General features: G+C 43.3%; 1 protein-coding gene across 5 annotated transcripts; it reads right to left on the bottom strand.

The window, feature by feature from the left end:
• Positions 1–48,782: 48,782 nt before the first annotated feature.
• Positions 48,783–113,243, bottom strand: LOC147625727 (uncharacterized). 5 transcript variants are annotated; one of them, XR_015268716.1, is made up of 13 exons: positions 98,937–105,518; positions 98,571–98,804; positions 98,313–98,478; positions 97,931–98,077; positions 72,459–72,531; positions 55,713–55,819; positions 55,447–55,601; positions 54,939–55,034; positions 54,587–54,699; positions 54,308–54,438; positions 53,956–54,154; positions 53,716–53,866; positions 48,783–49,266 (listed from the first exon to the last, which is right to left on the bottom strand). XR_015268716.1 is itself a non-coding variant. In XM_086817256.1 (12 exons), the coding sequence occupies exons 1-11, from the start codon at positions 99,167–99,169 to the stop codon at positions 54,080–54,082; spliced, it is 1,530 nt and encodes a 509-aa protein (XP_086673382.1). In that variant the 5' UTR covers positions 99,170–105,518; the 3' UTR covers positions 53,607–53,866; positions 54,066–54,079. The 5 variants fall into 5 exon arrangements, 1 of the variants encoding a protein (XP_086673382.1); XR_015268715.1 differs by having other exon boundaries at positions 48,785–49,206; XR_015268717.1 differs by lacking the exon at positions 48,783–49,266 and adding an exon at positions 113,069–113,243 and having other exon boundaries at positions 53,607–53,866; positions 98,937–99,202.
• Between the last annotated feature and the right edge of the window lie 28,823 nt (positions 113,244–142,066).

Raw genomic sequence — 142,066 nt, 5'->3', positions numbered from 1 at the left:
AGCCTGAACTTTGAAGGCTTCATTGAGTGTCATTCATACTTTTGGGTATCAAGAAGTCCAACAGAAATGTTGGGTTTCAAAAGAAACTCAAAGCAAAAATTTGGTTGTCAAGAGATGAAGCATATGTTGATTCTCTCATTTCTAAAGTATTCCAGAGTCAAAACATAGGTTTCAAAATTTAATTTAATTAATCTTTATACATAACTATATAACCAATCTAAGAAACTATACATAAGACATAAATATTAAAAGGTATTCAAACTTTTGGAAATAATATGTAAAGTTTTTTATTTATAGTATATAGATGTTAAAAGCCTAAATGTGAATTTTGAAAGAGAAAGGTGATGGCATTTTGGGTGGTTACAATTATGACAAGACTCTCTCTATTAGTGTTTATTGGCATCTCTTTGATTAGTCAATATTTTAATCGTTAACCTTTGTATGTGGAGCTTATGCTTGACCATGAGAAGCAACGCATCATTAGCGCCATGCAAATGATGTAATTTGTTGAGATACGACTCTGGAGAGTCGAGACTTGGACAAAGAGCCAACAATGCTATAAAAACTCTGTTCTAAATCTTGTACCTTTCCCTATTCAAATTAACAAAATCCTGTTTGAAATGTGGGATATACACACAAAGTTTTCTAAAATTTTGGACCATTGTAGTATAAACAAGTGTTGTTGGTTGTTGGGTGGTCAAAATTGAACACTTTTAAAAGTAGTCACTTAAAAATTGAACACTTTTAAAAGTAGTCACTTAAAAATTGGGATATACACACAAAGTTTTCTAAAATTTTGGACCATTGTAGTACAAACAAGTGTTGTTGGTTGTTGGGTGGTCAAAATTGAACACTTTTAAAAGTAGTCACTTTAAAGTTTGAAGCAATATCTTTATACATCCTTAAAAAGTGGTCAAAATTGAACACTTTTAAAAGTAGTCACTTTAAAGTTTGAAGCAATATCTTTATAGGTCCTTTATAAGGGCATGTTCATAGCAATGTTGTGAGGGGTTAGGTTCAATCCAAGCACTTTTGATAAAGTGCATTAAAATTTTTCTATAGTAAGGATGTTGTTTGGTTGTTGGGTGGTCAAAATTGAACATGTTTTAGCTATGATATTTGATATTTATGCCTTTAAAAGTAGTCACTTCAAAGTTTGAAGCAGTATCTTAATAGGTCCTTTATAAGGGCATGTTCATAGCAATGTTGTGAGGGGTTAGGTTCAATCCAAGCACTTTTGGTAAAGTGTGTTAAAATTTTTCTATAGTAAGGATTTGATGGGTTAGATTCAACCCAAGCACAAATAACTATAGTAAGGATTTGATGGGTTAGATTCAACCCAAGCACAAATAACTATAGTAAGGATTTGATGGGTTAGATTCAACCCAAGCACAAATAACTATTCTTTACAATAAAAACACGTTGTCCATAGTTTTTAGCCATTGAAAACTATTGCAAGTTACTTTGCGTAGGTACATCTCATCCAGAGTTTTTAGCCATTGAAAACCACTGCAAGTTACTTTGTGTAGGTATAGATACATCTTGTCCATAGTTTTCAGCCATTGAAAACCACTGCAAGTTACTTTGTGGTTGAAAACTATGGACAATATGTTTTTATTGTAAGGTATAGTTATTTTAGTTACCACTACAAGTTACTTTGTGTAGGTATATACCACTACAAGTTACTTTGTGTAGGTATATACCTACACGAAGTAACTTGCAACAATGGTTTGAAAACTATGGACAAGAAGTTTTTACTGTAAAGTATACTTATACCTACACAAAGTAACTTGCAAGTAGTTTTCAACGGCTATAAACTTGGACAAGATATTTTCATTGTAAAGTATAGTTATACCTACACAAAGTAACTTGCAGTAGTTTTCAACGGTTGAAAACTATTAAATACATGAGATTCGAACTACTAACAAAATATCATCACCATAAAATTGTTCACAAATAACAAATTTGAAAAATATCTAATGCACTTGACTAAAATGTTTGTATAAAGCAACATATTTGTTTAGTGGTTGAAAACTATTAAAAACATGAGATTCAACTACTAACAAAATATCATCACCATAAAATTATTTACAAATAACCAATTTGAAAAAAACAATCTAATGACCCAGAGGTGCACTGAAAGGCGTTGCTTTTGAAGATGATTATTAGAGGGTTTCTTTTAACATTGAGCAATGGAAAGAATTTCTCATATATCAGGTTACGAGTTATACTCCGATTAGGGGAGGTGACTAGATATGCATCCCATATTTTATCTTCTCAAAGACAGAGCATTGGTCCCCCCATCCTCCCCCTTGGCTAGATCCCTTCTTCAAGCTTGAGATTACATGAGGAAATTCTTGGTCCACATATCCTCGTAGAGCTAAGGAGGCTAACTGACAACCCATTATGTGGAATGACTTGATCTTGGATGAGTATAGTAGACCTCTAACTGACAACCCATTATGTGGAATGACCTTATCTTGATGAGTATAGTAGACCTCTTGGGGCAACGACGTATATTTAGTGGGCTAGTTGGGAGACTCTCTTCCCCATAGTGTTGGATAGGAAGAGGCTTAAAAGCCTCACAGAGGATCAGAGAGGGGTGCTTTTACAGCATTTAAGGTGCACCAAACAGAGGATTGTGCAGATTGATGATACCATACCCAAACACCATTGGATCATCAACACCTTCTTGGGCGGGCTTCATCACTCATGGTTTCGAATTTTCTTTGGGACATGTGTACCTCTTTAGGTTATGGGCCTCCCCACTATGGGGGAGGATGATGCACTAGTCTTTTCCTCTGTATAGATTTGGAGAGATGTGATGTGTAAAATATCACTAAGGGCCTGATGGTGCATCTTGTGAGAGTTGTTGGTAGAGCAGTGAAGTTTTTTTATATTGATCTTGCTCCTAGGATAATCACAAATGCTTGGAGCCTTTGGTTACATGCAATTTCCCTATCAGGTACTTGCATTGCCTCCCTAATGAGTGGGTGTGGAGGGATGCTACCAACTCGATGAGTGGGTGTGGAGGGATGCTACCAACTCGATGAAAGGATGCCCCTTTCTTCTGTTATACTATGCAAAAATGACAAGCATCTTGTTTTAGGATACATTTAGAGAGTCCCTCTTAGACCTGATTGGGAGGCTTACGATGTCACGCCTGACATTTAGAGGACTTTACGATGGAGGTTATGGCACTCTTATAGGATGACATATATATCTCCTTTATTTGGCTTTCTCTTCTTGGTGGCCTTGCGTCCACCAATGGAGATCAATTGTTGGTGTTAGCCTAGCATGCCCAAGATGTGCACGAGATTCAGAGACCGTTTATACCATTGCTTATGGGGGCATAGGGAAGCACAAATTTAGACTACAATAACACATCTCCTTGGAAGCATGAGGAAGGATGCTTACATTTCTTTTGGTGCTATCATTTTTCTAACAAAGTCAAACCCACAGCTTAGATATGATGGGAACATCATGGATGTGGTCATTATGGGAACATCATGGATGTGGTCATTATGACCAGCCAAGGAGTTTCTCGGCACTGCCATCTTCAGGACATGTCGGAGTGAGGATATGTCCCCCTAGCATAGAGGTTGGACTATGTTTTGAAGATTATTGCTAGCACTGCAACAAGGCACTTTTGGAAGGCTAGATGCACTAAGGCCATTGAGGGAAATTCAGTTTATGAGTCACAGTGTAGTTGAAAGCATGCTCAATTTATGAGTGAGAAGGGATTATGGCATCTTTTTCACTGCCACTCATATGGGATTAGTGCAAGGTACCAGACTAGTTGAGATTTCAATCTTGTTTGGTTATCTCCCTATTGTATATTTTTTCATACTTAATAGAAGTCTCTTTTGTGAAAAGATTGATAGGCAAAGGGCCCCAGATTTAATTTAGCCTTTGCTTATTCTTCTTTATGGTTGCTAAGATAGTGTGTGATGAGAAGGTTTTACGAAAAGCCTTTTAAGATCCTTCTAAGATATAATGGTGGTGTCGGAGCCATAGCAAGGACCTTGATATCTTGTGTGTTTTATGCTATGAAGTCTTAAACATGTCTTTGGCGGTACTCATGGTTTTATGGATCATGCCTTTGAAACTATCATTGGGTCCCAAATCACTTATCAAGAAGAGAAAAAGAGGGTGCTGTGATGACAAGCATAAACGAGAATGATTATGTATTGGTGAAATTTGAGAAGGTAAGACTTTAAAAAGGGATAAAATTTGAGATGGCTATAGTGGTTTAGAGAGACTCCCAAGTGCCTAGCATTATGAAAGTGAATCTGAGTACTTATTTCAATTTAAAGGTTTTTTAAATCACATTATTTAAAGTACCTTTACTTGTTTTTATGTTTTAACTCTAACGTAATAATTTTGTTTGTTTTTAATCACATTATTTAAAGTACCTTTACTTGTTTTTATGTTTTAACTCTAAGATAATGAGCTTATCAATGTTAAATACATGTCAAAAGAAGAAAGGTCACATGTACCCTCGATCTTAGTAGCGATACATGGAGATGAGGTCAAAAGCAGCAAGAACAAGTGGACACGTTAGCAGTGAGAGGTTGAGGATGGGGTATTTGTCACCCGCCTTAGTGAGGGTGACGAACACAGCTTCATCGCATGATTTGTAAGTAAACCAATCATCCCTAGGTTTTTTTCCAATACTAAAACAAAAGACATGTTTATATAACTTAGCAAGTGTATTGTTTGGAAAAATGTAGACCAAAGATTATGCTCATGCTCCTACTACTAATGAGATTTGAGATGCGACTTTATGACACTTGATGACAAGGACCTTGATTGCATCAAACCACCTCATTAAATATTTTTGTTTGTTGGGACTCTCCATATGAAGTATAAAAAGGCTCCATGATTGTCAGCTTTTTTAATCTTTTCACACACTTTGTGCATAAGAACATCAATATTTGACATAACTACTCTTTCTAAGGGCAGAAGTACCTACATGAGTTGTTTTCTTCTCTTTTTAGTTTGTGAGTTCTTTGGCATTGTTTAAAGTGTTGAAGTTAAACCATGCTCTTTTAATCAATCGAGTTGAGTACCATATCTTTTGATCAATCATGTTGAGTAGTACACTTGATTCGCATAGGCGCTGGAATAAGATGAAAACAATGTTCAAATTTCTCCCATTCTAAGAAATCTTCTGAGATGAATCGAGCTCAGTACCATTATTTTTGATCAATCATGTTGAGTAGTACACCTAATCCGCTTAGGATCTAGAATAAGATGAAAATAATGTTAAAATTTCTCCTATTATTCTAAGCAAACGGGACAAGTAATCCCATCTCGTTGTTAGCATACACTAAATTCCCACCTCTTGATGTTTGATGCACCTTTGTAAAGGCCCCCATTATGAGAAGAAGCCATTATGGTGCATGAGTCTTTAGTGGGAACCTTGACTTAGACACCAATGATGGTTAGGAGATGCTCAAGGGTTCAAACATTAACTGGGGACCGGGGGCATTAGACACGCCTTTTGGGGTCCCAAGGGAGCCAACAAGCGGGGGCAGGAGCCCTTGGCCCAACAATATGGGTTCATTATTAGTGAGAGCGATAGTTGGTTGTTCCTGTGTTGAGGGTGGTGTGACCGTGTCTATGCCGCATTATAAACGCACCTACCACACCACTTGTAGCACTATATATGGACATAGTTATCACAAGATAAGGTATCCAATGCTCGTGGGTATCCACACCCTCTACACTTAGTGCATTCTCCATTAAGAGTCTGTTTACATCGCAATCATATTGTACCTATCTTATAATTTTAAATTCTCTCTATTCTCTACCTATTGCATTGTTGATTACACTTTATTTTGTTATCTATCTTTTCGTTGTGCTATATCCTTATATTGTCGATTACACTTTATTTTGTATTTATCTTTCCGTTGTGCTATTTATATTGTCGATTACACTTTATTTTGCTATTTATCTTTCCGTTGTGCTATTTTTGCTAAAATCGTGGGTGCCTTAGCAAAAATAGTGCATAAAGTCTAATCTTTCTTTGCGTAGAATACTAGGAGTAATGGCTTCTATCTCGATTGCTTTGTTGTAGTCCTATGCATTTGTCCCACCAACCTTCACAAAAGGCAAGCTTGATGGGACAAACTACGTTCCCTAGAAATTCAAAATCAATGCCATTTTAGACTCTTATGAGCTTCTTGAAACTGTTTTGAGAGTGGATGTAAAACCAGTAAGAACACTTAACCCCAACAACGGTGCAATTACACTTCCACTAGATGCTACAATTCTTTGGGCATGGAAGAGGTGCAATACTAATGCACTTTGTTCCATCATCGTCGCTAGCATAAGTGATTATGGTCTTACTTTGATTCGATACACAACTAAGGTATCAGAGGCCTCGATCATACTGAGGAATCGGGCTATTTTGGAGAATCAACTTACTACTAAGAAGTTTGCTGAAGGAGAAGTTGCTGAAGCATTTATCATGTGGATCAAAAATCTATGGGATCAAATGGATGTCTACCGCTATGGGGATTATAAAGACCAGCGAGGAACTAGACTAGAGGTGTATCCTAATTCTTCCACAAAAGTACAATGGCTTGGTTATGGCACACTCAGGTTAGATTACCACCTCTATCATTTAAGGAATTTAGTGCTATGTTTCTTGAGGAGGAGATGACCCGCGATGGCGGTGATGCTACATTTTCGGTGCATTTTCAACCAATGCTAAAGATGAAGGTGCAACATCTTCTGATGCAATAAGAAGAAGAAGTTTCAAGGGAGCTATAATAATGCTAAATATCCAGCCAAAGGGTCCAATTTTTAATGATTCATGGATTTTGAATAGTGGAGCATCCTGATACATGATCGATAAAAAGAGCTAGTATAGTTCCTAAAAGCCTCTACAAAAACCCATTAGTGTTATTGTTGGGAATAATGCTAAATGTACAACCAACGGGTGTGGAACCATCTCTTTTATGGTAGCTCTATAGGTGAAGAGAAGAAGTTGTCAGATGTGCTCTATATACCTCAAATCAAGAGAAACCTATTGGTGATGATAGGACTTGAAGTACGCTTCAAGAAAACTGAAGAAAAAATTCTAAATGTTATTGGCAAGTTAGTCGACAAAGGAATAAGGTGTAACAATTTGTACAAGCTGAGTTCCCTAAGAGCACGAGTAGGATTTGGCATGAGCGATTTGTTCTCATTGCATTTGCAATGCTATGAAGGTGATGTAGAAAAAGGGAATCGTAGCTAATTTGCCTGCATTTTAACAATTGCAAGAACCATGTGAGGCTTGCATAATGGGCAAGCACAATAGTGCAAGGCATTTCCACAAGAGAGCAACAATGGGGAAAAGACTCCTCTAGAGCTAGTACATGTTGATCTCTCTATGGTAAGATGTCTACTATAGCATTGGGGGGATCTTCTTAATTTTTCTATTACCCACAAAAATTATAGCAGGAAGATGTGGGTTTATTTGAGACCAAGCTTTCTACCCTTTTTGTTTAGAGACAAGAATATGTGGTCCAAGGAAACTAAAATGAATGGGTTAAAACTAAACATTGAAAGCACAAAGTGTAGAATATCCAAGCTATAATATGGTTGTCCAAATTGTGGTTGTTTGACTGATGCCTTGAAAATTGTTTACATAGGACTATGTGATCTTTGATAATAAATGTTTTAATAAAAAATAAATTTAATCAATAGAAAAATGATATCAAAACGTCTAGCTCATATTAAGGCAAAAAATATAAAAATAGATTAAAAGATTTATTTGTACAAAATTACAGTTGTCCATTGTATGCAAATGGATGGAGAAGGAGCGATGACAGAGAGAGAGAGAAGCAAGAGTCCTATGGGATGGGGTGGTAGTGGGTTTTGGGGGGATGCGGGATGGGAGAGGGAGAGGGAGAGGGAGGGGGAGGGGGAGAAGGTGGTGATGATAATCATGACATGAAAATCTACCTCTAAATATCCCTCGATGAAGCTCCCTCCTTGACATTCCCTCGCTTCTGGAACTGCCCCATCCCAATTCAAAAATTCCCAATTCAGGACTAGCGGAACCTTGAAGATTATTCCTACTGCTTGATCTTTTTATGGGTGTTTTACGATCCTCCTAGTGTCGAGGAAATAATCTAGTCTCATTTTAATATTATCCAATTAGTTTGTTATTATAAACCATCTTAGATTCTATATTCAAAGACTCTTGATTTCTAAAATTTGGTCTCTTTGTAATATCTTCCAATTAGTTGGGTACAAACCACTTTTGAGATTCTATATTCAAAGCCTCTCGATTTTTCTTCACTTTCACCACATTACCATCATACATTACCATTAATATTTGTATCACATCATCCATTTCTTTGTGTACCATGAACCACTGTGTAGGTTAGTTGACATAACCCTATGCTTCATGTACCAACTTGGTTACCTTATCCCCACAGACTTGCTCCATTTGAGAGTTGGTATCTCCTAGTGAGGAAAATTGGGCTTTCCCTTTTGGCCTTAGTCATCACTTGAGGATCTTCCTTCTTGGCACTTTTGATAGTAACTATTATTATCATGTTAATCTATGATATCTTACCTACTCAAAAAGTTTATGCTTCTACCAACACCCAGGGCTCGATGGAAGAATATAACTCTCTGAAGTAAGTAATTCATGGTGATAGCTAGACAACTCTACAAGATGGGCATTGATCAAATACTGAGAAAATGTATCCAAGAGCATAAGCAATAAGTTGTGTTAGGGCAGCAGCACACCAAGGAGTCACTTGAGGACATTTTTTAAGAGAAACAAGAAGAAGGAAATTGTTCTAGATAGGACTATGGAGGCCAACAACAATTAATAATGCTCACACCTTTGCAAATGAATATGACATATGCCAAAGGATGTGATAACCAAATGCTTGATAGAATGCCACACAATCTGGTATTACCTCTTGAGCCATTCCAAAAATGGGGACTATACTTTGTAAGTTCGGTAATGAAAGACTACAAGGCATCATCTGTAGCCAAATTCACGTATGAAAAGTAACATTTACATGATTTGGATATTTGATCGAACTTTCAAGTGACCAAGGGACTCATTTTTTGAATGAGATGATCATTCAATTATTTATGGGTTGCAACCTTAGTTATTGCAAGACTTATGGTTATTTTTGTAAAAGACAACTAATTTTGTAAGGAAAGCTTTGTGAGAAATATAAAAAATATCCACGTGTGAGAAGTGGATCCACTCAATGGGGAGGGGGGATTGCACCCAATAATGCTTGCCTTGTGTTAATTTTTCTCTCATGTTTATGCGCTTTCATATGCTTTCATGGTTGAGTTATATGCACATGTTGTTGAACTCTATTTTGGTTAGAGATTTCTCCTTATAAGTTCTTGTCACTAACTATGAGCAATACATTGGCAACTTATCCCTAAACAAGGGCTCACAATGAAATAGGTATGGTGTTCAAGCTTAAATGGGAAAAATAGCATGCAAGCCTAAAATGTCATCTTCATCACAGGTAGTTCACTGTCTTCATTTGCTTCTAGTAAGTCATCCTCAATGTCATTTGTTTTTCCAAGTAGTTATGTGTCTTCTTCAGCTGTAACATATTTTGTGTTGTCATCCCCATTGTTGTCTCTAGAGGTCCTTGCTTAAGGCCTACTCCCCCCCTTGTTACTACCTTAATTTGTAATCTCATCCCCTTCACTTGGCCTTGCTTAATACATGCCTTCCACAAGGGTTCATGTGGATAGTGTGCATCTGTAAAAAAGAATACTCTTCCATAATGCTTTGGGAAGACAAATGGCTCAATTATTTCATGTAATAATTTTGATGAGTCGATGACATATAATCCATTTATGTCCATTATGTATGTTATACATTGTGTCTTTGGTATTTTGGCAGAGAATCCAATCATGCCCATTTTGTGTGTTGTGCACTATGTCCACAGTATTGTGTCTGGAACCATTTGACTTATAGCAATACTTGTTTGAAGGACCACACCAAGATAGCCAAGGTCATCGATAAGATTTGTATCCATGCAACTAGTATGGCTTTGCTGAAAAATAGAATCAACCCTCATAGTCAAAATATGTTGACCATAAGCCCACATACTACTATGTAATCGTGCATGTCCAAACAAGTAAAAAGATATTGTTTGTATTTAGGCATTGCATGTGAAAGAGAAGTGTTTACCTTAACATAGAAATTGTTGGAAATAGGGTTGCAGGAATGTGCGCGTGTAAGATTCCTCCCTCTAGCTTTTGAGATGTAAAGGTGTAAGAACCTCCTCTTCAGTCTCTGTAATCATCCCCTAATTCAGAATGCAAGAAAACATTGTTTTGCCATGTTTTGGCCTAGAGAGAGAAAATATTCTAGAAAGATATAATACAGTTTTGAAATATTTTTATATAAGTATTTTCTCCCAGTCAATAGGAAGAGATCCCCTGAAACAGAATCTTATAAAGAGTTTTCCAATGTGCATTAGAAATTAATTGAATATGTGTATTGGACATCTTGGCCTGGGGTATATAATTTTAGAAAATTTTAATTAAGGTCCAAATAGTGTTTAAAAAGGACCAATAAGGTTAATCCAAGTGTTGGAATAAGAAAAAGGCAAAGAATAAAAGAAAATCTCCCAAAAATGAGTAAATTCTCACTTAAGATAAAGAGTTGACTAGTACTGGTTTATTAGTTTTTAAAAAAAGGGATTTTTTAGTTTAAAAAATAGAATTTCTGACACCTCCGAATCGGGAGAAGGGCTCATGAAGGAGTCGCCTAGAAATCACATCAAGGGGGTATTTTTAATTTAAAAAAATGAGATATTTTTATCTCTCCTCCTTCAAACCAAATAAAAAAAAGTGAGCCAAACTAGTCTAAAACTTGTCCAAAATGGATCAAACTGGAGCTGAAAGCCTCTAGATTCTAGTTGGACTTGGTTGGTGGCCTCCCTCACCTATAAATAGACCCCCAATCCTTTGTATTTTCATATTGGAGTAACTTTATGCTAGTGTAATTTTTAGTTTAGTGTATTTTCCTCTTCCCTCTTCATTGGTGCCTTCATTGGGAAGCTTTAGGACTTCACTAATCCTTTTCTTCTCTTGGAGATTACCCTCTTTTACTTGGTGGCCAAGCTTCTTCTTATGGGCTTCACAATTCCCTAAAGAATCAAGCCAAAAACCAAGGGTAAGCCTAAACAATGGTGTTTTTCTCTCTTCTAAATGGTAATCTTCTTCCCAACCCCTCTAATGCTTGGGAAGCATTTTAATCTATGGTTTCTTCTTTAAAGCCATGTTTTTTAAATTATATTATTAAAATGGATTAATACTAATCTTTTATGCTTAAAAGCAATGTTTTGATTTCTAAATCTCTCTTTTCGTAAGAATACTCACCTTGATGGATTAATCCTTCTTGGAAGGATTGCACAAATTTCTAGATTCATTCAATTTATGAGAATTATGAAAATGATTCATGTAGATAAAAATGAATTAGTGTTTAAGCTGAAAGAGAAAATATGCGTATAATTGATTTTGTAAATCCCATGAGATCGTATGCACAAATCCTTTATTCAAAAAGAAGAATATTGAGTATATTTTATTTTAGAAAAATTAGGATAAGAATGAAGAAATATTCATGGGAATGCATTGTGAAATCATGGATAAAATTTAAAATCATAAACATAATTAACTTTTGGAATGACGAAGTATATGTCTAGGTTCTCGAAGAATAGAATACTGGGGTACATTGTGAACGGGAAAAGGATTTCCTAGAAAAAGACTCGAAACACGCTTAGTTGAATGAATATGAATAATTGTGACTGATTTATTACTAGATTCACTAGTAAAGGAATCCACAACTCTTGAAAGGATTGAGGATCTAAAAGAGAATGGAAATTTAGACTTAACTGAATTGAGTCGAGAAAAGTTGTCTTTAACTGAGCCAACTAATGGCCGAGACTTAGAAAAGTCCTGTCAGTATAAAAAGTAGAGTAACTGTACTTTTAATGTCAATGATGTGGGATGATGTGAATGAATGTGGGAACGATGTGGGATGATGTGGATGAATGTGGGAATGATCTGGGATGATGTGAATGATGTGGGATGAATGTGGGATGATGTGGATGAATGTGGGAATGATGTGGATGAATGTGAAAATGATGTGGGATGATGTGAATGAATGTGAAAATGATGTGGGATGTTGTGGATGATTGTGGGAATGATGTGAGATGATGTGAATGAATGTGGGAATGATGTGGGATGATGTGAATGGATATGAATTGATGTGAGATGATGCGCGTGTATGTGAAATGATATGGGATGATGTGAATGAATGTGGAAATTATGTGGGATGATGTGGATGAATTTGAAAATGATGTGAATGAATGTGGGAATGATGTAGGATGATGTGAATGGATGTGAATTAATGTGAGATGATGTGAGTGGATGTAAATGGATGTGAATTGATATGAGATGATGTGAGTGGATGTGAATGGATGTGAATTGATGTGAGATGATGTGAGTGGATGTGAAATGATGTTAGATGATGTGAATGAATGTGGGAATGATGTGGGATGATGTGAATGAATGTGAATTGATGTGAGATGATGAGGGTGGATGTGAATTGATGTGAAATGATGTGATGTGAATTGATGTAGAAAAATTTGGGATAATGAGAAAGGATATGGAATGATGAGAAATGAAGTGGAATGGTAAGAAATGATGAGGAATGATGAGGAAAGATAGAAATTATGTTTGGAATTGTATTTTGTATGTGAAACTTGTTTTTTCAAAGATTGTTTTACGTCAAGTATGCTAGGGGAAGCATTTTGACGATCTTGTGGAATGGGACCTTAGTGGAAATGTTGCAATAGCTGACGGAGAGTTAAAGAAGGACATCTCGCGTGGCAAGATCAGCCAATATCTTGACCAATGGTGAGCTTCCAGTACAGTGGATGAGGGACCAAGGAAGCGGCCTATGAGTAAAGCGCTAGGTCACTTGCGAAGGAACCTAGAGGGTGCTGAAGATACAGTGCTCGGGCTCTGGAGGGTCGCCCAGGATACCCACGCGTGCGTCGAGGAAAAAAATGAGTTGGAGTTGTACAAATTGATATTTAGAATGGAAATTCATAAATTGGAAATTGGGTTTTTATATGGAAGTACCGTTATTGTGTGGAATCCTTGACTTGCTTGAGGCCTAGATATGATGACATTTGCCTTATAACACCAAGGACCGTGACCACCCATATATACCGTGGGTATACTACAGCTCTTTACTGACAATATATACGAGTGAATCTAAGATCTTGAAGTTATAAGCAAAAATGCTATCCTAGATGATAATTTTTCGAATGCTGGTTTATATGATTTTAGAATTTTGGTTGAGAATTGATGAATTGATTTGGATTCTGATTGAAAGATGATGATTCTGAATTTTGGTTGAAAGAAGATAAGTTGAATTAAGTCATGATGTTGATGAATGGAGAGAATCCCAGTGATGATGTTAGTAATTTGGAGGACGATCAAGACCTTCAGCAGATCACTATGGGATTAGTGGATCGTGCTGATAAGATTGTTCGTAGCTTGACCCTGGGCCCAATAAACCCAATTGTGGAATAACAAATTGAGAACTTGTATAATCGAAATTGAGAACTTGTATAATCGAAATTCATGTGGGGAATGTTCAGATGAAATTATTGGTCTGATGGACCATTATTGTGTTAAGGATATGAATGAACTATTTTCTGATAATGAGTTCTGTATGTTTCTTCTTATAGAAGGGATCTTTATCCCAGGATTTTGAGAGGGTTGACCAAACTTTAAGAAACCCCAGAATCAGTTGGATCTAAAGTTTAACTTTTTTTGGATTTGAATTATAAATAAAGTGGTCTTTTCACCTGAGATTCCTTGAGTGTCTTGTTAAGTTGGGAACACGGACTTGATAAAGAAAAGAAAGAGTCCCTCCCCAGATAGTTGCACAGCATGAACCGCCACAATAGCTGATGTAGTGGTAAGAAGAAAGAGGATGGATAGATTTATGTCACCATTAATTATCAAGTCTAAAATCTTCAGTTCTCTATTAGGAAATTGATTTTTGGAATTAAGTACTACCTTGAGAGTAAAATATGATTTTTTCGAGATTATCCTTCAGCTACAAGATGAGGACATCTTGGGTTTTTTAAGTGGGGTAGGATGTAAGATTCTTCCCCCCAGCTTTTGAGGGGGAAAGGAATCTGAAACTCTTGAAAGGATCGAGGATCCAAAAGAGAATGAAAATTTAGACTTAAGTGAATTGAGTCGAGAAAAGTTGTCTTTAACTTACCCAAGTAATGGCCGAGACTTAGAAAAGTCATGTCAATATAAAAAGTAGAGTGACTATACTTTTAATCTGAATGATGTGGGATGATGTGAATGAATGTGGGAATGATGTGGGAATGATGTGTGATGATGTGAATGAATGTGAAAATGATGTGGGATGATGTGAATGAATGTGCAAATGATGTGGACGAATGTGGGAATGATGTGAATGGATGTGAATTGATGTGAAATGATGTGAGAAGATGTGAGTGGATGTGAATTGATGTGAAATGATATGGGATGATGTGAATGAATGTGGGAATGCTGTGAGATGATGTGGATGAATGTGGGAATGATGTGAATGAATGTGGGATGATGTGAATGAATGTGGGAATGATGTGAGATGATATGAATAAATATGGGAATGATGTAGGATGATGTGAATGGATGTGAATTGATGTGAGATGATGTGAGTGGATGTAAATGGATGTGAGATGATGTAAGTGGATGTGAATTGATGTGAGATGAGGATGGGAGTGGATGTGAATGGATGTGAAATGATGTGATGTGAATTGATTTGGAAAAATGTGGGATAAAGAGAAATGATATGGAATGATGAGAAATGAAGTGGAATGGTAAGGAATGATGAGAAATGAAGTGGAATGGTAAGAAATGATGAGGAATGATGTGAAAGGATGTGCAATGATGAGGAAAGATAGGAATTATGTTTGGACCTGTATTTTGTATGTGAAACCTGTTTTATTAAAGATTGTTTTACGTCAAGTATGTTGGGGGAAGCATTTTGACTATCTTTTGGAATGAGGTTTTTGGGGACCTAAGTGGAAATGTTGCAACAGCTGACGGAGAGTCAAAGAAGGACGTCTCGCATGGCAAGATCGGCCGAGGTCTTGACCAGTCTCGATTTGGTTAAAATGGTGAGCTTTCAGTATGATGGATGACGGACCAAGGAAGCGGCCTATGAGTGAAGCGTTAGGTCACATGTGAAGCGTTAGGTCACATGTGAAGGAACCTAGAGGGTGCTGACCATATGGTGCTTGGGCTCACAATCATCGCCTAGGATACCCACACGTGCGTCGAGGAAGAAAAATGAGTTGGAGTTTGTTTTCTGAACACGGGCATGGATCTGGTTGATTGGCCTTGCTGGGTTTCAACAGAAGAGTTCGTGGCTCTTTTACATGGATCTTATTGGTTGATCTAGCTGATCTTCAACGGAGAGTCCATATGGATCTTATGTGATTATATTCCAAAGTACTATGGGCTAGGAACTATTGAAAAGGTCCCTGAGTGAGTAGGTGGTGAGCGTTCTGGTTGTTACCAAACGATGCCATAAGTGCACTGAGGAAGGAATGAATGGAATCCTTGATTATATTCCTGGGTACAATGGGCTAGGAACTATTGAAAAGGCCCCTGAGTGAGCAGGTGGTGAGTGTTCTGGTTGCCAATGATACCATAGGTACGCCGAGGAAAGAATGATTAGAATTGGACCCTGAAAATGGAATACTGAGGACTATGATGGAAACACTATGGTTTTATTGCAATGTTGTTTTAGAGATAGTTGAGTCTAAGAAAAGGCAATTTCATATTGGGTGCGTAAGTGGTGTGTTTATTTAAGTTTTGGATGAGAGCCGGCTAGGGGGCCTGGGAACTCTTTTCCCCTAGTACCCGGGACAACACATAATCAAATATTTGAAAAGAATAGGGGAGAAGAGAGCTCGAGCTCTTGCAAGCATACACACACTCACAAAACCCTAAAAGAGAACACACAAGGTGAGAGGCTGAAAATATTCTTCTTCTTCACACAATATGAAAGGTACTCAACCAAATACATACTAAGGTTCTCTATAGTGTGAACCCAACTAATATGAGCTGGCGCTATAACTATGCTAGTCTCTAGAATGGCTGTCACACAGACTGTCATCCCACTGGCCGCATATCACCCATGATCTCACCAACCATGCCACTGGTGTAAGTGTGGGGCCTATCCCCCAGGCGGGTCATGAGTGTCCACCGCCTCACTAGATGAGCTCGACATCTCAACACTCCCCCTCGAGCTCAATTCCATCTCATGTACACCAAGCGAAGCCGTGAATCTGCAGAGCTTCTCTATACTCAATGCTTTGGTGTAAAAATGTCAGTGACTTGATCCTGTGTGCTGACATAAACAAGGTCAACGTCTCCTGTCAAAACCTTCTCTCTGACAAAATGATAGTGGACCTCTATATGCTAATGTTGTCACAGAAAATGACAACTTGTCTATCCACTGATAGACCCAAATCTGCAAGTAGCTTTTTCAACCAAGCTACCTCACATATGCTGCCATAGCAGCACCTTTGTACTCGGCCTTTGTACTGGATAGAGCAACCGTAGGCTGCTTCTTGCTGCTCCAAGTCACAGCAGCACTCCCCAAAGAAAACATGAAGCCACTAGTAGATCTTCTATGTGAGATACTACTAGCCCAATTAGCATGTGTGTACCCATGTACACATATCTCTGTCCCAATTTCATAAAATAGTCCACAATGCAAAGTAGACCTCACATACCTCAGTATGCGTCTCAATGCATCCAAATGTGGCTTCCGAGGAACCTGCATAAACTGACTCACCAACCCAACAGCATAGCGTCATGTAGATAAGCTTCCTACTATGCACTTATACATAGTAGGATCCTCCAAAATCTCTCCTGAATCTGCACTCAACTTGCCATTCTGATCCAATGGCACTGAGATAGGCTTACAGCCTGTCATACCATACTTGGACAACATGTCCAAGCCATATTGTCTCTGCAGTAATCCAATACCATGTGGTGACCTAATCACCTCAATGCCCAAGAAATATCTGAGCTCCCCCAGATGCTTCATCTCAAACTTCTGTCTAAGCAAGATCTTTACATCAAAGATCTCTGCATCATGGTCCCCCATAACGATTAGGTCATCTACATAGATGACAACAAGAACAACCCCTCTATCACTGTGTCTCACACACAGCGAGAAATCTGCATTGGCTACATGAAAGCCAATAGTGACAATGAAAGCCAATAGTGACAAGATATTCAGAAAATCTTGTCAGACCATGCTCTTGGTGCTTGTTTTAAGCCACACAAGGCCTTCTTTAACCTGCAAACATGCTCAGGGTGACCCAAATCCTCATAACCAGGTGGTTGCAATATATACACCTCTTCTTGCAAATTGCCATGCAAGAATGCATTCTTTACATCCATCTAATGTAAAGACCATTGCTTTGACGCAGCCACTGCTATCACAACTCTCATTGTCGCCATCTTGGCAACTGGGCTGAAAGTTTCCTCATAATCAATGTCATATGTCTGCACATATCCATTGGCTACCAATCTAGCCTTGTACCTGCTTATGCTTTCATCACTGTTATGTTTTACTTTGTACACCCACTTGCATCCAATGGCTTTCTTGCCTTCAGGCAATTGCACTAAATCCCATGTCTCATTTCCATATAGTGCATCCATCTCCTCATCCATAGCTTTCTCCCAACACACATTTCCAACAGCCTCATCAATGCATGTGGGCTCTACAACCTGCACAACTTTTGCCATGTATGCATAGTGATGTGCCACATAATCATCATAAGTAAACCTCTGCATAGGATTCTTCACTCTCCCAAACCTTTGCATTCATCATGGCTTCCATAGCCTTCTTTACACCAAGTGTTCTCATAGCTGGTATCCCAATATCCTCATCAAGGCTCATCGCTGAGCCACTAGACTCTTCATCAACATGAGAATGCCCTGCAATGTCAGGCATACTAAGGGGCTCAATCACTTTCTCTTTGCCTTTATGTGATGTACTAATCACATTTGCAGGATTGGTATTATGACGCAGCCTGCCACTCCATGGTCTATCAATTGAACCACTAGATGAAGACTCTCCTGGTCCACTCAAAGACTGTGATTGCTGACTTGCATTCTGTGCAACTACATTTCCACTCACATCAGCCCCAACAGCGCCTTTTCAGCAGCATACCAACTGCTCATCTCATCAAAAACAACATCCCTGCTTACCCTCAACTCACGTGTAGCAGGGTTATAACACTTGTATCCCTTTTGCTCAAGGGAATATCCAATAAACACACATTTTTCAGCTTTTCGATCCAACTTAGTTCTCAGCTCATCTGGCACATATACAATGCATCCAAAGACTTTCAGATGAGACAAATCAGGTTTTTTGCCAGTAAACCACTCCTCTGGAGTTACATCATGTATGGCTGCAGTTGGAGTCGTGTTCATGATGTAAACTACTGTAGAAACAGCCTCAGCCCAATAGCTATGCGGCATATTCTTCTCTCCCATCAATGCTCGCGCAATCTCAGCAATGTGCCTGTTTTTCTGCTCAACAACTCCATTTTGCTATGGAGTGTATCTGTATGTAAACTGTCTCCGAAAACCATTCTTCTTCAAAAATTCAGAGAACTCATTGGAGAAGTACTCTCCCCCTCCATCTGAGCTTAGGCACTTTACATATTTCCCTGTTTGCTTTTCAACCATAACTCTGAAATTCTGAAAATGAGTGAACACCTCACCCTTCTCCTTCATGAAGTATACCCACACTTTCCTTGTGTGGTCATCAATAAATGTCACATAATACCTGTAGCCTCCCATAGACATGGTCTTCGTAGGACCCCATACATATGAATGCACAACATCTAGTGCATTTCTGCTCACATTTCTATCACGTGGAAATACATGCTTTGTTTTCTTTTCAAATTGGCATGCTTCACATATTTTTTGCATACCTTCAACTTTAAACTTTGGCAGTCCTATCACAATTCCTTTAGTCTGCATAGACTTCATTCTCTGCACATTCACATGTCCAATTCTTTTATGCCAAATGTCTGTGTCTGCAATAATTCCTGAACCATTTGCAAACATCGCAGCACTCACTTCAAGCATGTTTACATTCAATGTAAACATTCTACCCACTCTGTTGCCTTTTGCAACCAACCTGCACTAGTCTTTAAAGTCTTCAACATAACAACCATCAGGGTTAAACCAAACCTGTAAACCCTGCTCAATCATCTGGCCAACTGAAACCAGATTCTTTGTTATGTTCGGAACATGAAGTACATTTGCAAGGTACTTCACTTTGCCATCCTGCATAGACAATGGCACATCTCCAACATGGGCAATTGGATGAGCAGTGTCATCCCCTGTTTCCGCAAAACCTGGTCTTTCAAGGTTTTTCATCTCCTTGAACCACTCCCCACCATGACTTGTCATGTGGTTCGAAGCACCTGAATCAACGTACCATACATCATCTTTATGTGCTACTTCAACATTTTCAGACATGGCCTTAACGCTACATAACAAAAAACCTTTCATTATCCTCATTGTTTATGCTCGAGGATGCATAGTTGTTTTGCTGCAATTTTTCATTTTGCATGTCAGCCTGCTTCTTATATCAATGTGCTTGCACATGTCCAGGCTTACCACAATAAAAGCATCCATGTGTATCATTCTACTGCCTTTGCCAATTTCCATGACCTCTTTGACTCCCCCTGCCTCTGAATTGGCCTCTTCCACCTGCATGTTGTTGTTGTTGTGAATTCTAGGACTGTTGTTGTTGCTACTGCTGGCCATAATTTTGATTACCTATTCGGCCACCTCCTTGGCCGTGTCCACGGCCTCCTCTACCTCATCCTCTTCCTCAACTTGTGTAGAAGGCCTGTTGCTCTGAACTGTTTTTGTTTTGTGAAGATTGTTGGTCTTCACCCAAGCTCTTCTCTTCTATAATCAACATAGACACCAAATCTGTGATGGTTTGAGGGTTCTACTCCACCAATTCTTTAGAAGAGGGAATGGTCAAAAACTAGTGAATTATTAAGAAATTCACAGTTCTTCGCTCTTGGGAGGAGTAGAGTAACAGTGCATAAAACACTATTAAGCTTCAACAAAGGGGGAGGCTTGTATTTGTAGGAAAAAGTGAGCTCCTAACCAAGCAAACTTATTCTAGAATTTTCCAGATCAGTTTGGTCAATTTTTGACCATTTTTAGGTCACTTTAGCTTACTTTTTGGAACTAGACTTGAATTAGGAGAGAGGAGAGATGAAATACCTCAATTTTTGATGATTTAAAACTCCACCACACATGTGAAGTAGGCGCCTCATTCATGAGGGGGGAATCCCTATTGTGAGGTGTCAAAAATCTATTTTTTTAGTAATTCCTTTGGTCCTTAGTCCATTCTTCATCTTATGTGAGTATTTACTCATTTTTGGGAGGATTTTCTTTATTTTTTCTATTTATCTTCTCCATACATTTGGATGAATCTGATTGGCCCTTCAAAACCTTAATTTAAAATTTTTCAAAAATCTGGACCCCTAGGGTAAGGCCTCTTGAACAGATTATACTTGATTTCTAATGCACCTTTTGAATATCTTTTTGAACTTCTATTTTAGGGAAACTTATTTTAATAAGAAGAGATATTTTTTCATCCAAAAATATTCAAAATCTGAATAATCTCTCTCTAGAATATTTTCTCTCTCTAGGCCAAAACAGGTAGAAACAAGATCTTTTATATTTTTGAAGAGGGATTTGATTACAGGGAAAGATGCTGGACATCTTGAGAGGCTGGGAAGGAATCTTACATTCTCTCTCACTTGAAAAACGCGCGATGTTCTCATCTCGCAAACTAGGGGCAATCGTGCAACAGTTCGGCTTCTTTGTCCCAGGTGGCATCTTCAAAAGAATAGAACTTCTATTTGACCAATAATTCTATCAGAATTCTATTCTTGAGAACCTTTTCTCGAACATCAAGGATTTCTTCAGATTGGAGTTCCATCTGCCCTTGGGTTGAAGAAGTTAAGATTTCATCATCAAGCACATGATTCGGGCTTGGTACATACTTTTTAAGAAGGCTGACATGAAATACATTATGTACTTTGAGATGAGGAGACAGAAGAAGCTCGTAGGCTAAGTCACCTACTTTCTTTGTAATCAGATGTGGCCCACAATATCTGGGGGATAACTTCTTGTACTTCCCAAGAGATAGAGAACTTTTTTTGGGGCGTATTCGAATAAAGACCATATCTGCTTCTTCGAATTCTCTGTCTGTCCTCTTCTTATCTGCATACTGCTTCTGTCTATCCTGGGCAGCTTTTATATCTTTGCGAATTTACTACATCTGCTGCTTCATGTCATCAAGCATCTGTCTGGACATCTTGACCCTAATCAATAGGTCGGACCAAGTTAATGGAGTTAAGCAATCTTGTCCATACAAAGCTTTGAAAAGGGATCATTCCAATACTTCTGTGATAAGAAGCATTGTAGGCAAACTCAACTAGGTGCAGATAGCTTAGCCACTTCTTGGGCTCCCTGCCAGCATGACCGAAGTATATCTTCGATTACTTGGTTTACCCTTTCTGTTTGTCCATCGGTCTCAGGGTGGTAAGCTGTGCTGAGATCCAAGAAAGTTCCTACTGCTTCAAAAAATGCAGTCCAAAATCTTGACGTGAATTTGGGATCTCGATCACTTACTATTCTTCTGGGTAGGCCATGCAATCGGAAGATTTCCTTGAGGAACACTCTGGCCACATCCGCTGCAGTGTAGGTTTCTTCTTTTACTAGAATCAGATGGGCAACTTTGGTTAGTCTATCAACTACCACAAAGATGGAGTTGTAACCTGATTGCACTAAAGATAATCCAGTAATAAAATCCATACTGATGCATTCCCACTTCATCTGGGGGATGTCTAATGGATATAACTTTCCAGGCATTTTTACTCTCTCGACTTTGACTTTTTGACAGGTCAGACATTGGCGTACATGATTAAGCACATCCTTTTTTAGACCAGGCCAAAAGAAGCTTTTCTTCATAGACGTAGGTTTTGATGAAACTTGGATGTCTTGCACTAAGGCTATCATGGGCTTCATTCAGAATTTCACCCTTAGTTCCCTCATCATTGGGAATGCATAGCCTGCGATTATAATACATAATTCCATCATCCAGGCTGTACCCTTGAGCTCGGTTCAACGCCTGTGGAGTTTTGCTTTCCTGCATAAGTAGGGCAGCAGTAGGGCCAAACAATCTATCCTGCATGATCTTCTCTCTTGCTTCAATAATCAAAGGATTTGACACTACAGTAATTGCAAGCAAGAAGGCTTTTCTGCTGAGGGTATCTGCTACCACATTTTCTTTGCCTAGGCACTACTTGATTTCAAAATCAAATTCCTGTAGGGTCTGCATCCACCTTCTCTGGCGCATGTTGAGATCCTTCTAAGTGAAGACCCACTTTAAGCTCTGATGATCTGTCATCAAAGTGAATCTTTGACCCAATAGGTAATGTCCCCAAAACTTTAGGGCATATACTACTGAAAGTAGTTCCAAGTTGTGGATAGCATAATTCCTCTGAGTTTTCGGGATTCATAGGCCACTGCATGACCTTCCTGCATGAGTGCACCTCCGAGGGCAAAAACACTGCTACCTCAACCTCAAAGGGTAGAGAGAAATCTTGCAGCTTCAGAATGGGATTGGTTACCAAGGGGGTCTTCAGCTTATCAAAAGCACTTTGGCACCTGGCAGACCATTGAAACGGAATATTCTTCTTGAGAAGATTTGTCAAGGGGGGGAAGCTACGAGAGCATACTTTGGTATAAAAATTCTATACCAACCAGTCAATCCCAAGAATCCTCTGACTTCTTTCACTGTCTTTGGTTTTGGTCAATCTATGACTACTTGGACTTTCGTGGAGTTTGGAGAAATTCCATCTTTGGATACCAGAAAGCCCAAGTATTCAACATGGTCGGCAGAGAAAGTGCATTTGCTCTTTTTTGCAAAGAGTTGGTGCTTCCTTAGAATCTCAAGAAATTTTCTGACATGAGCTTCATGGTCAGCTGCATTCTGTGAGTAAATCAGAATATCATCAAAGAAAACAAGAACGAAATTATCCAAGTATTCTCTAAGAATGTCGTGCATTAAGCGATTGAATGTAGCTGGGGCATTTGTCAATCCAAACAGCATGACAATGAATTCATAATGCCCATACCGAGTATTGATGGCTGTCTTCGGGATATCTTGCTCACATTAATCCTGATCTGATATTATCTTGATTTGAGATCTATCTTTGTGAAGATCTGGGCTCCACTTAGCCTATCCAAAAGCTCATTAATTCTGGGGATAGGATACTTATTCTTAAATGTCAACTGATTGAGACCTCCACCCCAAGGTAAAACACTGGGTCTTACAAACCCTTGTTCCAACAGTTGTCTAAGCTGTTCCTTGAGTTCGATGGCTTCAAGAACTGGCATTTTGTACGTGCGCAAGGTTACTGTCTGAGCTTCGGGGGTCAATTCTATGACATGATCTACTTCCCAAATTCGGGGCATCTCTATTAATTTTGCTGGGAATAAATCATCATATTCACTTAACCATTCAGGTTCTTTAGCTTTTAACTTTGAGTCTACCAGATTCATTTTGACAAGATAAATGCGTTGCTTCTTTCTAAGTCCTTTTAGTAACTTAGAAGCTTTTACTAACTGCAGACTAGGGGATCCTGAATTTTCGATTCCTTGAACCTTGTTTCCGTGATTCCATTGTGACAGTGAATGTCAGCTTGATTTTTGTGGAGCCAATCCATTCCAAGGATCCGGCGAAAACTCCCAAAGGTATAACTCTGAACTGATAGTCAGTTAAATTCCCATCTAGATTGAACTAAATACGATCTGTCTCAAGGTGAGTGAAAAGAATCTTCCTACTTGCCAATTCAACTTGCATAGGTTTCCCTGATTTCTGATCTAAGACTAGCTTATGCAAGCATCCAGGGGAAATAAAAGAATGAGTATTTCCTGAATCAATCAAAAGCTTAAAAGGCTTACCCTGATACTCAGCTGGAGTATGAATGACGGAGAATGAGTATTTCCTGAATCAATCAAAAGCTTAAAAGGCTTACCCTGATACTCAGCTGGAGTATGAATGACGGAGAATGAGTATTTCCTGAATCAATCAAAAGCTTAAAAGGCTTACCCTGATACTCAGCTGGAGTATGAATGACGGAGAATTGACGGTTTGGCCCTTGGTTTTCAATTGCAGCATAAATCTGTCCTCTTTCCTCTTCCACTACTTCTGCAATTGTGACTGCTCTGGCTACTGCAGTCTGACGCTGAACTCTTTCTCTTTGGTTGCCCTAGTTCTGGGAAGGAGTTCTAAGGCTAGTCTGGACAGAGGCAGACGGCTGAGTTGGAGTTCTCTTGGGATTGCTCTGATTTGGGCGAGATGGACCCTGATTTGACTAATAGGAAGGGGTTGGTCTTTGCACTCTTGGTCCTTGACTTCCCTGTCCCCTTGACATGGCAGGAGTCGGGCAGTCTTTCAGCTGGTGACCAAAACCCTGACATCCAAAACACCGGTTCTCACTTCTCAGCTCATCCCTCTGAATCCTTGAAATAAGTGGGGCTGCTGAGAAAGTGTTCTGGGGGAAGGGTCTTCCTTCACTTTTGAATCTTCCCGCATCCTGATTTTGAATTGGGCCTTGCTGCCTCTTTGGGGGAGGAAAGTTTGAAGTACTTCTCGGGGTTTGGAATCTTTTAAAGTTAGAGGGTACAGGCTTTGGCGGGACCTTAACAACAAAGGCTTTGGCAAAGTCCTTTGCCATTCTTACTGCTTCGGCCATTGAGACAGGTTTGGCATTCTTTACTAAGGTGTCCAATGGCTCGTTCATTCCTCGAATGAACCTGGCCATCAGCTGCTCTTCATCCAACTGAGGGGAATATTTGAGAAGAAGGGCAAAGCTTGATGGTACTCTTCAATTGTCCGGCTATCATGCTTTAATTCCAAGAATTCATTCATTTTAGTTTCAAGGAAGCCCGGAGGACAAAACCTCTTTCTGAGGTAAGCTTTAAGATTGGTCCAGGTCTAGGTATTCCGGTCGAGATGGTTAGTCTCATAGTGATTCCTCCAAGCGACCCTGGCCGTTTCCACAATCTTTAACCTGGCGAGAGCCATCTTGCTTCTCTTATTGTAGAAAGCCAGTTACATCAAAGTATTCCTCTATTGCTTCAATCCACTTTTTCACTACTTCACCTAACTGTTTCCCTTCACCCTTGAAGGGACCAGGTTGGGATCATTGCAGGGCTTTTCGAACATCTGGATCTAACTCTTCGTCATTGGTTAGAGGACCCGATTGCCTTGCACGGGCCGTGCGCCTCATGATTATGACAAAACGAGATTTTCGTCAACTTAACTATGATAATAGATTTATGATTATTTAATTTTTATAAATTATTCTTTAAATAGATAATTATTTCATCATACTTCATGAAACAAGATTAACCACATTCACAATCATAAAAACAATTTGGAATTTTTTTTGCAAAACATCATTTATTATCAAAAGTTTTCGATATATACATAGAGCATCATGGCTCCCAAAAATCACTGCCTCAATCGTATTTGCATAAAGAAGCAAAATTGCGAAGGAGACATACCATGGTACACACGATTCATTACAGAAAGAGGTGCTGTAATTCTATCTCTAGGGATAAAGCGGCTAAGAAGCCTAAAAACTCGGCATGAAGTTCTTAAGTTCCCGGGTGAATGATCAAAGAGTTGCACATGCTGAACAAGCCCTAGCCTTATCAGAATCATGGCTAAGGAAATATTCTGCCTGAGCCTCTGACGTTGACTGGTACTGACATTAATACATCGTCCTCCACAGAACCACATATATCGACGTCGCTCAAGAGGATCAGGAAAAAAAAGACTCTCAAAATGACATGCGAGTCTCACTCTGCTTACTCAGGTCGTAGCAGAGTTAATGAGGTGCTCGAATGCAAAGGCTATTATATCTTGACTTTGGGAGAGTTCAGGAATGCCAGAAAGATTTGGGGTATCCATCTATAAATTCCAATTCAATTTATGAGTTTTTAATTTTTGAAGTTTCTTCAACATAATATTAACCAGCGAGGACAACATTATTTTTTCAGATTTACTTTAAAATTTTTAAGCAATTTCTGCTGCTGTTACGTAAATTTACAACAGCGCTCTGATACCAATTGTGAGATCCCATTGCCCCCTCTGCACACCGGATTCTTGGATGGTAGCAGAGCGGAAGTAGTTTTCTCATGTGCGAGGCAAGGTTTCCCACTCGGGGCCTCGCCCTCGAATATCCGGGCACACGAGACTAAGCTGGTGGTCATTCCGAAAACTGAAACCGAGAAAATTTTCCATGCTCGAAAAGCGGGGACGATTCCACCATTTTAAATTACTTAATGAATTTTTCTAACGAAGTCAAGACTATGAACTAACCTTCATCTGAATAAACCAGATAGAAGGGAAACTATAACAGACTTAACTTGAAGGAATCAACGCGCTTTTCCTAATTGAATTAGGCACAGTCTTCAGGTTATTATTTAACTATTCAAGTTCTAAGCATAATCTTATTAATCAATTTTATTATTAAAACTCTACTGATTCCAGCCTATCCGGCCTATGGGTTAGCCACCGCCCAACCACTAGAATAGTAGAACCAAACAAGTACTCACCCACCCATAATTAAAAGCCTTTCTTAACTTTTGCTTTAGAATACAGATACTCACACACTCCTCTTTAAACTTTAATTTATAAAACAATCCATTGACAAACAATTACTGGGTACAGATGTCATAACTCAAAATTTCCATTCAATCCTTGTTTCTCACAAAACAGTATCACCCTGGACTCTCCGTTGAGACCAGTAAGTCAACAACGAGATCATGTAAAACAGATTACAATAAGTTTCTCGTCATCATACATATATATCTTCCATGACATACGCATGGGTGTCCTCGGCACCGTGAGCCCATGCATCGCCTGGTTAGAACCCTCCAGGATCCTCCTTAGGTGTCCTGGCACTTCACTTAGGGACCGCTTCATCGGCCCTCATCCATCATACCGGAAGCGCACCATTTTAACCATACCGAGGCTGGTTCAAGACCTAGGCAAGCTTTGCCGCGTGAGCTATCCTTTCAACACTCGCTGCCAGCTGTTGCAACCGAACTTCCCTTAGAACACACATATACCAAATGCCCTCTCCAGTATTTTGGCATAAGACAGTCCTTTAAGAAAACAGGATTTTTGCAAGTTCTCAAATTTGATTTTCTTTTGAATACAATGAGTATATCTTAATTCTGTATCCCAAGACTTTTAGATCACAGGTTTGGATTCCCAAGCAGAATTCCTTGAATTCTGAATTCTTGATCCTCATATCAAAATCAAAGGTCTCAACTTAGTTTTAAATTCGGTGCGTGATTTGAGTGTAGATTACTGAACTGGTCACATCGTCATTTCTTGAAACTGACGAAGGAGTTACGTCTTGGTCATAGTCTGATTCAGGGTTTGAGTTTGGAAAGGTTTTCCCTGAACTATCTTTCTCGAAGGTAATTTTTCAATTACTACTTTACTGAATTCAAAACTAAACACGAATTCCTATGAGGAATAAATTAGTCATTTATCTAAATTTCGACTTCGATAGTTTTTCTGAATTTTCTCATTACCATCCTAGAGAATATAAAATGTATTTGTAGGAAAAAGTGAGCTCCTAACCAAGCAAATTGATTCTAGAAATTTTTAGATCAGTTTGGTCAATTTTTGACCATTTTTAGGTCACTTTAGCTTACTTTTTGGAACTAGACTTGAATTAGGAGAGAGGAGAGATGAAATATCTCAATTTTTGATGATTTAAAACTCCACCACACATGTGAAGTAGGCGCCTCATTCATGAGGGGGAATCCCTATTGTGAGGTGTCAAAAATCCATTTTTTTTAGTAATTCCTTTGGTCCTTAGTCCACTCTTCATCTTATGTGAGTATTTACTCAATTTTGGGAGGATTTTCTTTATTTCTTCTATTTATATTCTTCACACATTTGGATGAATCTGATTGGTCCTTCAAAACCTTAATTTAAAATTTTTAAAAAATATGGACCCCTAGGGTAAGGCCTCTTGAACAGATTATACTTGATTTCTAATGCACCTTCTGAAAATCTTTTTGAACTTCTATTTTGGGGGAACTTATTTTAATAAGAAGAGATATTTTTCCATCCAAAAATATTCAAAATCTGAATAATCTCTCTCTAGAATATTTTCTCTCTCTAGGCCAAAACAGGTAGAAACAAGATCTTTTATATTTCTGAAGAGGGATTTGATTACAGGGGAAGATGCTGGACATCTGAGAGGCTCGGGAGGAATCTTACACTACGTCTTTTACTTCAGCAGTAGGACCATTATAAACTCCTTTTGTCGTCTCACTTGTTTATTATCAGCAAAACACTAACTTGTGGTCCCCAAATGTAAAAGATTTATAATGCTCTGGGGTAGGTTGCAAGTTAGGTGTTGGTTTTTGATTTCCTTTAGCTGCCTTAGTTGTGTAGCTTTTGCTTCCCTCTCTTTTTGGGCCAATTCTTTGTTCTTTTTTCGCCCCTCGCGGAATGATTAAGTTTTGCTTCATCCATGATATCAATTTTGGCTATCAACTTAGTGGAAGGAGGTTTGCAATACATAACATTTTGTAATTCCTCTCCTGTAACTCGTCTCCCCAGTTGTCAATAAACTTGCGATGTGCATTGAATGCACCAACATATTGCAGCCATTATAGGTGGTAGTTGTCCTCTCTTGTAGCATTCTATGATGATTGGCTACTTAGAAAAATTTGGAAAACATCCGGAATGGAAAAGTGACAAGGGAAAATCAGGTAAGCCTAGCTTCGACACCAAATGTTTGCTGGGCTACTTGTTCATGGTCAGCAGCCTGGGACTCAAAGGGGTCACTCTGTTAACCCCCTATGTAGCATGTGCATTCAAGGGGTACTTCAAAAATTGCCTACTTATGGATTTTTGAATTTCAAAAACACCCTTCTGTAACACTTTTTACGATAAAAGTATCCCTTCTTTACTAAACTTTTCACCAATTCCATTAAAATTTCCCTTGTGTATGTAAATTTTTTGTAACTCCATAAGAGAAAAAACCCCTTCTATTAATCTCACATGCTATTTTACCAATTTTTGAGTTACCCCCCTAAGTCCTAGGATAAACCTAGCTTAGGATCGACATCAAATGTTTGAAACATTATGGCATCTAGCCGACATGGTTTGACCACTTCTTGGGGAAGAAAACCTTGAGTTCTTGGTCCTATCATATGTGAAGACGACGTTGATCCAAGATGTGCAAGCCTAGCTCTTTTCTTGAGGTAGACACAAAGTTATTGCTTGTGTCAAGACTATCGAGGACAGTACTTGTGGAGTCCTAGCTTGGGACTCGTTTTGGGCATACTGAGCTATTTGGGCTGCTAAATCATTGCTGTGCCACTTGCAAAGTCTCTTTTTCCTTTTCTCTGGGAGTGTGGATTAGTGGCTCTCCTATTTGCACTTCTTCTAATGTTCTACCATCAGGCATAAGCACTTTTGTGAAGGGGATGGTTCGATGGTTAGAGTTGCAACATGAGCTATATGGATAGGGATATCAACATGAACGCTCCCCTTTTTGTAATGATGACACTATCCTAGCTATCCTAGGTGTCTCTATGGAGTTTACCTCAACTCCTTAATTATGTGGTCGGTATGCGGGACTCGTTTTGGGCGTACTGAGCTATTTGGGCTGCTAAATCGTTGCTGTGTCACTTGCAAAGTCTCTTTTTCCTTTTCTCTAGGAGCGTGGACTAGTGGTTCTTTTGTCGGCACTTCTTCTAATGTTCTACCATCAGGCATAAGCACTTTTGTGAAGGGGATGGTTCGATGGTTAGAGTTGCAACATGAGCTGTATGGACAGGGATATCAACATAAACGCTCCCTTTTTGTAATGATGACACTATCCTAGCTATCCTAGGTGTCTCTGTGGAGTTTACCTCAACTCCTTCATTATGTGGTCGGTATGTAGTAAAATTTGGTTTAGAGGTAGCGGTTGAGACTAAACCTCTGAGGTAGCTAGCTACGTACTCAAAAAGACTAGTAGGTTGGCTTGACTGGTGATGCTGTGTTAGGGTTCTCACTTCTTGGGACTGGGGATCCTTCCATTGATTTGAAATCAGATGAAGTATCATTGGCCCTTATTGCAAGTTCTTACACAATACTAAACTGAGTTTTGATCGAAAGTCCTGAGTCGTGTAAGTTGGTATGCACCTAGCTTGATAGATGCACTATCATCTAAATAGGCCTCTAATACATGCCTAGATCATAGGTGCATGTGAATATGGGGTGTTTGAAGGTCCTACGGATGGTCTAGACAAGTTAGAACTTTTCTTTTTTTTAAAGAAAATTTTTGGCTTATCCAAATTTTTTCCAAAACACTTTTCTAGTGTTTCTTAACCCGTTTGGATCAAAAAATAGTGTACTTTTTTTTTTTGGGTCAATCAAGCACTACAGGCGCTAGCTCCCATAGTTAAGGAAGCTCCTTAACTATGAAAAAATGTATTTTTTTTGGGGTGCTCCTCAAGCTGTGTCAATACGATTACAATGGCCCAAAACATATGTTAGGCCAACTTATGTGTGCACTTTGGTATTTTTGTTAATGATGAGATGATGAGGTGAGTATGTCTACATGGTCTCAGGCCACAATACAAGGCATTCAAGATGTCTATTCACACTCAAGAAAACATTCCCAACTTTACAGATTTGGTGCCAATGTTGATCATTGAAGAGAAGAATTAGGGTGAAAATCAACAGTCTTCACAAAACAAAAACAGTTCAGAGCAGCATGCCTTCTACATAAGTTTAGGTAGAGGATGAGGTAGAGGTCGTGAACATGGCCAAGCTAGTGGATGAATAGGTAATTAGAATTATGGTCAGCCAACAACAACAATCCCATGAATCACTACAACAACACACAAGTGAAAGAGGCCAGTTTAGAGGCAAGTGGAGTCAAAGAGGTCATGGTAATTGGCAAAGACAACATAATCATAAACGAGGCTATTTTTATTGTGGTGGTAAGTTTGGACATGTGCAAGAAGATTGCTATAAGAAGCAAAATGACATGCGAAATGGAAAAGTGCAAGCAGATTGCTATAAGAAGCAAAATGACATGCGAAATGGAAAAGTGCAGCAAAATAACTATGCGTCCTCTAGCAAAAATAATGAGGATAATGAGAGGTTGTTTGTTATGCAACATGCAGTTTATGCTATGTCTGGAAATGATGTAGCACCATGTAAGGATGATGCATGGTATGTTGATTTAGGTGCTTTTCAAGGAAATGAAGAGTCTTGAAAGACTAGGTGTTGTTAAAACAGGGGATGACACTGCTCATAAAATTGTCCATGTTGGAGATGTGCCATTGTCTATGTAGGATGGTAAGGTGAAGTACCTTGCAGATGTACTTCATGTTCCAAACATTACAAAGAATCTAGTTTTTGTTGGCCAGATGACTGAGCAAGGTTCGTAGGTGCGGTTCAACCCTAATGGTTACTATGTAGAAGACTTTTAAAGAAAAGTGTAGGTTGGTTGCAAAAGGGAATAGAGTGGGTAGAATGTTTATACTAAATATAAATATGCTTGAAGTGAGTGCTGCAATGTTTGCAAATGGTTCAGGAGTTATTGCAAATACAAACATTTGGCATAAGAGAATTGGGCATGTAAATGTGCAAAGAATAAAGTCTAATGCAAACTAAAGAAATTGTGACAGGACTGCCTAAGTTTAAGGTTAAAGCTATGTAGAAAGTATGTGAAGCATGTCAATTTGAAAAGTAAAGAAAGCATGTATTTTCACATGACAGAAATGTGAGCAAGAATGTACTAGATGTTGTGCATTTAGATGTATGGGGTCCTATGAAGACTATGTCTATGGGTGGCTACATGTACTATATAACATTCATTGATGACCACAAGAGGAAAGTATGGGTGTAATTCATGAAGGAGAAGAGTGAAGTTTTCACTCATTTTCAGAATTTCACAGTGATGGTGGCTGAAAAGTAGACATGAAAGCATGTGAAGTGCCTAAGGTTAGATGGAGGGGGAGAATACTTCTTCAATGTGTTCTCTGATTTCCTAACGGAAGAATGGCATTCAGAGACAGTTTACATGTAGATACACTCTACAGTAAAATGGAGTTGCTGAGCGAAAAAACAAGCACATTGCAAAGATAGCATGAGCATTGATGGTGGCAGAAAAGAATATGCCACATAGCTATTTGGCTGAGGCTATGTCTACAATAGTTTATATCATGAACAGAACTCCTAAAGCCATACATGATGTAATGCTAGAGAAGAAGTTTACTAGCAAGAAACCTGATTTGTCTCACTTGAAAGTTTTTGGATGTATTGCATATGTGCATGTGCTAGATGAGTTGCGTACTAAGATGGATCCAAAGGCATTAAAATATGTATTTATTGGGTATTCCCTTGAGTAAAAGGGATATAGATGTTATAATCCTGCTACACGACGTAAATTGAGGGTAAGTAGGGATGTTGTATTTGATGAGATGAGTAGTTGGTATGCTGCTAAAAAAAAGATGTTGTTGGAGGGCTGATGTAAGTGGAAATGTGGTTGTACAGAATGCAAGTCAGCAAAATCACAGTCATTGATTAGACTAGGAGAGTCCTCATGCAGTGGTTTTGTTGATAGACCATGGAGTGGCAGGCTACGTCATAATACCAATCATGGAAATGTAGTTGGTACATCACATAAAGGCAAAGACAAAGTGGTTGAGCCCTTGGTATGCCTGATATTTTTGCAAGGCATTCTCTTGTTTATAGAGAGTCTAGTGTCTCAGAGATGAGCCTTGATGAGGAGCAATGGGAATCCAGCAATGGGATACCTAGTGTAAAGAAGGCCATGAATGCAAAGTTATAAAGATCTAGAAGAGTCAAAAACCTATGCAGAGGTTGACTTACGATGGTTATGTGGCACATCATTATGCTTACATGGTAAAAGTTGTGCAGGTTGTTGTAGAGCCCACATGTTTTGATGAGGCTATTGGAAATGTGTATTGGGGGTAAGCTATGGATGAGGAGATGGATGCATTGTATGGAAATGAGACTTGGGATTTAGTGCCATTGCCTGAAGGCAAGAAAGCTATTGGATGTAAGTGGGTGTATAAGGTGAAACATAATAGTGATGGTAGCATAAGTAAGTACAAGGCTAGATTGGTAGCCAAAGGATATGCACAGACACATGGGATTGATTATGGGGGAGACGCCTGTCCCAGTTGCAAAGATGGCAACTGTGAGAGCTGTGATTGTGGTGGCTGTAGCTAAAGGCTAGTTTTTACATCAGATGGATGTAAAAATTACGTTCTTACATGGTGACTTGAAACAAGAAGAAGTGTATATGGATCAGCCACCTGGTTTTGAGGATACAAGTCACCCAGAGTATGTATGTAAGCTTTGTAAGGCATTGTATGGGCTGAAGCAAGCTCCACGAGCATGGCATGACAAGATTGCTGAGTATCTTGTCACTATTGGGTTTCATATTGTAGATATAGATCACTCTTTGTATGTGCACAAAAGTGATAAGGGTGTTGTGATCATCACCATCTATGTAGATGATCTTATTATTGGAGGTGACAACTTGGAAGAGATTGAGCATGTGAAAAGTCTTCTCAAAAAGAAGTTTGACATGAAGGATTAGGGAGATCTATGCTACTTTTTGAGCATTGAGATCATTTGCATATTTGATGGTATTTGGTTGTCACAGAGACAGTATGTATTGGACATGTAGTCCAAGTATAGGATGGTTGGTTGTAAGCCAATCTCGGTGCCATTAGATCAAAATGTCAAGCTCAATACGGATGCAGGTTACGTGTTGGAGGACCCCACTATGTGTACAAGAAGATTATGGGGAGTTTGATCTATGTCACGATCAGCATGCCAGATTTGAGTTACATTGTTGGCTTAGAGAGCCAGTTTATGCAGGTTCTGCGTAAACCATATCTTGACAGTGTGCGACGCACACTTTGGTATTTGAGGGCCAGTGTTAATTATGCATTGTTTTATGCAGTAGGTGTACCATTGGAGCTATATGGGTACACAGATGTAGATTGGGTAGATAGCATCTTAAACAGGAGATCTACTAGTGGATTTATGTTCTCATTGGGGAGTGCTGCTATGATATGGAGCAGTAAGAAGCAACCCACAGTTGCCTTGTCGAGTATAGAGGCAGAGTACAAAGGAGCTAAGGTGGCAGCGTGTGAGATAGCTTTGGTTACGTAAGCTACTTAGGGTTGCATGTGGAGAGAAAGATTGTCATATATTGTGACAATCTTAGCAGTATACAATTGGCCAGGAACCAATTTTCCATGCGCAGACGAAACATATTGAGGTACACTACCACTTCATCAGGGAGACAGTCTTGGCAGAGGCAGCGTCGACTTGGCCTACGTCAGCACACAGGATCAGGTCGCTGACATCTTCACAAAGGCCTCCGTAAATTTCGAGATACGATTGGAGTTCACGAGCTAGAGTTGAGCTTGAGGGGGAGTGTTGAGATGTCAAGCTCAACATGATTTGACACTCACGAGGTAACTACGTGACCGTTCAACATTTACATCAGTGGCAGGTTTGGTAGCTGGCACCGATATATCTTCGCCAGAGATTCTACAGTTGGACTACATTGACTAGTCCACACCTACCCACTCCACTTTGGCGTGTTCACATTATGGACCGCTTGTATATACTCTAGTATGTGTGTTAGTTACTTTCTCTCTTTTGTAGACCTCTTTTGTTGAAGAAGAAGAATAATAATTTTGAGCCTCTCACCTTGTGTGCTCTCTTCTAGGGTTTGTGAGTGTGTGTGTGTGTGCTTGCAAGAGCTCAAGCTCCCTTCTCCCTTGCATCTTCATAAATACAGCTAGCCAATTAAATCTAACACCTAGTGGTCTAAATTATAGAGATATTAACTTAATCTACGTTAATTACACTAATATAAAAATGTAGAAAACCTTCAAAACGCAAAATATAATCCACCTTGCAAATTCTCCCCGAATTTCTATTTCAATCCCGATTTCTCTATGTAAGGAGTCTAAATTAGGATAAACCTTATGTCTGAAAACCGATTTTGAAGTCTGTTTATCTAGATCAATTCAATTTCATGCCCAATTTATTTATTTTTATTTTCAAAATGGAAAAAAATACAAAAAACTAGAAAATGCAAAAATCAACCAAGATAAATTTTTTGTAGAAATTAACCAAAACTAAACACATATTTATAAATGTAACAAAAAATACAACAAGAAACATAAATAATGTAGCAAAAAAGATAAATTTTGGAGATTTGTCTTATGTTCCTTTCTTGACAAGAAATAGATTTTTTCACAAAAAATAAACCACACATAAGCATTGAAGATGCACTGTAGCTATGTGGTAGGACTATTCCCTAGCAATGGTGCCACTTATGGAAGTCCCTTGCACCATAGAAAGAGTTTAGAAACAAATAATATCATGGGGTTTTGCCTAATCACACTCAGGAGCATAAAACAACTCAACCCGAGAAGCCAATGTTCCATGACCTAGCTCACAAATGCAAGGGCATGGTGTGTCACTCACATCGTGATGGGATCTTCATAAGTTTTGCCACTATAAGAGCACGCGAGCTCCACTCGATCGCCTCTGCACTTCAAACGCAGCTTGACCCCCCTCTCACTCTCTCACACACATGCAATGATAGCACCCGAGAGCTCCATTCCATCACCACTTCTGCACTCCAAACGCACCTTGACCCTCCTCTCACTCTTTCACACACATGTAATGAGTACACAAGAGCTCAAATTGAAACAGGCAAGCAAGACACAAGAGAGCAAGAGATTAAAGAAGAAGAGCACTCTATTGATCATGCATAAGAGAATGAATGGTGAGAATACAAATTGACCCTTATCTTGGCCCCCACCATTCATGCTTTGGCTAGCCATAATTAAAATATAGGTTCATGGCTATCTAAGGCTGCCTAGGCTTATGAAAACACTTAATCTAAGCACACAATCTCCATAATTAATCTGGTGGTGCGCCTCTCATAGACAAGCGGTGATCGTACACGTAAAATATACAATATTAGCATTTTTAATGTTCATAGCCAAATGAAGTGATGGTTGTCAATGGATGGCATCAAGGCTGGAGAGGTGTTCAATTAGGGTTAACATCATCCAACAAGTAAGATTTATTGGAGTCTCTAATATCCACACAAATTCATGGAACTCCTTCTTTTTTAGCAATCCCCTTAGATAATGCATGTACTACACCAAGATTTTGTATGCCTCTTTATTGGGTTGTAATGCAAACAATTACACATGTTTCATTGGCTTTCCCTCTTCATTATAGAAGTCAAGGTACCAAGTCCATGCCTTATCATCATTAATATCATAAAAAATCTCAAGCCTTCAGCTTTCCTTTGATCTTTTAGCAACAATGGTGGATGATGTCTTTCTCTTTGACATCTTGAACCTATTAAAAATTTGATGTTATCAACTTTCTTAGTTCCATAAACTTTGTAGATCTTTATAATTTTTAATCATTCAACAATTACATAGAAAAAATAATCTATTCATCAAATCATGATTGAGTACTCTAAAGAGATGAAGTCAAAATATTGGACTTAGTTAAATGCTTTAAAGGGATATGAGAGGGAGTGGGCTATGAATTGTAGATATATTTGGATAATTGTACAAATCTATAGTGAGAGGAGTATTAAGCAAGTCCCTAATAAGAGTTAGCATTAGGAAAGTCTCTAATAGGGGTGAGTTCTAGTGAGAAGAGCATTAGGAAATTCCTTAATGAATTATAGATAGATTTGGATTGTCCAAATCTATACTTAATGGTTGGCCAAATATAGTGATAGGAGCATTAGGTAAGTCCCCAATAGAGTTAAGGTATGGATTGTAGTAGGTAGATTTGGACAATTGTGCAAATCTATATTTAATGGTTGGCCAAAACTATTGAGAAGGGCATTAGGCAAGTCTATGAATTGTAGGTAGATTTGGACAATCATCCAGATCTATATTGAGTGCTTGGTCAAATCTACTGAGAGGAGCATTAGGCAAGTTTATGGTCAGGAGATTAGCATTAGGAAATTCTCTAATGAGGGAGTGAGGTCTAGTCAAAGGAGCATTAAGCAAGTCGCCAATAGAAGTGATCATTAAGCAAGTCCCCAATAGAAGTGAGCTATGAATTGTAAATAGATTTGGATAATTGTCCAAATCTATATTGGCTAGCCAAATATATTGAGAGAAGAGCTATGAATTGTAAATAGATTTGGATAATTGTCCAAATCTATATTGGCTAGCCAAATATATTGAGAGAAGAGCATTAGGCAAGCCCCTACTACTAGGAGTGAGATATGAATTGTTTATAGATTTAGAGAATTATCAAAATCTATATTTAACGTCGGTTGGTCAAATCTAGTGAGAGGTGTGTCCCCACAGTAAGAGTGAGCTATGAATTATATATATCCACAAATCTCCAATAAAAGCTAGACTTAGGGGTGAGATCTAGTGCGAGGATAATTATGGAGGTCCCCAATAGGGGTGAGCTATGAATTGTAGATAGATTTAGATAATTGTCTAAATCTATATTGAATGGTTAGCCAAATCTAGTGAGATGAGCATTAGGCAATTCCCTAATTGGGGTGAGGAGCATTAGGTAAGTCCCCAATAGGAGCAAGCTATGAATTGTAGATAGATTTGGATATTTTTTCAATTTTGTATAGAATGGTTAGCCAATCTAGTGAGAAGAGTAGTAGGAAAGTCCCCAATAGGGGTGAGGTATGAATTGTAGGTAGATTTGGATAATTTTCCAAATCTACATTGATTGGTTGGCAAAATATAGTGAGAAGAGTGTTAGGCATTGTTTCTATATTTGGATAATTGTCCAAATCTATATTGAACAGTTGGTCAATCTAGTGAGAGAAGCATTAGGAAAGTCTCCTATAAGGGTTATCATTAGAAAATTCTCCAATAAGGGTTATCATTAGGCATGTCTCTCTAATAGAAGTGAGTTCTAATCAAGTACCCAATGGGAGTGACCTATGAATTGTAGATAGATTTGGATTATCCAAATCTTTATTGAATGGTTGGCCAAATTTAGTGATAGTAGCATTAGGCAAGTCCCCAAAAGAGGTGAGGTATGGATTGTAGATAGATTTGGATAACTGCCTAAATTAACATTTAAATGTTGGCATTGAGAAGAGAATTAGCAAGTCCCTTATAAGAGTGAGCTATGTGTTGTACATAGATTTGGACAATTGTCTATATCTACATTGAGCGGTTAGTCAAATCTAGTGAGAGAAGCATTAGACAAATCCATGGTAAGCATAAGGAAAGTCTCTAATAGGGGTGAGGTGTAGTCAGAGGAGCATTAGGCAAGTCCCCAATAGGAGTGAGATATGAACTATAGATAGATTTGGATAATTGTCCAAATTTGTATTGAATGGTTGGCCAAGGCTAGTGAGATGAGCATTAGTCAAGTCCCCAATTAGGGTGAGCTATGAATTGTAGATAGATTTGGATTGTCCAAATTTGTATTAAATGGTTGGCCAAATATAGTGATGGGAGAAATAGGCAAGTCTTCAATTGGGGTGAGGTATGGATTGTAGGTAGATTTGGATAATTATCAAAATCTACATATAATGGTTGGCCAAGTATACATTTAATGTTTAGCCAAATGTGATAAGAAGAGAATTAGGTAGGCAAGTCCCTAATAGGAGTGAGCTATGAAATATATATAGATTTGGAAAATTATCTAAATCTACATTGAGCGGTTGGCCAAATCTACATTGAGCGGTTCACCAAATCTAGTGCGCCAAATCTAGTGAGAGGAGAATTAGTCAAATTTGTGGTCAGGGTTAGCATTAGGAAAGTCTCCACCAATAGAGGTGAGGTATAGTCAGAGGAGCATTAGGCAAGTCTTCAATAGGAGTGAGCTATAAACTATAGATAGATTTAGACAATTATTTAAATTTGTATTGAATGGTTGGCCAAATCTTGTGAGAAGAGCATTAGGAAAGCCTCTAATATGAGTGAGCTCTAAATTTATATAGATTTAGAGAATTATCCAAATATATATTGAATGGTTAGTCAACTCTAGTGAGAGCAAATTCCTAGAAGGAGTGTGCTATGAATTGCAATTATCCAAATCTATATCGAACGGTTAGTCAAATCTAGTGAGAGGAGCATAAAGTGAATCCCAAATAGGAGTGAGCTATGAATTATAATTATCCAAATCTATGTCAATAAATGGTTGGCTAAATCTAGCAAAGAGCATTAGACAAATCCCTAATAAGGTTTGGCCTCTAATAGGGGTGAGGGGAGGATTATAGAAGTCCCCAATAGTAGAAAGCCATGAATTGTAGTTAGATTTTGACAATTGTCCAAATCTATATTGAATGGTTGGCCAAGCCTAGTGATATAAGCATTAGAAAAATCCCCAATAAGGGCTAGCCTTAGGCAAGTCTCCAATAGGAGTGAGTTCTAGTGAGAGGAGTATTAGAGGAATCCCTAATAAGGGTTAGTCTTAAGCAAGTGTCCAATAGGAGTGAGTTCTAGTGAAAGGAGCATTATGGGAGTCCCCAATAAAACTGAGCTATGAGTTGTAGTTAGATTTGGACAATTGTCTAAATCTATATTGAATGGTTAGCCAAATCTAGTGAGATGAGCATTAAAAAAGTCCCCAATTGGGGCCAACATTAGGCAATTCCCAGTGATGGAAATTATGTAATTCGTATTTTATGTAGATTTGGATACTTGGCCAAATGTATGTTGGTACAATTTGGACAAATTAAGTAAATGTCCATATCTTTGTCCAACTCCTAGGTCAAGCTAGAACATTGTCCAGGGGTTTAGAAGTGGATACCTAAGGATATGGCTCCTATGTCAAGCCAAAACATTATCTAGGGGTTTAGTTGACTGGATACCTAAGGATCCGGCTTAGTGGGCAAGAAAGGTTATAGTCTAGGGACAATGATTCGGGTTGAAGATTATATTGGGCATCCATGAGGAAGGGATTTGGACAAATTTAATAGTTTTCCATATCTTTGTCCAACTCTCATGTGTCAAGCCATGATGCTATATCCAAGGGTTTGGTTAAGTGAATGCCCAAGGGTTTAACTAAGTGGGTGACCAAGGTTATAGTCCACTATCTAAATCTTTATGTTTTGTGTAGATGGTTCTAGATTGAAAGAGATAGTATTTCATTTTTGTGGAGGAGTTTACTTCTAGTGTAACTCTAGAGTCAAAGATATCCATTCAAAGAGAAAAAGCGCTAAAGGGAATCCATTCAAAGAGCAAAAAAACCAAAGGAAATCCACGTACATGTATGCAATACATCTTTCTTATTTAAATGACTAACTCATTGAAACAAAAAAAGCATGTTACTTTAAAGCCTACTCTTAGATTAAATGACTTGCAATAGATTATACATTAGAGATAGCTTAAGCAAATACATTAATAGATAGTGACAGATTAAATACATTAGTCTCACAAGTTAGTCTAATTAGACAGTAATACATTAAATACATTAGTCTCACATAGTAGTCTAATTAGTGATTGTGATGAAAATTAATATAATTTATTTAATTAGTGATGGATTGATTAAATATATTAATAGATAGTAGTTAATATAAATTAATTAATTAGTCTAATGAATGATGATGTTAACTATAAATAAGATTAGTTATTCAAAATTCATTAATGGCATGTAACTTATCTACTCTATGTGTGTGTGTGTGTGTGAGGAGAGAGAGAGAGAGAGAGAGAGAGTCATAGCCAAAGCAGCTATGACATAGAGAGACAGAGGAGATAAACTCTCCTTCTACCAAATCTCTACGCGCAACAATCTATTTTTCACATCATGTTTGGTAGAGAAAGAGGGAGGGAAATATTAATTCTAGTTTAGGGTATCATCCATCACCATCATGTAAGTCATTTTCGCAAGACTACCAGTGTGAGATGATTTGCTAGGGGGAGAGGGAGAGAGAGAGTTATATTAACATCTATGGAAGACCCCAAGGGCCTATAAGACCAAAAGTAATATAATGGTACCATGGATATACTAAGCCATGGAAAATTGAAAGAAAAAGTAAAATGGAAACATCTGACAATACATGTGATCAACAGATGATCCTCTGTAGAGTGAGATATGATGTGATCTAATGATGATACCCACCTCGTCCAGAACTGATCTGATGGTGGAGTGAATGTCAGGCCTCTATGATGGGAGCATGGCATGTCGACGGAGAACCTCATGAATCTATCTGTATGGCAGAGGGACCTGATGCTTTAGGTCTAGAATGTCTGGCTCGTAGAATGGATCGAGCTCTCTCGCTAACTAAGAACTTCTCTAGGGCGTGGAGTTGAAGTGTGGGTACGGGTGGTGGGCTTGTTGAAATTTGAGCAAAATGATGAGCTATGGTGGATCAAACACTAGAATCAACATAATTGACAAAGTGATTAGCAAGTGATTAAGACGTAATTAGTGAATAATTAGCACATAGATTAATGTAGGCATGGATACTCAAAAACCAGCAAATTCTCATTAGGGCTATGCCTCGATTTATAGAGTTTACATCAAGCATCAAATCCCATTGATTTCTCCATGATTCACTCCCAGAATATCTCCACCTTTTGCCTGATTCTCTCCACCTCTTCTCTTTTCCCTGAATATCTCCCAGAATATCTCCACACTCCTAAATTCCCTCATGCTACCCATTATTCTCTCCCAGTAGATTCTTCTAACCTTTTCATAGGTTCTTTCACAATTACATCTCCTCTTTTACAGCCTCTATCCAAGAGCTTGTTCCCGCACACACCCTATTCACTTGTATATTTCAACACCTCCCCTCAAGTGAATAGTCCTAGCACACCTGGACCCTGTATCAAGTTTCCCTCTTACTTGATAGCCCGCGACCAGTGCCTCAAGTCCCTAAACTCCATAGTCCTTGACACACTCTCTCTCTATGTGTCCAAGGCTACTATAAGTGCCCGCGACCTTGACTAAAGTGCTCACACATACATTTACCACGTGGCCTACATCATCGGTGGCTCAGAGGTGGTTTTACTTTATTGGGGCAGGTTACATTGGGTTGTGGGGTCTCTCTCTCTCTCTCTCTCTCAGAAAAGATGATCCGACTTCACTTCTCTTGGAGCCTCCATGAAGTTTGCCGATGTCGTTCCTTCTTCACTGGGTTTGCTGTAGCAGTCTCTCGCCATGTGTCCTGGCTTTCCACATTTGTGGCAAGTGAAGGTCCTCCTACTCTGCCTCTTCCTCGTCCTCGTTCTCTCTACCTCTTCCTCGTCCTCGTCCTCGAGAGAATCCTCCTCGGTTGAAGAATGCTTTTTCCTCTCCTGCTGTTGAGTCGAGCCCTTTCTTCTCTTTGCCTTTGCTCTCTTGCTCTAGTAGAGCTGCTTCTATCTCGTGTATCTTCAGTTCAGGTACATTCTTTAGTGTTGCTACAATGTTTTCATAATCTCCTTTGTCCACACTCTTTAAAAGTACAGCTAATGCTTCATCATCTTCTACCTTTTTGCCAATAGTAGCTGCCAGCTGTTGCTTAATGCTTTTATATTTGTTCAAGTGTGTTATTAAGGGTTCGCTTTCCTTCATGTCCAATTTGTAGAATTGCATTAATAGATTTATCTTGGAATTTTTTGCTTGTGTACCAAATAATTTATTGAGTTCATCCCATGCATCTTTTGCCCACTGTATCCCTGTGATATGATGAATGATTTCATCATTTAAGCTGAGTGCAATAAGTCCCAATGCTTTTTCATTCCTACTCTTCCACTCATTTTCTCCTCTCTCTGGGCATTCATCTCTCCCTTCAACTAATTAATCACTTGCTAATCACTTTGTCAATTATGTTGATTCTAGTGTTTGATCCACCATAGCTCATCATTTTGCTCAAATTTCAACATGGTATCAGAGCCATGCCTAGAATCAACCAGGTTTATGACCCCATTAGTTGATTAATCAAGATTAGTAGGTAATTAGCAAAAAATCAAGTTTTTTAGTGAGTTTTCACTTCTCCCCTTCACCCCCAGCCAGTGGAGGACTCCATTCTCCATGCACTGTCAACATTAGGTCTTGCCCTTTTAACACAAGCTAGCCTACACACCTAGCTACAAGCTCATCAAACGGCGCAACAAAATGCGAAAGCGTTGAGGAGAAATCGACGTTTTATTCAACGCAGTTTTTTTTGACAGTTTTGCAGATCTTGTGCTCATCAAGCCAAATTGCTTCAATTCCTCCTAGCCCAAGGGGTAATCAAGCATGCTCTACAAGCTGGTGAAGACAGAAATCAATTTCATCAAGTCTACATTGAGATCAAAGCTCTGATACCATGTTGAAATTTGAGCAAAATGATGAGCTATGGTGGATCAAACACTAGAATCAACATAATTGACAAAGTGATTAGCAAGTGATTAAGACGTAATTAGTGAATAATTAGCACATAGATTAATGTAGGCATGGATACTCAAAAACCAGCAAATTCTCATTAGGGCTATGCCTCAATTTATAGAGTTTACATCAAGCATCAAATCCCATTGATTTCTCCATGATTCACTCCCAGAATATCTCCACCTTTTGCCTGATTCTCTCCACCTCTTCTCTTTTCCCTGAATATCTCCCAGAATATCTCCACACTCCTAAATTCCCTCATGCTGCCCATTATTCTCTCCCAGTAGATTCTTCTAACCTTTTCACAGGTTCTTTCACAATTACATCTCCTCTTTTACAGCCTCTATCCAAGAGCTTGTTCCCGCACACACCCTATTCACTTGTATATTTCAACAGGGCTCTGATGTCGTCGTAGAGGAACTATTGTGGGAAGTGGATTCCGATGTGGATGTGTGTCCCACAAAGAAATCTGTGATGGCTCTCTGTGAGGTGTCGTATTAGAGCTAGGGTTGTCTCTTAGCATGCTGCCTCAACACTACATCCCTGTGTTGTCTAAGCTCCATCAAGTACATGCCCAAGAACCTATGATCCTCAAACTGTATCACCTGTGAGTGGTTTGAATCCCTCTCAAAAGAGGCAGTGTGATCTCCCTCGTATCGCGTAGTAAGCTAGGCAACTGAACATATAATGGGCCTCATCCTCTATTGCTCCTATGGTGCATACTATGCATGTCCTCTCCTCATGTGGGATATCCTCAGCTCTGCCAATCTATACTCTGAGGCGGTGGGAGGATACCTTGAGCTAGCCAATCGTGATATGCATAGCATGTGACATGTGTATCTGTATGTATCCTGGGATCTCAAAGAATCCATCCTCGGAGAGTCTCAAGAAGTAATCTCTATAGAACTCACACTGCTTACCAGTCTCTGACGGAAACACCCATTGTCTAGTGTATGTGTAGCCTAAGTAGATCTAGCTGGATGATCCAGTTGATCTCCTATCATGAGTTATCAAGGTAGGGGGAATCTAGGCTATACTAAAACGAGGGGAGACAGTCCATCTATATGCCATGTGCATGAAACCACTCGACTACCTCAGAGTACCATGCATGTGTCGGTAATGGTGGTGGCCACTAGAGTCCTCTATGAAATTATACTGCGAGAGGGAGAGGGAGCAATTGAGATGAGTTGGACTGCCCTCCTCCTTAGTAACACACTAGTCATGGGAGGCGATCTCTATCGTGTGTATACATGCTGAATATAAGTGATAGTCTAAAAAAGGGCATCTGTAAAACTAGTGGGGCCACCCCAAACTCTGCATATAGAATGTCATGTGGTACAAATGGCTTACTCCTGATCATGTGTGACAATATCATCACATGTAGCCTCTCTACGCTCCTCTAGTGATCCTTCCCTAGACTTGGCCCCAGAAGGCTGCACCATACATAGCTGTTGGTCGTACTAGAGTATCAAAGAGCCAGCACTTAGTGGGAGGTTCTTGGAAATGTGTCGGGAAACACTGTCTCTCCATATGGGCTAGGGAGGCATGCCACCTCACAAGTCGGGTTAGTGTGGTAGATGTGGTCATGCAGAACAAAGGGGCTGGCCTGTAAAAGTGACTCCTAGATACACATACTTCTGCACAACATCCACTGGGGCATCTGTGTATATTAAAGAAAATCGTGATGCAACTGCATAAGATGTGTTGAAGACCATAACCTTGGTTTTGCCCAAATTGATCGTAAGGTCTCTCCCCCTGCAAAATCTATCCACTGCATTTAAGTGTTTTTGTAAACCCTCGGCTGAATTTGAGATCAAGACAATGTCATCAGCATATAGCAATATGGGCACTACTGTCCGAGCCAATGGTGAACCTCTACCTCCGAAACTATCCACAAATATTGCGATCTCATCAATGTATAGGCCAAAGAGTGTAGGTGAGAGTGGGAGCCCTTCTTAACCCCAATAGTGCCACATATATCTCCTGAGGTCCCACCGGGTGCACATACTCGGCCGTGTACTGCCTCATATAGTGCCATCACACAACATATCATCTCATGTGAGAACTGGAGCTCTTGCAAAGCGTCCTATCAGACGGGATCGAGGGATGGAGTCAAAGGCTTTGCGGAAATCCACAAAGCAGCAATATACATGTCTCTTTGAGGACCTCGCCTTCTCTATGATAGCTCATAAAGTAAAGATATGGTCTAGCATGGAGAAGTTTCTCCTGAAGCCTACCTAGCATGGTGCTCTATTTCCCATCCTCCCTGTTGCCATAGAGCTCATCATGTCCTCTAGTACTGCCCCATAGATTTTTACCATTGTGTGACCAATCATGATAGTCCTATGGTTACCCAAGTCCATGGGGTCTCCTACTTTGTGGATGGGGACAATGGTGTTGGTAGTCCAGGAGGGTGGAAGCCTTCACAGAGTGATTTGTTAAAAAGACTAGCAAGAATGGAAGCTAATATGTGGTGCTCGTGGGCAAAATGTTTCGTGTGTAGATTCTCATGATCTTTTTCTCTCTTATTATGTAGCTTTTTAAGAGCCCTAGTGACATTGGGGGAATCAAAGAGATAAGATTATATAGGCCGAGGGATTTGTGACATTCGTGGTATAGGTTGGTCTGGCACATCATACAATTATCATGCATAGGCTTCCCAAAGGCTAGGATTTGTGATAGGTGTAGGTGCTATTTGTTTTCTTCAAGAATGCATAGGCTTCCCAAAGGCTAGGATTTCTGATAGGTGTAGGTGCTCTTTTTTCTTCAAGAATGTGCCAAGCTTCTGAGTTATTTTCACTCAAAAAGAGCTGGTATAACTCTTGTTCTCATCTGCTGGGCGAGAAATGCTCGTTTCTTTCGGCAGAGAGAGAGAGAGAGAGAGAGAGAGAGAGAGAGAGAGAGAGAGATACATACATACATACATACATACATACATACATATATATATATATATATATATATATATATATATATATATATATATATATATATATATATATAAATGTCTACGGAAGACCCCAAGGGCCTATGAGACCAAAAGTAATACAATGGTACCATGGATATACTAATGAGCCATGGAAAATTCAAAGAAAAAGTAAAATGAAAACATCTGACAATACATGTGATCAACAGATGATCTTGTGTAGAGTGAGACATGCTGTGATCATAGCTAATGACGATACCCGCCTTGGCCCAGAACTGATCTGATGGTGGAGTGAATGTCACGCCTCTGTGATGGCAGCGTGTCATGTTGACGGAGAACCTTACGAATCTGTTTCTGTGTGGTGGAGGGACTTGATGATCTAGGTTGGGGACGTCTGGCTCGTAAAATGGATCAAGCTCTCTCGCTATAAGAACTCGTTTAGGGCGTGGAGCTAGAGCGTGGGTACGAGTGGTGGGCTCTGATGTCGTTAGAGGAACTCTTGTGGGCATTGGGTTTCCATGTGGATGTGTGTACCACAAAGAAATCTATGATGGCTCTTTGTGAGGTGTCTTGTTGGAGTCAGGGCCGTCTCTCAGCATTCTACCTCAACACTACATCCCTGTGTCGTCTGAGCTCCATCAAGTACATGCCCAAGAACCTCTAATCCTCAAATTGTATCACCCATGTGAGTGGTCTGAATCCCTCTCACAGAAGAGGCCGTGGGATCTCCCCCGTATCTCGTAGTAAGTCGGGCAACTGAACATATAATGGGCCTCATCCTCTACTGCTCTTGTGGTGCATACTGTGCATGTCCTCTCCTCATGTAGGATATCCTCAGCTCTGCTAGTCTCTACTTTGAGGAGCTCAGAGGATACCCTAGGCTGGCCGATCGTGATATGCATAGAATGTGACATGTGTATCTGTATGTATCTTGGGATCTCAAAGAATCCATCCTCAGAGAGTCTCAAGAAGTGATCTCTGTAGAACACACACTTCTTACCAATCTCTCATGGAGACACCCATGTTTGGTCTATGTGTAGACCAAATAGATCTAACGTGATGATCCGGTTGATCTCCTATCATCATGAGAGATCAAGGTAGGGGGAATCTAGGCTATACTAAAACAGGAAGCATGCCATGGGCAAACTTGAAGATGGACTTACAACCAATTAGTCTCTTGGTTGCAATTAGAGTGAATTGAAGCCCACTATCAACACCAAATGAAGGAAGCACACCATGGGAAAACTTGAAGAAGCTATTTCACATAAGGAAACATAGGCATTCACATTTGCTAGATGGCTAACTGGGAATTAGGAAGGAATAATAAGATTATGTAGAAGTTAATTTAGCTTACTAATGACAACCTAGTGGAAAACTAGAGTATGGCTCCATTTATAGGTGGAAGTCACCCTCCCTCTCTTTGTTACATATGACCAAAGATAAAAATTTCTCATCTCCCATGGCATAATGGTGGATGTCACCGTCAATTGTCTCCTTTAAATAAGTCTTTGCTCTAATTATTTATTTGGAGATTCAAGCATGGGACAGACCATGTAGGTGCTTATATGGCACGTCCACTTTACAAATGTCAAAATTCTCCTCATCCATGTATGCATGGTGGAAAAGTCTTCACAATTATGCACTTCTCCACACTTCTCCATGTGCTTCCACATGCCCTCCATACGCTACCTAATGATAAACAACATTATAAAAATATATAGGTGAGGCATGTAGATATCAAGGCCCATCTTTTTGGGTGTTTCTTCTTCTTCCTCCATAAAATTTAATAAAAACATTAGTTTTGCGGATGTAGAATCACATTCTTTTACCCTTTTTGGTGCCAAAATTGGAGGCTGACATGCATCAAATTCTTTGACTCAATAGTGTAAAACCAACTTATGGCTTAGAATCCCTCTCCAAAAAGCTCCAAAAAGCATCCACCACATGATCTTCAATCACACCAAACAGGATTGACCAATCTCCATAAATGCATTGAGTGTGAATGCAATCCGATTAAACCCTTCTCATAATAGGCAATGCACATATAGTAATTTTAGAATGCTAGAGTCTTTCTCAAGGACATAACAAAAGAAAGTAATGGCATCAATATATACATCCCCAAAGACATCATCAAAAGTCACCCAATAGGCAATGCACATATAGTAATTTTAGAATGCTAGAGTCTTTCTCAAGGACATAACAAAAGAAAGTAATGGCATCAATATATACATCCCCAAAGACATCATCAAAAGTCACCCAATAGGCAATGCACATATAGTAATTTTAGAATGCTAGAGTCTTTCTCAAGGACATTAAACCCTTCTCATAATAGGCAATGCACATATAGTAATTTTAGAATGCTAGAGTCTTTCTCAAGGACATAACAAAAGAAAGTAATGGCATCAATATATACATCCCCAAAGACATCATCAAAAGTCACCCAATAGCTCAACGTCTCCTCACACCATACATCCAAGGCATCGATTACGTCCCATTTTGTCATGATAATTGTCACGCCAATGTTGATTCATGAGCATATTCAACAAGGCAAACATAAAGGAAATGATAATGATTACTATGCGAGTTGTATATCACCTTCACTTTCTTTCAACTCTCGAAGGCATACTCCAATTTCTTCCAATGTGTTCTTCCTGCCATTGTAGGTGAGCTTCAAAAGATGCATATTCTGAGCACAATCATGTCCGTTAGGATCATTAGGTAAGTCGGGATAAATCCAAGGCTGAACCTGCCGGCCGTCTCCACCAAAAGATGTGATGTAAAATTGAAGATTTATTTTGGTCACATCTTAAAACCACATATTGAAGAACAAGGGAGAAGATTTCGGTGTAAAATGATGGAAAAGAGACACTCTCACTCTCTATCTCTCTCAAGTAACTCTCTCTCTCTATTTCTCTAAAGTAAGACAAACACGTAGACATCAAAAGTGAGATTATAATCCATGGAAGGGAATAAGAAAGGCTCTAGGGAACTATTACTTTGAGCTAGTGGGTCAGTCTCAAAGAGAAGGGCAAGTCTCTGCTTAGAAAATCTTTCGACTTAGTACTATGTGAACAGAGATAAAAAGGGTGTGTTGATATGGCTCATTTGGACAAAAGGCACTTGAGAAGATGAATATTATCACTAAAAGATAATAAATATATGAAGAAATGCATCATATCATGACTAGTTAGAGAGAGACACAATGGAGAGATACAATGGAGAGATACACAATGGAGAGATACACACAAGGAAGAGCATAAAGAAGAATGAAGAGAATTAAGCATAACCCATGGTGGCATTAATATCAATCAAAATCACATGAAATAACATGGACTTACAATCAATTAGTCTCTAAGTTGCAATTGGAGTGAATTGAAGTCCACTATGAAGACCAAATGAGGGAAGCACACCATGGAGAAGCTTCAAGGAGCTAGTTCCACATAAGGAAACATACGCATTCACAAATTGGGCATTAGGAAGAAATAGTAAGGCTTTGTAGAGGTTAATTTGGCTTGCTAATCTAGTGGAAAACTAGAGAAAATCTTAGCATGTGATGGGGAGAGGAGGGCTCCTTTTATAGGTGGAAGTCACCCTTCCTCTCTTTGTTACATATCATCAAATGTAAAAATTTCTCATCTCCCATGACATAATGGTGGATGTTAGTAATTACTTATCTTCTTTGGCTAAGTCTTTGCTCTAATTATTTATTAGGAGATTCTTCAAGCATGGGACAAAAGTCAAAGCCATGTAGGCACTTATGAGGCACTTCCACTTTACAAATGTCAAAATTCTTCTCATCCATGTATGCATAGTGGAAAAATCTTCACATATATGTATTGCTCCATACTTGTCCGTGTGTTTCCACATGCCCTTCACACTCTAACTAATAGTAAATGACATTATAAAAATACATAGGTGAGCCATGTAGACATCAAGGCCCACTTTAATTTCCATATCACTCCCATACAACCATGCCAAAGTATTTATATAGCATACTTACATAATATTTACAATAATGTGCACATTGACACATGAAATAAAACCTTAGGAAATAAAATATTAAAATCCATGTGCACATTGGCATATCAAGGGCCACTTTAATTTCCATATTACTCCCATACAACCATGCCAAAGTATTTATAGAGCATACTTATATAATATTTACAATAATGTGCACCTTGACACATGAAATAAAACCTTAGGAAATAAAATATTAAAATCCATGTGCACATTAGCATATGAAATAGAGCCATGGTATTTATTTCATTGACATATTGGCACATGAAATAAAACCTTGGGATTTGCAAGATTTACATGCCTGGGGGAGATTTGGTCTACGAGGAACACTCTGGTCTTATTGAAAGCTAACATTGCTAGTCTGGTGAGTATAAACAGATGGGAGTCAGATACAATGAAACTACTCACTAAGAGGATATTGGATTGAGTAGTTTCTGTGGGTAGTTCTTCGCTTGATTGTTTGAGAAGACTAACCCACAGTTTATATGTACTCTTTTCATATTATTAACTAAAAAAAAATTCTATTGTCAAGGTAGCTTCCCAAAAGCCGTTGTGCCATCATGACATTGTAGGTGCCGCAAGCTTCTTGAACAAGCTTTCAACTTCTCTCATTCCACCGTGGGTCATGTAGGCCTCATGAGAAAGGCATCATGCCATTGGTGGGCCCAATCACTGTATTGACATTTCACTATGGGTCTCGCCGTGCCAATGTTTCCACAAGCTTCATGGACACCTCACCATGCCGATGTTGCACCGTTGGCCGCAAGGACCCCACACAATTGTGGGCCTGCAAGGTTCATGACTGGGTCTTCATGCTATCCAAAACATTGTGGCCCCATAAGTTTCCACCTTTATTGCTACTACAAAGCCTTTAAGATATGTACAAAAGTTGAAAGCTATGGTGTCACAGTACCCACAGATATTGGTGGATTACTAGGAAGCCATACAACTGCTACCAAGCTAAGTAGGAGGGGATATCACATGCACCCATGCACTGAGGTGCTATGTGACACATTGGTTCATCTTCAATGCTACATTTGTAAAGCATTAGAACCTTTTTAGGGACTTATTTGTGTACACCGTGACCCCTACCTAGTCCACGGACATGTCACACACAATCTAGGTAGGTCTTTTCCAATCTAGGTAGGTCTTTTCCAAGCCTTAGGTAACAATGTTTGTCCCTTAACCCACTTAGAGAATAGAGCATGTAGGTCATCCTAGCATATAGATGCATATAGCAAGGATGTAGTGCAAAGGCCCTTCGGCTGGCCTAGCACATGGGCAGACCATGGGCCAATAATGGCCTTAGTGCCCAGTCGACCAGTCCCGACTCCTAGGAGGTATGTGCCGAGTCGGCCAACAGCCTTGAGACCCAGTTGGCCAGCAGAAGCATGCGCAGTCACACGTGTGGGACAAAAGGCATCATTCAATAGTCATGGGCATTAATCATCTATCATGTTCCGGTCAGTTTTCATGTTGCCGGTCAGTTTTCATGGACAAAATAATGTTGGTCGGCCACTTGAATGCAAGTCAGCCTGGTGGTTGACTTGCATATATGGGCCCTATAAATAGGCGGCTAAGTTCCTAGTCTTTCATATCTCATGCTTTCATATTTCAGCAGTGAAACACAACCTCTATCATGTGTGCTTGTGCATACATCTTCAGCAATAGAAGCTTAATGTGCTTCAGTCCAAAGAAGAACTCATCTTCAAAATTCAGCCAAGAGTCCTGCATCCCCTCAGCAAATCTGGGTGTGCATAGTGGCTTCCGAAGTGGCTTCTAAGTTGTATACAGACCGCTTGATGGTTCAGCTGACATTTGAGCAAACTCATCCTTGCATTTGGCATTCCACACTCAACCGCCATCAAGTAAGTGTTTTTGTATTTGTAAATTTCTACAAAGCAATAAAGCAAATACTCATACTTGCTGGAAGGGGCCCTTAAAAGGGTAGTTGCAGGAGGGCGGCCATGAGAGATGACTCACCATTCCTGATGGAACACTAGCCGATACGGGGCCTTTGGCTTCTCTTGAGAGGCGCATTTGCGCTGTATCCTATGACCCCCTAGCCCTAGGGCAATCCTTAGCAAAGTTCCTCAATAAGCTCACTGTCACGAGTACGCACCATAATCTTGGGGACAGCGTCTGGGGAGGCAATGACTACCTAGGCGGCAGAGGTTGGCAAGGTAGGGATAGGGGACACCTATAGGAACAGCCCAAAAGGTGACCCAATGGCCTCCTCCATCAACCGATATGCGTGTGGAAGACCTGGGAATCTGAGAGTAAGAGGAAAGTGGTTTCGGTCTTCTTCAACATTGTTAAAATAGCTGGTGTATGGTAGGAAGAATATCTTCCTCGGCCCAAATAGGAATGGGTTTCCTTTCAGCACCTCTTAGGCTACTTCCTCATCATCAAAGACCACTTGGAAGAAACCTCTCCCAAGCAGCCTCATACCTTTGAAGTGGAGTGCAAAGTCCGAGAGCAACACTGCAAGTACCCAATCATGGGCTTGGAGATGGGATGGATGTGACCCGAAGATTTTGGCAATGAGGGTCGTTTTGGTGTCTTTTTCAATCTTGGCGAAGAGGGTTGCAAGCTCGGATTCTGTAAAGTTAATGGTTTGCCCGGCTGGAGGGAATGATTAGCACGTTGTTTATCTGAGCCAAAAAAAGGCCGACTTGAACACTCGGAAAAAAGCTTCCGACGCTGAGACTAAACCGGAAAAGGAGGGGAAGGCCCAAAACCAAGGCCGGGGAGCAGGCCAAGGTAAGGCAGCAAGAAGAGAGAAGAGCTGGGCAGGGGGAAGAAGGTGCAGCAATGGGGGGCAATAGTGGGCAGCAGGGAGGGGAGGGGAAGGCAGGCAGAAGACGGGGAAGCAGGGGCGCATAGAGGAGGGCGAGGCAAGGGAAGGTTTGCCATTTTAAAATTGCTGGACCTTTATCATGCTTTTCATAACATTCATGCCAACATGCAAGAGCTCTTACTTAACTGCTGAGGGACTTTACAGACATCTCCTATTCTTTTGGGAGGGCCTGGGTTGGGATGGGAGAGATTGCCCATCCATAAGGGGCCTTTTTGGATGGTCAACATATCTGTAGAGATCTAAGTACTTAACTCCAGTAGTGTCCCAATGAGTGTGTGTGTTGTTTAAGGCGAAATGCACCAACTTATGCAGACTCACATCATGAAATATCTGGCATTTGAAAGCAGATGTTGATTACAGGATGCCACATGGCTTTGCCTGCTGCAAGAAACTCGCTTTAATCCATATGAACGTTATGCTTCACATGTGGATGTGGTATGCTACACCCTATGAAAAGAAAGATATATACCTGCAAGGAACACAAGAAAGCTGACAATCAGAGGAAAGAAACAGTCATAATAACATGAGATTTCTGTCAAAAAGCACGCTTCATTGTACCGGAGCAGGTGCAAAGCTATGTACAAGTCTAACTCCACACCAGCATCACAGGATAACACCACCAAGTCATGGGTGGGTTGTGTCCTGTATGAAGTATTCAAGAGAAAAACCACATTCTGGGATGTTATGCTCCCACAGCTGATGAGCCGCACGCTCGCAAGCGCTCCTTGATCTCTAATGCTAACCGTTCCTCCAGATCCTTGCAACACAGACAGAATCATGTCTCTCAATGCTGTGGTTTATGAGCTTATATATTCATAAAATCAACCTGACTTGACTAAATCAAACGCAAATATTTATTCCATAAAATTAACCTGACTTAACTTTTCAAAAAAGGGATTATTTTTAATACCATGCTCTCTGTTTGAGCACCACTAGAAATGGATTTGATGTTGCTTTGAGCTCTGTTGATGACTGTATCGTCAATGTGCAAACCTTCCACTGGAAGCTTTAAAATATCGTCAACCGAGACTGCTGCTTTACCTGAGTGTTGTCAGGACAAAAAAACTCTAAAGAGCATCGAGGAAAATCGATGTTTGTTTTGATAGAGACATGGAAATATGGTCATGGAGTGGTAAGATTAAACTTGAGAAAAAAAACATGGTCATGGAAGAAACTGTTAGAAAAAAACCTTCTGTGGATGAGCAACCATTGCTGATTAGGTAGCAGAATTCTTCAGATTGCTTCCGAGTTACATCATTTCGGGAAAGAGCTCGAAGTGACACAGCAGTCCGGAGAAGATGCCTGAACACCTATGTCAGATAGATCAGTGTGACCACTAGTACTAATTTTTTTTTTTCAACAGACTCTTGAGAATACCACACTACCAATAGGCAGACACACAGATGCAGTGTATCATCAAGGATACACACTAGAATCGAAACATCATGTGTAGCATTTCTTGCCACTGGATAAACATGCACATGCACATGCACCCATAGTGACACCAAAACATCCGTCTTTAGCTAAAGCCAGTTACGAACATCAAGAATTCCTGCCGCTCCTGAGAACTAAACCCATCAAGTGATCTTGGAAGACAAGACCTTTCTTCAACACTGGGGCTTGAGACTGTTCCCAATCTGCAAGGTCACTCATACAGAAACTTTATTAGACACGTGGTAAGATATCCCTTTTGCACTAGTGTCAGTTTTCACAAAATAAATTTGTGTGTTGCAGAATGGTGAGGCAGATGCAGGTTTGATGTGAATGAGAAAGATGGAGTGTTGCGAGTCATAGCCCAGAGGTGGGGTGTCCAAATTGGGACCAGGGGACCCCAGGTTTGAATCCCACCCACACTCCTACAGGAGGCACCCCACCCGCTTGAGTGGGCCCTTTCACACCACCTGCAGGCGGGTTCTCAACGTTGCTCTGGGCACTGTTGAGAACCCTTGGGAAGGTTCGTTGTCTACTGTTGAAGCATCTACTACCAGAGAAAAAAAGAAAAAGATGGAGTGTTAGGACCAAAACAGTCTCCTCAACAATTTTTCCTACCTAGAACCCAGCTTGTGATCAGAGATACTGATGATCTTTTCAACCTCAATGTCTTCCAAACAAGCATAGAGGAACTTCATTGCCTCTTCTGCACTGGTTACCAACTTAACAGGGCCTTTCGTCTCCTGAATGTAGCCTTTTATTTGATCTAGGTCCTGTCGGGTTCCAGAAAGACCAAATACTGAGTCATCAAGAGTACGTGCTCTACATTTATTGATGAGAAATGCTTTTGACACACTTTGTAAGCAGAAGAATATTGTTTATACCACATTATCAACACAATGAGAGGACTGTAGCTGCTCTTGCTGACACAACATCCTTTTCAGCTCTTCCTCGTCCATGTTTTTGCCAGCCTTCATGGCATGATGCCTCTCTGTTGTTGTTTGCAATCCTCCCAAAACGTATTAGTTTTCTGGGGTTGAATTGCTAGCACCCACAACACAACATTTTTTGTTTCCAAAAATAGATATTTCCATGAATTTTACCAAAAAAAAAACTTAAAATGCAATCCCTTTTGTGAGATAAAAGTCTTAAAAGAGAGGGAAAGCCTCCCTCCATGGCTATTTTCAGGTGACACGAAATATAGACACATCTTTCTGGAGGAGATAATGGAAATCCCTCAAGAATAGGAAGGGCTTGCTTTTCTTTTGCATTTCTATTTATGAAGGGATTGCAGTGAACCAGTGAAGACAGGTCTTTGGAGCAAGCTCCTCAGGCCCATTTTAGAGTCCACTCAGCATTGTTTATGGGATTGCAGAGAGGCCAAGATTGCTTGGGTTGCCATTTCTTTCTTGCTTGGTAGATTGTCCTCCTGCACCACTGGTTATATCACTTGGGGATGTGTTACATGGCTGAATCAGTCTGGACCATAGGTGTTTTCTGAGACCTTTGACAGACCTTTGACTCTTCTCTAGCTATCACAATTCACAGTCATATTATTGAGTTTTTCCATATGGATGCAATTCCATCTCCATTTTTAGGGCATGTCATGTGCCTATTGATACTCATTGGGAGACAGAGGCCAACATCACACCTTGGCACACCTGGAGAGCCAAATGCACAGCAGCCATGGAGAGAACTCAGATCCTACCTTCTCAAACCCTTTCTTGCATCTAGACTGATATTGCACATAAACTTATGGCCATGTGGTCGAGGATACAGGGCTCCTCGAAATTTGTGATTGCCAAGAGGAAGAGCTTCCTCAGTGGATTTAATGGTTGCCCATTCTTTTTTGAGTCTCTCTCTTGCTTATCTTGGTGTTTTCAGCCACATATATGGTTTATTAATGCTATGCATGGCGTAGTCCTTGAGCCTTGACTCACGTTGTTTCTATCTTTTAATAGAATCATTTTCAAGCAAAATTCCCTAGAGCCATTGGATCCTTCTGTCGAAGTCTAATATGGGAAAGTTACAAATACACGTTCATGTTGTATTTGTAGTGCTAAGACTTCCTTGTTTTGTGCGTTGGGACTGCTCTATTTTGGCAGGTGTCGGCTTCCTTTGGTCTTCACCCCTACAGAAGGACTACGTGGCAGCCGCTTCGTCATCCCCGACTGATGCCGCCACCCCTGCCTCTTCTCCGAAGTGGACCTCCATCTCCTAGCATCAACCGTAGCCTCCCTCGAAGCCTCAACATTGGTTTGCAAGATTGTGGGTAGCCACCCAGCATGCAGCCAGCTTCGTGACTTGCTCCAGGTCAGAGCCTCCCTGGCGAGCTGGGCAAGATCATAGATATCCATACCCTCGGGCGCGGCTACTATTGGTGGAGTTTGATACCCAAGAATCTTCAGAACGCATGCTTCAGCTGACCCCATTGTGTTATGCACGAGCAGGCGTTCTTTGCATGTTGGCAGCACAGTTTTGATGTGTGAAAACGGCATTTTCCCCAGCCCTAAAAAAGGGGTTTTTTTCTGGGTTTTATTTGGGTCTTGCTGCTGGCCGACAGCACCTTTTCTGGGCCGACCAGCAGTCCTCCCCCATATATAGCATTCGCCTCATCATTCCACATCATGTACCACTTCATAGACCATATCTGGTACCACACTTGCTGGTTGTTGCTTCTGCCGGGGCCTGCACTACATCTGCTGCATCATCATCACCTCTCTGCTACACAGAGCACACCGGCGTTTTATCTCAGCTCATGGGACAACAGCCTTCTCTGCAAGCCCAAGTACGGGTTGAGAAATGCAAGCCCAAGTACGGGTTGAGATGGAATTAGCCCAAGCCTTGATGCACACGGAAATGAAAAAAGAGATGCAGAAATGGAAGGATGACATGCTCCGAGAGATTGGCACAATAGTTGCATCGTACGAAGGCACTTTGAAGACATGTATGGCTGACCGCGAAAAAGACATCACAGAAATGCAAAACACTTTGGAATCATGTAAAGCAAAAGTGGCTGCAGGTGAGAAGGAAATGCATTCATGGGCTGAAATTGCCAGTGCCACAAAGAAACAAATTGAGGAAGTTAACCCATGGATTGAAGTAGTAAAAACAAAAAACAGAAGGATACACCAGTCAATAAAGTAGAGGTGATGAATGCTACATTGGAAGAGGAAGCCAAGAGACGGGCAGATAAGGGAAATCCCCAAGAGGATGCAAAAGCTCTTGCAACAAAAATTGGAGCCATTGATGTACCCATTACCGGAGCATGGCGAGTAGGTAGAGATGAAACCAGGGCGAAGATATCGATCATCAGGTTTGGTGACTAGGACGATCATGATTGGTCATTACTTGGCTAAATTATATGGCTCTATATTGGAGTCGGAGTTGAGCCGATGGGCAGAGAGGCATGGTCATCGAGCACATGGATAGGCTGGCTTCAGGAGAGGATTTACTACCTTGGATCACATACTGACACTTCGGGCACTTATTGAAGAGGGCAGGGCACAGAAGAGAAGGATATACTGCTGCTTTGTGGACTTCCGCAAAGCCTTTGATACCGTACCACGTGCCAGGCTTATGCACAGATTGCATGACATTGAGGTACCCGAGGATATGCAGTGGGGGATATATGCTTTGTATGAGTCTATGACAGGCAGAGTCCGAGCTCCAAGGTGACCAGTACGATAGGGGTGAAGCAGGGATGCCCGCTATCGCCCACCCTCTTTGGACTGTACATTGATGCGGTCTCTGATTATGTAGACAGATTGGGAGGTCCAGGGGCATGCCTGGCAGGGGTGTTGATACCCATCTTGTTATATGCTGATGATATTGTTCTAATCTCAGACTCTGTGGAGGGATTACAAAGACACCTGGATGCATTACAGGCTTTCTGTGCGGATAGGGATCTGACAGTGAACCTTGGGAAAACCAAGGTTATGGTGTTTAACACCACACAGGCATGGGTGATGAGATCAGAGCCTCAATTCACTTTCCGAGGGGAGCCGGTAGAGTACGTCAGGTCATATGTCTACTTGGGAGTTACTTTCACAGGACTGCGTTTCTCCCTGAAGGAGGTAGTAGTAGCTAGATTAGCTCGAGGGCATGCAGCCTTGGGGGCACTTGAGAGGTAGTGTGCACACATACAGTTTCAAGAGGCACGCACCAAATTGTGGCTATTTGATACGCTTGTCACACCGACCCTCCTGTACAGAGCTCCAATTTGGGGGCCTAGTATACATCACAGATCGCAGACAGGGACAGATGAGAGATGGAGGCAAATGGAGAGACCACTGATTATGATGATTGCCCGCATGATTCGGAGCAAATCATCAGTACCACATGAGATTGTTCGGGCTGAGCTGGGTGCCCCTCCAGTAGTAACCGAGGCCCTATGGGAGCTCCCTCCGCAGAGGTACTCCCGATTGGCATTGACCTCATCCATACAGTTGGCAGAGGATGGAGATACTCATTGTTGGTACGCTCAGATGAGATCATGGTTTGACCTACATGGTTTGCAGATAGAGGCACTACCACCCTTTCAGTACAGTCTGGATTGTCCATTTTTGGATCTCACCCGCTCAGAGCGAAACCGCGTGATCAGGATGGATATCATTAGAGTGGACACAGAGAGGACATGGACTAGCGCCCTTGAGCCCTTGGGCACGAAAATGGCTCATTACAAGAGCCATTTTCTACCTCTCTCACCGGATGATTTTATCACCCGCCCGGCGTACATGGATGTACACCTATCACATGGGATACGTTGTGCCATTGGACAGATCCGGACCTCATCACACCCGCTGCGGATTGAGACAGGGCGATATGTGCATCAGATCTTGGATGACCGCATTTGTCAGCTATGCTACTAGGAGGCAGAGACGGAGGAACACTACATTTGCCGATGTACAGTCTATTATGAGATCCGAGGGAGATATCACTGCCTCTTTCGAGAGGGTTTTGGGCCGTTACGCAGGGTCATGGAGTTTGAGGATCAGAGTTGCCTGGGATTGTTTCTACTTGAGCTCAGGAGACACAGAGAGACCCTCTTGGCAGATAGGAGGCTGAGCCATGATGTACCTAGACAGAAGACCCTGACAGATTTCTTCGGCACTAGCACTAGCAACCTAGCCCACACACCTGATACCTCCTCCATTGGGCCATCAGGGCACCGACCATGCTCCCAGGGAGTCACCACTGATAGAGCAGTTATCTTATGTCGTGCTCGTCGGCCACGCCCACCAGGATCCCGACCACGGCATCCTCACCATCGCCAGATCAGAGCCATTATTGCTCGGCATAGGAGGCGCCTACCTCGCTTCTACGACCTCTCCATTCTAGATAGTCCCATGGCGGAGATACTTGATCTAAGGAGAGGGCAACACTTCAACTGATCAGCATACATGGATCTACCCGATATACATTTTTCAGTATTTTCCAGTATTTTCTACTCAGTATCATCTCGGAGTCTTATAGTTCTGTTCTTATAATTGCAGGACAATCAGTTTATTGTACTTTTTAGTCTCATTTAGTTGTTCTCTTTGATGAGACACCAACTTCAGACGTACTCTCAGTTTTGGTCTCATACGCCACTATGGCCTCTTAGAGACGTTAATATATCATTTCATTTCATTCTGCTATATAGAGCTCACCAGCGTTTTATCTCAGCTCATGGGACAGCAGCCTTCTCTGCTACATACAACACCTTAGCGTTTTTATCTTCAGTTCATGGGACAGTAGCCCTCTCTGCCACATAGTATAACACCTCAGCGTTTTATCATTAGTACATATCTTGGGACAGCAGCCCACTCTCTGCTACAGTACTTCATCGTTTTCTTCTATAGTTTACCTTGGGACAGCAGCCCACTCTCTGCTACAGTTCATCATCGTTTTTCTTCTATAGTTTACCTTGGGACAGCAGTCCACTCCTCTGATCACCATCTCACACCACTCGGGATGGCAGCCCTCTCTGCTCCTCTCTCACTCAGGTATTGTAGCACCCTTGTCACTAGAGCTTGCACCACTTGTACCACTTGTACCACTTGTACCACTCGGGACGGCAGCCCTCTCTGCTGCTCATCACCACTCAAGTATTGTAGCACCCTTGTCACCAGAGCCTGCATCACTCGGGACGGTAGCCCTTTCTGCTCTTCATCACCCATCAGGTACTGTAGCACCCTTGTCACTAGAGTCTGCATCACTTCACCTCGGAGTGCCTCTGCATCCAACAACGCGAGCCTTCGACACCGACCACCTCATGGAGTGCCTTTGCCTCACATTGACGCGAGCCTTCGTCACTGACCGTGCCTCAGCTTTGACATCGTCTCTGCTTCTGCACTGGTCTTCTACTCAGAGTCTCCTCACATCAGAGGGCCTCTTGTACATATTTTCACTCACCATCATATATACATTCACTCACCCATTTCATACTGTGTTGTTTTGTTCTGATCTCTTGTACATCTGGTCCTTTCGTTCTTTTGTCCTCACATGGTATTAGAGCTAATGTGAGCAAAGGGATTGAAGACCTCGAGAGCACATAGCATGGATCGTCTACCCGCACTCCCGAAGGACCAATTTTTTTCACCAGAAGTTGTTTCTCCAAACTCTGATCTGGACCACAGAGGGTATGGGACTTCTTACTCAGAGAAAATCCCCACTTAAGATCTTACTTTGGGAGACGATCAACCCATCTACATCAACTCACCTTCACCACCTTTGCCTTCACGATCACCCTCCCTGATTTTATCAGATTTTGTTTCCAGAGGGAATACATTCCTTCTGCCAGTGTGTTAGTGTGGACCCTAGCATCCATCTTCTTCTCTCATCTTCTCTCATGGTCCCCTTTTTGGCTTGAGAGGGGGTGTGTGAAAACGGCATTTTTCCCAACCCTAAAAAGGGGTTTCATTTCTGGGTTTTATTTGTTTTTTGGTTTTATTTGGGTCTTGCTACTGGCCGACAACACCTTTTCTGGGCCAACCAGCAGTCCTCCCCTATTTATAGCATTCGCCTCATCATTCCACATCCTCTACCACTTCATAGACCATATATGGTACCACACCTGCTGGTTGCTGCTGCTGCAGGGGCCTACAGTACATTTGCTGCATCATCATCGCCTCTCTGCTACACAGAGCACACCGGGGTTTTATCTCAACTCATGGGACAGCAGCCTTCTCTGCTATATAGAGCTCACTAACGTTTTATCTCAGCTCATGGGACAGCAGCCCTCTCTGCTGCATACAACACCTCAACGTTTTTATCTCCAATTCATGGGACAGCAGCTCTCTCTGCTACACAGCACAACACCTCAGCGTTTTATCATTAGTACATATCTTGGGACAGCAGCCCACTCTCTGCTATAGTACTTCATCGTTTTTCTTCTACAGTTTACCTTGGGACAGCAGCCCACTCTTTGCTACGGTTCATCATCGTTTTTTTTTCTACAGTTACCTTGGGACAGCAGCTCACTCTCTGCTCACCATCTCACACCACTCGGGACGGCAGCCCTCTCTGCTCCTCACCTTGAAGCACCCTCGTCAGCAGAGGCTGCATCACCCGGGACGGCAGCCCTCTCTACTCTTCATCACCCATCAGGTACCGCAACACCCTTGTCACCAGAGTCTGCATCACTTCACCTTCCACTTCCCACTACCACCTCGGAGTGCCTTTGCATCCACCGACGCGAGCCTTTGAAACCGACCACCTCACAATGCCTTTGCCTCACATCGACGCGAGCCTTCGTCACCGACCGTGCCTCATCGTCTGTGCTTCTGCACTGGTCTTCTACTCAGAGTCTCCTCACATCAGAGGGCCTCTTGTACATATTTTCACTCACCATCATATATACACTCACTCACCCATTTCATGCTCCGTTGTTTTTCTTTGATCTCTTGTACATATTTTCACTCACCATCATATATACACTCACTCACCCATTTCATGCTGTGTTGTTTTTCTTTGATCTCTTATACATTTGGTCCTTTTTGTCCTTTTGCCCTCACATTTGATCCCGTCTATGATCCTCTAGCTGGATTTTCTAGTCACAGACTTCTTTCCATGCCTTAGAAAGTAGTACCTTCCACGTCTCCCCATCATTGGGAGAATGATAGGGCAAGTGTTGGCATCCTTGGTGACAACCGCCTCGATGCTGGCACGGGTGGCTGGGATCCGCATCAGCAAGGATTGGGCGGCCCCACAATGCCGCTCTAGGCGGGGAGTCCATGAGAAGTTTCAGCAAGCCTTGGAGGCTCTATCGACATCCTCTTTCTTTAGGAGCAGCTGGTCGTACTCGCAAATGCGGGAAGATTTTGTAGGGCAGGAATCACACATTTTGGTTATCCAACTTTGGCTCATCTAGGATCCAAGGCGGAGTATGTATCTCTGCTAGTGAGCAGATTCTTTCAGCGGCGGCAGAGTGGATGATCATCAGAGTTGGGGAGGACCGGGTAGGCCTCCACCATGGCAAGTCGAGCAGACTTGTGGGGGGGCATGATTAGGCAGGGCCTCCCTAAGGCTGATTCCTGTTGTATGGTTGGAGACTTCAATATGCTGGAGACCATGGAGGATAGACTAGGTGGTAGACAGGATACCATGTCTATAGTAGAGCTAGCGGCTTGGGAGGAGCTTGTCTTCACCATCAGGGGACGGGACCCCTGGCATCTCCCGAAGTTTGGGTTTACTCAAGGAAGTCTAAGATTCTCTAGGACAGGCCCCAACCTCTCCTGGTTAGATCGTTTCTACGTTGATGAGTGGGCCAATGGATGGAGCGGTTTGGTTGGTATTTAAGTCAGCATTACCTTATCCGACCATTCCCCATCATCCTCTTTCTAGAGGATCCTTGGCGACAGGATAGTCAGCAAAGCCTCCGTATACCTGAGAGCTTGATACAGGACCAGGAGATTTGCGTGAGGATTGAGAAGCTATGGGAGAGCCTAGCCTTTCATGAGGACACAGTGGCAACTTTGGAGCAACAGAGAAGTCTCTGTTGGAGCCTAGCCTCCCTCCAACGCCTTTATCCTGGATAGCCCGTGGATTGAGGCTCAGATGGCCATAGCCCGCACTGAGATCAGCTCCATAGAGGAGAGGAGAGTGGAGTAGAGATTCCATGCCCGCAAGTCTTTCTCGACTTAGGCTGGAGACACAGGCTCATGGGACTTCTTCTAGCGGACAAAGTCTGATGGGCATCCGGAGGCTTAGAGGATCAGACAACACCATCACTCCCCCTCCCCAGGCTCCTATTTACGCATACTAGCTTTGCTTAGCTGCTGCCTGGTTTAGCATGGGTCGATGCGTGCTTGTAGCCTCTAGTTTTAACGTAGATGCTTCCCACAACTTCAGTCGTGTTGCTTCTTCACATCATGCAGTTGCTCCGCGCCTTCCACCTGCTTGTTGTGCTCTCCGCCATGGTGAGGCCACCCACCACTTCTGCTGATCCTTGCCCACTCTGGTTGTCGACTATCATGCCTGAGGTCAACAGCATCCCACCCGTGTGCTGGTCGGCAACCTCCCAACGTTCGCCGCTCTGGTCACCCTTTCCCACTGCTTCACACGTGGCGGTCCTTGTTGGTGAGCTCCTGTCCCCTCCCTTCAAACCTGTGGTCACCCATTTCACACATTTGCTGCCCAGCATTCACGCCCGTCCACGCACACCGTTTGGCATGGCCTACTAATGTGGCACCTTGGGTTGGCTCCGACCGCTTCACACCTTCTCCCGATGCCCAAAGAATGGGCCCCTCTCACCTAACCATGCACGACTTATCACCCTCCACATACATGGTCCTCGCATCTTATTGCCTATCACCTCCTACGCTTATCACACCGTCTCATCCCTTATTGCTCGCCCCTCTCTCTGCCACCGTGCGTACCCCCACCTTCTTTGCCCCGATGGCTAAAATGCTTCTCGGCCTATCGCCCCTCTCTGCATCCCTTATTGCCTCCTCCAACTACCTATTCCTATCACTAATTATATTTTCCTTATCGCTGCCCTATCCCCCTCCACCATCACCTCACTGTGCAAGACAACTTTGTCATCACAACAACCGAGCCCCAACTTCCTTTTTGCATTTCTGCCATTGCAAGACTTAAGTCTACCACTAGCGCCTTCTATTTTTAGAGCTTAAGTAGCTACTTCAGTAATGGCCCTAGGACAACGCGGTGTGAATGCTCATTTGTGCAATCACAAGTGCTAGCTGATGGGCTCTCTGACTTACTTATCAATGTCCTTGGATGCGGCTATTCCATGTTCACTTGGGATGAAGACAAAGTCCAAGACTTTGAATGGTCTTAGCAAAGAATACAACCAGTTTCAGACCTCCATTTAGAATTCGAGAGAACTTTCCGGTTTTTCAAGAATTGATTGCTCTCCTTATATGTGAAGAGATGAATATTGGGAGAGATACATCCTCTAGAAATGCAAATGAACATGCCTTCTACTTAGATACAGGTAGAGACAAAGGTAGTTTATCATCTAGAGGATGAGATGGTGGTCGATTTGGAAATCAAAACTGGTAGCAAAGCAACAACAAAAAAATCAATCTCATAAAGGTGGAAGAGGTCACTCTAGAGGCAGGGGGAGCTAGAGAGGCCGAGGTGATTGGCAAAGAAATCATAATTCAAATAGCATAGAGTGCTATTACTATGGAAAACCAGGGTACATGGTAAAGGATTGCTATAAAAAAGCAGAATGATACCAAAAATGAAAAATTGTAGCAAGGCAACTATACATCATCAAGTAAACAGTGTGAGAAGTGAGTAGCTGTTTGTGATGCAGCACATGCTCAGTTCCACAACAGAAGATGTGTTAAGATCAAGAGATATTTGGTATGTGGATTCTGGCACCTCTAACCACATGACTAATCATGGTGAGTGATTTAGAGATATGTAGAAAATGGAAAAACTAGAATATGTGGAAATAGGTGGAAATAGGTGATGATATTGTGAATCCCATTGTGCATATTGGTAATGTATCATTGTCTATCCATGATGGCAAAATGAAGTACTTGGAAGATATACTAGAATATGTGGTGATATTGTGAATCCCATTGTGCATGTTGGTAAAGTATCATTGTCTATCCATGATGGCAAAATGAAGTACTTGGCAGATATACTTCATGTTTCAAATATTACAAAGAACCTAGTTTCTATTGGACAGATGGTTGAGGAGGGTCCGTAAGTGAGATTCAATCCTCAAGGGTGTTTTGTGAAAGACTTCAAAAAATCAGTGCTGCTTGGTTACAAGGGATAACAAAAATGGTAAGATGTTTACTTTGGATATAAACATGCCTAAGGTGAAGGTAGCCATGGGATAGGTGTCATTGCAGATATTGACATTGCAGATATACTTCAATCGCCAGCTACTCCAATCGATGATCGCCCATCATTGACTTCTTGCAATCGGGCGACTCCAATCATCAAGATCGCTCAGCTACAATCAGTCTCCTCCAATCGCCCGATCCCATAAGTATGAGAAAAACATACAACAATCACAGCTATAAGTCGGAAAAGAATAGAATCACCCCAATATGTAAGGTGATTTCAACCACTGAGGAGCATCATGATGCCATGTAAGACCTGTGGTACTAGAGGAAAAGAAGATACCATGGTCCCATTCCCGCACAAATATCACACGCTTCGCCTGCGCAGAACGAGAGGGCTCCTGAATGCGAGCCCAAGTAGCCATAAGAGTGTGGATGATATCACCCCATATAGTAAAAATTTGGACACCCTCAATAGCCTCTGTGCATCTAGCTCTACAGATCTGCCATGCTATAATACTGGCAATAATCTCCCAACTGGTGTCAATCCTTTGTCTAGGGGGTGTATAATCAGAGTGAGGAACATCCTGCAATAAACCATGCTGGGCAATACCTCTACGAATGAAAAAAGCAGAATCTGTACCACTGTCCTCATAAAAAAGCTGCGGACCGGACTGGGAGAGCCAAGCAACTGCCCCCCAAGTCACATGCATGGCTCAGCCACTCAGTTTACCCATAAGTTGGGCTACAGGACCCCAAATTTGCTGTGCAATGCTGCATCCCCATCGACCCAAATATCAAGCATACGATGCGATAACTCTGCATCTGAAAACAAATGATCAAGGATGCGTACATGGGGTGCTGATCCATGGCAATTCGGATCTCTAATACATAAAACCACTGGGCAATGATCCGATTTGGACCGATTTGGAGGTGCCTGTAGCAATCATAGTATGTCCACCTCTGTCAAGCACCCAATCATCCACATAAAATCTATCTAACCGTGCATAGATACATCCTACATCTCTTCTCTTGTTAGACCATGAATAAAGAAGAGTGGATGGACTCCTCAAAATGTCATCCTCATGCCAACAATCTCTACCATGAATGGAGAGTATAAACCTCTCCCAAGACGCACTTTCAAGAGGATGCACCAAGCCCTGATGTCGACCTCTTTTATCCGTTGGCATCTCAACCATGTTAAAATCCCCACCAATAATCCAATGGTAAGCAAGAGGCATCAATGTAGTGAGAGATTTCCAAAAGGCAATCCTCTCACCTCTATGGTTAGGAGCATAGAGGTTGAGAATACCAATGCGTGTAGTACCCTGCATAAGAAGGATCCACTGCGCTCTCGTAGGTAAAATGACACCATGTCCAATGATGCAAGGCAAGATCAAAGCTGAAATAGAGATACAAACACCACCCTTGGTACCAACAGCCGGTGACCAAAAGGTGTGTCCTGAGAGAAGCTTGCCTGATCTCCCACACTGACTAGCATCCAGTTTATGCTCTTGCAAGAGCAATATATCCATAGGTCCACCTGTGACTGCACAATGAAGCTGGGTTTTTACAATTTGTTTCTGTCAACGCGGAAAAAAACCCCCAAGACCCTGAATGTTCCAAGAGACAATCCTCATAAAGACTCAGAGTAGGAACGACCAGATCTCGTGGTCGACGAAGGACCCCCTTTAGAGGCGGAAGTACGTCTCGCATAGGTAAGGGAGGGAAAATCTGACGATGTAAACCTTACCTCTCTCCCACTCCGGGGAAAAGCCAGGGCTAGTCCTCAGAATTGGAGAGATACCATGACAATGTGAATGTGCAACATCATCCTCAAGGGTGCAATCATCCTGTAACTGTAATGCAGCATCCTCCTGTGAGGGATCCAGATCATGTGCCTGCAAAACCTCATCCTCCAAAAAAGGATCAACATCCTGTGAGGCAAGAGCTGCATAGGGGTTAGGATGCTCCACAGGGGGTGTAGGTGAAGGGGCAGGTACGGGGGTCCGAGGGTGCCTGCCATCGCTAACCATAACCCAACACTGTGTGGTCTGCTGTGGCAAAGGAGCAGCTAGAGTCTCGGCATCTGCAGAAGGCCTCTCATGGGCAGGACCACGCCGCCTCCTAGCATGGCCCCTTGATCTGGGACAATCTCTAGCAATGTGACTCTGTTGATGACAAATCCGACACTAGTCACGTCTGCCTGCAATCTCCATCCTCTGGCGGAAATGAGATCCGTCAAGTCTCTGAAGCATAACATGATCATCAGTAATCGATTGATTAGGAACAAGCATAAGGACCCGGGGTACACCATCAAGAGTGGCGGTAACGGCCGCGGAAGCTGAGGCGGGAGAGCTTGGGAGGATTGGTACCTCTAGAACCTGGCCAAAGGATGCCCCTATGGAAGCTAAAAGCTTCCAATAGGACCGAGGAAGAGCAGGGAACCGTAGTGAGGGGTAAGGCGCTGATCCTCCACCACTGGATCAAAGCCCACCTGGTACTGAAAGAAGAAAATCTTCCTAGGACCAAGAGGAAAGGGGCTGCTAGCCAAAGCGTGAGAAGTAGCTTCTGAAGAATGAAAGTCCACCTGGAAGAAGCCTCGACCAAGTAAACGATTATCCTGAAAGTGCACAATCAGCTCCGAAGGGAGAGCTGCCAGAAGCCATTCACGGGCCTGCGAACGAGAGGGGTGGGAACCATAAACTCTCGCAACAAGGGTAGTCTTTGGACCTCAAGGTCAATGTCGTGCTGAAGAGAGGTGAGCTCGTCTTGTGAAAAATTGATGATTCTCCAGTGGGAGTGATGAGAGATTGGCTGCGGCAGAAAAAGCCATAAGACCAATCAAGAAAAGTGGGCGGCCGACTTGAATCCAGATAAAATAGCTGCTGGGAAAACGGGAGCAGAGGAAGGGGGGCAAAGGCGGGGAGCAGCTAGGGAAGCAAGGGCAAAGGGGCAGGTGGGGGCAGCAGAGGGGCAGGTGGGGACTGAAGAAGGCAGGGGACGGGCAACAAAGGGGGAGGCGGGGTAGCAAAAGGGGGGCTAGCGGGGGGCAGGCGAGGGGCTGGCGGGGGCAGCTGAAGGGCAGGTGGGGCAGCAAAAGGAGCAGGCGGAGGGCAGCAGAGGGGCTAGCGGGCAGCTGAAGGGTAGGCGGGGACTGAAAGGCTAGCGAAGGGCAGGTGGGGATTGAGGAAAGGCTAGCGAAGGCTGCAGAGGGACAGGCGGGGGGTTGCAGAAGGCATTGGTGATGATGATGCTGATATATATGATGTCAGAATGCTAAGTTTGAGATGAAGGATCTGGGTAAGGTGCAATATTTCTTGGGTATAGAGGTAGTGAGATCACCTCATGGCATTTTATTATTACAAAGGTAGTACGGCTTGGACATGTTGTCAAAGTATAGTATGATAGACTGTAAGCCTATATTAGTGCCATTGGAGAAGAACTCAAAGCTTTCCATAGATACAGGTGAGCTTTTGGAGGATCCCACTATGTAGCTTGATCTACATGACCATTACTAGGCCAGATTTGAGCTATGTTGTTAGACTTGTGAGTCAGTTTATGCAACCCCCTAAGAAGCCACACTAGGATGTGGTCAAACGGATTCTCAAATACATAAAGTCCACAATTGATTATGGACTTTTCTATGCAGCTGGCACATAGATATAGCTACATGGATACACATGTGCTGATTTGGGCTGGTAGTGTCGCAGACAGGAGATCTACAATCGGCTTTATGTTTTCTTTTGGGAGTGTTGTTGTCAAGTTGGAGCAGCAAGAAACAACCGACAATTGCCTTGTCGAGGACAGGGACAGAGTATAGGGGCATTGCTATAGCAACTTGTGAGGTAGCTTGGTTTCAGAAGCTACTTGGTGATATGGGTGAGCCCATGGATAAGGCCGTTGTCATTTATTGTAACAACATGAGTAGCATACAACTAGCCAGTAACCCAGTATACCATGCTAGGACGAAGCACATTGAGGTGCATTATCACTTTGTGAGGGGGAAGGTTCTATTAGGTGATGTGGATTTAGTATATGTCAGCACAGAGGATCAGGTGGATGAGATCTTCACGAAGGCACTTGGTATAGAGAAGCTCCACAGGTTTAGGAGGTTACTTGGAGTGCAGTGTGTGGAGTTGAGCTTGAGGGAGAGTGTTGAGATATCGGGCTCAACTAGAGCTGCAGATATTGATGATCCGCCTTGGAGATAGCTTCCGCACTTATGTCACTGGCACAGTTGGTGAGATTATGGTTGATATGCCACCAGTGGAGACGATAGGCTCTGTGAGAGCCATATTTGGATTACTAGAGCATGGCATAATTATAGCGCCAAGTTCACACTATGGACCGACCATTGTATGTTATAGTAGGAGAGTACTTTCCGTTATAGTATGTACTCTTCTCTTTAGTTTATGGTTGTAGAGAAGAGAAGAAGATAGAAGAAAATTCAGCCATCCGTCTCTCCTTGTGTCTTGCTCTTTCTTGTGTGTGTGTGTGTGTGTGTGCACGCGCTTGCAGGGAACTCAAGCTCTCCCTCTCTCCCTCATTCTCTTTAAGAGGATGGCCTCCTTTGAATCTCATCCTCAAGCCAACAATCTTTGCCATGTATACAAAGAATAAACCTCTTGCAGGAGGCCCTCTGAAGTGGGTGCACCATACCCACTTGTCCTACTCTTTTGCCTATAGGTTGCTCAACCATATTAAAGTCACCCCCAATGATCCAATGATCAGCATGGGGAAGAAAATCAGTGAGGGACCTTCAAAAGGAAATCCTCTCCCCTCTATGATTAGGTGCATACATGTTCACAATACCAATGTGTCTCCCATCCTACAGCAACAATACCAAAGGCATAGTAGAACGAACATGTGTGGCCTCTTCGCATTCGAGTGGTGGTATATCTTCTCTAGCATACGTGCTTGGGTAAGATTTGGTTGCCAAAGTTAATGAGGTGTCAGTGTCAGTGTGCTGCAACATGAGTGAGAGACAAATGTTGAGCTTCCCAGCTTATGAAATCCAACCATGTCAGCTCCAGCTCATCTGGAGGGGTGAAAATAAGGACACCATGTAATGTGGATTGTTTACTTTGGGATTGGAGACAATTTAAGAAGTAGGGTTGTGTGTCATTTTAAGGAGGAGCAGTGATCCTCTGCACCAAGGGAAAATTCAACCTCAACTATAGTTTCTTGGAAGCGGCCCAAGCAGCAGATCTTATTACAGACTCCACAGGAAGCGGCCCAAGCAGCAGATCTTATTACAGACTCCACAGGAAGTGGATCCATCCTGTACATCTAGCAGCAACATGTGGCTTGCCTCGTCAAGTTAAACAGAAAATGGAGAAGCCCAATGCACAGACTATGGGGCATGATCATGTTGTTCCCCACACATCAAGGAGGATTCGTAGTCTGACATTGGATCTGGGATTGTATAGCATGCAAGCTGAGGTATACAGAGCTTTAAAGGTAGGAATTTATGGTGAAGGCACTGCAGAGAGAATCACATCTTTCCAAGACAGGAAAAAAAGGTGTGGGAGACGATCACGGAAGGTTGGAGTCCAAACGCCGGAGTGCAGGACTACACCATGGCTTCCTTACCAAGAGGATGTCTGAGCAATGATGGTGAACCAAGACCTCAAGAAGATACAGATGCATCAAGTTCCACTTCTTGGAGTTGCGGTCTCCATTTACACCACACATTTTACAAGATGCATGATGCACCCTTTTGGCTTACACTGCATGGCCTGCTTCTCTTCCATACATTAACGGATGGCAATTTTCTTTTTCCCAAGGGAGAACATGTGCATCAACACTCGGTGGTCTGGCACTGGGTCCCATGGATAACGTTCACCTCCAAGTGGACATTGAAGAAATCAATGCTCCAACCTCAAATATGGGTCTATATGTGTGTGGACCACCTCATAATGTTTATCTTTAGGTGGTCATTGAGGGGGGTGTTAGAAATTCATGCTCCACCATCAGCATATGTTATGCTCCCCTCACAAGACAAGTTCCTCGGGCATCTTTGTTACACCATTGCATTAACAAAGAACAAGCTTGCAGCCCTCACTGAGGAACATATGGCCAAGATCCACCAAGGTTTGGCATCCAACTACATGCAGATGTCCGCATAATGCTATTTTCATCTTGTGTCCTGAGAGATTCAGGGGATGCTATAGGCATCCTCACTTTAGAGATGGTAGACATTGTGTTGTACAACTTCAGTATCATAGGCAGGTCTAGCCTTTTGCAAACATGAACAAAACAGAAAATAAAGCATGGAAATAAATAAAGATTTTTGAGTTTAGTCTTCTCAAACAATCAAGAGAAGAACTACCCACATCTTCACTAAAAAAAAAAGATTTTTGAGTTTATTTCATTTACCCCGTAGCTTGTAGAGTAGAATTCTTATAGTTTTCTGATTCATGCGATTTCTACGAGCCAAATCATCCTCCACCTAAAATTCAAACAATTTCTTTGATTGATTCAGTTTTTCTTTCTTCAGAAAAGAGACTTCTATTAAGTAATATAAAATCATACAAAGGGAGATCTCAAATCAAAACGTATGGAGATCTCAACCAATTTGCACTATGCTGCCATAAAAGCCCCGTAGGAGTGGAGGAGAAGAAAATACCATGGTTCCACTCTCATAAATCTATTGCATTTTGTTTGCGCAGCTCTACAAGATCCCTGTATATGGGCCCGGCTGGATAAAAGAGTATGACAATGTCACTCCATATACTGCCAATACGTCATAAACATGAATACCCTCGAAGGCCTTTGAGCATCTGGTCTTCCAGATATGCCATGCCGTGATATGAGCAAAAATCTCCCAGGTGGTGTCAATACTCAGCAGGGTGGTGTGTATGGTAACTGGGGGATATCCTGAAGGAAACATCTATGAGCTATGCCCCTATGGACAAGTATAACAGGATCAGCTGCCCTGCCCTCAAAAAGAAGCTGTGGGCCAGACTGAGTCAAGCATGCAATAGCACCCCAAGCAATATAGATAGGATCACTCCTCAATCTGCCCACGAGCTGGGCTATAGATACCCAGATCCTATGTGCTCCTTTCCACTCCTATAAGCAATGGTACACTGTCTCGGATGGAGCTGGGCACCTAAGACAAGAGGGATCCATGCCAAAAATAGATCTCCAGTGGCTGGTGGGTAACCCACCGTGTAGAAACAACCAGAAGTAGGATATCTGGCTCCTCCTGTACAAGTGCTAGAGTCTCTGCCAGAATCTCCTCTGAATGGGGTGTGTAATGTTATATGCCTCCCAGTGCCAAAGTCTTTTCCGGAAAATCCTCTGAATAAATGGGGGTGTAATGTTATACGCCTCCCAATGAGGCCAAAGAGTGGAAACTCTGGGTTTGTCCAAGCATGAGCACCTTTACACACAATGTAGATGAAGAAAGATATGCTCCTCATGGGTTTAGTCACATCAGTCCATTTCCACTCTCCACGGTCCCAATGTGGATATTTGAGAAGCCATAGGCACCATGAGGCATGAGTAACCATCACTCGGGAAGGATCAGTATACTAATGCTTCCCCGAGCAACCCACTACTCTAACTGGACGGATCATAGAACTAGGTGTGATCACTTGTACATCACACCTCTCCATCCGCCATCCAGACTGAAAGGTATAGAAGGCAATACCCTCCCACCTCTGGTTGCTTTGGGAATCCCAACACCTAAAGGGGCATGCCTGTCCTAAATAAATCCCCTAACCACAAGTGATATACTCATCTAAAAATGTACCAGTGATCCAGTTGTTAGGTATAGCTGCATCAATATGTGTAATCTGTTGGTGACTCCCTTTGAGATGTGGGTTGTTGCCTCTTGCTCATCATCTACAAGACACTTAAAATTCTTCCAGTCAAGTACTGGTCTGCCAAGATCATCTCTGATAAGATCGTTCCACATAATGGGCTGCTTGTCAACCTCATCTATTGAGCTTGGGGGTCTAAGATGTAAAAATATCCGCGTACTGCTCCAAGCTCAGATAATGGAAGAAACTAGTAGAAGAGGACAGGGGGGTGCAGTAATCTGCCTCAGAGAATATAAAATGTGTGTTGTGTCTTTAGTCACCACCACTCTCTCATGAACAAATCTAAGAATATGGTACATGAAGAAATCCTTCCAAGGCTCAGTAAAACAGGGAGGAATGCTCTAACCAGTAACTTGCAAAGCGGAGCTTTGCATAAGATCTCTGGATCAATGATGTTCAATCCCCCTTTGTTCTTGGGAAGGATAATAGTTTCCCAAGCAACTCTGGCCCTAGTATCTGATGTGCCATCAAGCCGTGACCATAAGAAAATGCGGACCACCCTCCGCACTAATGCATCTACTGTCATAACACCAACAAGAAATGGCATACCAAGCTCTGGCAAGCAACACTTGCTGGTTTACCACTAGGGCTCTAGATGCCATATTGAGCTTCCTAAAGCTCCAATGAAGAAGCTTTTTCTTTATGCTCCTGAGCACAGGGGAAAACTATTGGGGGGGCTGTAATGTCTATCCCATCCTAGCATCCAAGTTATCTGGCAACGTGTCCTCTCTCAATCCATGCGAAGCCAACATCTGTGCCCCAATCAATTCTCTCAAGGTCACCGACACAAAATCCAAAAGACATACGCCAATTTATAAAGGCCCCTGTTCTTGCTTGGAAGACCTTTAAGAGTCTTCCGGTGAATCGGAGAGCTGCATCCATTCAACATCTTAGGGGCTTTCGTGTATTGACCAGGTGGATGCAGCTATTCCGCATGAGTGGCTTTTTGGGTCCTTTCATGGAGATTATCACCCAAGTTGGTTGGGATTCCTTTTGAGGATAGGCAAACCTCTGTAGGTCATTGCTCTCCTGGGTCAGGAGGCTCCATATGGCATCATCTATTCTGTCATGCGTGGAGGGAGATTGAGATGTAGCGTGGAGGGGATCGTCCCAGATACTAGGCTTAGTCCAGTGAGGATTGTTGGTCGTTCGGGGAAGCAATGGTTCATTGATCCTTCTCCTCAAATAGTGACTCATGGCTCTTGGTGTTTGTGGCTAGATGGTGGCAGTCCTATTAGATATCTTCAGTGGGATCTAGGAGAGTGGGAGTGGATTGATGCCTTCGATAAATTGAAAAGCCTTCCCTTTTTCAGTTTCACAGTCTGGAATGCCAAGCTTCTCATCACTCGACAGATGCACAGGATCCCTACTCTCAGGCCTCATTGGGAGAGTTATGACATATCTCTAGTGATACAATGCAGACATTGACATAGGCTTTGGCATTCATACAGAAGGAGGTGAATCTCTCATTTATTTTTACATGGTGGTTTCCCCACCAATCAGTGGAGATCTGTTTTTGGTGTAGCACCTCCCTATCTAAGATGTGTGGCAAATTTTGAGAATATAGAGCATTGTTTATGGGGATGCAGCATTGCACAGCGTATTTGGGGTTCTATAGCCCAACTTATGGGCAAATTGAGTGGCTGCGCCATGTATGTTATTTGGGGGGCAGTTGCTTGGCTTTCTCAGTCTGGTCCGCAACATTTCTACGAGGGCAATGATATAGACTCTGCCATTTTCATTCGTAGAGGTATTTCCTAGCATGGTTTATTGCAGGATGTCCTTCACTCTGATTATACCCCCCCCATACAGAGGATTGACACCAGTTGGGAGATTGTTGCCAGTATTACAGCATGGCAGATCTGGAGAGCTAGATGCACAGAGGCTATTGAGGGTGTCTAGATTTTTGGGTCTCAATGCATTAGTACTATCATCCATACTCTCATGGCTACTTGGGCTCCTATTCAGGGGTCCTCTCGTTTTGTGCAAGCAAAGTGCGTTGTATTTATGCGGGAGTGAGACCATGGCATTTTCTTTTCCTCTAGTCCCACAGGTCTCTCATGGCATCATGATGCTCCTCAGTGGTTGAAATCACCTTACATATTAGGGTGATTCTATTCTATTCTGGCTTATAGCTGTGATTGTTGAATGCTTTTTTCATACTTAATAGAAGTCTCTTTCCTGAAAAAAAAATTACAAAGGCCCCTGCTGCTAGACAGAGCACTTCCAAGGCAGTGTGAAATGAGCAAAGACATGAGTAAGATGCCTCAAGAAACATCACTGTATTATCAGCCAACTCAGTGTCCAAAAGCTCCTCTGTGTGCAATGGCGATCTCAATCCAAATACTCCGACAATGGAGTGAAGGAAAATGCTCAAAGCTTCTTCAACAATGAGATACAACAGGGGAGCTAAGGGGCAACCATGCTATATGGAGCGAGAGATCTGGAAGCGCTCACCTCGACCTCCATAAGCAAGCACAGTGATGTGAGCGTGTCGATAAAGGCAAAAGACACCTTTGATCCAATCTTGAGAAAATCCCATGCATGCGTGGGTACCCTCTAAGAAGTCCCAATCCACTCTATCATAGGCTTTCTCAAAGTCAACTAGTAAGATTTCCAAGGGCTAATTACTTGCCTTGGCCCACTCTACTGCCTCCCAAAAGGAAAAGATGTTATCAAAGGTGCTTCTTCCTTGGAGGAATCCATTCTATGTCATGAATGACTATCTGTAACGCTGGCAGCCAGCATCAAGCTTATGCTCCTGCACAAGAAAAATATCCATGGGACCATACATAACTGTAGGGTCAAGCTGGTCCCTGATGACCCTGCTTCCGGCGGCCGAGGAAAGATGCCACAAAGGCCTTGCGCATTCCATAAAATGACTCTCATGGTAAAGAGGCAGAAAACATGGCGCCAAACTAGGGCACCAAACCTGGTTTGGCGCCTCTCATAGGTAAACACAACCCCTATAAGGGGTGGAAAGTTATCAGGTGTGATGGCAATCGAGGAGTATAAGACATCAATGTCAACAAGGACCTCATCACAAAGATGCTGCATGGCGTGTACATCTAACTCATCCTCCTGCACACTTTGTTGTACATCACCATGCAATGTCCTTATGCAATAAATCCCTATATAATACATCCTACTGTAAAGGTGATGCATCAACATCTGACATCCACATCTCGCTCACTATAATGGGATCTGACATGATCACTAGGTGGATCAAGACTGGGTGCATGTTTGTCAACTCGTCTATAAACCCAAAGAAGCCAAGGTTTGGGGGTAGTGGGGGTTGGAGGGGCCATGGGATGTCACTTGGGGGTTGCATTTATGCCGTCTCCTTGGGTGGCCCCTGTCTCTAGGATAGTGTCTAGCAGTGTGGCCCTCTTGTCGGCACACACGACACTGGTATGATCTACCGGCACTCTCCATCTACTGTTTGAATAAAGAGCCATGTGGTCCTAGCAACATCACATGATCGTATGTAAAACAAGGGTCATTGACGAGTATCACGACTCATGGTACCCCATCAACACTCACCGTGACAGCTGCAATTGTGTAAAGCATCTTTGGAAGGGTGGGGACTTCCAGAACCTATCAAAGGCTAACCCTATAGAAGCCAAAAACTTCCACCGGGGAACTTGAGGAAGATAGGACAAAAGTTCTAAACAGTCAAGTTTTTTTTTTTTTTTTTTCCAAAAAAGATCCTTTCATTACTTATATAAAAACGCCCGTAAGGCTACAAAAGATCCCCTCCTGCTCATGAGAAAACAGAGCAGAGATCCAAGCAAGGCAGCTAGGGAGACTCTCCCTAGGTGCAGAGAAATACAAACATCAGTACACAGACTGAGGGGCTATATCATACAATAGGAGGGGGGAAAAGCCAAACAGGTGGCCTGTAGTGCCAGTGGGGGGAGCCCGCGTGTAGGGTATAGAAGGGGTAGCTGCGCCAAGTGGTGTGGAAGGCCTGGCGTCTCAAGATCGCCTCATCCGAGTCGCCCCGGCGGATGCGGTCATACTGTCCTCGCAGAGTGTGGATCAACTCTTGCTAAATCCCCCGAACAGTCTCTGCTGGTGGCTCCAGTCTCCCCTCAAAGGCCTTGAAACACCGGGCTCTCCAGGTGAACCATATGGTGAGGCTGCTGAGGAGCTCCCATCGTAGATCCCTCTCCTGTATCCAGCCGGCGGACGAGAAATCCGGTGAAGGAACTAGGTGAGGCTGGCCCCTAATGAATCTGATATCTTGGTTGTCCTGCTCCGTCTCATAGCCCATAGCAGGCCCTGATGAAGTCGACCAAGCAGGGGCACCCCATGTATACATACCCTCTGGAGAGAGGGGGGCCAGAATGCGCAGCATCCGCAGCCAAATCTGCTGCGCCTGGGGACAGTCCCATAGGCAATGTCTCTGTGTCTCCATAGGGTGGCCGCATCGGACGCAGGCTGCTGGAAGACCGCTGTAGACAAGCCAGGTGCCAACTGCAGAGCCCCTGGGCGACCAGCCACTGGAAAGTCGAGATTCTGTGTGCCTGTCGACTATGTCGACTAGCCCAGAGCCTGGTCCAAAAATCCTCCAGGAACTCCTGTGAGAGTCCCTGTAGCCGCCAATGCTCCGATGCAGCTGGAGAGACCATTCTCCTCGCCGTCAAAATATGTCGTCCCAACCGAACAGTATACTGGAAAAAGGTGATCTCTGTGGCCTTGGGGGATGCATAAGGATCATGCCACTCGTACTCGCCAGGGTCCCACTGGAGCCGGGCCAAAGGGCGCGTTGCATAAGCCCATATGCGCCAATCAGAGTCCACATCTGCAGGGTCTGGGTCAATATGCCACTTCCGAGAAGCGGCGGCCACTACCCGTATCCTCTGAAAAATGCACTCTGCAACCAAAAGCGACTCCACCTCCACTCTCTGAAGTCTGCCCTCATCCTGGATCTCATAGTAGAGGCATCTACCATCCTCAGTGCAAGCTCTGACAGCAATCAGGATCTCCAACTGTGTAAAGGCTCCCATCCACCATGGGACCACTGGCTCGAGAGGCGTGAACCACTCCTCTGTGAGTGCCTCCTGAATGTCATCCCTCATAATCAGTCCCCCTCTGAAGTGACTCAGCCTATCCACCTGGATCTCATCTGGGAGACTGCAAAAGGCCTGCCAGTCTCCAAAACTACGTGCTGGGCCTGCCGCCAATGGTCCCCAGGCTAGACGAGGCCGAGAACCCAGCATATGACCCTGCTCTGTGCGAACCGCTGGGCTCCAGATGAGCGGCTGTCTGGCCCGCTCCTCATCACAAGAAGGAGGTCTCTGAGAGAGTCCCGGTCTCAATAACTCCCAAGCTCGCAGGATGCTCAAGGCAGATCTGTCCTCCCATCCTCTACTCAGGCCTGTCCTCCTCATCTCTATGAAGATCCATCGTATCTCCGGTGCCCAAGTGCCCCTTGCTGGAGGAGCCCGAGCTTGCAGCCGCTGCAAAAGCTCTTTCCAAGGCTCAGCGCCTGGAAGCAGCCCCCGAACAATAAGCTTCCCCAATAAGGCTCTACTCTGATCAACTGGATCTATAATGCCCAAACCCCCCTGGGCCACCGGAAGTGTAATAACTGCCCAAGCGACCTTAGCCCGGGCTGACTGACCGTCCCGCCCAGACCAAAGAAAGTTCCTGATCAGCCTCTGTACCTGGCTGAGGCAAGAGCTTGAGAAGATCCAGCAAGACGTGATGTACCACATGGTCGCTAAAAGCACCTGATTCGCCACCATCACCCTCCCAGCCAAGGATAGCCGAGCTGTACTCCAATACAAAAGCTTCCTCCGAATGCTCAGAAGAAGCGGGGAAATATGCTGCTCAGGTGACAAATCTAGTCCAATCTGGCATCCCAAATACCGCAGTGCTGTGCCAGGAGGAATCCATCGAAAGCCCGGGTCTGGGCTCCATGCCGGAGTGGGAGCGCTACTGATCCAAAAGGCCACTGTCTTGCGCCAATTGATCAATGCTCCCAAAGCTACACTAAAAACCTGAAGTGACTGCTCTGCCCTCTGGAGATTGGCCTCCTGGCCATGCAAAAATAAACCCGTGTCATCAGCAAACTTAGCATCGAGCAGGTCCTCCCCCCGGACTGGGAGCTGGAGTCCTCTCAAACCAACCTCCTCTGCCGTCAGATACATGCTCATAGCCTCAGCAAAGAAGAGAAAAAGAAACGGGGCGAGAGGACACCCTTGACGGACTGATCTGGTCAACTCAAAACTCGGCCCCCGTCCACCTGCCATCAGCAACTGGCTACGAGCTGTGGAATATAGAGCCGCCACTCCTCGAATCCAAACTGGCTCAAAGCCTAGGTGAAGCATCGTGCCCTCTAAGAACTCCAATCGACTCGATCGTATGCCTTCTCAAAATCGAGAACAAAATCGAAAAGCATCACGACTAGGTCCTCACCGAGAAATCTAGCTCGGGCCGTCGCCTCCCAGAAGGTGAAAATGTTGTCAAGGATACTACGCTCCTTGATGAATCCTGTCTGGGTAGCATGAATCAACTCCCCCAGGAAGGGCTGGATCCTCAAACTCAAGGCCTTTGCTAAGACCTTGTAGACAGTATTGAGGATCGGAATGGGTCTCCAATGCCGAATATCATCTGATACTCCCTCCCCCTTGGGGATAAGAAAGATCAAGCCCTCTGAAAAGCTCTATGGCATCACCCAGTGTCCAAAACATACTGAAAGCCGCGGAGGCCTGGCCCCAAAAGGTCCCAATAGCGCATAAAAAAGGCAGGCGTCAATTCGTCCTCCCCAGGGCAACTGTGGCGCGGAAGGACTCTCAAGGCCTCAGCAAGCTCAACCTTTGAAAGAGGCTCACCCAGAACTGTACGCATACGATCTGTGACCCTCCTCTGCACATGGGCCCACACAGTCTGTCTGCAAGCATCCCGAGCCTCAGTGGCTGGCTCCGCTGAAAGCAGCTCTCTATAGAACTCAGTGGCAATGGCTTTGATCTCCTCGGGCTCAGTGGCTACCGATCCGTCCTGCCTCCTGAGCTCGCGGACTCCTACTCGAGCATGGCGAGGTCCAGTAATCTCAAAAAACTCCCCAGACACTCTGTCACCATGCTGCGTCCACTGAGAGGCCTGGTGGTGATAGTAAAACTCATGCCTCTGCTCCTCTGCCTCTCTAACCTCCTGGCGTGCCTGGCTCAGCTGGGACGCCACCCACTCACATGTAGGCTGCTGCTCCTGAAGGCGCTGAAGCGAAGCAAGGCTGCGTCTCAACCGCCGCTCCTGCTCGCGTGTCTCTCCCAGCCGTGTCAAGGCTGCAGCGTGCAAAAAAGAGCTGAGCTCGATGAGTCCCTGGGCACACTGGCCTGCTGCATCCTGGTCAGAGCTCTGGCTATCATGCCATATCCTCTCAATGTCCTCAGCGAGACTAGGATCTGTAAGTATCCTCTCTGGGATCCTCAACTGCAAGCTGGTCTCCTGTGTCCTCTCCTCAAGTGTCAAAATAACTAGCGCATGGTCTGAAAAAGAGGTGCCAACGAGAATGCCAACGGAGCCCCCTCACTCCCCTAACCTGTCGCCCACATAGAAGCGATCAATCTGTGATAGATTAGTCCCTCCTTGCCGGCGATCCGACCGAGAGAAACTAAGATTGTCCTGAGAGCGGGAGAAAGCCTCATGCTGCCATGCATCAGTGATCCTTAGTGTCATGCAAAATCGCTCCCAAGCTGCAAGCTCCGTGCCGTGCACTGTAACATGACTGCCTCCCACCCTATCGGCCGGGTCCTCAAGCATGTTGAAGTCTCCCCCGACACACCAATGTGCGGTCTCTGGCAATGCATCCGTAACCTGGGTCCAAAATTCTGCTCTGGCACTAGCATGGTTGGGCGCATAGACATTGAGCACACCAAAGAGCGCATCATGCATCCTCATAATGACATACTGTGCTCTACCAGGCACAATGATCCCACGATCCACAATGGCCTGCCGCCATACATCCGCAATGACCATACATACTCCTCCCTGCCCACCCGGGGCCAAACCCTACAGACCAAAAGGTGTCCCATCTACCAGGCATCACCGAACCGTATCTCCGGATCCTGCTCTCACCCAAATGGTGCTCCTGCATCATCAAAATGTCAATACTGCCCCCAACCAGGCATCTCTGAAGCTCCTGCCTCAAGCAACCATGGTAACGTATATAGTGTGCGCCGCCAAGGCCCTGTACATTCCATGAGATGATCCTCATGGATGACTTGCTGAGGTGGATGCTGTCTTAGCCGTACAGCGGGCCTTCGCAAGCGGCTTGGATGGAGAATAGTCCCCATCCGAGCGGCTACAAATCTGCCCACCTGGTGTGCTGCAAGAATCTCGGACCAAGCGCTAGTGGCTGTGTCCCATGGCGACTGCCTCCCGCTCAGATAGAGCAACCTCGTGTATGCACACATATCCAGGGTCGCGTGCTAAGTCTGCCACTATGCGAACCACCAATTGTCGAATCCCGGAGGCATCAACACTCCCGGGATCAAAGAAAAAATGAGCCAACTCCCACAGTCGGCCTATCACATCTATCACCTCCAGATCGCTCACATGGTGGGAAAACTCAACTGCCTGAGTCTTCAAAGTGCTAAGAGCGAGATCCATAGTCCACTCCTGGTTGCTAGGGCCACAGAGAGGGAATGAGAAGGCCACCGCTGAATCAAGTGCCTCCTCCCCTCGGGTCGGAGGCATCACTACATGCACTCTGATGGGTGCTGGCTCATGGGGGCCCTTTGCTCCAAAAAGCCGTGTGAAGGAATAATCAAAAGCCTCCCAGCGCTGTCTAGTGTTGAGACGACTCAGCCGACTGCGGATAGAGGATATCCGTGAAGCCCGAATCGGAATGGTAAGTCTCCTCTGCGGTGCTCGAGCAATGTCGGTGCTCAGTGTCCGCCGAACTGGAGGTGAGCGCCAGGGAACTGCCAGGGCCTCCCGGGGAGCTGAGGCGAGCGGGGGGGGAGGAGGGGGTGGAGAAGGAGCCGCTGCCAAAACTGGAGCGGGGACGGGAGGAGGTGAAGGTGGAAGCAAGGCGGGAGGGGGGGACCGGGGGGGGGGGGTGGGGGCGAAGGAGGGGGTGCTGGCATCTCCTGGTCCTCAGTTGGCGCTGGGGTCTCCTCCTGTAGGGGAGCAAAGCTGTTCCTCACGGGAACCCAGTGATGCTGAGCCTGTGGCTGCTGCTGCATCGATCTCTGGGCGTGCTGCTGGGGCTGTCTCCCTCGACGGCGCCCCTGACCAGGCTGCCACTCCGAGGTCTCTGTGGGCTGAGCAGGTGTCCCGGAGGGTGCCTGCCGAGCCGCATCTGTGGGCGGGCCATCGGGGGCCTGCTGCTGCGGTGAAGGTCTGGGTCTCCTCCGAGGGCAGGCCTTGGCCAGGTGGCCGACCTGCCTGCAAATAAAGCACTGGTTCGGGAGCCCCAAAAACTCCACTCTCTGATCAATCCACCCCCCCCCCTATCCTAGGTAGCTGAATGACCTTCGGAAGGGAGGAGATGTCAGGAACCAAAACTCTGACCGAGGGTAGTCCAGCTGCTCTGGCCACCACTGAAGCTGCTGTGGGGCCAGCCTCAAGCACCGAACCCACCAATGCTCCTAGCCTAGAAAGGAGCGGGAGGTACTCACGGCGGAGCCCAGGGAAGCAAACTATAACATGGAAAAGGCGCTCTCCCTGCTCGGCTGTTGCTGGGTCAAAGCCATGCTGCCAAGGTCTAAAGAATGCCCGAGTGCCCCTGATGTCAAGGGGACTCATGGCAAGGACCTTAGCCACGCTCTGGGCTGTCTCGAACTCGATCTGGTAGTGTCTACGGCCCAGTAGCTGAACGTCCAAGATCTTGCCCACATCTGCAAGAAGGCAGGCCTGGAGAAGATCCCGGATCTCCCCTCTGCTGGGGCGAGTGCCGACTATACGGCAGATGGTGGAATGTGCCTGGGGGCGTTCCACCTCTGCGGCGAGGCTCGCTTCCTCTTCTGGCGAAAGAGAAAGCTTGATGGGGGTATCCTCAGAGGCGGGTGAGGGGAGGTGGGGCGGGAGGAGCCTCCACCAAAGTTTGAAGCTATGTCGAAGGCAGAGCGAATGCGGAGAGTCCTGCAAGAACCGAGCTGCACACAAAGGGCGGAGGGGGAAGGCGGAAGGCAAAAAAAACCCTAGGGGACGAAAAAAAACACAGAAAGAAGGGGAGGGGGGATAAGGCGGCGAGGACAGAAAAAAACCTAGGGGGGGGCGGAAGCAGCGTGCAGAGGGGGGGGTGGGGGGGAAGAGAGGGCGACGGCTGGTGGAGGGGGGGCGGGGCGCTGATGAAGGGAGGGGGGGCGTGAAGGCGAGGAGTAGGGGGCGGGCGCGCTGGGGCGCGCAAGAAAGCCAGGCGGAGGGGGGGGAGCTTGCGTGAGGGTAGGCGGGGGGGGGAGCAGACGCGTGGGCGAGAAGGGGGGGAGTGTGCGCAGGCAGCAGCGCGAGCAGGGGGGGAACGTGAGAGCTTCAGCGAGCGATAATTGTCCCACTTCGAGCACTTATTGAGTTGTGGTTAACAGTCAAGTTAAATAGTAGTATTGTATATCAACGCAGTGAACGCACACTTGAGATGGAGCCCCCCTTGCTTGCATTTGTGTGCCTTCCCCATCCCCTCGTCTTAGCCAGTGCCCCCAACCCCCCACCCCCCTCTTTCTCTTGCTTTCCTTCCCCATTTCCCCCTGGACATTGCTTAAGCCTTCAGCTTCTTTCCACCCTGCCTCCGTTTGTTCTTCCACCTTAGACTATGCCCTCTTCTCTCCCCGCCATCTGGCCTCCCTTCCACCGCTCCTTCTGCCCTGCTACCGTTAGTCACTTTTCTTCTGCTGCCTCCTCTCTCCTTTGGCCCCTTGAGGCCTCCACATTGGTATGCAAGCTGGTGCTTGGACATCTCAGGGATCTTTTGCAGGCTAGCCTCATTGGAGAGCCAGGAGAGATCACTGATATTCATCGTTTAGGGCGAGGATACTACTAGGTTGAGTTTGATTCACTTGTAGCATCGGACAAAGTCATGCAAATGAGCCTTGTAGCACTGCATACAGCTCAAGCCTTCTTTGAGAGGTGGTAGCATGACTTCGACCGAGCTTTTGATCCCCTGGCTGGCATCTCAGGCTTTCCTGTTTACAATTTGATTTCCTGGCCTCAGGAAGGAATATCTTCCCCTTCTCCCGGGGTGATAGGTGGAGTTATTGGGAGAGATGGAATCCCCCCCAACCGCCAATTTTCTTTCTTAACCTCATGAAGGAATATCTTCCCCTTCTCTTGGTGATAGGTGAAGTTATCGCGAGAGTGATGGAATCCCTTGCCCACCGCCACTTTAGTTCTAGATCGGATGGCAGGGATTCCTTCTATTCGCATCTGCATAGCCTCTCTAGAGATAGTTTCTCATGTCATTTCGCTTTCGTGCCTCCATGGAGCTCTAATTTTACCTGCTTGGACAGTGCTTTATTTGCCGTCAAATAGGACACCTGGCTAGAGCTTGTCCCTACCGTCAGTCCACGAGAGCGCCACCAATGGTCCTCCCTTGCTCCTAGCATAGCTCCTCATCAAGGGGAAGGGGGAGATCAGTGCCCCCAAGATTTAGAGCATCAAGCTCCAGCCCCAGAGAACCCTAGAGAACCCTGGTGGAGGAGAGTGGCAAGCTGCCAGTTCGAGACAGAACCGCTTCCGAAACAAAGCGGCGCCGCTAGCTCGCTAGCCTCCTAGTGGGCCTAGGGGGATATGGTTATGTCAGAGAACCGTTATGAGAACTTATCGCAACAACCCCCCAACGATGATGGGCCCTCCTTAGTCCCTTCACGGAGACCCGGTGCCTACCCCCCTGTCTGGAGGATCGTTACCTCGTCGCGATCCCTCACCAGGTCTCCAAGTTCCCGTGAGGTCCGTTGACTCAACAGAGTCCCCGCTAGCATAACCCGTCCTCTTAGCCCCAGCCTCCCCCTCCCCTTTCTTCCTCCGCCTCCCTTGATCTCTTCTCCCCCCTTTGGCCTCTTCATTCCCTCCCTCCTTGGCTTCATCTCGGAATCCCCTCTCCCCCCATCTTCCTCACCTCAGCATGCTAGTTGCTTGTCGGCCATGCCTGACGTGGAAAGGACGCAGCAGACTAGCTAGGTTTGCCACTTGATCCACCGTTTTGATGACCATCGCTATCTCTCCGGCGCATGCTCTCCCTCAAGTGTCGCCAGGCGGCCCCCCTCGAGTTTTGTGGGGGCAGCCAGTAGACTACAACTTCTTTCGATGTCTACCCATCGATGGAGTGGGCATCTTCAAGGAGATGGTGGCCCCATCCGTATCTATGTGGTTCTGCATCACTCCAGACCTTCCACCTTTGAGAGTGGCCCAATGATCTCCTCCTTCCCTTTGAGTACGACGCTGAGGACGAGCTGGAGCACAGAGTCTATGCCGCCATTCATGAGTAGGCAATAGAGTTCTCACATCACCTGCAGAATCTGCGCATCACCGACATGCTCACTCACTTTTAGATGGGTGGCTCTGGCTAGGAGGACTCGAGAGGGGAGCTGGTGTCCTCCAACCTGGAGGTGCTTCTCTTTGCATTTCTTCATGTTTTGATGGAAGTACTCCTCCCTTCCTCCTATAGACACCTTCAGTGTGACAGATGGAGCCAAGAGTATGCATATTCTAAGGCCGAGAGAGAATGGCTCCACATGGAGGGAAGGATTTGTTCCCACCAGGTGAGGCTATGCCCCAAGACAAATTGTGATTATTCTCTCCATCTAAACCCATGCCCAATACTCTTTGAGTGGAGGGTAGTTCCAACAATTTCGCCTCCCACCGTTCTTAGTTATTCGGATTGTCTCATGGAACATTTAAGATTTGGGAGGACCACAGTGTTTGCAAAGGCATGAGATCCTTAGAGAGCAGCTTCACAAAGTGGTAGTTGGCAGACCTATCGACACTCTCTTCCTCCAAGAGCATAATTTATCCGGGGGTTTTACCCGCCATTGCAAGAAGATTCTTCAAGCAGGAGTCACACCTTTTGGTCCCATGCTTTTGACTCATCCGGGATCTAGGGCAGGGTATGCATTTTTGTTAGCGAGCAATTTTTACCCGCGATCAATTCAGGCACCATTGTCAGTGAGAGAGTGACAATGAGAATAAACACACACTTGATTCATTGATGTGATGCCTCTTAAATAGGCTTAAGATACAAGGAGTAGCTTAGTGCACAAGCATGTTTAGATGAGGATTAGGTGCTAATAAAGCTCCACTTGATTTGTGGATCTAGATTCAGACCGTGATCGAGGGCACTCCTGCAAGTAGCAGGGCACTTGAAATAGGCTTAAGATACAAGGAGTAGCTTAGTGCATAAGCATGTTTAGATGAGGATTAGGTGCTAATAAAGCTCCACTTGATTTGTGGATCTAGATTCAGACCGTGATTGAGGGCACTCCTGCAAGTAGCAGGGCACTTGAAAACTTAGGGCCTCTCCATAGTTTCTCTTAGTTTTTTGGAAGACGTCGTGGGATAGTTTTCGGCCGTGACATATCACTCTCTTTCTGTGGTAGTTGGTACATTGGAGCCTGGAAGTTGGCACTTGGCTGGCCACCATCCGACGTAGGCCAACAGCTTGTTCGAGGTGCGGCCATCTTCAAGAGTCCCAACGCCATTTCCTTTGGGACTGCGTGAAGGCTCACCAGGTTTGGCAGAGGATCCTCTGCATTTTCACGAACCAAGCTCTCCTCCACATAGTTACTTGGGGCATAGTTGCTTGGGCCACTGAGGCTGAGGCCGTCATTGCATATGAAGAGGATGGGGGCGGCCTTGCCTTACAGGTGTCTCACAGTTGTATCTTCGCAATTCTAGTTCTAGCTCCCGCTACAGATCATTGGACTCCCAATTCCTATTAGAGATGAGAGATTTGTTGCAGTATTGCTATGTGGCATATTTGGAGAGCTCGTTGTAGCAAGGCCATTGAAGGCACCCTCACCCCACTAGTGGAGTCCATCCTGAGTATCTGTGGCTCGATATCATTCATACCCTCCGTGGACATTGGGTGAAGCGCTGCAAGGCCTTTCTGCGGATTTGGCATCACGGTCCTTTCCTCGTAGATAGGGGCAGTGAGTCCACTTGGCGTTATAGACCACCTATGTGGTTGTTTCCCCCCACCCTCCCAAAACTGTATGAGCTAGTTCTCTCCACCCAAAGTGGCCAGCTGGGGGAGGAGCACTGTTCCCTCTTTTTTGTAGTTTTCTTGATTATCGCTCCCTTCCATGGAGCTGAGCTTGTACTTAGCCAGCACGACTGGTTTTCTTGGTAACTAATAGAAGGATCTCTCTCTCTCTCTCTCTCTCTCTCTCTCCCCCCCCAAAAAAAAAGAAAGAAAGAAAGATAGGACAAAAGTTGTCGTCCTCTAGCACCGGGTTGAAGTTCCACTGATATCAGAAGAAGAATAGTTTCCTTGGGTCGAGAGGAAACAGTTGCTCTTGAGAGTGTGTGAGGTTGCCTTTGCCAAATCGAAATCTGCTTGGAAGAAGCCCCTTCCAAGCAAGCAAGCATCAGCAAGATACGAGACAAGCTTTGTGGAAAGTTCCGCTAGGATCCGATCCCTAGCCTAAGAGCATGAAGGATGAGACCCGAAAAATCTTTCCAATGAGTGTGGTCTTGCCTTCTTTATCAAAATCTGCGAGTAAGCTCCTAAGCTCATCTTGGTGCATTTCTAGATGAGTATCATCACAAATTGATGCAACTATACCTAACCACTGGATCACTAGTACATTTTTAGATGAGTATCATCGCTTGTGGTTGGGGTTTTTTCTGGGATAGGCGTGCCCCTTAAGGTGTTGGGATTCCTGAAGCCATAGGAGGAAGAGAGTGTTACCTTCTATTCTATTCCATTCACTGCAGCAAGGAACGCTCCAGAGAGACATGGCTGGCTCGTTAAAGCACACGAGATAGCAGCAAGAAGAAGATGACAAGTAGATGTGGCTGGGAGGAATGGTAGATGGCGTCAAGGTGGTGCACAAGAAAGCTAGGCTTGCCTAAGAGGGGTGAGAAAATTGCAATGGTCTTTCAAACTTATTAAGCCCAGAGGAAGGAGAAGAGAGTGGATATGGGGAGGGAGGGGGTGATGGAATCCCTCCGCTCCTCATCAGGATTGCCAGAACTTGCTACATCTATAGAAAACCTTGATGCCGAACAATTAAGGAAACGTATGAAATGAATAATAAATGCACAATTGAGAGAGACAAGTGATTGAACCAAACGAAGATGATGCCTTATCTTCCATTGCAAAAGGTGGGTTTTTATACGAGTTCAAGGACACCTTCACACCCATGTGCATATGGGATAACCCACACATCCTCTCTCCTGTAGTCTTCAAACCCATTTACAACTCATAAAAAGCAGGCATCTGACACTTCTACACACTTCAGGTTGGTCTAGAATAATCACAGTCTGACCCGGGCCGGATGCAGGCGAAGTGATCCCTGCCATAAAGCTCCACTCCGCTTTTTATGCCTACTCTGTGCTCCATCCGTCTCGCAATAAAGGGAGCGGAGGAAGGGCATGAAGGGAACAATGACTGCCACCACATGGACGAATACATAACAATATCATCAAGCTCGGGGCGTCAGTGTCTCCATCCTAACATGGGAGGTAGCAGCCTCCTAACTACATGCAGGCCAGGCCCCAAAAGTGGGTGACAATGTCAACTAGGCGGCTATCTCCTAGTTGTTGAGCTAAGGAGACCGCTTGGGAGTGAATGGCATAGGAGGCTGACTCGCAATACCACTCTTGGGGCTGACACTAAGAGGAAAAGAGAGGATCACTGCTCCACTGCCTTGAGTATGGTGGAAGACCACACAAACGCCGAGTGGCGCCACGATCTCCAAGAACTCCCCGGCCTCACAACAGGAAGGCATATGAGGAGGCCATAGTCAAACGGTGCCCCCATGATATGGGGGGGGGGGGGGGACTGCCCGAAACAAAGGGAGGAGACGAGGGGGAGATAACACAGGCCTATGAAGAGGGGGAGAGGAGGGGGGATGAACCACGACCGCCCGCGGGGGGGGGGGGGGGGTGGGGGGGGGCGCGCGGGTGGAGATGGGGTTTGTTTGCAACCTGCTTGTCGGCCAGTTCCTTGGACATGAAATAGTTTCCTTGGACACCATCTGATAAATCCTTTATCTATTGGCCGACAAGAACCCTAGTCCTCAACTATGTCTTCCCTTCTTGTGACAGTTGCTGTAGCTCCATAATCTGGTCTTTATCTTGCTGCAATTCAGGGATTAGCATGTCCATGTGCATGCACATGACATCCCCTTTTGCAAAACTTGATGACGGGATTCCAACTTCTGATCCTGGATGAGTGTTATCATCCCTTTGTCTCCTCATGGACTCCCAAACCTGTCATCCTTCCCTTCCTGGCAACCTTTTCACTGAAAACCTTGCCCTATCTCCAATTCCACTCCAAATTTGATGCAGATTCCCATGTATTGTAAGAAAATGCATTTGCAAACTTGCTAGTTTTTTTTGTGTGTCCATTGGCATAGACTTTTGCATGGTGTGTGAGTGTGAAGATTACTTCTTCTTCACTCTCAGGTTGATTGTAACTGAGCTCAGTCCTAAGGTACTTGGGCTGAGCAGAAATATCCCATTTGGGAGGGGTTGCCCATTTTCAACCCTCAATCTGGCTCCATCATATTTCTCTCAACTTTACTCCCAATATGTGTTGTTATCTCATGCACATGTGCTGTAATTAATTTCGGCATTGAGTTTATTTGAAGTTAGCTCTTTATTCATTTATTTTACGTGTAAAATAACCAAAAAATAAACGAAAATATTAGTTGTAAGCATACCACGTTGTTCGGGTGCTTACAGCTTTGGGGGTCTTGACACATGCTGCATTACTCTCCTTGGACTGTGCACCTTCATCTGGGACACCATCAGTTTTTAGCATTGCTAAACCTAAAGCTTTGATACCCATGTCATGTTCGGAAATCGAAGTTAAGTGTGGGAACAGTCCCTTAGCTTAGGAATCTTCCCTTGAGGTAAGTAGTGATGTCACACCTCATTCAATAAGGTCAAAGAACAGGTTGTACATTCAGCCAATGTACTCACAAGTAAATCAGTCAAGCAATCAACACCAAGGAGTGTCAAATAATCAATAATAAGCCAAGCGACTGCCTCTTATAAGCCCTTGAAGAGCATGTGAATTGGCTGACCTGCTATCGGCAGTTCCTTGGACATGAAATAATTCCCCTGCATGTGACACCATCTGATAAATCCTTTATTTGCTGGCCGACAGGAACCCTAGTCCTCAACCATGTCTTCCGTGCCTATGACAGTTGCTGTAGCTCCATAATCTATTCTTTATCTTGCTGAAATTCAGGGATTATAGCAGTGGGATTAGCATGTGCATGACACCTCATGCCATCAAGTAGAAACCTGCGTGAATCTCTGAGGCTTCCCCTCCTCTCCCAAGAGGTAGGCGGCGGTATCATCTGCTAACTCGGAGTCTAGAAGCTCCTCACGTGAGGAGATGGGGAGACGAAAGAAAATCCTCATCACCTTAGCAACAAAGAGGAAGATGAAGGGGGCGAGGGAGCACCCCTAACGGACTGATCTGGAAATCGGGAACCTGTCCCCTTTGCCCCCCTAAATGAGGACCTGACTGTGGGCAGCGGAATATAGTGCTGAGACTCCCCGGATCCATCCACCCGGGAATCCCATTCAAAGCATGGTGCCCTCGAGGAAAGACCAATCCACTCTGTCGTAGGCTTTCTCAAAGTCCAGGAGCAACACTGCCAAATCCTCCTAACGAAAGTGGGCTGTTTCACCTCCCAAAAAGTGAAGATGTTATCCAAGATGCTCCTATCCTGGATGAAGCTTGTCTGAGTACCATGAGTCAGATCTGAGAGGTGAGGTTGCAGGCGGGTGATGGCTTTGGCGAGGATTTTGTAGGCGCTGCCAAGGAGGGTAATGGGGCGCAACTGTCTTATCTCCAAAGTCACCACCTTCCTTGGGAATCAAGTGGATGATCCTCTCCAAAAGCCCCTCTGGCATGAAGCCAGTGATCATGATCTCATTTAAGGCAGCCCGAAAGCCATCTTCTATGAGTCCTCCATGAGGTCCTAGTGACAAAGGAAGAGGGAAACCAGGATTCTGTCCACTCCGGGGCACTTGCCTGCACGAGGCAGGGCCTCACTCGTATCCTCTCTCGAGAAGGAAGAGCTCAAAAATCTCTGTAGTCCAGGGGAGACCACCTCGAGAGTACCGCCACATTCTCTCTCTCGTTACCTCAATTTCAGGGGTAAGGGGACCGACCGAGAGAAGCTCTCTATAGAAATATGTGGCAATGGCCTGCACCTAAAGGGGATTTGACTCAATTGTTCCATCTGGACTCCGCAACTTGCCAACCCCATCTCGATGGTGGTGAGGGCATGTGGTCTCAAAGAAATCCCACATAACATTGTCTCCTACCTGGGTCTAGAAGGATGCACGGGCATGGTACTTGAACTACACTCTCCTCTCCTCTCCCTCTCATGGATACTTTGTGCTACATTTGCACCCTTGAGGTCTTCTGTAGACGTTAATAAAACTTTATTTCTTTCTTTCTTTTTTGTGCCCCCCTCCTTTTTCACAAATCATTTGGCATTACCACATTCCTGACCAGCTCCACTAGCAATGGTTTTTTTCCATAGAGTCATTTGAAAAGATGCAGGGGAGAAGAGAGCTTGAGCTCTTGCAAGCACACACACACTCACAAAACTCTAAAAGAGAACACACAAGGTTGGAGGCTGAAAATCTTCTTCTTCTTCTTCTTCTTCTTCTTCACACAACACTCAACACACCATATACAAAGATAAGAGTACATACAATATGAAAAGGTACTCAACCAAATACATACTGGGGTTCTCTATAGTGTGAACCCAACTAAATGAGCTGGCGTTATAACTATGCTAGTCTCTAGAATGGCTGTCACACAGCCTGTCATCCCACTGGCCGCATATCACCCATGATCTCACCAACCATGCCAGTGGTGTTCAATGAAAAGATTTTTTTTGGAAAAGTTATAGCACAGATTTCACACACACACACACACATATATATATATATATATATATATATATTTTTCCCGGAAAAAAGATCCTTCTATTAGTTAATGAGAAAACGCCATAAGGCTACAAAGCTCACCTCGCAAGGAGGGATAAAAACACAGTGAACTCCTGAGCTCCACCCCCGTGGTGGCTGGCCGCTCTCTGGGGGGGGCTACCTAATAGTACATGTGGGAGGTGAGAAAAGCCAAACTGGAGGCCTGTAGTGCCAAGTGACATCCTCGCCCCTCGCGGTGAGGAAAGGGCCAGGCTGCCAAGTGCGGAGGAAAGCCTTGCGGCGCCCTCTCATGTGGTCCGAGTTGCCCTGGAGTTTCCCCCAGTGTCCTCTCAAGGTATGAATGATGTCCACCCAGAGGGCCTGTATGACCTCCGCCGGTGGAGTCGCCTGGCGGTCAATGGCCTCCCTGCATCGGGCTCTCCAAATGTGCCAAGCCGTCATGCTGCTGATCAACTCCCATCTGTGCCCGACCCCCTCCTGAGGGGCTGCCGAAGAGAAATCTGGCGTCGGAACCACCACCATCACCCTGTCAGAGACCTGGATGGTCGCACTGCCAGGGACGTCCTCATATCCAAGGGCCGGGCCGCTGTCCATGGCCCAAGCCACCGCACCCCACGTCACCAGCATCTCACCTGGTGAGCCTGCAAAAACCATCCTGAGAGCGCGCTGCCAGACCTGCTGTGCATGTGGGCAATCCCATAAGCAGTGCCGCTGCGACTCCTGTGCATGGCCGCACCGAGGGCAGGACCCTGGGTGACTGCCGAAAGCTAGCCAAGCCCCCACAGCCAGTCCTCTATGCGCTGTGAGCCAGAGAAACAGCGTCACCTTCCGGGGCCGGAAGCTGGCCCAAAGGCGCTGCCAGAAGTCCCTAAGAAAGGCAGGGGAGAGCCCCTGTCGCCGCCAATGCTCGGCCGCCGCCGGGGTGCTCGCTATCCTGTGTCTCTGAATCCGCCGCCCCAGCCTCGCTGTGTACTGAAAAAAGGGAATGCCTGGGCTGGTAGGGGCCAAGTAGGGATCTCGCCAAAACCACTCACATGGATCCCACTGAAGGCGAATAAGAGGCCTGCTGTCCCAAGCCCATAATCTCCAAGAACAGTCCTCCCCTATCGAGGCCGGTGAGGGGTCTACATGCCACTGTCTCTGATGAAAGCCGACCACCCGCACCCTCTGAAGAATACATCCCTGGAACCCATCCAAATCTAGTCGTGTCCTCTGAAGCTGGCCACCCTCTCCCACCTCGTAAGTGAGTGGGGCGACTCTCTCCGCTGTGCCGCAGACCGCTAGAAGGATCTCATGCCGAGTAAAGACACCCATCCACTGTGGAGGTGAAGGGTCCTGTACTGGGGTCCGCCACTCCCGGGGGATGGCCGCCTCAATGTCATGTCTCATCAACTCTCTGCCCCTCATCCCACTGAGTCTCCTCTCCTGAGCCTCTAGAGGCAGCTGCTGAAAACCTATCCAGTCGTCTAGGGACTGGGCTGGGCCAGAGCTCAGCGGGCCCCACGACACGTGAGACCGCGATCCAACCATATGGCCACTGGGGAGACGAATCAAGGGGTTCCAGATCAAAGGCTGCCTCAGGCGCTCCTCATCGGTGCCCGGGGGAGTCTGGAAGAGTGACGGCCTCAGATGCGACCAGGCCCTCAGAAGGCTAGCTGCAAAACGCTCCTCGAAGCCAAGGCCCACTCCTCTGGATCGCTGCTCTGTAAAGATCCACCTGATGCTGGGGGTCCAGGGGCCGCTAAGAGAAGGGGTGCGGCTGAGCATCCTGGAAACAAGAAACTCCTTCCACGGCTCAGCGCGCCTGGCAGGAGGCCACGAACTACCAGCTTGCCAAGCAATGCTCGGCTTTGGCAAATAGGATCAACAATGCCCAGGCCGCCTCTCTCCCTCGGCTGAGTAATCACCGCCCATGCCACCTTGGCCCTGGCGGGCCGCCCGTCGCCACCGGACCAAAGAAAGTTCCCGATGAGCCTCTGCACCTAGCCAATGCACGCCCGAGAGAAGGCCCAGCAAGAAGTGATGTACCACATAGTAGCAAGCAGAACCTGGTTGGCCACAACTACTCGGCCAGCCAGAGATAAACGAGCGGTACTCCAATACAGAAGCTTCTTCCGAATGCTCAGAAGAAGGGGGGCTATCTGCTGCTCCGGAGATATGTCAATGCCCACATAGCATCCCAAATAACGCACTGTAGTGCCGGGGGGCAGCCACTGAAAACCGTCAACTGGCCTCCAAGTCGGGGGGGGCATAGAGCTGACCCACAACCCACACGACTTGTGCCAGTTGATCAAAGCGCCCGAAGCTCTGCAAAACCTGTCCATGGCTAAGGCGAAGCGGCGGAGGTTCTCCTCACCCCCCTGAAGATAGACAGCAGTGTCATCCGCAAACTCCGAGTCTAGGAGCTCCTCCGAGGTGCGGATGGGAAGCTGGAGGCCCCGCAAACCTGTATCCTGTGCCGTCAAAAAAGTGCTCATGGCCTCCGCCACAAAAAGAAAAAGAAAGGGCGCCAAGGGGCACCCCTGCCGCACCGAGTGCGAGAGCTGGAACCTCTCTCCGCGCACGCCCTGTATCAGCACCTGGCTATGAGCCGATGTGTAGAGTGCAGAGACCCCACGGATCCACTGAGGGGGGAAGCCCATCCTCTCCATAGTGCCTTCCAAGAAGGCCCAGTCCACCCGATCATATGCCTTCTCGAAGTCGAGAAGGAGCACTGCCAGATCCTCCTGTCGAAATCTAGCCAGAGCCGTAGCCTCCCAGAAAGAGAAAATGTTATCCAGAATGCTCCTATCCTGGATGAAGCCTGTCTGCGTGGAGTGGATGATGTCCGGAAGGTGAGGCTGAAGCCGCCTGCTGATCGCCTTAGCTAGGACCTTGTAGGCCGTGCCTAGCAAGGTGATCGGTCGCCACTGTCTAATCTCCAGTCTGTCTCCTCCCTCTTTGGGGATCAAGTGGATCAACCCCTCTGCCATGCTGTCCGGCATGACTCCTGACTCCATAATCTCCTGGAATGCCACTCTGAAGCCCCTATGTAAGAGGCCCCAGTACCTCTGGAAGAAAGCCACCGAAAGACCGTCCTCTCCAGGGCATTTGCCCCGAGGTAATGCCTGAAGAGCCTCCTCCAGTTCCGTATCCGAGAAGGGGGAGAGAAGGGAGTGCTGCAAATGGGCCGGCACAACCGGTCTCGTGAAGCTCCAGACTGCCTCCCGAGCCTCTCTCACCCTGTCATCTGCTGGCTCAGCAGAGAGAAGATCCCTGTAAAAATCTGTGGCTATAGCCCGAACCCTGGGGGGATCCACCACAACCTGGCCATCAGCCTGCCGAAGACGCCTGAGACCCTCTCGTCTGAAGCGAGGCCCTGTCGCCTCAAAGAAATCTCGAGTCACTCTGTCTCCAGCCTGTGTCCAAAAAGACGCCCGAGCATGGAATCGGAACTCCACCCTCCTCTCCTCGATGGATCTGATCTCAGTGCGAGCTGACTCCATCTGCTCTGAGATCCAAGGGCTCGTAGGATCCCTCTCCTGGAGTCTCTGGAGGGACGCTAGACTCCTCCGTAGGCTCCTCTCCTGCTTCTGAAGGCCTCCAGCCGGTCCAAGGCAGCCTGTCTGAGCATCTGGCTGATCTCCTGCAAGCCACTGGCAAGATCGCTGGCTGCCGATCCTCTCCTGAACTGCAGCTCCTGCCAGACCTGCTCAACTCTGATCGCAATCTCGGGCTCCTCTATGAGACAATCTGGAATCCGGACGCTCTGGCCCTGCTCTCCTCTCGTGGGGTCCTCGATCTGGAGAAGCACTGGAAAGTGGTCTGAAAACGAGGAGCCTGCAAGTATGCCCACTGTGCCACCTCTATCACAGGCCCACTCATCAATGTAAAACCTGTCGATGCGGGAAAGGTTAACTCCTGTGGCCCGTCTATCCGAGCGCGAGAAAGATAGACTCCCCTGCAACCTGCCAAACTCCGGGAGAGTCCACGGATCCTGGCCTCTCACCTGTAGCACTAGTTCCTCCCAGGCAGCGAGCTCCGGCCCATGAATGGTCTCCTGGCTGCCCCCCATCCTGTCCTCTGCATCCTCCAGCATGTTGCAATCCCCTCCGAGGCACCAGTGGTCTGCCAAGGGGAGGGACTGCCTAATGGTGCTCCAGAACTCGGCTCTCCCGGTCGCCCCATTAGGGGCGTAGAAGTTGAGGAAGCCAATGCGGTCTTCCCCAACCCGAAGGATGATCCACTGCGCACGACCCTGGACCAGAATGCCAGAGTCCACAACCTCGGATAGAAGCTGCTCGCTGACTGAGATGCATACTCCACCCTGGTTCCCCTGGGAGCCATATGCCGGTGACCAAAAAGTGTGACTCCTGCCTGGCAAGATCTTCCCGCAGGTGCGGGTACGCCCGGCAGAAAGGTGGTGCTCCTGGATGAAAAGGATATCTATGGGTCCTCCAACGAGAGCCCTCTGGATCTCCTGACGAAGTCTGCCCCGACCAATGTAGCAGCGATGTCCACCGAGACCCTGGATGTTCCATGAGAGGATCCTCATGGATGAGCTATGGCAAGTGAAGCAGCCTCCACTGGCTCACCCCTCTCAGCCGGCCCGGATGATCTACCCTCCACTCTGTGAGTCTTGGGCGCCGGCTTGGAGGGAGAATAATCACTGTCTGTCCGGGTGCGGAGTCTCTCCAAAAAGAGGGTGACCTGTCTCTGTGTCCAGCCCCACTCCGCCTTCGCCCTGTCCAGGGCATAGGCGTGAGACCAATCCTCTGCATATATGTATCCAGATTTCACATATATGCATGTAGTCTTTCAGTAAATGATTTAAAAGTTGAAAAAACTGACTTGTGAAATCAACATAAGAAAGAAAAGAAACCCAATCCCAACAAGAGAAATCTAAGAGGTTCTTAAGGCAGGTTCTAAGAGGTCATAGACTCGTGAACTAACCTCCTTTGCTAACAACACTTGCCGATGCAACTCGAGGTTTTCCTGCACAAGTCTCTCATTCTTTTGTAAAAGCAGTTCGGTTTGCCTTATGTGGTAGCCCAATTCCTTGCCTAGCTGCTCATTCTCTACCATTGTTCTCTTTGTTTTCTGTTCAATACAAAACCCAATTTCAAAAATTCAAATTACCCATAGAAACTTCATGATTAGGCAACTCGTTACACAATCCCCTACCCATCGACCTGTAGGGACTTGAATGGAGGACATTGCCCATGAGCGACCAATATGATGGCGGGGAATCGGCTGGCATGCATATCTTATTTTTTATGTTTGAAAAATTCTGAACTATTTAGGCACAAGTTATTTATTAGAAATCAGAAATTACAGCATGAAGCTGCTCATCCATCTGTTGCAGCATTTGCATCTTAGTTTCCTCTATACGGACTGCCATCTCTTTTCTAAGCCTTTCCTTCTCTTGCAATGCCGCCCTTTCAACATCACTCATAGCGTCTTGATGCTCTTTTTTCTCCTTCTCTAGTGTCTCTTTCAATCTAAAATCAACAAAGGAGAAAAGTTTTTAAATTAGCAATGCAGCACTAAGCAAGGTAGAACCATACAAGCTTCTACAAGGCAAACAGCTTACCCTGCAATCTCTTGCTCTATTGCCATCTTCTTGGCCCTAAAATCATCTATATCACGCAATTGCACTTGTGCATTTGCCAACTGAAGCCGCAGGTCTTCAGTAACAAACTTATGGGTGTTCTTTAGCTCATTCAGATCCTTTGTAAGAGCATCAATTGCCCTCGTGCTTTCCGCTTTCAAATCTCTCAATGCCAGCTCCAACCCATTAATCTTTGCCTCTTTAGCTTTGACATCACTGTCAAAGCAAACGACATAGCATTATTCATCAATTCATAAGCTTAATGACATAAAAAAGTCATAACAGCACTTAATACCTTACTAAATCTTCTTCTATAGTATCAAGCTTTACTGCTTGTGTCAACGTTACCTTGTAAGACAAGAAATAACATCTCGGAGATTTTCTTCCATATCTTTTGTAGCTATTTGCTGCTTTTCGGTAAGATTTGCTAGTGATTGGGACCTTTTCTCAAGTCTCAACAACTTATCAGTCAGTGTCGCAATCTCCAAGTCCTTCTCAAGTAGCAATCCTTGAATGTCACCTCCTTTGTCATCTTTTCCATCACTTTCATTCTTTCCTGAAGCCCCTTTTTTGGGTGGCATTTCTTATTCCCTTCCAGCACTTCCCCAATGTACCTACAATAAACCCAGGTAAAACTAATGGCAAGCTAACAGTGTGAGTGTGACTACAGTAAACCCGCGTCATCATCATCTACAACCGCAACAAGCAGAGAAGGCACACACAACGGCCACAGAATTGAGGGACAAACAGGAGAAGTGTTGGGTTCTGCAGACTAGCCAACATAAGATGACAGGCTGCAGCATGCGATATGATGGCACGAAGGACTCGTAGCTCATTCAGTGAAGGCGCTGGACCGTGGAGCTAGGGGTTGTGAGTTTGAATCTCTTTGGCAGCATATGTATGCTGCATTTTCCGTGCAGATCAGTGCTCAATTTCAAGCCATAACGAGGAGCACTTATTAGAGTGTTTAGATCTTTGCTCTCTTGTCTTGTGGTGGTGGGTTAGAAACCTAGCGGCCAGTGGAGGCCCATCACTTTGCTTGGGATTGCATACAAAATTCTTGCCAAAGTAGTGAGTATGAGATTGCAGCTAGTGTATAGTCATTAATGACACAAAGAATGGATTCCTCCAAGGAAGAAGCATCTTTGATAACATCTTTTCCTCTCTTTTTTTTTTTTTTTTTTCCAGAAAAGAGACTTCTATTAAGTATGAAAAAATTTTACAAGAAGAGAGATTTCAGGCCAAGCAAGAGGAAAATCTCAACCAATTGAGTGCCTTGTGCTGCGAGCAAGGCCCCATATGAGAGAGTGAAGAAAATGCCATGATCCCATTCTCTCATGAATTGGAGTGTCTGATCTTTGTGCTGGAGGTACATAGCCTAACTCTGGCATGTCTTGAAGATGACACCGCCGACCCACTCCCTGGGTACCCGGTATGATCATATCTCTGTCGTTCCCTTCAAACCTGATTTGCGGGCCCGACTGTGCAAACCAAACATTAGCACCAAAACAAATGGAGGCATCCCTCCTCATCCTTCCAAAAAGGTGTGCTATTGCAGTCCAAATCCTCTATGCCTCCTTGCACTCCTATAAGCAATGGTAAACTGTGTTTGAAGCTCTTGCACATCTCGAACAAGCTGGGTTAGCACCAATGACCAATCTCCACTGGTTGGTGGCAAGGTCACCATGTAGAGAAAGCCAAATAAAAGAGGAAATGTTTATTTCCCTATATGAGTGCCACAACCTCCACCAAAAATCTCCTTGAATGTCAAGGGTGATCCCATACGCCTCCCAATTTGGTCTAGAAGTAGGGACTCTCTGATTTGTCCAAGAACCAAGTGTTTAGTGTTCCGCATAGTGTAACTAAAGAAGGACATGCTTTTCATGGGTTTAAAAACATCCCTTCACTCCCACTCACTTGGTCCCAGTGCAAGTATTTGATAGGACACCAATCATATAACCACGCGCTCCAAGAGTCCGTAATCATCCCTTGAGCTGGATCAATATAGATGTGTTTCCCTATCCTACCCACGACTCTCACTGGCTGGACCGTCCGACCCTCAATGATGTCTTGCTCAAGACTTCTCTCCAAGAGTCATCTATCCTGAATAGAGTAAAAGACCGGTACATCGTCCTCACCGGAAGCAGGAAGGTACATGACCTGAATAAGTATCCCTATCCTTGAAAATACCCCAAACCATAAGTGATGAGGCCCTTCCGCGAAGTTCCCTGTGACCCAGTGGTTAGGTATGGCTGCATTTATCTACATAATCCTTTGACTAGTGCCTCTCAAGTGCTGGGTGCGGAGCATTCTCTCATTCATCCTCCGTGAGACTCATGTGCCTCTTCCAATCCAACACTGAGGGGAGAAGAGTCACCCAAGCGACCCACTGGATATGCGTGGCTGCTCCAAGAGGTCTACCAAATTCATCCAAGATCAAGTCATTCCACACAATGGGCTGACGGTAGGCCTCCTCAACCGACTATAGAGGAATATGAACAAAGAAGCTCCTCATGCAATCCCAGGCTCGCAAAAGAGATCTCACCAACAAGGGCGAAGAAGGTGGCCGGTGTTTTGCATCCGAGAAGATAAAACGTGGGCTATAAATCCAATCACCTCCCCTAATCGGAATGTACCTCGTAATGTTGCAGAAGAAAGTCCTTCCAAGGCTCAGTCCTGGGAAGAAATCCTCACTACTAGCTTACAAAAGTAAAGCCTTACGTTGCACCTCCAGGTCAGTGATGTTCAATCCTCCCTCTTGCTTAGGCATTATAATGGCATCCCAAGCCACTGTCACTCTGGTGTGTACAGTGCCATCTAATCCTCACCAAAGGAAGTTCCGAATGAGGCGACAAAGATGACAAATGCATCCCTTATGAAAAACCCAACACGACGTGACAAACCAAGCAGTCATTGCCAACAACACTTAGTTAGCTACCAAGGCTCTAGAGGCCAAATCAAGCTTCTTGCTACTCCAATGCTGAAGTTTGCTTTTAATGCTCATGAGCACAAGAGCCATTGTTGTGCAGGTGAGATGTCAATGTGCTAACCTGATAGCCAAGGTATTTGGTAGTGTATCCTCTCTCAATCCAAGTAAACCCCACATCCAAACCCCAGTCTGTTCGCAAAGACCACTGATTTCTACCAATCAATGGAGGGACCTGCTGCCAAACATAACACCTCCAAAGTAGTGCGGAAAGCATAGAGGCATGCCTGCAAAGCCTCCAAAAACATAGCAATATCATCTGCTAACTCCGAGTCTAGTAACTCCTCTGTGCGAAGAGGCAACCTGAGGCCCGAGACTCCTAGGGTAACTCTGAGAAACCTGCTCCTAGCCTCCACTACTATAAGGTAAAGTAGTGGAGCTGAGGGGCATCCTTGCCTCACAGAACAGAAGATCTGGAAGTGCTCACCATGCCCCCCGCAAAGCTAAAATTGTGTTGTGGGCCTCCCTATACATGCAAGAGACCCCTCTGATCTACTCCTAGGAGAAACCCATCCGTGCCATCGTGCCTTCCAAGAAGTCCCCGATCCACTCTGTTATAAGCATTTTCAAAGACTACCAATAAGAATGGCAAGGGATTGTTGGCTAGATTTAGCCCACTCAATAGCTTCCCAGAATGAAAATATGTTATCAAAAATACTCCTTCCTTGGAGGAAGTCATTCTGTGTATCATGAATAACTCTTTGAAGAACAAGCTGAAGCCTCATACTCACTACCTTCACTAAGATTTTGTAAGCAAACCCAAGCAGAGTTATGGGCCTCCACTGTCTAATATTGGCCTTGTCCCCACCTTTCGGGACAAGGTGGATAAGACACTCTATGATAAAAGGGGGCATCATATCAGTACACCACATCTCTTTTGCAGAGTAGTAGTAACATCATCATCATCAATGTAATCCCAAAACTGCAAAAAGAAGGATGGAGAGAGGCCATCATCCCCTGGGCATTTGCCTTTTGAGAGGGCGTGCAAAGCATGTCTCAGCTCATCCTTCGAAAGGGGAATCCAAAGAGGCACACATATCATTTGGAATAAGTATGGGCATGCGCTCCCAGACTCTGTTGGGCAATATCTCTATCCAAAGAGTGGGCCTCTGCAAAGAGCAAGGTCTAATAAAAATATGAGGCAATACTCCTCACCTTATTTGGATCAGTATGAAATTCTCCCGGAGAATACTGCAAGCATCTCAAACTTTCCCTAGTGTGCATAGGTCCATGTGGTGAGAAAAAAGGTTGGCTGCATCTGCCACCCATCTGCCCAAAATGCTTGATTAGTATGAAATGCAAACTCAGCCCACCTATCCATGGCCACCTGTAACTCAGCTCTAATAGTGGACAAGAGGTGTGGGATCCAAGAGAACACAGGATGTTTCTCGTGTTCCCTTTGAAGCACAGCCAACTTGCGTCTGACAGCTCGCTCCTTGTCCAGATAGTCTCCTTTCTTGACCAAGGCAACAGAATGATAGTGCTGGCTAGTCCTCTCCAAGGCCAAAGCAAGCCTCTCCTATGGGTCACGATGATCACAAAGCCTCCAAATCTCTCTAACCTCCAAGGAGGTCTCTACATCCTGATAGAGAGAGTCTTGAATGCGAGCACGGGGTACACCAACACCCTTCTACCTCCCAAGTTCCCTGATGCACAAGACAACCGAGCACAGTGATCTGATTTGGTAGTACCTGGCAAGATGGCAATAGAGCCTCCTCTATCCAAGCCCTAGTCATCCACATAAAATCTGTCCAACCGTGCAAAGATGCATCCATCCCCGCTTCTACAGTTATGCCATGAGTAAGATAAATAGTTAGGCCTCCTCTGGAAATCATCCTCTATCCACCAACAATCTTTGCCATAGAAGGAAAGTATAAATCTCTCCCAAGAGGCTCTCTCCAAGGCATGTGTTCTACCCTCACGATTACCCTTTTTGTCCAATGGCTACTCAACCATGCTGAGGTCTCCTCCAACAATCAAATGATCAGCCAGGGGTAGCAGTTTTGTGTTGATGCCCCAAAGGGCCATCCTCTCTCTCCATACAGTAGGCACATGGATATTCAAGATACCCAGCCTCATTCCCTCTTGCATAACCATAATCCATTGTCCTCTAGCAGGTATGATAACACCATGGCCACTAACATGAGGCAAAAGTGATGCTGACACTGCAATGCATACCTCACCTTTGGTCCCTTGTGCATAGGACCAAAAAGTTTGATTACCAATTTTTCCACACTGAAACATATCCAATTTGTGCTCCTCCAGAAGCTACACATCCATAAGTCCACCTGTAATGGCAAGGTGGAGTTGATGCTAACAAGGCGCTCCCTACTGCACGTGGGAAGCCTCCCTACACCCTGCACATTCTATGAGATAATCCTAATGGTAAAGAGAAGGTTTTGATTCCGGACCCGAGCAACCGCTTGGCCGGAGCCTGGCCTTGCCTCTCATAATGCTATAGAATGGGGTGATCCATGAAGCAAAGTCCAATGTCAGCATGTTCACTCTTTCCTGGACTCTACACAGTCTCTGCATCCATGGAGAGTGCATGGGTGCCCTGTAGGATACCGTGGCATATATCTTGCTGCACATCCTACAAGGTCTCAAAAGATGGCAACATGTTCTGTGCATCCATACTAAGTGCATCCTACTTATTGTCCATTCCAAGCAAGGAGGACTCAAAATAGTCATTCTGCCCTGATGCAACATCCTTCTGTGAGGATGACTCTGCAAACTCATCACTCTTGACCCAATACATCATCATTGTATACGTTGTCTTTGGGAAGGGCCTCATCGTGTGCCCCACCGTTCCCACCTAGAGGGCAGCCATGGGAGATGACCCGCCACTCAGTGAAAGGTTGGCCGAGGTGTAGCAATAGGTTGTGTCGCTTGGGGAGCACATTTGCACCACCTCCTATGACCCCTAGCCCTAGGGCAATCCTGCGCAAAGTGGCTCATCTGGTGATAGACCAGACACTGGTCAGGTCTGCCTAATGTCTCCACACGTTGCTTCAAGGGACCATTAGGTCCCAGAAACAGCACAAAATCCTCAAAGGACTCACTAGCACAAGCCAACACCATAACCTTGGGAACAACATCAGCCGAGGTAGTGACTAACTGCAGAAATGGGAAAACCTGGGATGGTGGGCACCTACAGGACCAGCCCAAAGGCTGCCCCTATGGCCTCCCCAACAATGGCCAATAAGCATGAGGAAGACCTAGGAATTTGAGTGTGATAGGGTAACGGTTCCGGTCTTCTTCGACGAGATTGAAGTAGCTAGTGTAGGGTAGGAAGAAAATCTTTCTTGGGCCCAAAGGGAAGGGACTGCCTTTGAGAACTTCTGAGGCTGCCTCCTCTGCATCAAAGTCTACTTGGAAGAATCCTCTCCCAAGTAGCCTTATGTCTTTAAAATGGAGTGCGGAGTCGGAAGGCAATGCCACTAGTACCCAATCACGGGCCAAAGATTTTTCCAATGACTGTCGCCTTGGAGTCCTCCTCAATTTTGGTGAAGAGGGTCTCAAGCTCGTCTTGTGCAAACTAGATGGTTCACCCGACCGGAGGGGTTTGATTAGCCATGATGCTAAACGGAAAGAAAGGCCGACTTGAAACCTTTTAAAGAATAATCCATTCTTGAGCGAGACGGAGGAAGGGCAGCGAAGAGAAGGGAGACAGAGGGAAGAGCAGGAAGGGAAGCAAATGGCAGCGAAGAGGGTGGGGGCAGAAGAGAGACCAGGCAACAAAGGAAAGCGGGGGCAGCAGGGAAGTGGGGGCAGCAGATGCGGGGAGGAGGCGAGGGCAGAAGGGGCAGGGGCAACTAAGCGGGAAAAGGGGGGGGGGGGGGGGGTGTGTGGTTGTTTTGGTTGGGAGAGAAGAAAAGCGAGGGCAGCAGGAAGGCGGGGAGGAAACGGGGGCAGCAGAGGAGCGGGGGCAACAGAGGCGGGGAGGAAACAAGGGCAGCAGAGGCAGGGGCAGCTAATCAGCAGGGAGGGCCGAGGGCAGCGGGAGTGGGCAGTGAAGGCACGTGATGTGCAGCGCGCAGAGGGGCAGACAGTGAAGGCACATGGTGCGTAGCGCTCAGGTACGGGGAGCTGATGGAGACCTCACTTGAGGTTTACATCTTTTCCTTTTGGGAGGCGGTAGAGTGGGCCAAGGTAAATAATCAGCCCTTGGCAATCTTGCTACTTGATTTCAAGAAAGCCTATGATAGGGTGGATTGGGACTTCTCATAGGGTACTCTTGCACGCATGGGATTTTCTCAAGATTGGATCAGATGTGTCTCTTGCCTTTATTGGGAGGCTCACAGCACTGTGTTTGCTTGTGAAGGTCGGGGTGAGCACTTCCAGATCTCTCGCTCCATATGGCAGTGCTGCCCCATAGCTCCTGTTGTATCTCATTGTTGTTGCAGAAACTTTGAGCATTTTCCTGCTCTCCACTTTTGTATCTGGATTGAGATTGCCTCTATGCACAAAGGAGGAGCTTTTGGACTCTGAGCTGGCTGATTATACAGCGATATTTCTTGAGGCATCTTTTGCTCATTTCGCACTACCTTGGAAGAGTTGTCTGGCAGCAGGGGCCTTTATAAATTGGCATAAGTCTATCGGATTTTGGGTCAGTGACCTTGAGAGGATTGAGTGGGGCATAGATGTTGGCTTTACATGGATTGAGAGAGGACACACTGCCAAATATCTTGGATGCCAGGTTGGGATAGACATTACACCTGCCCTGTAGTTTGCCCCTATGCTCATGAGCATAAAGAAAAAGCTCCTTCGTTGGATGTCACGTGCACATCCAGTTGGTGTATAGGTGACATGGCATTCTTAGCATTCATAAGCATTTTGCAGAGCATTCATGGCAATAAGCATGGCATTCAAGTATTAATCCAGTTGTTACAGCACCTACAGCAGTTCATAAAGCATTCCCAGGCATTTAGGACAATCAGCACATCAGGTCAGGGCCTGTGGAACCAGCCGACAGCAGATTAAGAAGCTTTTTTGGCATTTATGAGTCATGGAGGATCCAGTCAAACAGGCCGATAGCAGTGTTCTGCCCGACCAGCAGCAGCATCTCATATATAAAGCAAAAGAGCATCATTCATTCAGGCATCTTCTTCTTCTCAGCATTTCCAGCCTGAGGAGCAAGGACATCATTCATAGGTAGCATACAGTCATAGATAGCAGTCAGCCATCCTCCTGCCTCCTAAATAGAGGAAAGCCAGCATCTCAAGGGTGGACCTCAGCATTGGAGAAAGGAACATTCAGTCGTCATCATCACTCAGCAACTCTCTGTCTTCCCGAGAAGGATACTCATTTAGGACAAGCATAGATCTCATTGTAACCATCGCATTTAATATAGCTGCATTGCATTTGCATTGAAACCATTCTCTTTCTCTTAAGTGTTTCTAAGTGAAGTTTAGTTAAGCCTAAGGTTGTTTTACTACGGTCGATCCCTCGCATGTCACATTGGAGCTGCAGGAAGCTCGATCTAGCGTCTAGAGCCCTATTGGTAAACCAAGTGTTGCTTGCCATAGCTTGGTATGTCACTTCTTCTTGGTGTTATGACTGTATATGCATTAGACAATTGCGGAGGGCAATCCACAACTTCTTATGGTCAGTTCTTGATGGTACATCACATACCAGGGCCAGAATTGCTTGGGAAACTGTTATCCTTCCCAAGCACGAAGGGGGATTGAACATCATTGATCCAGAGATCCAATGCAAAGCTCCGCTTTGTAAGTTGGTGGCTAGAGTATTCCATCTTGATCCTGATCCCTAGAAGGATTTCTACATGTAACATTTTCTTAGATGTGTCCTTGAGGATGGTGGTGACTAGAGCCACAACACACGTTTCATTTTTTTTGAGGCAAATTAACACCCCCCCATCCTCCCCATTGGTTTCTTCCATCATCCAGTCTTCAAGCAATATGCGGATATTTTTAATATTTATATCATGGACCCCACTCAGTAGACAAGCAACCCATTATGTGGAATGACCTCATCCGAGATGATCTTCCAGACCCCTGGGTGCAGCAGGGTATATGCAGTGGCCAGGCTAAGAGAGTTGCGCAGCAACACTACTTGAATGGAAGAATTTTAAGTGTTCCAGATGATCGGAGAGAGGTATTTACCTAGCATCTCAAGGGAGTCACCGATGGATTGCACAAATTGATGCAGATATACCTAACCACTAGATCATTGGTACATTTTTAGGTGAGTATCATCACTTGTGGTTGGGGAGTTTTTCTTGTACAGGCTTTCCCCGTTAGGTGTTGGGATTCCCAATGCCACAGGAGGAAGAGGGTGTTGCCTTCTATTCCATTCAGACTGGATGGCACATGGAGAGATGTGATGTACAGGTGATCACACCTGGCTCTGTGATCCATCCAGTAAGAGTAGTGGGTCGCTTTGGGAAGCGTTGGCATACTGACCCCTCCCCAGTGATGGTTACTCAAGCCTCATGGTGCCTATTGCAATATGGTGGATGCCCTTTCAAAAATCTACATTGGGACCCTGGTGAGTGGGAATGGACTGAAGTGACTAACCCCATGTGAGGAGCATGTCTTTCTTCAGCTACACTGTGCGTAACACCAGGTTGCTCATGCTTGGACAAACCCACAGAGTTCCCATTCTTAGACCTCACTGGAAGGCGTATGAGACTCTGGCAATCCTATAGTAGGAGCAAGATATCCTACTTCTTTTGGATGTTTCTACATGGTGGGTTGTCACCAACCAATGGAGATGTATTTTTGGCACCCCAGATGCCCTGCTCCATCCGAGACAGTGTATCATTGCTTATGGGAGTGCAAAGGAGCACAGATCTATAGCCCAGCTCTTGGGCAGAGGAGTGATCCTATCTATATTACTTGGGGTGCTATTGCATGGTTGACTCAGTCTAGCCCACAGCTTCTTTTTGAGGGCAGGGGAGCAGATCCTGTTATACTTGTCCGTAGGGGCATAGTTCAGAGATGTTTTCTTCGGAATATCCCCCAGTTATGATACACACCACCTCCGCTGAGTATTGACACCACCTGGGGGGTAGTTGCTAGTATCACGGCATGGAACATCTGGAAGACCAGACGCTCAGAGACCTTCGAGGGTTTTCATGTTTATGACACCCAATGTATTTGCAGTATATGGAGTGACATCGTCCATACTCTTTTGGCCACCTGGGCCCATATTATACAAGGATCTTCTAGAGCTGCACAAATGAAATGCAGCAGATTTATGAGAGAGTGGAACCATGGTATTTTCTTCTCCTCCTCTCCTACTGGGCTTTTATGGCAGCATAGTGCCTCGATTGGTTAAGATCTCCCCACCTTTTGGTTTGAGTGATTTCATTTTACTTAATAGAAGTCTCTTTTCTGGGAAAAAAATAACTTCCAAAGCCAGCTTTATCTACTACCAGATGTGTCACCTTGCACGGTCTTGACATCAACACAGTTCTACCGGCAGGAGGCCAATGCTACCTCACTCGAACTACGCCCAAAGCAGGCAAACCAATCCCAAAGTCCCAACATACAAGCACCCTCTTTATACCTCCACCACAGCCGCCACACTAGGCAGACCATGCAAGTGAGTAGCAAGGCTTCTCCTCCCCCCAAGAAGATCAGCAATGCAAGCAGACACCCTTCAAAAAAAAGTGGTGGATACCCGGTCCCCACCTGCACTTGAGGTGCACTTGTTGACACGGGGGCGTGCCTTCCCATGGAAGTAATGGTTCCTACGCAGAACCATCATGCACATTTATCTCCCGATCTACCTACAGTGTGCCCAAAGGAGTCGACAGACCCGCTGTTCAAACCTGCAGGCCCAATGCACCAACTCTCCACCCTGGATGCCTCAATACATGGTTCCCCCCTCTCGTTGGCCTCTAGTAGAGGAGGATCACTCCTGCCATCCAATGGTGTCACATGCATCACTTATGTGACTGCCATGTGGACATGGTCAGTAGGCTCAAGGACAAAATAAGATGCCCGGATAGGCACCATTGAGAAGGCCATTCATGTTCTGGCAATATGTAATAGATTAGGTCTACCTAGCCTTGTCTCTTGTGTATTTGTATTTATAATTAAGTGATTCAGTCATGTGATTATCACTTACGTAAGCATGCTTCCGCTCAGCATGTTACGAATGAAGATCTCGTTGCCCCATCCCAGCCCCTCTTCCCGAGGCCATCTCCCCCTTCCTCCCAGCCCCTGGCCTCTCCTACACCGGCCACCCCCCCCCCCCCCATTCTTTCTTCCCCCGCGGAAGCCTTCTGTTTCCTCTCAAACCCTCCCACCCCTTAGTTTGTATCCCCATCTTTCAGCACCACCTACCTGCCCATGGTCCTTAACCCAACAACTTCAAGACTCTATCTTTGAAGGATGAGCATGGGGGAACACCACTCAGTGTGTTCCACTGATGAAATAAAGTTAGCAGCTTCCATCTTTTCCAATTTCACCTTGACTGTTTCTGCATAATTTGGAAAAGGTTGCTATCAACAGAGAAAGGAAAAATATGCCTTTTCAGTTACCTTATGATTTTGAGGCCATTTATCTCTGACATCAGTGCAGCCCATGGACCATAACTGAAATACCACAATTCTTAGAAAGACTGTAAAATCTAATGGGGATAAACTTCCCAAGTTTAGAGTATTGGTTGGGGACCACTGCATCCTTGGCAACCAATTCATGCTGCAACCCCACAAATGGGAATTCCTTCTTTGCTAGAGAGGACACCTTATGCGGGATTTCCCAATTCTTCATCAGAGAAAGGAGGTGTCCGAACCCCCGTGACAAATTGTTGTTTTCCATCAGCAAGGAGACCTTGCAGGGGGGGTTCCCCAAACGCTCGTTCTTCACGCAGGAGGCCACCCCAACATAGTCCTCATATTAAAAGGGTATGGATTACAGTGCCTGAGGAGAGATGGAAACACAACGTCATCTCAGACTGACAAGCACCACTCACTTTGAAGGCCCTCCTTTTCATACTTAAAATTTCTTCAGTAGTCTCAAAGAGGACATTGATGGTGATCCCCAGAAAGCATCTTTTCCAGAGGTTCCCCATGGTGACACGATGGATTTCCTCTGGCTCAAGAGGAGACAGATGCCAGCCCATTGTAGAGAGGCGAGCCCTTCCCCCGAGATTTTCGATTGAAACTTCTTGAGGAAAGTCAAGAATTGGCTTTCACAACGTGTACGGAGCTAAGCAGGAATACTTTTTGGCAGCAGGTCAGGCAACATCTGCCTGTGTTGAATTCAGATGCTTGGGTGGTGATTGTAACATGGTAGCCCTTTGATAAAAGAGGAGGCAAAGGCAGGTGCACTCCCTTCACAAAGAGCCCTTCGGGAAGAGTTGCTACTTGCCCTAATTAGATGGTAATTGGGGAGGAGGGGGGGGGGGGGGGGGGGGGGGGGGGGGGGTGTAACTATCAGAATTTGAACGCGGAAGCATACAAGAGATAGGAGAGAGAGAGAGAGAGAGAATTGATAGAGGCAAAGCGGCCTTTGATTAATGCAGAATGAGTGAATGTTGCAATGGTGGGCAATTCCATATATACCTCCCAAATGAACTTGGCCAACTCTCAATAGAATAAATGAAATAACACTTATCCAACAAAGAGGCTATTCACGTGAGAGATGCACATTTCTAAAACCCTCTCTGTAGCTCACAGTGAACAGAAAAATGAAGAAGTGAGTTGCTGATGATGCAACCATGGACCCTCCAGCACCGCAAATACTGGAATCACCTCGGAGTGAGCATCAGTCAACCTGAGTCCCCAAAAACTGCAGACCACCATGATCAACAAAGAAATCACCAAAGTAGATATAGAATTATGAGTCGAAGAAGAAGCTTCGCCCATTATCCCATGTAACCACGAACAATCAGCTGGAGACACATCTCAGCCAATAGCTCCTGCTGAACCAAGCTTTAGATAGTGCACATCCATAGCCCCAGTACCATAGAACCTGTCTTACCTGCCAGATTTTAAATTGTGAGAGCTGCAGTCAGCCCTCCTCCCTTCCACAAGCCCTCTCTGGCTGGAGCACGTGGAAGGAGTCAGTAAGACTAGAAAGCCTCATTGGTGGGAACTGCCTTAGCCACCGTGGCCGAAGCAGTATCCCCAGAATCAGAATCAGTATCTGAATCCCTCTCTGAATCCTTGTTCTTTTTAGGAAGCTTGTCTTTTGCCTGCGAGGATTTGTCCTTCTTTTGGGGACAGTCCCTAGACAAATGACCTTTCGTACCACAAGAGAAACAGCGGGATCAAGCTTTCTTCTTTGTGTTGACACTCGCAAGAGCCTAATCAGCAGAACTGTCGTAGATCCACAGCACAGAACTAATCCGTACCGTCTGAGACACCCAATTGAAAAACGTGAAAATTGTCCTCCATGAACCACAACCTAGGAGTGCATCATGGTCTTGATCCTCGAGACCGATCCTCAGGACTAGAATTCCATGACAACAGCAATGAAGCCTCGTCCACTAGAACAAATAATCACTCCACCGGATCACCCTTTTCGAGAAACTCACAAACTTGCCGAAAGCCTTCATCACAAAGTCCCCAAAGGTCCTAAAAAATGTTCACCCGAACTCGGAGTTCGAAGCGCGCAGGAACATACTCAAAGAAGCCTATAAGGATCAACACACTTAAAAACCTTCACTTTAAGAAAATTAACGCTGCCAAAAATTGGAATCCTCGCCATGCTTAGTCTGCCGTCAGAGGAAAACGCTCGCGCAAGTGCCAAGGTTCTACACAACGTGGCCATCACCTCATTATCAAAAGCCAGCCATGGCACCACCGAGAGCACAAAAGAGCACGACGTCACCAGCAACAGCAGAAGGGCGACCACCAGCACACACCATGGAGGCCCGGCATATAGACAGCAGCACCGACAAAGAGAGGCACGCGGCACAACAGTCCGACAACAAGGCCAGCATCACGTCACGGCAGGAGTCCACGGCAACACTCATCATCTTCATCACCTGCACATGCTAAGGAAACCCAACAGTAGCAGCTCGCTCACGACAGGATCTTCCAAAACGCACAACACCAAGATCATCTCAGTCTTCTCCATCTTCACCTTCGTGCATGCTCGAGATCACAGAGCCTCGAGCTCACCATGTCAGAATTTGAACGCGGAAGCATACAAGAGAGAGAGAGAGAGAATAGATAGGCAAAGCGGCCTTTGATTAATGCAGAATCAGTGAATGTTACAATGGTGGGCAATTCCATATATACCTCAAATAACACTTATCCAACAAAGAAGCTATTCACGTGAGATCTAACAGTAACAGCCCCTATTGTCCAAGGCATCACCATCATTTGGAGGAAAAAGTTAAGGATTCCAACACCAATCAGTCCTTCCTAAAAGAAATAATTAAACTGTTGCAATTCCCAAAATTAACGCTTAATCTCATAATTAGAAAAAGCTCTTGCTGCGTTGTCTGACTAGTTTACAGTGCAATTGCGATATCATTTCCTACGTTTTTTTAAAAAAGGGAAAAACTATACCTCAAAATCAAGCTTGTGCAATATACCCAGAAAAGCTGCAGTCTCAAAATTTTGCAAGAACAGTGTTGCGGTGCAGATGAATTGCTTTGCAGTAACAGAGCCTTCTCCCTGCAACCGTCGTGTGTGATTTTCTGTAACAGGCAATAGAAGTGTTGACACTGACTACAAAATGCTCTTGTTGGCGATTGGCAGACGATGGGTTGCGTTCCTTTTCACCACCTTTTCGAGCCGAAATTAAAAATTGGAAAGAATGTGCGGGGGGTGGGTTTTTGATATATATTTTTTACCGTCTGAAATTTAAAAATCCGGATTGAAAATTTCCTCTTTAAAAAAATAAACTAAATGGCTCCTACTCAGGATTATAACTAAAATTTATAATTTGTCTTTTTTGTAAAACAAAAATTTTAAAAATCGGGATTGAAAATTTTCTTGTGTCTGTAGTATTTTAAAAAAGGCACAAAAATTATCTATTCTAGTTATAATCCTAAGTGTATTAGGAGCCATTAGAGAAAGCTTTTTTGGAGCATTGTTTTTATTTTGACTTGTTGAAAAAAAACAAGCAGCAAGGGTGGTACCATGAATTAAATGGTTTAATCCATTTACAAGGGAATGTTTTTGAAGTGTCTAAGATAAACTTCTTAAAATGGTTTAATCCATTTACAAGGGAATGTTTTTGAAATGTCTAAGATAAACTTCTTTAAAAAAACAACAGGGGATTCTTTCTAGAGAAGCTTCAACAAATATAGAGGAGGTTTCATTTGGAGTGCCTAATATATATTGTGTTGCACAAAGTATTCAACAAGCCACCATTAGCCTCAGAATGGCCCTCCTCTCCCTAATCTTGACAATGATGAGCGAGAAAAGATTGGTGTCACTTTTCTTACCTCACAAAATGGGTTCCCTCTAATGCGCCTCCTTATTTTCTCAAGAAGAAAACCTTCCCATCGGTCAATGGAAAGGAGATCTTGATTGTAAAATCAAGCCATCGTATTCTTATTATGAATTTGGAGCTGATTCGATTCGTGTCACTTTTCTTACCTCACAAAACAGGTTGCCTCTAATGCGCCTCCTTATTTTCTCAAGAAACAAACCTTCCCATCATTGCCCTTAGTCAATTGAAATGAGATATTGATTATAAAATCAAGCTATCATATTCTTATTATGAATTTGGAGCTGATTCGATTGGTGTCAACCTCACAAAACAGGTTGCCTCTAATACGCCTCCTTATTTTCTTAAGAAGAAAACCTTCCTATCATTTCCCTTGGTCAATGGAAAGGTGATCTTGATTGTAAAATCAAGCTATCGTATTCTTATTATGAATCCGTTCACCTCCGTATGCTCAAGAATTTTCCCAACATTGCTAACATGTCAAAACTCCATTTTCTTGCCTTGGAATGCAATTCACATAATCTGAGCTACCAAAAGTTGACCCCACTCACTTCCATAAAAATTTTGAAGGCATTCTATTGTCCATATAGAAGTTCATATAGAAGAGGAGGCAACTACAACCAGTCTATTGTCCATACAGAAGAGGTAACTAGAGCAATGCAAGGAATAATTTGACCACATTCATGCATATTGTAAGGGAAGACCATATTAGGGAGTTTGGGAAAATCCCATTACTTTGGGAATTTTCTTTTCAATCTACTTTTTGGTGTATCTTCAACATACCAATTCCAAACTTGTCGGAGAATGTGGATTTAGAACATACTCTTCAAGAGCTTTCCAATGATATGTCACATGAGGGGGTTTTGACAAAATCTTAAAAGGGTTTACCATGCCCCCCATTTTGAATCTTACAAAATGGGAATTGGGATTTTTCCAAACTTCCCAGTAGGGTCTTAGGGATACTTGTAGATCAATGGGCCATTTTGGTAGCCATAACTCCCCCATCACAAATAGTGGATAAGGTGAGTACCACATCTTCCATCCTTTCCATGGCACCATGCAAACTTAGAGTCGGGTCTAGTAGAAGGTAAAGTCTGGATGCTAATGACCTTGGGGCACTATGAGTAGTGGTCGAGCACCTAGATGTGATCATAGGTTAGACCAATCCCTTAAAGACTTAATGGAAAACTTTTCGGAGGAAATTCTCGTGCCTCACCACTTTTCAAAAGAGCTTTGTGCAAGAGAGTTTCCATAAAGTAGTACATTGAGCATGGCACTTACCTTCTAGAGATCACCCAGACGGACTTGCATACTCTTTTTGTAGCTACATTCCCCCACACTAGGATTGGTGGACAACGATCATTTGAGGCATGTAAGATGTGGTTCATAAAATACTCATGTCAACATGACATGTTGTTTTGCTACTATCACGTGGAGTTTTAGCTTCATTCCCCCACACTAGGATTGGACAACGATCATTTGAGGCATGTAAGATGTGGTTCATAAAATACTCATGTCAACATGACATGTTGTTTTGCTAGTACCACGTGGAGTTTTAGCTCTTTTATGATGTTTTTCGTTCTCTTAGCGGGCATACCAAACTTCCTCATAACTTTCGAGATTTCATCCACTCTGTACTGTGTGCCCAAGACATGGATATCCTTTATTATCAGCTCGCTTGTGTGGGAAGTACTTGCACCACGTGGATCTCATACGAGGCTAGAGATAGTGCACCAAGATGCTAGTGAGTTGGAGTAGAGACGCTATGAGTATGTTGTGATCAGTGCAGTGTGGTGGGTGGTCTAGGAGATTACAACTTGTGGAGCATCATTGCTTCTCAAATTACTCTGTTGATCAAAGAAGATGGGATTCTAATGATGCACAAGCTTCAGCATTGATTGATTTGTCTATCAAAAGGTCAATTGTTCCACACATTCGTTCTTATAAAACATCTAAACTTGCTTGGGACACTTTAGAGACTTCTTATAAAACATCTAAAGTTGCTTGGGACACTTTAGAGACTATGTATCAAGCTCAAATTGCTACACAAGTTGCTTTTCTCAAAAGGCAACTTGAGAAAATACAAGAGAAGAGGTCCATGAATGAACACTTTACCAAGTTATGGGACTGAAGAGAACAGCTTCTCAACATTGATGAGATCATTCCTAACAAGGAAATGGTTAACATCACCCTTAACTCTACATGAATCAATACTTCCCTTAACTCTACATGAATCGATACTTCCCTTTGGCTTTCTTTGAGAGGCAATACAACCCCTCTTACCTACCAAGAGCTTGTTAGCTTATTGTTGTAAGAGGAGCAGTCCAAAAAGAATGCATCTATTAGTTCTAGCAGTGACGAGGATCTTATCACTAAGGACAAAGGCAAGAAGTTCCAGCAGAAGAAAAATTCAAACAAATCTTCTAAGGCTAAGAATGATTCCAAGAAGCCAAAGGAGGTTACTTGCTGGTATTGCAAGAAGCCTAGCCATGCACTTGAATAGTGCATATAAATTGCAGGCTAAAGAAAAGAAGAAGAACAAATCTAACAAAGAAGAAGAACAAATCTAATAAAGAAGAAGAAGAAGAAGGGATCTAACAAAGGTTCTATCGGGCCAGACAACCAGACTGCCAAGAAAGAAAGAAAAGGAAAGAAGAAGAAGGAAGTTTTGCCAAGTCTGCCCTTGACAACCAGAGTGCGAAGAAAGAGGACTCTGCGACGCTACGTGAATGTTATCCTTGAAGACTTCTCACTTATGGTTGTTTGTAGCTTTAATCCTGACGAGGATTCTTATCTCAGTACAACTACCAGTACAACCACTTCAAAAAGTTGGTATCTTGACAGTGGTGCTTCCAAGCAGATTACTTCTCAAAGAAGTTTGGTTAATAATATGGAATCTGTGGAGGATGGACACACTACTGTTATGTGTGCCAAGTTCCAACAATGCCTCTGCCTCTTATCCAGTCAAAGGTATTAGTGAGATTTGCCTTACTATTGCTAGCAATGAGGATCTTTGTCTTCAAAATGTATTTTTTGTTCAAGGTATAAAGAAAATTTTTGCTTTTGCTTTGTCTTTTAATGTTAAATTTGCAGATGATAAATGCATTGTCGGTGATAGTATTGGAACATGACATGCAAATTGTGCTTACTAGAACTCTGAACTATGGTTTATACAAATTGGACATGTATGACAAGTATGATGATCCTTGTCTCACAAACACTTCAAATGCAATGAAAGATGCTTAGTTGTGGCATGCTAGATTTGATTGTACATCGATTGGTGGATTAATATTTTTACAGAAATATGGAATGTTAGAGGACCTGCCTCTACTTGATCCCCCACCCAAATATGTTTGTACAAGATATACCCTTAGCAAGCTCACTCCGCCAACCTTTCCCAAAGAATGCAATGGATATAGCCAACCACAAAGTGCAGCTCATACTTAGTGATATCAATGCGTGGTCTAATGCGGACTGCGTCTTTAGGAGAAAATATTTACTTTGTGACCTTCATTGATGATTACAACAAATTCGGCTGGTCTTACCCCATAACAGCAAAATCATAGGTATTTTCTCATTTCTAACACGATCTTGCTTTGGTTGAGAATGAAACTGGCTGAAAAGTCCAAACCCTCCATACAATAGAGGGGGGAAATATTTGTCTAATGCTTTCAAATAATTTTTAGCACAAAAGGCATTAAGCATCAATGCACGACTCCTTATATACAATAGCGAAATGCTGTTGCTAAGAGAAGAAGCAGGATTCTCATGGAGATGGTTAGAGGCATGATTCAAGGTTAGCAGCTTCCACACAAGTTTTGGATAGAAGTAGTTCTTTGTGCTACCTATGTGCTAAATAGGTGCCTCACTAAAGCTTTGAAAACCATCACTCCTTATGAAGCTTGGTTCTATATAAAACCTAAGGTTGATGAACATATTCTTGTTTTTTGTCATTTGGCATATGCCCATGTGCCAGCACAAAGCAAGACTAAGCTTGATGACAAGGTAGTGAAATGCATTTTTATTAGCTATAGTTCATAACCAATGGCTATCGTCTCTACAATCCTCTTACCAAGAAAATCATAGTCAGTAGGAATGGATTATGTCTATCCTCTGATGGAGTACAATTATAAACATACTCATGCCAATTTCCCAGACGTGTTTGATGGTTTGTTACTAGTGCCAGTGTCTATTGATAATCATCAATAGATGGTTTGTTACTAGTGCCAGTGTCTATTGATAATCATTAAATTTTTCCTACTGAACCGTGTTTATTCCAAGGGGGGAAGAAATTGATGTACCAACTTTTGATCAACTGGAAGATGCAAAAAATTTGAAAGATCAGCAACAACCAATGTGCCTAAGCTTATGCCTAAATGGATTGGAAGCACCTGGAAAATTGTTTGGTCTTTTATAGAGTAGAACCAGATCTAGTGCTAAAACCATCTCTTCATCAACAGATATTGCTGAGTTCTAATTTCTTAGTTCTCTACAAGGTGTAGATGAATGTGAATCTTTTGAAGAGATCCAAATTGGGTTAAATCCATGTAGGATGAAATTCCAAACATTAAGAGAAATGGTACTTGGGATTTATTGTAGATCTACCACTTGGCAAGAAAGCCACCATTGGTACTAATTGGCTCTAAGAAGTCTAGAGAAAGCATATGGATCCATTAAGAGATTCAAGGCTAGATTTGTTACAAAAACTTATGGCCAACAGAAAGGGATTGATTATAATGAAACTTTTTCTCCCACTTCTTGTATGACCACTATCAGATTTGTTAGCATCCCACCATGGATAGAAAGTGCATCAATTGGACATCAAAGCAACATTCTAAATGGTGACTTGTCGGAAGAAGTTTATGTGAGTCAACTAGCTAGATTTTCCCAACCCATCAAGAACAGAAGGTACGCAAGCTTAAGCAATCTTTACATGGTTTAAAACAAGACCCTAGGGCTTATTGGCACTAAACAATTCATGCCTATTTGATTGGACAAAGATTTCAAAATAGCCCTACAAATAGCACTTTATATGTCAAAAAGGACAAGGGTTTGCGTGTTGTCATTCTCTCTGTTGACATGCTATTGAGAAAAGAACTAATGAGACGACTTGATTACATCTTTCAAGGTTGACATGTTGTTGAGAAAAGAACTAATGAGAGGACTTGATTACATCTTTATATGTCAAAAAGGACAAGGGTTTGCTTGTTGTCATTCTCTATGTTGACATGCTTTTGAGAAAAGAACTAATGAGAGGACTTGATTACATCTTTCAAGGTTGACCTCACCTCAATTTTTGAGATGTGATACCACTGCTTCATGGAACACGTTAGCCTGGCATGAAGAAACTTACACCAACCATGAACACTCTTCCAACGCACATGAATTGGAACGTGGGTAGGGGTGGCACCCATTGAATCTACAAATCATTCGGAAGGTGGTGGTGAAGCTGTGATGAAGAGCCTAGACCGAATGTTGAGGAGGAATGTGGAACGAATGTTGCATGTATGCATGGGCATCGACCACGGTGAAAAGCCACTGTAAGGGCTCCCTAACGAGCTGGTGCATGCTTTGGACCTATAACTAGACCTGTGTCACAACTAAGCATGCACTTTATTGTTTTCAAATCTCCACCCAAGTGCCATTCAAGTTGAAAGCTTCCAACACTTGGTACATTAAGTAGTTCCCCCTCCATTTTATGCTTTATAATTGAGAAAACACAAGGGCATTTGCCAAACTCCCACTTCAAAAACTCATGAGTTTCTTTGGGCACATGAGGGGCATGTTAAAATCTCCTAACCATCGTACTTCCTTTTTCACATTAAACACTGAATGAGGGTGGCACTGAAGCATTCTTTCCATAGTCCATAGCTTCTTACATGAATGTGATGCGCATCATTTCTATCTTGCAGCCCTTCACAATCTAGCACTCGTCTAATTTCAAGATGAAGTGAAGAACTCCCTCGCACCCTACCACATAATAAACAAAATCAAGAAATTAGAATTGATAAAAGATACTTATTAATCATCAAATGATTTAATAGTGAACTTACTAACCTTGGATAAAGCATTTATAAAATTGAACCATAGCTTGTTGAAGTCTCTTCAAGTCCTCATAATAATCAAAGCTTGTATGCTCTTTGATTTTTGTGACCATTGTTCCTTTCACATGAAAATATTCACCAATAAATCTTTGTACATCTGCATTATTACATATCTTAGGCAAGATTAACTCTGTAAGGGACTGGAAGAAGAAAATTTGTAATGCCATGTTTGAAAAAAGCATCCTTGACCATTGAAAAGTATCTTAATCCCCTAGGACTTATCCCAACTACATCACATTTTGAATATCAATAGCACTTAGAATATTTAGTAAATCTTCCATTACTTCTTCCACTATGGTAGCTGGGATCTTCTTCTGCTTGGGATCTTGTATAATGGCCAGGATGTCTTTTTTGGTCAAGTAAACTTTCATGAGAATCCTTATCCAAATGCAGCTAATAAGAAGCACCTAATATCTAAACGAATAATTAGATTTAAAACTTTAATATGTCAAAAATATAATAGTTTAGGGAGACAAAAAGCAAGTAATCATTAGGTTTGTCTACTACATGGATTCAAGTTTAGCTTTTCAATCACTCTTGCTTTATTCACTAACCCATTTATTACAATGTCCTTTTTGAGCTCAATTTTTCTCTAAAATATGTATAAAATAATAATTTCATCATGATTAGTAAAGCTTTTGGGAAGAATGGTGCATAATGCAAGATTTATCATCTTTTTTTGTGATTCTTTAACATTGTTTGAATCTTAAGGGTTTTGGGAAGATTATGAAGCATTTTGTTTCTTTTGAGCGATTCTATATGTATGGAATTACTTCCATACATATAGCCATGGAAGTATTTAGCAATATTATGAAGCATTTTGTGATTCTACATGTATGGAATTGTTTTTTTGAAGCATATGGATAGTTTCCATGCTTTTTTAAAGCATTTACTTAAGCTTTTCAAGATTTACACATTGTAAGCTTTCTTGAATCTTCTTGCATCTATATTGCAAGTTCTTGGCATTGATTGCTTCATATTAGCTTGGACCATACACATATGGCTTTACCTATGTCATTCATGTTTTGTTATTGCTTTAACTTTGTCTACTCCTTTAAGAGGTTCTTCATTTAGGATATGTGACAAATGGTCTCGACATGCACACGTTCCAAATCTTTTGTCACTGTAACTATGAAGTCAAACTCAAGTAGGATCAGAAGCCATCAAGTGACTTATCCCATAGCACAAGGCTTGTTGACTAAATACATGAGGGCCTAATGGCCTAATCTTTCCTCGTTAACTGTGAAGTCAAACTCAAGTAGGATAAGAAGCTATTGAGTGACTTATGCCATGAGGGACTAATGGTCTATTAAAAAAAACTTGGTCGGTCTCTCCAAAAAATAAATGTGATACTTTTTTACCATGTGAACCATGGAGAGTTCTTCCCTCTCAATTATGGTATAGTTATGTTCCATGTCATTCAATTGGTAGAGAAACCAGTGAAGCTAACAAAAAAATCCATGTTATGCTTGCTAGGTTGGCTAAGATGCAACCAATTGCTAGCCAACCTGGCGAAGGTAGAAGCATCAATGTGCACATGGAACGTGATGTCTTAATTAGAAGCTCATAGGATTGGTGCACTTGCCAGGGCCTGCTTGAGAGTATCATAGGATTGGTGCACTTGCCAGGGCCTGCTTGAGAGTATCATAGGCCTCTAGCATCCTCAATTGACTAAAGACAGTGAGTAGCCTGTATAGGGGTTTGGCTATATGACCATACAAGATTATGAATCATCTATAGTAGACAATGTGTCTCATGAAGAATTGGACACACCTTTAAAGATGGCAGTTGGTGGTGACAGCTTAAGAATGAGTTGCACCTTACTGCTGTCGTTCGTGGGATATCTCATATTTTGAGACAATGTATCTAGGAAACACTGCCACCATGGAAAGAATGCAAGAAAAAACCCAATGTCATAGGGCTTTGCCCTTCCGCACTTGGGAGCACAGTAGCTCAACTAAGAAACCAACAAGTCTTGGCCTAGCACACAAAAGCACTGTTGTCTAGGTGTGCTACTTACATTGTGAATGCAGGTCACTTGGGATTCTTGTAGGTAGCATCGTCGCGCGCACATCTCGAGAGCTCCACTCCATGCCACCACTCACACTCCAATAGAGGCTCGACCCTCGCTCTTTCTCTCTTACTCACACACACTCACTAACATAAATGGAGCACATAAGAGATAAGCAAGGCAGGGAAAAAAAAAGAGCACTCACTTAGATTATGCAAAAAAAGAATGAGTAGTGAGAGTTACATTTTGCCTTTTATGTGTGGCTTCTAGGGTTTACACTCTTGGGTGACCAAAGTTAAAAATTAGGTCCTCACTCAAGCTTATGCAAAACAACTAGTACTTTCCACCTAAGATCTCATGATGTGCCTTTAATAGACAAGCGGTGATCACATAAATACAATATAAGTACATTCCATTGAAATCCAACAGTGACTTTGAAAAAAAATATACCAACTAAATAGAAAACACTATGATCATCATGCCGTTGTGGGGTTACTCCTACAAGGAATTAAAGAAGTCTGGTCCCATATCTTCTAAAGTAGTTCTACACTACCAACAAAGGTAGGATGTAGCTACGAGCATGCGGCGCTCATAATCACGATGTTCTTCCGGGGGTGAAATTGTTGTAAACAAACATGTCAATAAATGCACTCTCACCACAAACTTCACCCAAGGATGCATAAAAATATCGTGAGTGAGTTTGGAAGTAATTGACTCCCCTTGAAAGTACCATTCTATACTATTGGCATCCAAAATGGGTGCACTGGTGTCGCACCAAGAGAAATCCATTTCTCAAGACCTGAAGAGGCAACTTCCACACATCCTAGAAAAATATCGTGAGTGAGTTTGGAAGTAAGGAATAATTAACTTCCCTTGAAAGTACCATTCTATACTATTGGCATCCAAAATGGGTACACTGGTGTCGCACCAAGAGAAATCCATTTCTCAAGACCTAAAGAGGCAACATCCACACATCCTAGAAAAAGTTGATTCTCCGGAGATTAAACATTCTCTTTGTAATTGTTAGTTTTTATGCTCCTTTCTCATCTTTTTTTTTAAAAAAAAAATTTGCTTTATGGATTAGTTTGTGTGTATATTTCCTATAAGTATGTATAGAAGTACAACTCCACATTTTGTGGTATCAAAATTTTTCAACAAGCTCCCTTCGCATACGAGCATGAAGAATTGTCAGTGGGTGGTAAAGATTCTAGGGGGCACACATATAGAAGTTTTTGTGTCTCATGTCATCCTTAGACTTCACAAAGACTTGTGTATTCCCTTTGTAGCCATCCTTTCCAGCTTTTTCCCAGGTGGGGAGTACACTTAGCCGTTGATAGTAGTTGTCAAGGAACTTTCATTAGACACATATTGGACTGTAAATTTCTTAGAAAGGTGGCAATGTTGATGCAAGAACTTGTTGATTAGTAGTCCTTTCCTTGGATGGTGGGCTTTCTACAGGTAATTTTGTAGATGGAGGTTGGCTTGATATTGAGGCACTTGAAGATGTTTTGTTGGAGTTAAAGGTTTAGTTTGACTTCCCCCTTCCTAAGGTGCATTCCATCTTGTTGATAGTCCTAGGAATCCAAATCTTTTGAGGGATTGGTGAGGAAGGCTTGATTTTGATTTGGTTCTTCCCTTTGTTGATTTTGGCACTGTGAAGATTGAGGGTTAGAGCCCCCCATAGATGTTTCTTTCGTTGATGAGGTTATGGGTGTTTGCTTCCTTTTAGGCCCCAAAATCCATGTGTTACCCTCATAGTAGCCTTGAGCTTGAAGAAGACGAGTTTGAATCTATCGAGAGAGGTAGTGTGTGGTTTGGATTTATTTTTATTACAGTGCCTCTTGGGTTTCTTGACAAGAGGTTGCACACATGTTAATATGGCCAGATAACATGTTTGTGACATGGATGAGGATTATGGATGCATACACAGATGGATCACTACCCCATCTTGCTAAGCATAGTAATGATGTCAATAAGTGTGGGAGACAACCTACTATTGGCATGTTTAGGTGTTTAGAGGGTTTAGATGAGGAGAATATTAAGATCATTCAAGAAGAAATATTGGATTCCAAGATTGTTCTAGCTAAGTAAAAGCATGATATAGACAAGATGGATATGGCAGAAAGAGCACTTGAAATGAAGGAGGATAAGGTGCTGTAGGAAGACCTTGTGTGAAGGAGTTCAAGGAAAAGTCAAGTGACAAGGTTGATAGGTCATGGGAGCAATGTGTAACTTACTATAACATCCAACTGGAATACTATGAAAAGATAGTTGGATCAAGTCAAATATGGCTAAAAGGGAAGCTTACTCATAGGGATAATAAAGATGCATTGCCTCCACTAGCACAAGCATACATTCAGTGGATTATAAACCAAAAGGAGGGAACTAGTTTGTATTCTGACAAGTATCCTTGGAGTGTATACTAGGTTGAACCAAACATGGAAGGAATGGAGTTCATGTGCAACACATTCAAGGAACCAATTACTATTGTGAGACCCCTCTGCCCCCTCCGCGCAGCATCGGATTCTGGTTGCTAGTAGAGCAGCGGAAGTAGCTTCCTCTTGCATAGGGCAGGGTTTCCCACTCAGGGCCTCGCGAATGTTTGGACACATGAGACTAATTTGGTGGTCATTCCAAAACCGAAACCGGGAAAATCTGCCTTGCCCGAAAAACGGGGACGATTCCACCTTTTTTATTTTCTTAACAAATTTTCTAACGGGGTCAAGAGACTAAACTATCCTTCACCTGATTAAACTAGATAGAAGGAAAACTATCACTGACTTAGTTTGAAGAAACCAACGCTTTTTTCCTAACCGAAATCAGGCACAGCCGTTGATCTAATCATTTGAGAAAATCAACGCTTTTTTTCTAACCGAAGTTAGGCACAACCATTGATCTACTCATTTGAGAAATTCTTCAGGTTTTTATTTAACTCTTCAAATTCTAAGTGTATTCCTATTATTTCAATTTAATTATTAAAACTCCACTGATTCCAGCCTAACCCCATCTGGCCCATGGGTTAGCCCCACCACCCAACCACTGGGATTGGTAGAGCCAGACAATTACTCACCGACCCATAATTGAATGCATTTCTTAACTTTTGCTTTCGAATATAGATATGCACACACTCGTCTTTAAAACTTTAACATATAAAATAATCCATTGGCAAATAGTTATTGGTTACAGATGTCATAACTCAAAAATTCCATCCGGTCCCTTGTTTCTCACAAAAAACAGTATCACTCTGGACTCTTTGTTGAGAACAAAACAGTATCACTCTGGACTCTTTGTTGAGACCAACTGGTCAGCAACAATGAGATCTAGTATAACAGATTGCAATAATCATTTTGTCCACCATACATATTCCCCACGACATACGCATGGGTGTCATAGGCACCGCGAGCCCGTTCATCTCCTGGTCAGAACCCTCCAGGATCCTCCTTAGGTATCCTGGCACTGCACTCAGGGACCGCTTCGTCGGCCCTCGCCCATCGTATCGGAAGCGCACCATTTTTCAACCATGCCGAGGCTTTGCCGCGTGAGAGCCGTCCTTTGAACACTCCTCGCTAGTTGTTGCAACTGAACTTCCCTTAGAAAAACATATACCAAATGCTCCCTCCAGCATTCTGGCGTAAGACAGTCCTTTAAGAAAACAGGGTTTCTAAGCAAGTTTTCAGTTTGATTTTCTTTTGAATACAAGGAGTATTTATTGAATCAGTATCCCCAAAACTTCTTGATCGGAATTCAGAATTTCATACTAGAATTCCTCGAATTCTATAACCTTGAGATCAATTCGAAGGGCCTCAAACTTAGTTTCAGATTTGGCAGGAGTTTTGAGTGTATTTTTCTAAACTGGTCACACTTTCTTTCCTCGAAACTGACGAAATAGTTTGGTCTTGGTCATAGTCTGATTCAAGGTTCGAGTGTCGGATAAGATTTTTCCCCTGAACTATCTTTCTCGAAAAGGTTTGGCAATTCAGTTACTATTTTACTGAATTTCTTTCTTTGAATATTCACTTAACTGGTTTCTAAATTAGTTATGAATTTCAATGAGGAATAAATTAACCATTTATCTGAATATTTCGATCTCGATAGATTTCTTGATTTTTTTTTTTAAACAATCCGTGTGAATATAAAACGATAGAAATTTCTCTCTTAGAATATTTAATTATTCATTCATCAAATACTCTTAGAATTTAAACATAGAATTTAAGAGAATTCTAATTTTGATATAAAAATTCTTCATGCATCTATTTATGCATAAAAATCAACTTCAATGGAAATAATACTTTTATTTAAAAAATCCTTTTATGCATCTATTTATGCATAAAATCAAATTTAATATAAAATTAAATACTGCAGGAGTGATGAGATGACTTCCTAGAGCCCTATAGATATATAGGGGGGGGCACACTGAAACCAGAGTGCTCACACAACACAAAGGGTAAGCCCTAAAAGGTGGTACTTCCACTCAGAGTGGCATCTGGGGGGAGGGGGATGGAAGGGTGAAGAGGCCACCTTCTAGGATAATCCCTAGAAGGTGGTACTTCCACTTAGAGTGGCATTTGGTGAGGGGGACGAAAGGGTGAACAGGCCACAAAGAGGCCACCAAGAGCATGCCAAGACAACATTGAATTAGGCCACAAAGAAGCCACCAAGAGCATGCCAGACGGCATTGAATTATGCCACAAAGAGCAGACTAAAGAGTGTGTTAATGGACACATTAAACTAGGCCACCTGGTCATCTCGCGAAGGGTGGGAAGATAAGCAACACCAACCTTAAGGGAAGAGAGGTGGTGGGGTGAGAGAGGCTGGCTACCAAGAGATGCATACGATGATGAAATTACATGAAGGAGGTATAAGTTTCCAAGAATCATGTGAGATTCTCAACAAGAATATTTAATGTGGAATTGAAGAGCCATCATTTGACTTGGTAATTGATTAGAAAGTATTGTGCACCATGCACTATATGTTAGTGTGACAAAATGCCAACCGCTCATTTCTAAAGGAGTCACACGTGATTCAATGAGGCATAATTCGAGTGAACTTTGTGTGGTCACAAGTGCATGTTGTAAAGACACTAGTGGGCAACCCGTGCGAAGCACGTCTTTTAAGACTCCAAATTCAAATTCTACTCAAACCTCCTCAAGCCCCCTACTCCCCTTCCCGAATCTCCAAATTCTTGCCACGTGGCAGTTTTGTGAAACTCTTTCTTAAGATAATATAGAGATAATAATGTAAAATTTAATAAGAATTAAGTGATGTTCAAGACATAATAACACATAATTTAATAGGAATTACGTGATATTGGGAAAAAAAATTACATGCTTTTTGTAAGGAATCTCGCTTAATTTGATAAGAAATAACATATCTAAGAGAAATCCCACAAAATTTGAGAGCATCCTTTTTGTAAGGAATCTCGCTTTTAATTTGATAAGAAATCACATCTGAGTGAAATCCCACGAATTACATGAATATTGGAAAAACAAAACAACAAGCTTTTTGTAAGGAATCTTGCTTAATTTGATAAGAAATTACACATCTTAGAGAAATCCCATGAAATTTGATAAGGAATTACACATGTGAGAGAAATCCCATGGAATTTGATAAGGAATTACAATTAGTTTGACAAGGAATTACACATTAAATGAGAGAAATCCCATAATACAAAAGGAATTACATGTGATTTGAGAGGAATTGTGCGTGATTCTTGGCTTGGAATTACATGTTTTTTGACAGGAATCATGCATGATTCCTGGCTTGGTCATTTTTCATAATTATGTGATTTTCACATAAGAAGAGGAGCATGTTGTGGAATTTTAAATCGCCTTTTGATTTATGATATATCCATCCCAATTACTTCCACACCTTTGTTTCCTTTATTATGATGCTTCATTCATTATCACTGACTCCATCGTTGAGAGGAATTGTGCATGATTCTTGGCTTGGAATTACATGTTTTTTGACAGGAATCGTGCATGATTCCTGGCTTGGTCATTTTTCATAATTCTATGATTTTCACATAAGAAGAGAAGGGTGTTGTGGAATTTTAAATCGCCTTTTGATTCATGACATATCCATCCCAATTACTTCAACACCTGTGTTTTCTTTATTATGATGCTTCATTCATTATCATCAACTCTATCACTTTATTCAACTCTCTTTCCTACTTTCCTACTTTCTTTGACATTTTGTCGTTTTTATCTCTTTTCTAGGGGACTTAGAATGCAAATATTAGCTCCAACTACTCCAACACATGAAATCCTTCAAAGTTGCTTTCTTTTTTTTATAGCTTTCCATAGTTCTACCAAAACTCTTGCTTTCTTTGACTCTCTTTAATGCTTTCTTTGATATTTCACCCTTTAAGGTCACTATTGCAAAGTGGAATCCCTCCATGGTGGAATTGATTTAGTATGTGTACATGGCCCAAGAACACATATAAAACTCTATCACTAGCCAAGCTGGAGACTACTACAAGGATGTTCATATGATGTTGAGTAGGATATAAAACTCTTTGTTGTTGCTAATCTAATGGTAGTGATGGATGCTAACCTATGGTCAAGCACTCCTATAATTGTGCTTCTTGATTCTCAAAGGCTTCCATAAGTGTGCTTGAACATGGCTAATTTGAGCAAAAGTAGAGGGCAATATCCTCATTATTATTATAACTACCAAAGGCTACCTCTTTCTCTTCACTATTTTTTCCTTTTCCTTATCCTTTGCTAAACTTTGGGAAGGTAGAAGGATGCGTTGGGTTCTTTGGGTCATCATTTCAATTTGGTGAAGGTTAAGTCTTCATGGTTCAGGGGGCAAGGTGCATGTGGAGCGAAAGAGGCTTGGTGCTAGTGGATAGGTACCAACATAGGTGGTCCTTGGGTGGTCTCCCAAAGCTCCTCCATGACATCATTGATAATCAATCATCTTAATAAGTATTAGTGAATCTTCTCCGTTTTCCTTGCAATAAAACGGCTTCACAATTAAGTGGAGTAAATGATAACCTCAAAGATTGTTGAATTGAATGCTTAAATATTGGAGTATATATCATTTTAGCATAAATTAACATGGTCATTAGGCCATGGCAATGAACTAGTGTGGATATTGAGTTCAACTAGTGTGGACATGCATGAAACCTCTCTACTTATGCCACTTGCATGGTTGGTGAGATTATGGTTGATATATAGCCAATTTGTTGTGTATAACACCCATTTTGGTTTATTAGAGCTATGGTGTAGTTATAGCATCAGCTCATATAGTCGGGTTCACATTATAAACATTATATCTTTGAGTAGTAAAGGTACTTTCTCTTATAGTATGTCTTCTTTATGCCATGGTTATAGAGAGGTGAAGAAGAAAAAAGAAAATTCAGCCATCCATCTCTATCTTGTGTGCTTATCTACTCGTGTTTTTAAGTGAAGAAGTTTACTTGTAAGGAGCTCAAGCTCACCCTCTCCCCCACATTCTTCTCATAAAATTAGAGCACCAATTTGCACAACAAGCTTGAAAGGAAAGCAGGAGGTAAGCAAAGAAAGTGATACATAGGTAAGATTAATTCTATCTCTTTCCCTATTCAGAAGCAAATCTTTGCACAGGTAGTCACTAATAAAGGAGAGTGGTAGGTACATCGTGAGGGGGTGCACTATCATATCTTGGGGAGCACTTTTTAGTGAAGAGAAAGAATAATATATGTTGTGTTATCATTTTTTTTCCATATGGAGTAATTTTGGACACTGTTTTTTTTGGTTGTGCAAGGTTTTCACACTCTATAAAAGTGTCCAAAGTGATACTTTTTAGCTATGTAGTGTTTGTGGGCATGTTTTGCATAGACTGTTGTGCACGATGGTTTGATTTTATTACCTATAAGATATTAGGATCTATATACGTATGGCATGTATATTGATATGATTGATATAAAGTGGTTGTGAGACCCCCGCCCCCTCCAAGGTGCCCCCTCCAAGGGGTGCTGGCAAGACGGAAGCAGCGTCAGCCTCAGGGCCTCGCTTGCGGCGGATGTTTGGACGAGAGACTAGCCCGGCGGTTTCTCCGAAATCGAGCCCGAAAAAACTTCCCTCGCCCGGAAGGCACGGGCGATTCCTCTAGGAAAATCTTCTAATGGGGGAATTAATCTAACGAGTCAAGTCATCATTATTTAAACTGATCCAATCAAACTTGAAGTCACATGGTCAGATCAAGAAGAGACTTGCACTTGGTCCATAGAATCATCGCTTTTTTCCTCCTTTAACGAGGCACAGCGCTGATTCCCTCCCATAGAACAAGGGTCTTCTCAGGACTTAATCTAACTAACGCAACTAATCCTATCTTAATTATTTTGCAGGAATCCCCTTATTCAAAAATTTTGCCATAGCTCACCTAGAGGTGGTGAATACTTGAGTAGAAGAGCAAATGCCTGGTGATATTCTTCGATGGTTTTGCTCCCTTGGTTTAGCTCTAAAAATTCATTCATTTTGGTTTCTAAGAACCCGGGGGACAAAATCTCTTCCTCAAATAGGTTTTAAGATTGTTCCAGGACTAGGTATTCTTGTCCAGATGGTTGGTGTCACAATGGTTCCTCCATGCCACCCAGGCTGTTTCCACAATTTTCAGCCTGGCAAGAGCCATTTTGCTCCTCTCATTGTAACCGGTGATGATATCAAAATACTCTTCCATAGCTTCCACCCATTTCTCCATAGCCTCGCCTAGGTTCTCCCCTTCTCCTTTGAAGGGTCCTGGCTGAGTTCTGTGAAGAGCCTTGCGAACGTGGGGGTCAAGCTCTTCTTCTTCAGAGAGAGGGTGTGGCTAACGGCCACGGTTTCCTCGCTCATGATTCTGCCAAAAATGATATATTATTAATTTTTTTTTGATATCGTCCATGAGATCCTAAGACTTAAGGCGTTTGAAAATTAATTTCTTAGACAAAATAAATGATCTTACTGGAGATCTATGACATATGTCCCGTAACAGATTTTACTTTATCAGTTCGTCCATAAACAATCACTTATACAATAGGCAAAATTTTCTCCACAAAACATTTCTTTATTTATATAAAAGTTGCAATATGTACATAGAGCAGCTCGGCTCTAGAAGTCAAAATCTCCTCGAGAGATGCATAAGACGATGGTACTGGGCTATAGACATGCCCTGATACAAATGTTCCCTTACTGCTAAGGGAGCTACTATCTTCTTCTTAGGAATAAAGCGACTAAGGAGTCTGTAGATTTGGCAAGAACGTCTGAAATTTCGAGGCCTTGAGTGATATAAGATAACACCATGTATCACTTTCAGCTTCATCAAAATCATGGTCAATGAGAGATTCTGCCTCAGCATCGCACTTTGGTCGCAAGAGGCATGGACATATTACCCTGCAAACCACTTGTGCTGCCGTCTCTCCGTTGGGTCAGGAAAATATAGATCCTTGAAATGGCCTCCGAGTCTGCTCGGCTCGTTCAAGTTGTAGCGGAAGATATGAGATGCTCGAAGGTGAACGCAGTCATGTCTTGTGAGACTGAGTGAGGTCGGGAACGCCAGATAAGTGTGGAACTTCAATCTATAAAATCAAATTCTTTGATTAAAAATCTTCATTAATGAGGTTTAAGGGTTTCTAAGTTTTTATTATCAATTTCTGATAAGAATTCATTTCTCCTTATTAACTTTCAACAAAGCTCTGATAGTTGTGAGACCCCCGCTCCCTCCGCGGTGCCCCCTCCGAGGGTGCTCGCGACGGAAGTAGCGTCAGCCTCTCGCGCGGGGCGGGGATCCACACTCGGGGCCTCGCCCGCGGATGTCCGGAGGGACGAGAGACTACTAGCCCGGTGGTTCCTCTGAAACCAAGCCCGAAAAAACTTCCCTCGCCTGGAAGGCACGGGCGATTCCTCCAGGGGGGAAAATCTTCTAACGGGGGAATTAATCTAACGAGTCAAGTCATCACTATTTAAACTCATCCGACCAAACCTGAAGTCACATGGTTAGATTAAGAAGAGACGTGCACCTGGTCCATAGAATCATCGCATTTTTCCTCCTTTAACGAGGCATAGTCGCGCTGATTCCCTCCCCCAAAACAAGGGTCTTCTCAGGACTTAATCTAACTAACGCAACTAATCCTATCGCCAGGAATCCCCCGATCCAGCGGCCCATGGGTTAGCCAACCACCCGACCACTATATTGGTGGGATTTCTTTATAAAGATTTGCTTGTGTTTTGCCTAGGTACCGAGGAAAAGAGTTCGTAGGCCCCCTAGCTAGCGTTTCATGCAAAAATTAAGGTAGGCATTCCACATACACACCCAATATGAAATTGCCATTTATAACAGATTCGGTTGTCTTTAAAACAATCCTTCAATAGAAATCATAATATTACTGATCATCATCCTCCAAAATTCTGAGTCCATTGTGTTACAAAATAAATCATCTGGACTCTCCGTTGAAGACCAGCTCGCCAACCAAAAAGATCCAATATCAAAATTGTATTCACAAAAATCTTTCTCTTTAGTCCATCCGAATCTTCCTGGATGCACGCATGGGTGTCTTAGCAACCGCGAGCCAGTGCACCACATGGTCAGAACCCTCTACGATCCTCCTTAGGTGTCCTAGCACTTCCTTCAGGGACCGCTTCGTTGGTCCTCGCCCATCGTACCAAAAGCACACCATTTTAAAACCGTACCGAGGAGGCTGGTCAAGACCTCACGACAGGCTTTGCCGCGAGCGACGTCCCTCGACGACTCCCCGCTAGCTCTTGCAGCGAACCTCCTCTTAGTAAAGCACATGCCAAATGCTTCCTCCAACATTCTGGCATAAAAGAGTCCTTTAAATGAAAAACAGAGGTTCTATGCAAGTAAAATTCCCAGTTTGAGATTGGTCTCACAAAATCCCTTTTTCCTTAATTTCCAATTTCATTAATAAGAATCCTTGATCTCTCATCAGGGTAATCTACCCATCATTTGACTGATTGTCCAACTAGATTCTTGGTGATTTCGGTCAAAGGAAAACTAGTTTAGTTCAACGGTAGTCTATTCTTTGTATTTAGGAATTGGAATTTTGCCGCTTGAGTAGTAGGTTTATTGTCCGTCCCTCTCGTAGTCTAACGAAAATCACTCAGTTTAGTTCTAACAAGGATTTTCTTCAGATAAACATCTATTTTTGGGTAAATACCAATTTAGTGATTTAACCAAATAAAACATCTAAAGATATTCTTTCTACCACTTAATTTCTCAACCTTAATTTCATAGGTAGAATTATGGTGAAAACTCATCTTTTGACACAAAAAATTAATTTCAAATCTTTCTTTACTTAAATATCATAAAAATTCTTCTTTTTCTCATTTAATGATTGAGTGCAATCCAAATGTCATGGGAATTCCTCTTTTATCATAAATTAAATCTATCTAAAATTCCTCTTTAAATTAAAAAGAAATATTCAATATTTTAAATATACCAAGAATTTCTCTTTTTCCATTTAAATAATTGAATTTCAAATATGATGGGAATTCCTCTTTCATCATTTAAATTTATACATGCATAAAATAATTTTAACTAAAATTTTTCTTAAAAATTAAATAAAAATATCCATTAATCCTAATATGACAAGAATTCCACTTTCTCCATTTAAATGATTGAATTCCAAATATGATGGGAATTCCTCTTTTATCATTTAAATTTTTCTTATGCATAAAATAAAACTTAACTAAAATTTCTCTTAAAAATTAAATAAAAATATCCATTAATCCAAATATGATAAGAATTTCACTTTTACTATTTAAATGATTGAATCCCAAATATGATGGGAATTCCTATTTTATCATTTAAATTTTTCTTATGCATAAAAATAAATTTAACTAAAATTTATAATAAAAATTAAATAAAAATATCCATTAATCCAAATATGACAAGAATTTCACTTTCACTATTTAAATGATTGAATTCCAAATATGATGAGAATTCCTCTTTTATCATTTAAATTTTTCCTATGCATAAAAATAAATTTAACTAAAATTTCTCTTAAAAATTAAATTAAAATGTCCATTAATCCAAATATGACAAGAGTTTCACTAATACTATTTAAAGGATTGAATTCCAAATATGATGAAAATTTCTCTTTTATGATTTAAATTTATTCATGCATAAAATAATTTATCTAAAATTTCTCTTTAATTTTAAATAAAAATATTTATTATTTTAATATGCCTATTTTTCTCTTTCTCCATTGAAATACATGGATCTCCATTATCATGGGAATTCCTCTTTTTGTATAAGAATGAATTTACTAAAAATTACTCTTTTTCTCTAATTAATTAATTATGCATAAACATTAAAATTTAGTTTTCCATGGATGTGATGAAAATTACTCATTTAGCATAGGATGACTAATCCTAGAATATGGTAGAAAGTCCTCTTTTCACATTATGCACAAAAATGATTTATGTGTTAATTTCTAAAAAAAATTTCATAGCTCTCTGCTGCTATTACTGATAATTTTTAATAAATTTTGAAAGAATAAAACTTAGTAACATAATTATAATAGATTGACTATCAATAGATCTAAATCCAATTTATGGATCCAAATCCTAAGTTTATCATAATTTATGTAACATAAAGCATTAAAAAGCCATTTCTTTAGCCTTTAGCTTAACTAGCATAGAGTTTGATTTTAGAATTAAGAATTGCTCCATGAGAAGCATCATTTGAATAGAGAATTGGTCATAGGAATGACCATTCTTTGGGAAAGAGAGAGATATACTTAAAAAAAATCCTAATTAAGCATAAATGTAAACTTTTTGTGATTAATCATTAGAATTCATTAGAGAGCTTCATTTGTATTGAAAAACCATTCATTTGAATACTTCTCAAGCTTGAGAGGGGTTGAGAAGTGAAAAACATTTGGAAGATTAAAGAAAAAACCATAAAGTCACATCTTACCTCTTGTTTTTCTTGTTTCTCTATTCTCAGAAGAGGCCCCCAACCAATCAATTGGTTAGTATGTTGAGAGGAAAGCTCCAAGGAAGGTTGAAGAGAGAGAGAAGCTCCAATCTCTCCAAATTATAGAGGATTTTTAGAGGATAATAGAAAATATGCTTATTCTAATGTAATACTGACATGGTCTAGTTCACAGATGAGAATACAAAAGAATGAGGGTCTATTTATAGGTGAATGAGGCCACTAACTGAGTCCAACTAAGTTCTATAATTTTCCAGCTTCAGTTTGGCTGAATTTGGACAAGATTTGGATCAGTTTGGCTCCCTTTTTGATCCAGTTTGATCTCCAGGAGAGAGGAGAGATAAAAATGTCTTAATATTTTTTAATTTAAAACTCATTTAGATGTGTGAAATAAGCACCTCCTTGAAGTCTCCCCCCTTCCTTACTAAGGTGTTAAAATTGTATGATTACTCCAAAATATCTTTTTTTTAGTAATATCTCATAGTTTTTAACTAATAAACCTTATACTCAGTCAACTCTTCATCTTATGTGGGCATTTACTCATTTTTGGGTTTTTTTTTAATTCATTGGATTTATCTCATCCCAACACTTGGATTAATCTTATTGGCCCATAGGAACCTTAATTGGACCATAATCCAAAAATTTCAGAAAATCTTGACCCTTAGGCTAAGGCCTTTTAAATCATTTTTAATTGATTCCTAATGCACCTTGGAAATTTTATTTTGATTTTCTATTTTAGGGAAACATATTTTTGATATTAGGAGAATTTGTTTATCCAAAAATATCTCAATATTGAATTACCACTCTCTAGAATTTTTCATCTCACTAGGAAAAAACAAGGAAAATTAATATTTTCTTATATTCAAAAGCAAGGAATGATTACAGGGGATTGAAGTAAAGCTTATTCATTATTCAGGCTGAGGAGGAATCTTATAGTGGTTGCATAATAAATTTATAGCACCGTTGGTAATTATGTATTTATTTGTCATATAAATTCATGGATATTGTAGGATTGATGTGAGTGCAAGAGTTACTACAAGTTCTCTTTGGCCCATAGAATACCATATTTGGTACAAGTAAATGTCTGATAGTCTATCTTAAATATTTGGTAGTACTACCTTGTGAGGTAATGCACTCATGCCATGGGTACTTTTGTCCCACACACGGTTTTTTCCCATGCCCATATAGGTGTATAAGCAACCCCATCCTCAGTTTAGGATTGCTATTCATTTTGTTCTTTATTATGCCTTGAGATCTTGCTCCTTAGCCCTCTCTCTCTCTCCCCCTTATGTTCTCTTCATTTGTGAACATTAAGTGAGTGAGTGTTTATAGCTATTCTTTCAGTCAAAGCTAGCAGTGGTATCAGAGTAAGGCTTTTCCATAGCTTTCTTCTGGTGCTTTTCTCTACACTATGTCCAAGTCATGCATTGCTTGGTTTTCTGGTGTTCAAGCTTTAGATTTTCGTTTAATGTTGAATTTACAGATGATAAATGATAGAGAACAGGGTAAACATATTATACTTATTAGATCTTTAGCCCCACTAGTGATTTATATAAATTAGACATGTATGATTGGTGTGATGTTGCTTATTTACAGACACTTCCAATACAATGAAAGATGTTGATTGGTGTGATGTTGCTTATTTACAGACACTTCCAATACAATGAAAGATGCCCAATTGTGGCATGCTAGTTTAGTAACACTTCTATTGGTGGTTTGATGCTTTTGCAGCAACATGGGATGTTAGAGGATCTTTTGCAACTTGATCCACCACCAAGATATGTTTGGCAATAGATAGAGCTAATCACAAATTGCAGCTCATACACAATGATGTGTGTGGTCTAATCAAGACTACTTCTTTGGGAGGAAACCTATATTTTGTTACATTCATTGATGATTGGAGAAAATATGGCTGACCTTACCCTATGAAATAAAAATTAGAGGTATTTTCTCATTTTCAACATTTTATTGCTATGGTTAAAAATGAAATTGGCTTAAAAATTCAAGCTCTCCATTCACATAGAGGGGGGGGAGGTTATATGTCCACCAATGAATTTGTAGTCACCCTCACTGCCCATGGTCAGGCACCCAAGCCCCGTGAACCCCCAAGATCGGGCATCCCCAAGTTGGCATCCTCACTGTGTGAACCCCAATATCAAGCACCCCCAAGATCAAGCATCCCAAAGTTGTGAGCCTCAAGGGCACCACAAGGCCAATCACTAGAGCCACACAAAATGGAATCTCCGGTGGTGACCCCACTTCCAAGTTTGGCTACCCACTTGACCGATGAAGCGGCGTCCACCTACGTGTCGACGCCTATCACCTACTCCAACAGCATCTATCACCTACTTGTGCTCAAAGCCTCTCACCTACTCCATCGACATCTGTCATCTGTCAGACCACTTTTAGCACCTAGCTCATGATAGCCCAAGGGGCCACACCCATTGTATATAGAGAACCTGTTGTACTGATAGAGGATCCCCAATGCAATACATGGTCTTATGAACTTGTGGTGTCCCAACTTTTGCCTACTTCCATCTTGTGTTGCATGTATGTCACTGAGGTAGCTCTTGTGTGGTGTTCCATTCTTGAGTTTATGTGAGTGCGTAGTGGAGTGGGACAGAGAGGTCGCCACCTCCCTAGCCTGTGCCAACTCCTGAGGGTATACTGCCCTAGAGAGGACCCTAGTGATTTAGTGTGCCTGCATGACGGGCATCCCAATCCGCTATAGGTGCACTAAAAATTTGGCAATCCTACTAGGGACTCAGGTGAGTTAGGAGTTCCCAAAATTTTGAGTTTGTCATAGTTCATCATCTCTGCATGCCCAATACACGCTCACGGAGTTCTCCTTCCATCATCAGTCCCATCAAGAGTCTCATTTCTATCAAGTGCTATAGCCGCAAGCAGCCAGTCCACTTTGTGCCTCCAAAAAGTGCTCCTACTCCTCTCCCTCTACCCATGGCTGCCAATGAATCAAGTTCACCCTAGGAACAACCCTCCGGTTTGAGAACCCTTGTCAGTGGTGTTGGGCTGGATTAACATCAAGTTTCCCATGTTCAAGGGTTCCACCTCAAAAGATGGGGATGACCACATGTGGCACTTCATCTCTATGTGCAAAAGTTGTGGTCTCGAGCGGGACCTACTTGGCTTTATTCCCATCCACTCTAGAAAGCTCTGCTAACAAGTGGTTTAGTCAGTTCGCGAACGACCATTTCGTGGACTGGCCCACCTTGAGGGATACCTTCCTTTGCACCTTTAGGCCAGGCAACTATGAAGAGCGCATTCTCCAAGACTTGGGAAGACTTCAACTCTTGCCCGGGGAGAGCGTGTCTGAGCTGATGACATGGACAAGGGTCTTGGTATCTCGTCTGCCAACCTACCCAGGAGACTTTATGGTTAAGCAATGGGCACTACAAGCCCCACCCAACCTACCACCTTACTGGACTTCCAAGAGCTGGCCTCTCAACTGGAAAATGCCCGCTTGATGTTTGAACATGACAACAATTCTTCAGCCTCTGGAGTCATGTCCTCGCCCGCCGACCCTATGGCCACACTCACAAGGGAGCTTGACGCCCTGAAGCCTCACAAGGTGCAAAGTGAAGACAACACCTTGGCCTAGCTAAAGAAGGAGATAGAAGAACTCAAGGGGTTACAAGAAGCAAAGAAAGCAGTGTGGTGCACCATTTGCCAACCCCCTGGGCACTCCCCCCAAGAGTGCCCAAAGTACTGCTCTTTCTGTGGTGAGAAAGGTGATCATGAGGATAAGGATGTCTACTATTTGAAGGGCTTCCGCCAATTGCGTCATCAACAACAACCGTTTCATCCGCCACCCACCCTCGTCGGTCATTTCACATCCTTCACCCCTGCACCCACACCTCTCTACTCGCCCGCCATTCCTGCATACCCACACCCACCCTCACCCCCTAACCCTTACCTTCCACCCCTCATGCCCACCCCACCACCGCCTACACTTGCCACCCTTGCAGTCATGCCTACCCCCCGCCCACCTTCTCCCTATAATAACCATCCCATTTTATGCTACCGTTGTGGGGAATATGGTCGCTACCAAGGTCGATGTCCTCATCTAGAAGGGACACCCTCATTCGTCATTGCCCCAAGGCCAAGGATCACTACACCCAAGACTGCGTGAAGCAATGAGTTGGTGCTTCCATTGACTTCACCTCCCTAGCGCCAGCGACCACTCACTTGGTCTCTGTGAAGTGTTGTAGACACCCCTTCCTTGGTGCCAGTTCACCCATCCTTCACCTTGGGAGTGCAGACACCCCTTCCTTGGTGCCAGTTCACCCATCCTTCACCTTGGGAGTGTCCCCTCACCCAAACAACCCACCACCCTCTTCTCATGTGGAGCACCCCACAGGTGTGGTCACTCGTGCTTGGAGAACCAGAAACATCAACCGAGCAAGGTGAAGTCCCCTCTCACATCTCTCATAATATGGTAGACCACGTCTTTCTACAAACTATCAAAGACCTTCAGGAGGCTCTACCCATGTTCCCTACTGGGCATGCTGATGTGACTCCCCACCCCCTGCACCTTCAATAGCTTCCCTGGCTAACCTCCTCAAGGAGAGCAATGTGGGGATGTGACTCTACCAACTGCTCTAATTTAGCCTGGCTACTCGAATGCAATTGGATTTGCTACTGCACCAACTGGAGGAGGGTCAAACCATCCAAGTGGCAAGCCACAGATTGCGACGGCAGGCATGCACACTACAAAATGTTTGGGCATCACTCATGCAATAAGCTCCCTCCCTGATTTCAAGAGCCCTTGCCTCATAGTACAAATCAATGGTACCCCTCTCTCTAGGGCCATTGTGGATGGCAGACCCAGAGTCAACCTGATACCGGAGTTCACTCTCAAAGCCACTAGTCTATAGATCACTAGATGAGCCAACTTCCATGTCCAGATGGCAGACTAGCATGAGGTGACACCTCTGGGGCTCGTGGAGGGAGTACCGATCCAAATTCAAGATGCCTTCTCTCTAGATTTTGTGGTCATCCGTCTTCTCGAAGTCAAAGGGGCATACTCCTTACTGATTGGCTGTCCATGGTTGTGAGGTGTCCGCATGCTACACGACTAGGGTACTGATAGGTTGTGGATCCCCCCTTAGTCCCATGGCCAAAAAGAGCTCAAACTTGAAGAAGGTCTAGACCAAGCCGTGCAGGGTGTGGTGGTCACACCCACACCTATGGAGGAAGGCAAAGTGTCTTATGGGGACGACTCAGAGCTCCTGGACTTGCTCCAGGCTGCAGGGGATCTCTCCTGCTACATGGTGGACATCATGGAGGTTCATGACGCTTCCACCCCTCTGAAAAGATGCAAGGGAGAAGAGAGCTTGAGCTCTTGCAAGTACACACACACTCACAAAACCCTAAAAGAGAACACACAAGGTGAGAGGCTGAAAATCTTCTTCTTCTTCACAACATTCAACACACCATATACAAAGATAAGAGTACACACACACTCACAAAACCCTAAAAGAGAACACACAAGGTGAGAGGCTGAAAATCTTCTTCTTCTTCACACAACATTCAACACACCATATACAAAGATAAGAGTACACACGATATTAAAAGGTACTCAACCTAATACATACTAGGGTTCTCTATAGTGTGAACCCAACTATATGAGCTAGCGCTATAACTATGGCAGTCTCTAGAATGGCTGTCACCACATAGCCTGTCATCCCACTGGCCGCATATCACCCATGATCTCACCAACCATGCCAGTGGTGTAAGTGTGGGGCCTATCACCCAGGCGGGTCATCAGTGTCCATCGCCTCACTAGATGAGCTCGATATCTCAACACTCCCCCTCGAGCTCAACTCCATCTCATGTACAGTGAAGCCCTGAATCTGCAGAGCTTCTCTGTACCCAATGCTTTGATGAAGATGTCAGTGACCTGATCCTATGTGCTGACATAAACAAGGTCAACGTCTCCTGCCAAAATCTTCTCTCTACAAATCAATTCTACCCATATTTTCACTTTTGATAGATAATCATAAATTGAATTATACTAAAAATTCCTCTTCTTTCCATTTAATTTCTTGGATCTCAAATACCATGGAAATTCCTCTTTTTTGCATTTAATTATTTGCATTCCAATGTCATGGGAATTTCTCTTTTATCATCAATATTTCTCATAATGAAATACTCATTAGTTCAATATGCTAGGAATTCTTTTTTTTTCTATCTAAATGATGGAATTCCAAATGTCATAAGAATTCATCTTTTACCATTTAAATATTTCTCATAGATAAAATAAATTTATCTAAAATTCATCTTTGAATTTAAATAAAATACCCATTAATTTCAATATGCTAGGAATTTCTCTTTTCCCATCTAAATGATGGAATTCCAAATGTCATAGGAATTTCTTTTTTACCATTTAAATATTTCTCATAGATAAAGAAAATTTATCTAAAAATTATATTTGAATTTAAATAAAATACCCATTAATTTCAATATGCTAAAAAATTACACTTTTCTCATTTAAATATTTGAATTCCAATATGGTGGGAATTCCTCTTTCATCATTTAAATTTATCTATGCAAAAAGATAAATTTAACTAAAATCCTTCTTTAATTTTTAAATAAAATATACATTATTTTAGCATCCCAAGTTTTCTCTTACTTCATTGGAATACATGGATATCCATTGTCATGGTGGGGATTACTCTTTTAACATAAAAATGAATTACTAGAAATTTCTCTTTTTCCTAATTAACTATTTATGCATAAACAAAAAAATCAAATTTTCCATGATTATAATGAGAATCACTCAATTAATCTAGGATGATTAATCCTAGAATATGGTAGGAAGTCCTCTTTTTATATTATGAATGAAAATGATTTATGTGTTAATTTTTCCAAAATTTTACCATAGCTTCGCTATTACTGATAATTCTTAATAATTTTAAAAACATAAAGTTTAGTAATATCATATGATTTATGTGTTAATTTTTTCAAAAGTTTTACCATAGCTTCGCTATTACTGATAGTTCTTAATAATTTTGAAAACATAAAGTTTAGTAATATCATATGATAGAATAACC

This window comes from Cibotium barometz, chromosome 23, assembly GCF_041138505.1.
Source record: "Cibotium barometz isolate CiBa-2024 chromosome 23, ASM4113850v1, whole genome shotgun sequence".
NCBI classification, from domain to species: domain Eukaryota; kingdom Viridiplantae; phylum Streptophyta; class Polypodiopsida; order Cyatheales; family Cibotiaceae; genus Cibotium; species Cibotium barometz.
The sequence above is the reverse complement of the archived record's forward strand: the minus strand, read 5'-3'. Positions and strand labels throughout refer to the sequence as shown.

What these genes read in the sequence shown, in the direction of transcription:
- LOC147625727 (XM_086817256.1), bottom strand. Translation starts at nt 99,169, where the DNA reads ATGCCACCCAAAAAAGGGGCTTCAGGAAAGAATGAAAGTGATGGAAAA. An exon ending in GTTATTTCTTGTCTTACAAG is followed by an intron (nt 98,805 to 98,936) that starts GTAACGTTGACA and finishes TTGCTTTGACAG; the next exon opens with TGATGTCAAAGCTAAAGAGG. An exon ending in GATCACAAGCTGGGTTCTAG is followed by an intron (nt 55,035 to 55,446) that starts GTAGGAAAAATT and finishes GTGACCTTGCAG; the next exon opens with ATTGGGAACAGTCTCAAGCC.